Source organism: Sturnira hondurensis, unplaced genomic scaffold, assembly GCF_014824575.4.
Source record: "Sturnira hondurensis isolate 20B ecotype Veracruz unplaced genomic scaffold, ASM1482457v3 Scaffold0022319, whole genome shotgun sequence".
NCBI classification, from domain to species: Eukaryota; Metazoa; Chordata; class Mammalia; order Chiroptera; family Phyllostomidae; genus Sturnira; species Sturnira hondurensis.
In genome coordinates this window covers 2,967,500-3,111,678 of record NW_028094950.1, presented here as the reverse complement: position 1 = coordinate 3,111,678, position 144,179 = coordinate 2,967,500, and the positions used below count along the sequence as shown (strand labels likewise).

General features: G+C 45.2%; 3 protein-coding genes and 1 long non-coding RNA gene across 7 annotated transcripts in view; 1 reads left to right on the top strand and 3 right to left on the bottom strand.

Moving 5' to 3' along the window:
• Positions 1-56,964: 56,964 nt before the first annotated feature.
• TTC32 (tetratricopeptide repeat domain 32) lies at positions 56,965-62,984 on the bottom strand. The gene is made up of 3 exons (XM_037035424.1): positions 62,528-62,984; positions 58,116-58,282; positions 56,965-57,360 (listed from the first exon to the last, which is right to left on the bottom strand). The coding sequence occupies exons 1-3, from the start codon at positions 62,905-62,907 to the stop codon at positions 57,233-57,235; spliced, it is 675 nt and encodes a 224-aa protein (XP_036891319.1). The 5' UTR covers positions 62,908-62,984; the 3' UTR covers positions 56,965-57,232.
• On the top strand, positions 60,762-64,261 carry LOC118979391 (uncharacterized). The gene is made up of 3 exons (XR_005064900.1): positions 60,762-60,771; positions 63,260-63,262; positions 64,177-64,261. It is a non-coding gene; the product is annotated as an uncharacterized LOC118979391 (long non-coding RNA).
• Positions 64,262-64,669: 408 nt separating this feature from the next.
• WDR35 (WD repeat domain 35) lies at positions 64,670-119,704 on the bottom strand. 4 transcript variants are annotated; one of them, XM_037035420.1, is made up of 28 exons: positions 119,563-119,704; positions 118,804-118,921; positions 118,310-118,381; positions 114,804-114,896; positions 113,153-113,281; positions 110,419-110,552; positions 109,426-109,618; positions 109,157-109,302; positions 105,737-105,862; positions 103,026-103,211; positions 99,796-99,828; positions 99,371-99,431; positions 93,242-93,386; positions 91,753-91,822; positions 90,467-90,520; positions 88,303-88,412; positions 87,625-87,835; positions 82,325-82,405; positions 78,734-78,870; positions 78,220-78,423; positions 76,982-77,128; positions 76,183-76,315; positions 73,237-73,347; positions 71,791-71,955; positions 70,787-70,927; positions 70,060-70,216; positions 66,931-67,171; positions 64,670-66,625 (listed from the first exon to the last, which is right to left on the bottom strand). In XM_037035420.1, the coding sequence occupies exons 1-28, from the start codon at positions 119,584-119,586 to the stop codon at positions 66,475-66,477; spliced, it is 3,573 nt and encodes a 1,190-aa protein (XP_036891315.1). In that variant the 5' UTR covers positions 119,587-119,704; the 3' UTR covers positions 64,670-66,474. The 4 variants fall into 4 exon arrangements, with proteins under 4 accessions (XP_036891315.1, XP_036891316.1, XP_036891317.1 ...); XM_037035421.1 differs by having other exon boundaries at positions 109,426-109,591; XM_037035422.1 differs by lacking the exon at positions 99,796-99,828.
• A 4,575-nt stretch (positions 119,705-124,279) lies between these two features.
• The window catches only part of MATN3 (matrilin 3), a 19,962-nt gene continuing 62 nt past the window's right edge, over positions 124,280-144,179 (bottom strand). Inside the window, 9 exon segments of the mRNA XM_037035485.1 lie at positions 124,280-124,796; positions 127,615-127,725; positions 129,709-129,808; positions 129,810-129,835; positions 132,687-132,812; positions 134,654-134,779; positions 135,931-136,056; positions 138,488-139,054; positions 143,975-144,179. The exon segment at positions 143,975-144,179 is cut by the window's right edge and continues 62 nt beyond it. Of these exon segments, the coding sequence (XP_036891380.1) occupies positions 124,741-124,796; positions 127,615-127,725; positions 129,709-129,808; positions 129,810-129,835; positions 132,687-132,812; positions 134,654-134,779; positions 135,931-136,056; positions 138,488-139,054; positions 143,975-144,179 (1,443 nt within the window). The 3' untranslated portion in view covers positions 124,280-124,740.

Below are 144,179 nucleotides of genomic sequence, written 5' to 3'. Positions count from 1 at the left end.
GTCCCTAACCTGCAAATCCTGCACCTCAAGGCCCTGAGCTGGTCCCACCTCCTCCAGGAAGCTTTCTCAGACTGCTTCACCCATGGGATCCCCATCAATGCCCAAAGCCCAGCTGTCTTCAGTCCTGGGCCCCTGGGTGAGTCACTGGTCTGCCTCTTCTCAGTGCAGCACCTTGGTCCTCTTGGCACAACTGGCACAGAACAGGACACACAGGGGACATAAACAAACACCTGTCCAAGGGACACAGAGGGGACCCCAGAGGAGTGCAGAGCCTGCGGGGTGCCCTGAGCCTGTGGGCCAACCAGCTGCTAGATGTGAACTTCTGGACAGAATGGTAAGGGCCACGCCCTCCTAACCCCTGCCTGTCTTCCCATCTCCCTGAACTGGGCCGGGGCACAACTCGCAAACCGTCTGCTCCCTGGAAGCCTACGAGCATGTCACAGCAGAGCTGGAAAGACGCACAGAGAGCATCTAGTCAACCTCATCGCTGCACACAGGGGAACAGAGGCCCTGCTTACTCCAAGCACTATATCACCCTTGCTCTCTGGCGCCTATGGCTCTACGCTGCGCCCCTGGAGGTGCCAATGCGGCACATCCAGTGTGTTCAGGAACATCCACGGCAGCTTTGGTTACTGGGCATCTGCAGCTTTGGACAGCGCCCGGCCCTGCCAGCCGCAGATCAGGCTGTGGTGAGCCGCACGGGGCTCAGCCCGGGGCTGACTGTTGCAGCCCAGCTGGGGAGCAAACTGCCCTCTGTAGCCAATGTCTGTCCCCCGCTTCGGCACAGTCCCGTGCTGCTGAAGACTTAGCTCAATCCATTCAGCAAGCCCCTCGGAACCATTAGTTCCTACTTCCCTCAGCTCAGGAGTGACACTGTGAAAAAGCAATTCCTCGGAAACTCAGGGAACTAGCAGCATTTCAGGTTCAGAAACCCCGAGACTGTGGAAGGCAGAAAGCCACATGACCCTTTCAGGCCCACCGTCCTACAGCTGATGATACCTGCCTCAGCCTGCACTTGCCCCCCACACCCCGAGCTTTAAGGCACACAGCTCCTCGATAAACAGCTGTACTCAGAGGGGTCTCCTCACTACTCAGTCCCTTGCTTCTACCTTCACAAACTCAGCTCATACCTTCACGAACTCAGCACGTTCACTGAGCCCCCAGGAAGACAACATCTGAGGTCTCTAAAGGAGACAGACCAACCTGGTCACAGGCGGGAAGGCGGGAACATGCGGGGCATGCTCAGGGAACAGCGTGACGTGCCCAGTTCAGCAGAGGCACCGGGGAGCGGCAGGAGACGGGATGAAAACAGTCACAGGAGGTCACGTCACTGAGAGTGCCTAATACCCAGCTGGGAACCACCCTCCCCAACCCGGCAAAGCACAGGTTTATGTCAGAATTCAAGCTGTTCTCAGAGAGTGTGAGGCTCCCCCAGGACATCCTCTGGAGTCACGGTGAGGTTGTGGATGCTTTCTGGGCCCACGGGGCAAATGCCCTCAGCTTTCAGGGCCCAGCTCAGGGGCCGCCTGCTCTCTGAAGCTTTTTCCTACTTCCCAGCCCTTTCCTTAGCCCCCTGGACCTGCACAGAGCATATTATAGCACCTGTGACACTTCACTGTGCTTGGTGGTTGCTTTCTGTCTGTCCCCAAGCCTTAAGTTTTTCAAGTGAAAAGACGGTGTCCTGTTTATCTCCGTATCTCTAGAGCCCAGCAGAAGGACTGGTATGGCATGCTTTCTCAAAGGATGCATGTATGAACGAATGGATAGATGGGTGGACAGACAGATGGAAGGACAGACAGGTGGACGAACAGAGGGCTGGATGATGGATTGTGCTCTGAACAATCCAAATCCATATAAAAAAAACCCCAATTCACAACAGTCATAGACTTCATGAACATATCCTAAAATTACCACTCGCCACCAAAACTCTAAAATGGATAAAATATTTGACCCAATTATCTCAGTTTTCCCAGGTCTCCTACCCTTTGTCTGCCTCTCCCTCCCATTGGTACCCAAAACCCTTGGCAGGCTCCTTGGTCAAGCAGAGCAAGGGCATCGAGCCCAATCTCCCAAAGACATCATGGGAGAGGAAGAGCCCTCGGCCGGGTCCTGGCACCAGAGCTTCCTTCAGTAATTACATGATTCCAGACAGACATAAATAGACAGATCAGCCTCTCTGCGTTTTCTCATAAAAATAACAACAGTTCCTAAGCACACTGGCATGAGCGTGGACATGAAGCATTGCAACCTGCTGTTCTTGGCAGTCGAGGGCTGGCCTTCCTTGCTGTTTCCAGCCCCCGCCTCCTCCTCCTCGGGGCTCTTGGAGGGCTCCTCACTCCTGGCTCTCTCCACCCCTATCGTCCCACAGCAGGTTGGCAGCCAAGCCCTGAGACTGGCTGAGGACTTTTATGAGCATCATGTCCATGGGTTGCTGTTCTCTTGGCTATGTCTTTATCTGCTTTTAGGCATTATGTAAGTAGAAATCGTGTGCACATGGTGAAATAATTGTATGCCCCATTCTGTCCCAGAGGAAATAGGAAGAATGTCTGCTCTGTCTCTGTCCTAACCCAGAAGGAGGGCGATTTCAAAGGGGAACCCCCTTGCTTTGTCCGCACAGACACGAATCCCTCTCTCTCCCTCCCCTCCCCTCTTCCTCTCTCTCTCTCTCACTCTCTCTCTCTCTCTCTTTCTCCCTCTCCCCCAACATTTTCTCCCTCATTTTTCACATGTCCTCAGGTGCCCAAGCTGAACCTGGGTCATGACCTCAGCCCAAGGACCAAGGCACCAATTCCTCTGGTTTCTCTCTACCTCCCTCCATCTTCCACACTTGACCTTGACCTTCCTCAGGCTTAGGACTCCAGAATCAGAGGCAGGACACTGGAGTGTGAAGTCCTAATGACCAGACCCTCGACTTTAAGGCCCATAAGTTCCCCAAACTAGTCCCTGCCTCCTCCTCCTGGCAGACACTGATCTAGTCAAGCCTCTGGCCACAGGTCGAGGGTCTGGTACTGGCCATCAGATGACAATGGCTCCCTCTAGAAGACAAAAGATGACCAGAACAGTCTTCAGGCCACAGAGGGTTTGTTTTCTCTTCCTTGTAATGTTATTATTCCTCATGGCTTCCTCCAGAAAGCTCCAGAACAAGGTGTGGGAATTTGACCAGGCTACATGCCACACACTCAGTCAACTATGCCAGGCCTCTCTCCCGCAGGCCATGCCAATGAGCGAAAAGGGGATTTGAAGTCAGAGGACTTAGGGTCAAGCCCCAGCTCCACCACCACTCACCAGCTGTGAGTTTTGGGCAAGTCTCAAAAACACAGTTTATAATATAACATGTTGATCACTGCCAAATGCAAGTGAAAAGTTATAGCTCAGTGTAATTTGTATTATTCTTGCTTTTCGTGAGTGTGAGAACCTTTTCATATTTTTGTGACCATGTGTATGTCCTATCAATCTGTATACTGGCACTTTCAACACCAACGTATTTCTCAATGATTTTGTAGGAAGCGTGACATCCAAGTGGCCCCTCCTGCAGGGAGATGTGTGTGTGGGCTACCCATGACAAACCCACCCCAACATCCCAATCCCTGTAAGCCTTTCAATTTCTCTGTATGTATTAAACCAAGGAAGTTCTCACCTCTCAGTTTCATGTAGTGCAGGCCACCATTGAGTCCAGATTTAAGTCCAAATGCAAAAAAAGCAAACTGCTGGAATCCCTCAAGCCAGCTAATGTCTTAAATGAAGACTCTCTGGTAAGTACATCTCTCGATCAGCTCGGCCCAGCCCAATGTTGCAGAGCCCCCTCCCGAGTCTGTTTCCTCGTAATTCTTCTGGGGTCTCTGCTTCCTCCTCCTGGGTCGCACATCACTCTCCCCTCTTAGACATGCTGAAATCAGCCTTCCTTGTGGATCTGGAAGCAAGGAAAGGAGCATGAGATGGTGACAATAAGGCTTAAGGAGATTCAGCACCACATAGTCTCTGATCAAGTGGACAGACGCACCCTCAGATGGAGGTGGAGAAGGCGGCTTCTAATGGCCAGGTGGGCGCAGAGAGATTTAGGCAGCGGGTCCACTCTCATTCAGCTGAATCTACCCAAATGTCCCCATACTGATTCTCAGATCTCACTCTCTCTTGAACAACATTCTTACTTTCCCACAAGAAACCCAGGGCAGCTGTGAATTAGACTGTGCTATTATCTGCAACTTTACGATCGAACTTCATGAGACATTAAGCTACAAGGCCATTGAAAAGCAATTAGTTTAGGGCAGTTACAGGAGCACTCTGATTCTCTAATCATGACAAGAGCTGATAAAACTGTGAGATTATTCACTTCTTTGTTTCCAGTGCAATCAGAAATAGCCAGCCCCCTGCACACACACCCTAGCAGGCCTCACACTCAGCATTTCCCCCCTAACACTCTGTAGCAGCAGCCATTTAAACCGCCAAAGCCTGACCCTCTAGAAGGACTTTAATTCCAGGCAACGTTGGGTGATTGTTTAAAACCTTCTTTGCGATCATCGGTATTTGCTCTCTACCGACTAGGAAGCCATCACCAGCTCCAAACCAAACCTGCAGAGATAACCAACCCGTGCTCCCATCTTTGAAGCTATGTTTTCTGGAAGCTCTTGTAAGGTCAAGTGCTGAACATGTCAGGAGTCAATCAGGAAAACAGAAATCACCCTCAGTACACCGAGCAGGAAGCTGTTTCACACATGCGGTACAGGCAGATGTCTGAAACAGTCAGAAGGGTTACAGGAAGAAGATCAGGGGAGACCACCCTGTCTAGCCTTCAGAATCAGGAAGTTATGGGAACCACAGGAAACCACGATGACAACGTGGGCAGGAAGATGCCCCAAATCCTCCTGCTGCTTGGGCTCAATGGAGAGAAAGATGGATAAACTCCCCACTCTCTTGATGATTTTTCTACTAAAAAATTAGCAATACAACTAGGAAGGTGGGCAAAGATACTAAGCTATTGTAATATTATATATTTAAAAGTATTGTATTATAAACTTTAGAAAAGCAGAAACAAAAGTGAATTGATGTAGTTATCTCAGGCTAATTTTGGTCTCAGAATAAGGAAGGGCTCAGCTTTCTCAAATCTTCATGTTCTTTATCACCTGTTCATTTGGCTTGATTTATCTCCTAATTTTTTTTCACTTGGGCCCACAACTGGCTTGTCCATGGTCCTGGAATTTCCAGCAGCTTCTTCAGCCTTCTTCACCAAGGCCAGCACTTTCCTAGAGAAATGTTTTTATTTCTGACGATCACTTTCTAAAAATCCCGCACACTAAACACATCTGACTCCCAAACCCCACCCTTGCCGTCAGCAATGGCCTATTCAGGGAGCCACTTACAAAGGGGTCCCCACGGTTTCCAGCCCTGCTGAATCACTGACTGGCTTCCCCAGACGCTATAACTCATACCAGAGGGTCCCCGCTGTGAACCAAGTCTCCTCATGTCCTGATTCTCAGACAGACTCGGGGGAGGGAGCATACACGGCATGACATACACAGCACAGTGGCCATCAGCCAGGGACATCCAGAGTCCAGCCCACTCCTTTCAGGCCTTCGCAGCAGGAGGAGGCCAGGTTTCCCCAGTGAAGGCCAGGCCTCTTTACTGAAAGCCTATGAGAGGTCCAGACTCAAGGGTTATTTGGCAGGCACTGGGTGTAGGACCAAGGAATCACAAGGCCAGGGAGGAGAGGAGGGAGCTGGTCAGGGAAGGGCCTGAGGGAGAAGGGACATTTCCCCATCACCCAGATCTCTGGACTCTGGTGATGGAGGGAGCTAGCCTAGCCATTTGCTGATACTGGGGAAGGAGGAGGACAGGCCTGAGGTCAGAGCTGCCTCTAATCAGCTGAGAGACTCCAGCAAGGTCCTTGGATGTTCTGGTCCATGTCATGGTGGAGGAAAAATGGTAAGTCTTCTGCTGATTAAATGGCATCTGAGTTTCTGCCTCCAGGTCAGGGCTCTAATTCTCATTGAAGTAATGGACTCAAGAGTCTCTAGTTGGGAGGGGTGCCCCCTCTCACTCCCCACCCCACACCGCCAACAGCACAGACTGAGCCCAGGGCGCAGCACACAAATCTTTCCATCAATTGATCTTGGGTTGACCAAGTGAGAAAAGGCTTCTAAAGAGGTTTCGAGCTTTTTAACTGGCTGGAGAGTTAACAACAGAGGAAATCCCAGGACCCTGAGCTTTAAATCACCTCTAAAATAGGACAGTTGCTTTCCTCAGTTGGATTCCGTTGGCGGGTTTTCTCTGGACCAAAGAACGGGGACTATACCTTCTCCTGCCTACCCTCCTAGCCAAGAGCAGGACCAGACACCAATGGGGAGCTTGGTGAAGCCTGGGATTGCTGGGCAGACACAGACAGATGGATGGAAAGTGGCCTTGGCTCTGCAGATTCTACCTTGGTCTGGTCTGGATTTTTATTTTCTATTCTTCATCTCCAAGCTTTGGCTTTGCAGGGAAATATACTGGTCATCTCAGAGCCCCACATACTTCCCCTGTGAGCCTCAGCGCACTCCTTCATCGTTAATCTCCACGAGGTTGGCTCCCCAAGTGGCTTCATTTCCAGTTTTATCAGAAACAAAAATAGACTCTTACAAACATTCCAGTCTTTGGGTCATCAGTTCATAGGCTTTGTCCAGCCCTGGCTGAAGTTCTTTCCTCTGAGCTCAGCACCATGGCTGCTTGGGCACAACCTGCTAGTTGACATCGTGGCTTAATTCAGTACAAGATGTTCCTTTTTCAGACCTTGCCAGTGACCCTTGGATATGAAACTATTCAGAGACTCTCATGCTGACCAGCCTGGCACCTTAAACAGCAACCAAGGTATAGACCACCAGTGCCAGTCACGCCCCTCTTGGGACACAACTTGGTCACCACTTAGGAGAGCTGCCACTCTTTCTGGAGGCTCCCATGGCTCACTCTTCGTACAGCTCTTTCTACAATTAACACATTCTACCCTGGGGGTGTTTATTTATATAGCTTGCCCCGCCACTGGAGTAGAAGGTTCAGAGGGTAGGAACCAGGTCTGAGCCCACTCTGGGACCTTGCCAGAAAATATAACCAACATCCCTTCTACACAATTTTTATTAAAAGAGCCCCCAAGTTAACCGAAATATTTCTTAATGGGCTGACCAAAAGGCAAGCATTCACACTGCAGATTCTATGAAGCTGATAATGGGTTAGGCCAGGTGATCAAGAGCTATTCATCCATCACCTTTCCCATTACCTCCATTTTTCCTGAACTAAACATTGCTATCATATCCTCTGCTTGTGTTGAGAACTGAGAGAAGAGTCATGTGGAACATTCAGATTATTTAGGAAAGGAAATTGTCCAATAGTTGACACAGTGTCCCCTTTTTGCCTAGCTTTTCCTTAGATTCTTATAGGTACTATTTTATATCTGTAGCATCTTAAAACTTGTTGCTATCTTAATGTACTGCTGCTCATCAGATTTCTCTATGTGGTTTGGCCAGGAAGATGGCCCTGGCCATCATCATGCAGAGACAATCTGGGGAGCTCCTACTTGACATGTGCTTCCACAATAACTGCCTCCAGAGAAAAAGGATAAATCATATATTGAGCCCTGGCCGGCGTGGCTCAGTGGATCGAGCACAGGCCTGTGAACCAAAAGGTCACTGGTTTGATTTCCAGTCAGGGCAAATGCCTGGGTTGCAGACCAGGTCCCCAGTAGGGGGCATGTAAGAGGCAACTACATATTGATGTTTCTCTCTCTCTCTTTCTCCTTCCCTCTCCCTCTCTCTAAAAAAATAAATAAATAGAATCTTTAAAGAAAAATTGTTTTTTAAATTGTATATTGGGTCTTAAAGAGCAATGTGCTATCAAATCGGGACATACTTGAGAGTGAATCCAAGAAGTTAAAAGTAATAAACATTATACAATTTTTTAAAAAATGTTTGTGTGTTGACTAACAAATTAATTTCATGTTATTAATAGACCATAAAACTGCTCTACTCAAAGACTAATTCTTTCTGCAACTATAACATATACACATAAATCAAACCAAACATACCTTCTTTATGATGATAATCTAAACATTAAAAATAATGTGAACAAAATAATTTATTTCTGGTACATATTCACATATTTTAATCAATTTCTTAGACATGTCAATTCTTTAATATGGTATCCCTGAATTTTTTATAGAATGTCATTTTTTTCAATATCGCCTCATTATTTTAGACTTTCCTATAAAATTATGTGCACTTGTCTTCAGAGTTGTAAGATATGGTTAATAAATTTGAAATTGTTGACTTTTTCAACGGACCCTTCTTTGTACACCACAATTCTCTCATTGAGAAAACATCTTGCCTCCTGCTGCCCAGATATCTGGTAAACTTGGAGAAACTGGGCTAAGTGGAGGGTATTGTCAATTTCAATTATTTTTCATATTGAAATGAGTAAATATTTGACTTCAAATATTTTCACAGATGCTTTCCTTTTTGCCCAGACTTGTTTTCTTCACAAAGCATGTCAAATAAGTTTGTCTCCATTCATGACTCTTCTGAATGGTTCGCAAGTTTTAGGTGTGGCAAAGTCATAGGCCTGCTCGGTTTTGTTCCATTGCCGGGCAGAATATAAATTCACTGTATTACTGTCAAAGCATTATCATGAGACTTTTCTCATAAGCCAAAATACCCCAGACACTCTTGCAGAATTTAAATATCAAGTGCCGCACATCATTTAAGCTCTATCATTTCACTTTTCTCGGCTCCCCCTCACTTTTCAAGACAAATCTCCCTCGCACGCAGCCTTTGTTCTCAATCATGGCAATTCACTGAAAGATTCAAAAACAATGTCAGAGGGTGAGCCATTCATTTAATTTCGATTAAATATTTCCAGCTGGTTTTGAACAAAATGAACCAGAACGTAGAGGAACTGTTTACACAAAAGCTCAGCAACATTTTTAGTACCCTTAAGTTGATTCACAAAACAATTCTTTAAAAGTTCAAAGAGTCCTAATATCCAGCTAATGGTAAGCAGCAAAAAGAGAAAGTACACATACCAGCACACTGAATTAGTACTTTGTGCTCAAAAATCAGTTTTGCTACAGACTTTTGGGAGTTCAGTTTTTCTAATTATATACGAAATCATTTAACTTTTGGAACTATAGCTTCCAATTCAACTGACAAAAAACATGATTATTAATTATGTGCATATCCAACCAACTGCAAGTACATTCCTGGTCTACAAACACTGTGTTCCACCACAATTTGTATTTTTGTTATCAGTACAAAAAAAAAAAAAACCAACTTCAGTGTTCAACTTCTGAACAAGTTACACTTGCATGCTTTAGTTGTTTCATCTCTGATGGAATTAACTTCCAAAAGCTGTGCTTTGATTCCAAACCTTGGGTGAAAAATTGAAAGAGTGTTAAAATTAACTTAATGGATATTCTACTTCCAGCACCTTAGGACACTAATATAATGCTGGCTTTGTACAACTGTTTGAGAAGTTATTCTTCTGTTCATGCAACCAACTTGACCACAGACCTCACTTCACTTTCTATCCAAGCCCAGAAAATTTGAAATTAAAACTCAAGAAATTAACGTAGTAGAATAGTCCTGTGGTCTAAACAAGTAATAAAATGATATGTGAACACATCTTATGTGGTTATTAATCCTAATTGTCCTTGGGTACAGACCTCACCACAGTCCTTTGAGATGCTGATGCCCCTCCCACAGACACACTTGTGTCTTCTGGTTTCCACGTGGTTGGCGGTATTATTATAGCCATGGTCTCAACAGACACCTTTTGCAATATACACATTAATCATTGTCTTTCTTGAAAGAAAAATTTCAGTACTGAATTGTGTGGGAAGCATGCATTTTGGGGTTTTGAACTCCTTGTTACAGGGGGAGTATGTCACAACAGAGAAATTTTTCAAAGCATTACCAGGCAATAAAGTCAGTAGTTAATAATTGACGCCAAAAGTACACTTTAAAAAATTCTTAAAAGAGTATCTAGATTTAGTCTGATTCACTGTACAGCAGCATTTCTCAGCCTCTATTGCCTACACATGTTTCACGTAGACCTAACATGTAATTTCCCTCGTCCTTCAGTGGCCCCACTGGTTTGTGGCCTGGCAGACTTCGTGTATCGCGTAGGCCAGGGCACTTGCCAGAGCATCACTGGCTGGTGTACCAAATGATACTCCCCACCACCACCCAAAACCAGGAGTCCAATCGCACTCAGTTGTATCAGGAAGCAAGAGTATCCTGTGTGGTCCAAAAAGGTAGGTATTATTGTTTAGACCATGGGTAGGTATTACTTATGTCTGTTTGGAGAGGGGGCTAAGTACATAGAAGCATACTACACAGGGGCCTCCCCTTTATAAAAACAAGTGCATTAGCCCTGACTATTGTGGCTAAGTGGATTGAGTGCTGGCCTGTGAACAAAGGGATCACTGGCTCAATTCCCATTAAGGCCCAGGCCAGGCTTGCAGACCAGGTCCCTGGTAGGAGACTTGTGTGAGGCAACCACACATTGGTATTTCTCTCCCTCTCTTTCTCTTGCTTCCCTTCTATCTAAAAATAAATAAACAAAATCTTTAAGAACAATTTAAATTTTTTAAAAAAGAACAAGTATATTATTCATTCTAACCATAAAGTAATATGCTGACGATGTATAACGTGTTCCCTAGAGCAACCACTAAAATAACAATGCATAATCTGTAGCTAAAAGTTCAATAGAGAAATCAAAATGGAATACTAAAAAAATATCCAGGAAAGAATATTTTTCAAGAATATTTCCGAAAGTAGGAAAGAAAGGGGGGAAGTAGAACTTCAAGATGCGACCAATACAAAACAAATGGCAGAATGGCATGCCTAAATCCAGCTGTGTCAATAATTACATTGAATGCTACAATTAAAAGGTGAAGATAGTCAGTACTGATTTTTAAAAGTCGGTCTCAATTATGTGCTGTGTACAAGACAGACTTGAAACACCAAGACACAAATAGGTTGAAAGTAAAAGGAAAGAAATGGGCAAACCACGCCAACACATACCATAAAAATGCTGGAGTGGCTACAGTCACATCAGAAAAAAAAATAGAATTCAAGACATGGAGTATTAGCAGAGATAAGGAGGGGCAGTTTATGATGATAAACACTTCAGTTCCACATAACAAGCCTAAACGTAGCTGCAGTTGATAACAAAGCTTCAAAAAACGTAAACCAAAACTGGATTCAAAAAAGGGGGAAAACAAACGAGTCCATAACCAGAGCTGGCGATGTCGTCCCTGCTGGAACTCTCACACAGAACATCAGCACATGCGCAGAAGATCTGAACACCGCCATCGAGCACCCTACCCAGACTGACCCTTACAGACTGCGACACCCAATGACCGTAGAGTCAGCATGAGAAGTGTAACAGGAGAAGCGCCGAGTGAGCAAGAGGAAGAGTGAATGAGGACAGAGAGGCCAGGCCCCAGGGCCTGAGTCACGCAGGGGTCTTACTGAATCCATGCTGCAAGCCACAGGGGGATTTTGAGAGAGAGAGTGCCATGATCTCGCACAGCGGCAAAGGGTCTCTTTGCTGTTGTAGGAAGAATGAAGCACAGGATGGCAAGAGTCAAAAGAGGGAGGCGAGAGTTTTCTCAATAGTCTAGAAAGAGGGGTCAATGACTGGACTAGAGTACAGCACAGGTGGCAGAGAAAAGCGTTACTTGGGTTCCGAATACATACCAGAGACACAGCCCATCGGATTAGCTAATGAATCAGATGCGAGGCTTTGGAGACAACGTGAAGACAGACTTTACTTATACATGGAATGTAAAGAGCAAAGTAAATGAACAAAGTAGACACGGACTCACAGATACAGAGAACAAATTGATGATTGCTGGGTAGGAGGGAGTTTGGGGGACTGAGTGAAAAACATGAAGAGATTAAGAACTGTGAATTGGCAGCCATAACGAGTCCTGGGACCACCCTGGCTGGTGTAGCTCAGTGGATTGAGCGCGGGCCTGCAAACCACATGATCGAGGTTTGATTCCCAGTCAGGGCACACGCCTGGGTTGCAGGCCAGTTCCCAGAGGGGACCCATAAGAGGCAACCATACATTGATATTTCTGTCCTTCTCTCCCCCTCTAAAAATAAATAAATAAAAATCTTTTTTTAAAAAAAGAGTCCTGGGGATGTAACGCACTTAATAATATTATAATAACTATATACTCGTATGGTGCCCGGTGGGTCCTGGAAATACCAGGGGGTCACTTTGTAAAGCATATGACTGTCTAGCCACTATGCTCTACACCTGAAACTAATACAAGATAATATTGACTATAAAGTGTAATTGAAAAATAGAATTTAAAGATAAATCAATAAGAGGCAGCGAGAAACTACAGCAAAGGCTGCGAAGATGCTGAGTAAAAAGGTGAGCGAGAGCTGAACGAGAATGCAAGACAGAAAAGAGAGCGCTCAAGGACCACCTAAGTTTCATTCTTTTTAAAGTTAGGGTTTAAAGTTTTTTTAAATTAGAGATTTCACATAGTCAGTTTTTACTTTAAAGAAAAAGAATGTAATCCCTCCTTTAAAATTCAGTGTCTAAAATAAACAGTTAAGTAAAAGATCTGAGCAGACAGCAAACAATAGTGATAGAAAATGTTTACATAGCACTTAAGCTGTGGCAGGTATTGTTCTAAGTTACATGTGTTAACAACTCCTTCAGTCTTTACAAGACAGGGACTCTTACTCTCTGTTGTTGGACAGGTGGAGCAGCTGAGGCACAAGACGGTGAAATACCTCACCCAAGGCCCTGTGATCAGTAGCAGGCCCAGCTGGCTTCTCAGCCTGGGTAGGTTGGCTCCAGAGACTTGGGGAGAGGGTTTTCAGCAAATAGACCCGATGGTCCTTTAAAGCAGTTGCAGTTGGAGAGTCATGGGACTAAAATAGAGGAGACACAGTTGGTATTTGCCCCCACAATGGATGAACCAAGTCAAGGGCCAGAGTTTTCTCACCCCACTCCCCTCACTCAGAACTCCATCTCCTGCAGGGACACTGAAGTCTGACAACGCCCAGCACGCCTCCACCCCTGGGCCTCTGAAAACGTTCTTTAGAGATGCCCACAATCCACTGCTCTCCTGGCCCACAGCATCCCACGGTGGTTTTGTGAGCCAATGGATGTGCCCTCACTGGCGCAAGATCTACTTAGGAGAGTGGTTATGTCACTGAGGTGGTCTGATTGGGTTTGTTTTTTTACTCAAAAACATATCATGACTATTTTCTTTCTAACTGATTTAAAGATATTTTATCATTTTTTGTGACTTAGTAGTTTTCCTTTGTAGGATGAACCACACTCAGTTTACAAGGCCCTTAAAAATGGACATTTAGGGGTTTTTCCAGTTTTCTATTAATCAGGAATTACTGAATATTCAAGTGCTCTCTAATATAGCTTTCCCCACCTGGACAAAACAGGGTCGCTGGGTCATGGGATATGAACATTTATACCCTAACACTTGTTGTTGAACTGCCTTACAAACAGGTTGTACTAATTCATACTCTTCTGAATTAAGAATTTCTCAAGGTCTTAACTAATACCATTAATTTTTAGCCAATCTGTTTACCTTCACCAATAAGCAGAATATAATATCTAAATTTTTAATGAACATTTTTCATCATCAGCAAGGTGGAACATCTTATCAATGTTCTGGTCACTTTAGTTCTTCTTTTTGTAAACTGGCTATTTATTTGTCCATTTGTCTAAGTGGGTCATTCTTCTTCCTCCCTTCGCTGTATAAGGCCTTTGTGTATATGGGGCTTATTAACCCTACCAGAAATGTTGTGAATATCTGTCCTGGTTTGTCCTCTGGCTTCAAATCTTCACCTGATTTTCACAAGGCAGAAACTTTTTAGTTTTAAGTAAAACTTACATATTAGGAAGGAAACTATAGAGGATTTTTCTGATTCAACGGTTATGTGTTTTAGATCCATATCCTCCTAAACAGCCCACAGACAATGCAACCTTCCCTCTGCGAGCACAGACCTATACTCCGGGGAGAAGAAAACACTGGTTAAGTGTCTCCTGATGACACTGTGCCTCTTGCCTCCATTCTTTTCCCCCTCGCTAACTCCTTCCCCTTGACTCCCAAGCCCTCGCTGAGGCATGACAGAAGCCATCTGCAAGATCATCCCTTTCCAAGGCTCCTGCTTTTTAAAGGTGATAGATATTTGAAAGGTTTGTGTTCACATTGGAACTGAGTGCTCTGCCTTTGTGCATTTGTTTAAATTATCCTGAAGAGCCACCAACCACTCAGCATAGATTTGGCTTGTGTTGGATGGCAAACCCATTGAAGTAACTTCTCTGGTTGATAGTGAAGCCGCTCTGCTCCACCCGAAAAAGAGAACAGATAGGAAGAAAAGTGGCAGATGGATCAGCAAGGGGGACAGCCCATGGCAGGGCTGTGCCTGCTTGAGGTCTTGCCCCAGTTCATCAGGACTATGGCTGAAATGGAGACTGTCGTCTGTGAACAGGCCTGGCCTTCTACCGACAAAACCCAATTGCTGCCAAACCTCAAAGGCCTCCAAATGCGCTGTGGTAAGAGTCAGCTCACAGCAATGACTTCACCAGCAGGGGGTAGAGCCAAGAACCAAACTACTTTGTTTTCTGCTGTTTATTTTAAAATCACGCTTATGTGTTCCCTCTTCTTTCAGGGACATCAAACATGCGAGGAACATTGTGCAGGGACTTCAGGCAGGTGCTGGGAACAGTGTATCCACGGCAGATGGTCAAAGGGCTGACCATACTTGGCTAGACTTGCCATCCAACAAGTGTGTCTAGTTCCAAGGCTGTGGTCAACTGGGAAAAGTCACAGGGAATATGGCTCTCAACCCCCAAGGACAGTACTTCCCCTGCTTTGCCCTTCAGAGGAAGCCGCTTAACCTCAAGATCAAGAGGTGGAGTTGACATTGTCCTCGACCTAAGGCTCTTCCAGAAAGATACTTCTTCACTCTGTGCAAATCCTGGCTCCTTGGCCGCTCATCCGTTCAAGCCACCCACTCACTACCACTGCCTACCCCTGCTCATTCATCAAATCTTCAGATTGTTCTGGTGAACAATCATCTCCACCAACCAAAGTCCCTGGGTGTCATCAACATCTACAAGAGACCTAACCGACACAGGGTGGCTTAGGGGAGACCCCAAGTAGGGGAACTGAGTGTTGGATGGGTAAAGACAACAGAATCTAGCACAAGCCAGCGGCGCTGACCTCCCTGTGTGAAGGCAGGGACGGTTCTTCAGTGGGCACGGCAGAAAGAAGGGTGGACCCTGGGCTTCCATGCATGAGAAATGCATCCTTCAGTGTTTGTGAACCCCCAGAGTCAGGGACATATGAAAACATTTGTACTGGGTCCTGGCTTTCTCCTAAGCCACAGGTCATCGGGGTCATTTCTCCCACTCTCATTTGTTTTCTCCCACTTAGTGAATTATTTTGAGCCAGTTAGAGAAGCTGTTGCGATGCTTTTTGGTAGTGCCTATTCTTTTCATATAAAACACATGGTGACTTCATTCACACCGTTGATGCAAGCCTCTGCTGGATTCAGTATTCCATCTTCTGAGTTGTCCAAAACTTCGAAGAACACTCATTTTCTTAACCCACTTCACTTTCTCTACAAGTCTATCACAAGCAGTAGCTTCTGGCATTCCTTAGCAGTCACTATTTTTCACATGGAAACCAAGTTTTCAATCACCTCGCAAGGGATGTCTTACACCTCACACTCAGTGTCCATGATGATAAGCAGAGGGTGTGAGAACTGCCCAAAGATGCTCCAGGCAACTCTCTGGGTGCTAATGGTCTACAGTGGAGACATCTGTGCATTTTGCCACCTGGCATCTTTTCATCCTTCTACTGATAATTGCATCCTCTCACCAGCTCTTAGATCCTGAGTTTCGGTGGGCTTCACTTCAAATCAGGACTTGAGCCTATAGTCGCAGCTTTAAGCTTAAGCCAAGCAGATCATCCCCTGGCCACAGGGATCAGTTTGGGGAAAGATACAAGACCCAGTGTGAAGCGGTGAGAAGCAGTGAGATTTTGGCTGGAGTTTCTCAAAAGAAATTGCTGCCATTTCCTGCTGGACTTGCATCTGAGTGAATATAGAGTTGGGAGCTAAGGCAGCCATTTAGTATCCTGAGGGAGGGATCCCGCTTCCAAATGGAGTCAGCCCAAAGGAAGCAGAGTTGGGAGAGATGGGGGAAAAGAGACGAGAAAGAGACTGGACCCCGATGATATCAGTTGGGTGGGGTCCTGCCTGGAGACACACCTGAAACCAGCCAGGCCTCTGCTCTTTTCAGAGGAGTGCACTGATAAGTTCGCTTCTAACTTACATTGGTTTGGGATAGTATTTCTAACCCTAGAAAGCAAAAAATCCAAAATGGCTATAACCCTATCACAGCTCAATCTCATCTCAGACTTTCCCAGTCTGCGGCAGACACCTGGCCACATAACAACAGGATGGTGGCTCTTAGCTTCCACCTGCACAAAACCTGCAGGGACTCAGCCCCCACCCAAGGCTCCCTCAGTCATCTCTGGGCAGGGCTTCCCCAGTGGATGTCTCATGTGTGTTCAGGAAGAGCTCTGGTCATTTTCTTTTATGACATACTCTTGTCAAACGACTGCAGCCAAAAGGTCAGGACAAACCAGCTGACTTCATTATGTTCACGGACAAAGGTGGAAAGAGAGTGAATATAGTTGGCAGCCTCCACTAGGACCACTCAGTTAACATGGAGGAGAGGTCCTCCATGAAGAAGAGAGAACCACTATCAAAAGGACTGGGGAAGGGACTTCCGCCAAGATGGAGGCATAGGTGGAAACACTGTGCCTTCTCCCACAACCAAGTTTGGCTACAACAAAAGTTTTGGAGAACTAAGACACACCCAGAGACCAGAAAACCGAATTATACGGAAGTCCGACAGCTACAAACCGTTCAACGGGGACGGTAAGAGAGGCAGAGCCAGCAGCGGAGCAGGGTCGGGAAGGACAGACCTAGGAGTGCAGGCAGCCCGGACCTAGTCGGGGTGCGGGACAGACTGACCAAGGTCACACATTCGCGCGCAGTGAGACGGACCACGCAGGCCCCAGGGGGCGAACCCAGTGGTGGAGGGCTGACAGCAGTGGCACACTCGCGTGCAGTGGAGCAGGGCGCGTGGCCCTGGTGACAGTTGTGGCTGCGGTGCTGGTGGGGGTCGCAGAGGCGGGCGCCGGAGGGAAGCCATTGTCCCTCTTTGACCCCACCCCCACATACAACGTCACAACCCAGCGACTGAGTTGCCCTGCTCTGGTGAAAACCTAGGGCTCCATTCCTGCTACTTAACAGGCACAAACAGCCCAAAAGATGGTGCAAGAACTCAAAGTCCCAGAGCCAATAACTCTAGGCGACCAACAGATTGCCAGCCTCTCAGAAGCCCAATTTAAAACACTATTTATCAGGATGCTCACAGAATTGGTAGAGTACAGTCACAAATTAGAGGAACTTAGTCACAAATTAGAGGAGCATATGAAGGCTAAACTAATTGAAATGAAGGGAGATGTCCAGGAAACCAATAGCCATGGAAAGGAAAATGGGACTCAAATCAAGGGAGTGGACCAGAAGGAAGAACAAAACATCCAACTAGAAAATAGTAAAGAAACAAGAATTCAAAAAAATGAGGAGAGGCTTGGGAACCTCCAGGACATCTTTAAACGTTCCAACATCCGGATTATAGGGGTACCAGAAGGGGGAAAGAAACAGCCACGAGTGGAACACTTATTTGAACAAATAATAAAGGAGAACTTCCCCAGTCTGGCAAAGGAAATAGACTTCCAGGAAATCCAGGAAGCTCAGAGAGTCCCAAAGAAGTTGGACCCAAGAAGGAACACACCAAGGCACATCATAATTACATTAGCCAAGACTAAAATGAAGGAGAGAATCCTAGAAGCAGCAAGGGATAAGGGGACAGTTACCTACAAAGGAGTACCCATCAGACTGTCAGTGGATTTCTCAAAAGAGACCTTACAGACAAGAAGGGGCTGGAAAGAAGTATACCAAGTCATGAAATCCAAAGACCTACAGCCAAGATTGCTTTATCCAGCAAAACTTTCATTTAGAATGGAAGGACAGATAAAGTGCTTCTCAGACAAGGTCAAGTTCAAGGAGTTCATCATCACCAAGCCCTTATTATATGAAATGCTAAAGGGACTTATATAAGAAAGAGATGATGAAAAATATCAACAGTGAAAGGACAGCAAACACACAGCTATTAACAACCACACCTAAAACAAAAGCAAACCAAGAGGACAGCTAGATCAGGAGTGGAACCATAGAAATGAAGAACACATGGAGGGTTAGAAACAGGGGGGTGGGAGGAGGAGAAGGGGGGAGAAGGCACCGAAAATAGCATAGATAGTAGGTAGAAAATAGATAGGGGGAGGGCAAGAATAGTAGGGGAAATATTGAATCTAAAGAACTTGAGACACGTGGTCATAAACTAAAGGGGGGAATGGTGGGGGAGGGAGTGTGTGGGTGGAGGGGAATGAAGGGGGGAATAGAACAACTGTAATGGTATAATCAATAAACTATATTTTTAAAAAAAGGATTGGGGAAGGAGAGCTGCGCAGACAAAACAATGGGGTCTGTCATGGGCGAGGAGGGCCATCATCACCAACTGATGAGAAAATGGAGGTCTAGGGAAGCAGGGACCTGTGCCCACGGCCACTGGGGGAGAAAGCTGCAAAACTCAAAACCAAGCCCCGGGATGCACAGCGCTCCCCTTGCTCCCCACTACCTTTCTAGAGAGCTGGGTGCACTTTAGAAAGAGCCAGGAATAATTACAAGCTCACACGCCAGTTCATTCTAATCCACTGTCAAGTTTAAGTGCATTCCTGAACAGTGGAGCAAAGACACGATCTCTTTAGCAATGCAACACCCACCCAGCATGAGCACCAAGTTCCCAGGCTCCCCATGATGTTAACTACCACAGGACAGCATCCCAACCCACTGCAGCCTCCTCTCCTGAGAAAGAGCCATTTCGTGGAGTTAAAATGGGATCTTTTGCCCCAGACTCAAGCCAAATACTTCCTGACACACGCCCCACCTCAGCCATTCCCTATGACTCTAGCAAATTCTTGTGCTCATTTAGACTTTCTCCCCCTCCCATCATCCTAGAATTCCTTTACTCCTTTCCATGAGCTAATGGCTTTCCTCCCACTTCTAAGACTTTTCTTCTTCAAACCAAACTCCAGCCCAACCTTTGAATCTCACACTGCTCAACAGTGAGAAGCCTGCATTGGAAGCAGAAGACTGGAAGGTAGAAGCCAACCCTGGGACTACTTCCCTTGGTGGCACCGAGTGAGCTCCTCCTCCTTCTTTTGGGCCTCAGTTTGCCCTTCCCACTGCCGTAGCACACGAATGCCGGGACTTCCTGTATCCCCTGGCCCACTATAAACACGAAAGGCACCCTCCCTTCCACCTTCCCTGACCTCAATCTTCATGACACCAAATTCTCCAGCTGCGATCTGTTCCCAGGATACACCTGACTGATGGGAAGAGATGTTCTTGGCCCCAGAGACATGGAAGTTCAAGGCTGTTTTTGCTTTAAAAATAAACCACATGACTTTGTCAGATTTGGGGGCTGAAGAGCAAAGAGAAAGAGGATATAAGAGAAGCTTCGGGGCCAATTGCCAAAAACGTTCCCCACCCCCCAATTTCTTTAACTGGGAACATCTCAAGGGGGAACCGACCACATGGTCTTGATTTGTTGCAACTTCGCTCATCAGGCCGGTATCCTTTCAGGCATAGTGAACGGCAAACAGGCAAGAGCCTTTCAGACAGAGTCCCTTCCCCTCTGCCCAGGGCTGGCCAGTGGCCAGGGGAGAGGCCCCAAGACAGGAGCCTGCCCAGCCCCCCAGGGAGTTGCTCCTGCCGTTTATCATCCCCCACTGAGCCAGAAGGCTCTGCAGAGGATCACACGGGACAAGATGTGGTGACAAATGTCATGTGGAGCCAAGTCTTGGGATGGCCCAGGAATAGTAAGCACATGTATATTTGAATATGGACATGGATGACAACATGGCCAACACAACACACAGCCTAGCCCCCCCCCATGGGTGTCACTTCCCCACACACCAGCTCACATGCACACACAGGCAACAGTCCCTGCACACGCAGTCTCTGCCTGCAGTTAGTGACGTGCTGAACCTGTGCATGGACACATACACACACATACACACACACTCCTGGGAAGCCCATCATCACACAAAGTCATTTTAGTTATGCCGGCACTGATATCCTTCCACTCCCAACCCAAGTGCAAAGTCCAACCAAGCAAGTGCATCTGTTCCCCACAACAGCGCTGCCTGCAGGACAGGGTCTGTGTTCCTGACACCCTGCGCTGTGCACCTGTGCCACAGGTGTGTGTCCAGAGCACACACCTGTGCCCGTGAAACACCAAAGCCCTCAGACAACAGAAATGTCACTTGAGGGCTGCAGTGAGTTCTGTCTGCAGTCGGCTGTTGGAGATCAGGAAAGAGCTCTGGGAAGTCAAAGGAAGGGCTTGGGCCCAATGGCTCCTGTGGGCTCCTCTCTCCACCGGTGGCTTTTTTCTAAGCATTATCTTGAAACCAGCAAAGGGTCTAGCACCAAGATGCATTTTCCCACCGAAGGGTCTTCATTAGAGCATCCTTTGCAGAAAGTCACTTGGGGGCGCTGGGTCCTGGTTTCTGAGCCACACCCTACCTGAACACGTCTTCTTCACCAGACAGGAGTGCCTGCATCCCAGGCACTCAGCCTTTGCACACTGCCACTCACAGGCTGAAAATCAGCGCACTGACTCTCTCTTGGGCTTGGCCTGGCTGGTGGGGACTCCCAGAGCTCCCAGACCCTAGCCAACACTGCCAGCTGGGAGACCCACTGTGGGTACAAAGGGTCAGCCTGCCAGGCCAGACCCAGGGACAAGGCCCCATCCCTGGCTTAGAGAAAGGGGCATTGTGCCAACAGGCATGCTAAGGTTCATTTTATGATAGGGAAACACACCAACTATAATAAACAAAAGAGTCAAACCCAGCAACTGGCTAGTCCCCAGACCAGAAATTTCTAGAACATACTGCTGTCTAGTCAGAAAGGACCCACTGCTTCCCAAAACACCTCCCAGCTACACTCACATTCAGGAAAACTCCAGGATGAGGTTCACAGATGATGGCTCTGGAAGGGGGTGTAATCCAACGCCTCACTCTCCAAATGGGAAACCGAGGATCAGAGAGAAAACAGAACTATCCAAAGCACGTAGAGCTGGACCATTAAGCCAGGCTGTCACAGTGACAGAGAACACAGGCTTTGGAGACAGGTGGTCCTGAGATCAACCCAAATGCCACCGTGGCCAAGGGTCAACACCAACCTCTTTAAGTTAGCATCCTTACTGGGAAAACAAGACACCACTAGCCCACAGAGTTAGGAGAGCATTAAATGGGACACCACACAACAGTCTAGCACACAGTAGGGACTGAATAAATGCCAAGTTTTGCCCCCTGTTGCTCTGAGCACAGCTTCCCAGCCATTTGATTAGATAACGCTTTGGAGATAACGCTTAGATAACGCTTAGCCCAAACTGGAAAGGTTGTCCCTGTAGGTGAGAGCATGTCAGCTCAGCTCCTCCCAGGACCAGGGCCAGGGCCAACTGGAACCCAAGATTCCAGGGACTAGCATGCTTCCCCTTGCCCTTGTGACCCAATCCTGTCACAACAGCAGTTCCAAGAGGGCAGGCCCTCCTCACGTGGTGGTCCTCCCTGAGAAAAGGGGGAAGGAATCCTTATTGGCAGCATCATGCAGCCCCAGGTGTGGCAGAGCTCTGGGCAGGGCCCTTGATGTCTGCTGATCCTGAAGGGCTTTCTGGAGCCCAAGGGGCCAGGCTTTACGACCCCAGAAGGCAGAGCCAGGACCCAGGGGCCGCCACAGGTCATTGGAACAGGTATCGAACCTACCACATATATACGCCTTCTCAGGGTACAAGATGTTCCCCATGCAACTTCGCAGCTCAGAGCATAGTGAGCCATCTCAAAAGCTGGTGACTAAGACAGAGCCTCGCAGAGGATGACCACCTGCCAAAGACCACACTAGGAATTTCTCTAGTGGGTAAGGAAGGAAGTGGCTGTGCGGTCCCTCCCACATCCAACTGTCTGTGAGGCCTCCAGAGAATTAGAGTTCAACTCCATTCAAAGTCCGGGGCACTGATGGATAAGCCCAAACACCACATAGTAAGAAGCCAGTTGCTTTTTTATGAAGTTCCAAAAGAATACCTCCTAGGCCAGGTATGTCTAACAGCTCAGCCAGGAAAATCCAAGCTAAAATGCCAGGCCTCCCTCCCCAACCAGGAGCTGGAAACTCACTTGCAACATGAGCCTACTGCACTGACCCAGTGAGGGAAGTAGGCCACCCAATGGGGGGGGGGGGGGGCGGGCGCTACCTGTGATTGGCACCTGCAGTGAAGCATTCCAGGCTAAGCCCCCCAGGACACACACAGCTCCATCTGCACAGTCTCCACACCACTAACAAGCCGAGATTTCCCCAGGCCAGTCCTCACCAGGCTCATTGGGCAGCAGGTGGGCAGCTTTCGCCAGACAGAGAAAGTCACTTTGTCCAGGAACTTGCCAGAGCCAAAGTGGGCCACCTCTCTTCCCTGAGTTCTAGGACGAGAGGGTGGTAAGGTCAGAAGGGACACGGGGGGCCATTCTAGTTGAAGCCCTGTTCTGGGTCTGGCCCTTGAGCCTCTGAAGCAGGACCCGTGACCACTGCACCAACGCCGCCAGTGCCCAGGACCGTGCCTGAGTGGTTGTAATCGAGAGGTGCTCTTCCCTGTGTTGAAATTTGCCCTCCTGTTTTCCCCACCACACCTTTGTTTACTCTGCAAATATTTATTAACCGTCTGCTAGGAAGTGAACCGATGGTCCCTGCCCAAGGAGGCTTGGAGGAAAACAACTCAGCCCTCCCGGATCCCCAGCTGCCGGCCCCCCCGACCTGCCCTTGTCTCTCAGCTGCTCTTGCGATGGAGTGGTTTAGGGGCAGGTCTCTGTGGAGGAGGTGGGAGCCATGGTAACACTCCCAAAGTGTCCGTCCTGAGGGTGTCAAGGACGGGGGTCTCCCAGGTCACAGGGTGCTCTGCCACACCCCCTGCCCAGGGTGATCGGGAAAAGGGGGGCCTGGAGGGTTGGAATAACCCCCTGTGGCCGACCAGAGAAGGCCCAGGGAGCGGAGACAGCCCGGCGGTCAACAGAGAGGAGGAAGAGGAAGCCCCCGTGGAGATACCGACCCCTCTTCTCTGCCTTAGTTCTTGGGCCTGTGGCAGTTCTGAGAGCAACTTTGGTTTATTTTGTCTCGTCGAGCTAGGGGTGGGGTACAATTCAGAATGTCAATGTCACCGTGTCCTCACAGATAACCCACCCGAGTGGTCTCCAAACTCCACCTGATGGAGCCCTTGCAGGGGCATCGAGTCCCTTAAGGGGGACCAGGGGAGTGGACTCTAGGGGCAAGGTGGGGCCAGGGCCATTCTCCCTGCCCTCTCAGAAGAGTGATTCTAATCTAGTCCGTGCACAGGCATTTTGATTGAATAAAGACTCCCCGTAGATCTTCAAAAAAAATTTTTGGACTCCCCTTGCTTTTTAATAGAGAAAATAAAACCAGGGCCCAAAGGAGGGAAGGGAATTGGCAAAGGCCACAGAATGGGATCTGACTGTCCAGCCAGAGCTCACTGCATCCAAGTCATCCAAGCTTGAGGGCTACTTCAGGGCAAAAGGTGCTACAGAGGAATATTGAAAGTGAGAGGTGAAGGGTAATTACTCACTAATTGTGAACCACAGGAAATGGAAATCAGCTTTTTTCCGTGAGTGGAAACCGCACACAATCCAGGCTTGGCCGGGGTCACGGGGGACAGGCACCTGAGCTGGACTGTCCCCAGGCCCCCACATCATCAAGCCCAGTTTGGGGGCTCACGACAAGGCCCTGCAAACGCCTCACTTTCCAGAGCCATGGACCTTGAGCACAGAGTTGATCCTGAGGGGAGTTACCTGGCTCAGGTATGGAATCCTTCAAGGCCCCCCGCCAGAAGGCCTCGGACAGGCTCCGGCGGGGGCTGAGTCACCCCGAGGAGGAGACATGGTGTCAGCGTCTAGCTTATGCTCAAATGGATCGTGAATAATTTGCTGGAAGCGACTGAAGGCCATACACATTCTACAGCCATCAAATGTGGACTGTACATTGTTTTTAAACTCATTTCATTTTCTCCTTTGCCAAATAAGGGGAAAAAAATGACACAAGTTTTGGGCCATGAGAACAACCCTGCTTCCCCTGCTCTACGGCCCTGCTTTTCTTCGGGCCCGGGCTTTTATTGGTGTTTTGTCTGCGATGGGCTTTGGCCACGAAAATGCGAACAAAATGAGGTAACTCGCAATTAAATCTTCTGGCTATATTGTGGCTGATGGCTAATGCCTCTGAGAGTCGGCGGGATGGGCAGAGATGATAACAGACAGACAAACGCCCCAATCAAGCGGCCATGGGGCTGGGAGCCAGCACGTTCCCCAGATCGGGGAGTTTCAAACAGAGGTCAGGGACTGGGAGCCTTGGGAAGGGGGCCAGAACCCACCTGAGCTGGAGGCTGCAGGATTTGCCTGCCGAGTGCCGTGAGACTCACAGTCTGCTGGGTGACATTGGGACCCCCAGCCTGAGTGTAACACACAGGGAATTTGCTGCCTGAGGACTTCCCATCCCCATGTGGGTCACGCAGGCCTAAGACAAGAAATGGCAAGAAGGGGACCGCAGCCTGCTTTTCTGCAGCCCGTTCTCAATTCATCGCCACAAAAGTGAAGAAACAGAGAAGACGAGGAGGGCACAAGTGACAGAGACCAGACCTCCCAGCCACCAGGAGGCTGGGTGCTGAGCCGAACTGGATGTAGGAAAACAATGTGACTTTTCGTATGCCCGGGTGACATGGATCAAGTTCATGCTGGTTCCATGTGTTGTTTAGGTTTAGCAGACTTACAGTTCGCCATCAGGTCACCCCCAGATACCAAGCACCCACTCTGCTATGATCTGCTCAACCCCAGCAGGTCTCCTCTAAACCCAGGCAAGGCCTGGCTCCCTGGCATGTCTGACCCCGCAACAGGAGAAGGGCAGAGGCTCCCGGCCCCAAGGAAAATGTGGGGTCTGGAGGAGGGTTTGCATTTAGGAAGCAATCAACAAACGCCTAAAATACTTCAGGTGTTGCACCTAAAATGCAACCGCGGGGCATCAGGCAGCATCAGGCCAGGGACCGACGTCTCAGCAGCACCAGGCTCAGGGTTTGGGGTGGGGGTGGGGGCGGGAAGGAAAGTCACAGGCTGGGAAGGTGACCGATGGCTCAGGTGCCCTACACAGGCAGGAGGACCTCGTCCCACAAGCTTGGGGTCTCCAGAAGACTACCCTGCTGGGCACGAAGAGACACCCATCTCTCCCACCCCTGGATCCTCCCATTCTCGTCCCAAAGAGGTGACATAAGATGGGAAGAAGGGGTCTGGTCTCAGCCCCACCACCGACCTGCTGCGTGACCCCCAGAAAGGGCGGGTCACACAGAGCCTGTTTCTTCACAGTACAGTCCAAAGCTGGGTCACACGATCTCCAAACATTGCACTGGTTCCAACTTCATGATTCTCCCTGACAGGACTCCTACTCGAGTGGGACAAGTCACGCCGGCCATGAGACTGAACTTCACGTCCTCCTGAAAACGGAGAAGAAGATGGGGCTGCGTGACTTTACCTCCTTCCCAGCTTTTCTGGAGCCGACCTCCCTGGGGGGTCCCGGGGCCCCAGGTCACTGGGGTGTGATTTCACACCACTGGGGCCGCTCCGGGTGAGGGCTTTACCGAGGATGCAGCCAGAAGCTGCTGTCCAGCTGGCAAGGTGCGGATCCTCGGACAAGGGCCATGTGTAAATCACCCATAAAAATCACTCTCTTGCTCCCCACCCAGCTTTAATGGACCCCACGGAATAATTTATGAAGCCCTAGTGAGGAAGACTTCATCCACCACCCCAGGCCGTAAAGGCCTGGAACCTGTGGGGTTCCCCTGAGCCCCACAGGCCCGAGGCTGGAACAGAAGAGCCCCCCCACATTCCTCCAGGCTCCATCACAGAGGGGCTGCCTCGCTTCCCTGCAGGCCTTTCTGAGAGGGGGAGGGTGTCGCAGTCTCAGAATGAGGACATGGGTAGGAGCTCAGACCTCTCCCATCCATTTTCACCCTCACTGCCCACAGGATAGAACAATGACTGACATGCTCACACAGCCTTCATACATTGTTTCCAGATATCCATTGTATCAGTAAAATGCATGACGCCTGTTCAGAGTGGTAAAACCAAACAGCACACAGAGTTAGACGATGAAAAGGCCTGCATCTAACACCGAAGAATCAGCTTATGAATAGAATCTAGTCCCTATTCTACAGGGGCAGAAATTGCCCGAAGAGAGGTCACATGGCTTGTCTGAGTCACACAGCTGCTCTGTAATGGAGCCCAGGCCCTGTGACCACGTGAGGCAGCTGGTCCCTCAGGATGGCACTTGCCATACTCTGCATCCCAGTGCTGGGAGGTCCCAAGTGCCTCCCATCTCCTCGGGAGCCCCATTGAAGTCCTGATGCACTGCCCTTTCTAAAGAAAGATGTCGACAGACAGGGGTTCTGGTCCTTCCTGTGTAGGTATGAGGCCTGGCCTCAGGCACCGCACCCACCAGCAAGCCTCACGGAAAGGGTCCGGGCTTGGGCCCGTGGGACACGGGGAGAGAGAGGGAGGCAGTTTTGAGCCTGGCACCTGGGGGATGGAGCCCTAACAACCAGAGCAGACCGTAGGAGGACCACACACCGTGGTTGCTTGAACAGAGAAAAAAAGAAACAGGTACCTTGTCTGGGGACAAATGGACTCACAGCACATCAAGCCCTGGAGTAAAGGTCCAGCAGGCCCTTGAGAAAGGCAGCCAGGATACCGCCAGGGCCAGACCACCTGCTGCAGGGGTGCAGGCCACCCCGGTTCTGATGAGACCTGCGCCATCTGCGCCTGGCCCAGCCACAGCCATGTGCTCTCAGACAAGCCCAGGAGTCATCTGAACCCCCCAAGGCACCCAGAATTCTGGGGATACTGAATTTGAGGAAAGCCCAGGATAGACCATTATGTGGCCTTCAAGGGAATCACAGAGAACTAGAGAAAGTCTACGTAGAATGACAAAAGTGTCCCCCCACCAAGCCCGGAGTCCCGTCCACAGGCCCCCTGACAAGCAGCCATCCTCACTCAGCTTAAATGCTGGATTTGTGGACAGTCACACCTGTAGAAGTCAGCCGGTTCTTTGGTTGAAATTTATATGTGTTTAATTAGACTAGAATTTGCCTTTTTGTAACTAGCTCAAGTCTAGTCTCTCGAAGCAGTTTTTCCAACGTTTTTTCCTCCATAACATGTACCTGAGGACCTCCCAATGCATACTCATGGGCATTCATTCATGCAGTCATTCAGTACATTTTATTGAGCACCTATTAGGTGCCAGGCACTAGAGCAGAACACAGCATTAAAGGGATAAAAACCCCTACCCTATAGATCCTACATTTATTATTGCTTATAATAATAATAAGTAAAATGCACAGCAAATCAAATGGAATTAAGTGGAAAAATAAATAAAGCATGGAAGAGAGGGCTATGTTTTCAACTAGAGAGGTCAAGGAAGGCTTCATTGAGTAGAGACCTCAAAGAGGGGAAGGAGCAAGCAAGCCGTGCAGAGCAAGTGGTAGGTGGTGCAAAGGCCCTGAGGCAACAAAGACTGGGGCACAGATGGCACAGGCTTCAAGACGGGCCTGACTGTACGGAGTGTAAGTACACTCCACCCTTAGCTCTCCACTCAGTAACGAACTGGGGAGGCAAGGGAATGAGAAGGATAGTTTAGAGATGAACCTGGAAGCTGCACTAATTTCTTTTTTAACATCACACAAGTACTTTATTATTAGCAACAGATTATGTCCACAGCCTACCTCCCAGTGAAGACAATGCCCCAAGGCACGGCCACAGCGTGCGGAGAGCTCCCTCCTCCAGGACGCAACCAACCCAGGCTTTTCCTTGGAGAAGAGGAGAAGGAGCTCGCCTCCCTCACTGTCCTCCTGTCCTCCTCTGGACCCGCTCCAGCCTGTCTCTGCCAATCAATCATTCTCCACCTTCTTCTAAATCATGATGAGCAGCTCACAACACGAACGATGGAGAGAAGGCACGCTGCGTATCCGTTCACACACAACTCAGGTTGCCTTAACCCAGACGCGTGACCCCCATGTTGGGGAGTCCGTGCACAGGGGCCAACCGCCCCCTCTGCGCCCACGTCACCTCCAATACCAGAAACATGTATCACTCGGATCTTTTCCTTTTCTTTTTTTCAAAGATGTTCCCAAGAAAATCTGTATTTAATTTATGGGCAATTTATAATGGAAATAGACCATATAAAATGTATACAAATGTGTAGGACTGTATATAGGGCTGGGAAGGAGACAGATGAGCTTAGCGATAATTAACGGGACAGGGACTCTTCCCTGTTGCCAGGTACACGTTCAGATTGTCGGGACATTCGTTAAACTTACACCCCCCTCCCCCCGGGGGCCGAGGTCCAAACATTCCTGGAGTCTAGAGAGGATGTCAGGACACGGAGCCGACGACAATGCATTTCACCAGGATTGCCAAAGCCTTGTTTAAGTTCAGAAGAAGCCTGTATTGCATTACTTGGACAGAGAGAGCCAGCCTGTGCGCCCCAATCAATTTTCCAGAGAAACAAAACCATTTCCAACCAAACCGACCCCAAGTCAACATGAGTCCACAGGGTTTAGGCAGTCGGGAGGCACACGGGACACCCGTCTGTCCCCGCCCCTGGCTCCTCGGCCTTTGAAGCATGATGGCTGCTGCTGCCGGTGCAGAGCTGCCCTGCTCACGTCAAAGAAGAGTTAGAGAAACTCAGAGTTGCCAAAAGCTATTTCCAGGGGACTTTGATCAACTGATGCTGTAATCTCTGAAGGGAAACATACTTCATTTAGAAGGTATTCTTTGGTGTCATTCCCAAGGAGAGGCATACTTGTTTTCGGAATAACAGAACTAACTCTCTCTCTCTCTCTCTCTCTCTTTCTCTCTCTCTTTCCCCCTCTCTCTCTCCCTTGCTTTCTGCCATGAGCACTAATTGTGATGGTACACAAACAACCTTGCTGAAGTGAGCGCAGTGAGAGATCCTAGGACATTCTGTCGGCCAGAAAAGCCTGTTTTCAACAATGCCCAATTAGGAGCCAAATCCTAGGTGGCGGCAATAGCATAGCCTGAGAGCCAAATCCCAGGCTCCAGTCTTTCCCCCACTGGCCTCCCCCGGCCTCCACTGCATAGGCCTCCTTGTCTCTGCCTCCATTCAGGGTAGGACCCCATTATGGGAGAAGCAGGTCCCCCTAAAGCACATATGGGTCCCTCAAATCCCCTCCATGCTAGGGCAAAGGGTGGTACGTTTAAATAAGTTTTTCCTGGCGCATTCTGACATGGCTTAGATCAATTACCTCATTTTTCAACAATGAAAAGATTAAACAATTGTTACGGGTTATAAAATGATTTAATATGCTATTAAGTGAAGATGTAAACTATCAAAGTTTAAGTTTCCAGAGGGAGACTTAAATATCAATTATATGCGCATCCAGTTTGCACACAGTTCTTCCCAGACCCCCTCCCAAAGCCCCCAGCAAGGCTCGTCCCCGCCACCAAGGAGACACACAGCCCCTCTGAAGGTGGCTTGGAACATCCAGTCCCTGTGCTCTGGTTCCACGAGAACTTGTCAGGGACAGGGAAACCAGGCTGAGCCTGTCCTCAGTACTTTTCTTCCCCTGGCAACGAAGAACTAAATCAAACCTTGGAGAAATTGCAGAGATGTGTGTTTGTGCTGAATGGTAGGAAAGAACCGCTAAGCACCTTATTTGAAACCAGAGTGGCACTGTGACTTCGGAACTCTCCGGCTTTCACTCATTCGCCGCTGGCAACATTTCAAAGGAGAATTTTTTTTTTCCAAATTACCTTGTAAGGTCAAAATGAAAATGAATCCTTTTCTTCGTGTCTCCTCTCCTAGCATCAACTCTTAAACGCACTGGCTCTTCCGTCTCACTTTACTCCCCAAACAATCCACCCTGAAACCGTGCAGCCCAAGACGGACATCGCCTCGATTTGCATAGCACCCGGTTTCCATAATCAAGGGGGCCAAGCGTGCATCCTGCCTCGGTTCACCTCTTGGCCCCCGGACAGATTCCGACACCCCGGGCCCCATCAGGAGGATGACTCAAGAACCCGTTTCATCCATTTCAACTGCAAGAGGGAAGTCAAGGCAGACCCCGCTGCACGAGGGGCTGGGATCAGCTTTTATAGGACACAGATGTGCCCCCACCTTCCTGCTGTCTGTCTCCTGTTCACTCCAACTACAGAAAATCACCGAAAAACAGCGCGAGCAAGCCAGGCTCAGCAGGGCTGCCGAGTGGTCAAACCAGGCGTCCGGTCCTCGGCGGACACCTAGCCCCCATTCCCCTCCTACAGACCCCGGGAAGTCTTAAAAGACAATGTGGAAGAAAACCCAGATAGGGAGGCAATGTGCCCCTGCCCCCCGACAACAGTCTGGGAGAATCCGATGAAGAAAAAAAACATGTGGGGAAATGTTTTACAGCGTGAATGTCTCTAGACCCCAAACTATCCCTACCCAATGTCCGGAGAACCAGAAAACCCCTGTCCGGGCAAGGTTTGATTGCAATTATAAAGTCATGCACATTCCACACTTTTTGAGGACTAGCCTGGCTCCCCAAATGAACGGTAAATCAAAACGGCCCAAACATGGACTGCTGTCTTCAGAAATGACGCGCGAGCTTCTCGGGCTGTCTAATCGTGCAGGGTATTTCGGCCCTTACAAGAGGAGAGTGTGCCTGGCTGGCCATCCACGGCCACGCTCAGCACAGCAGGCCCTGGCCGAGAAATGAAGTGGTTTTCAGAGTGGGGCTCATGGTTACTCACGGGACAAATGAAGCACGTTTCACTGCGAGAACAGCCCTTTCATCCTTCTTGAAAAGGAAAGCCATGCCTGTGTGCAGGCAGACACAGAGCTGCTGCTGCATCTGGAAAGGGAGAGACCCTCCACGCCCACTCTGCGTGCAAGCACCGAACTTGCGGTTGGCCGATCAGAGCAGAGACACCCCAGTCTCCAAGTGTGGGTCACATGGGACTAGAGAAAGAGCCGGTGACTTGCATCCAAGTCTGTCCCTGTCTTCTTTCTCCTCTCACCAGCCTGCCTCAGATGAGGGGCTCAAGGTTCGGTGCTCCTGGATTTATTTTTCAGTGGTGCTCCCAGAGAGCTCATGATGAGCAGGGAAGGGGGGAACCAGCTACCCACCCAGCCAGCCGCACGTGCCAGGCCTTGGGCACCAAAGGGCAGGCGCGTGAGTAGGTGAAGTGGGGCATGGTCCTGGAAGGAGCCCAAGGGTGTCAAGCAGCCACGTCCAGAGCACCTTTGCCAGAGGCCAAGGCAGACTCATATGACCAGAAGGACTCTTCTTCCATTTCTGAAGAGTTGAGTTCCTGGGGCTCTTCCTGTCGCAGGAAGAGGCTGTTCCAGAGACAGGGTCACAGGGTGCCATGTGAGAGGGGGTATGCAAGCATCGGCAGAAGCCGCCCTCCAGAACAGCAGGCCCTGGCCTCGCCCGAAGGCACCCCACACATCTCAGAGACATGGGTGATGCTTTAGAAGCACCACAGCCCCCTCGGTTTTTCCTGGATGAGGGTGGGGCACGGTGAAAGGCAGGCTTTGGGGCCTAGAGCCCGTGAGGAGCCAGCCGCCACCACGCTGCAGTCACCCTGTTCCAGGGCAGCCACCGTCCCATGGCCGTCCTGCCTCTCAGAACCGGTCTCGTCATCCACCACACAAACTATACATGAACAATTCTGTGTTATGATGGGTCTCCTAAAACTTAAGAGAATTTCGGCCATAACACTGACATTCTATTTCTGGAAATTAAAGCCTGGGAAGGGTGGAAACCAAGTCCATCAATCGATGAATTGCATTTCCACACGCCCTTCGGTTCCCAGGCTGCAGGGAGGTGGAGCTGCAACCCTGTTTCTGATGGTGTTGCTCTGGAGACCAGCGGCTGGATCCTCCTCAGTTTTCCACTCTGAGCTAGGAGTCCTGCTCACTGACAGGCCCCTGCTAGCGCCCACGTGACTCAGCACTGCAGGAAACAAGAACACTCCCCAGCAAGGGGGACCTGCTGATCACTCCGGGGGCACAGGCGCCCCTACCACTGCCCAGTTGTGACAGGAAGGGCCGAAGGCTTCCAAGATGCTGAGACAGGGGGCCAAGGCTCAGGCGAGGACCCCAGCTTCTCAGAGGCCACGTTTGCACCCGATATAAACCAATGCTGGCCACATTATGTGGGGGCTGGTATGAGTGTCCACCTGTCCCCCGACTATGACCTGCTTGCAGGCTGGGGACATAGATCCCCCATGCCCAGCAAGCTGGGAGTCCAGTCAATGTTTGCTGAGTGATGGCGGAGGGAGGTTTTTTAAACGACTCCAGGGAAGCAAGGCAGGAATGCTTTCCGGTGCAGAGGGAGGGCTGAGGGAAACCAGGGACGTGTAGCAAACCAGGTGGGAGGTGGGTCTGGACAGGACAGTAGGATCACGGAGCTAAAGGGCCTGTGGGAGCAGCCGGCTGCCCTCACATCCACACTTCCTTCTCCATGGGTACCTCTGTCTGAAGTGCTTCCTCAGCCAGGACAGCCTCCCTGCCCTTTCCTCCAGCACAAGCCCATCCATCCCTCAAGGCCCTGCTCAATCGCCACCTCCTCCAGGAAGCTTCCCGTGAACTCCTCAGTGGGCAACAATGCCCTTTGTCCTCGCCTGCTCCAGTTTCTACTGTGCTCAGTCTGTTCTGCCCCAGCCAGCCATCAGTTCGGAGCCAGGACCGGTTTAACGTGTACAGTCCAGCAGCGCCCAGCATCCCCACAGAGGAAGATGCTCTTGTGGAAGAAGGACCACTTCTCACACCATGAGTTCCTCCCCACCCCCAGTGTGGCTTGTTCCAGGCCAGCCACACCAGGACAGCAGGGAGGGACCTGCCAACCCTGAGGGATATTAGCATGGGAGAGGGCAGCCAGCCAGCTCCGCCCCTACCCACCAGGGACTCTGCTCACCTTCCCAGCCCTTGGCCCAGGAACCAGGGCCTCTACCCCCTTCCTTAAGGCTCCTAAGGAAAAAAGCTCCTCCACCAGGTTCAAAAGGCAGCTCCGCCTTCTGTGCCTCCCTCCAGAACCCCTCAGGCCCCCTACTTCCCCGGCCCTGCACAGCTGAAGACCAGAGGTCACCACTCATTAAATCCGGGCAGCCAGGCCCACCTGGTGCCCACACTCTCTGGGCACTGTCCAGCCAGCCCTGGAGGCCCAGCGCTGTCCCAGGAGGCCCACTAGGTCCAGCTGCCAGCACCACCCATCCCCAGGGGAAACTTGCCTGGTTGGAGTCGCTGAAACAGCCCTACCCCAGAATCACACATTTATGAGGTCAAGGGGAGCTGCGAGGAGGGGGAGAGGAGACGTGAGGGCGGGGCAGAGCTCTGGTCTTGGTCCTTCCCCTGCAGGAGGGAGGCAGGAAGAAGACCTATTGCCTTTGCTGGCCAGGGTGACAGGTGGGCCTACAGAGAAGGAAAAGGTGGCCGGGATGAGGGGTGGGCCTGCAGAGGAGGTCTCCACCCATGAAGAAGCCAGAACCAGTCCCGGGCTTCCAGGTCCCAGCTCAGACACTGTCTTTAGGACTCAGCCCCTCGCCACAAGAACACACACTGTGTTTAATGAGTCACTTGGGGGAGAGAACTCCCATGACAAACATACCCTTCATTCCACAAACAGTCCTCTTCAGGAATTAACACACTCATCTCAAACAAGTAAGTGCTCCTGGGAGAGCTAAGTCAGGCCTTTCCCTGGAATCACACTATTTCAGTGTTAGTCACTCACCCCTTAGTGAGAATCAGTTTCATCAGATTGCTTTCCTGATGCTTTCTAGTCAAATCCAACTTCCTGAGTGAGTGGATTCTGTGGGGGATTGATCCAGGGTGGGCCACCTTGGAGAAAGGGGCACATTGTGAGGCTGAGAAGAACGGAGAAGAGAGAAAGCAGGGCAGAACAGGAACAGGGGAGGCAATCCAGCCAATCACGGAGCCCTAGACAGAAGAACTGAGGCTCTGGTACAGCCTCTCAGGCTTGGGCACTGTGTTCACACTCCAGGGCAACCGTAACAAAGCACCACACACTGTGCGGCTCAACAACAGAAGTTACTGTCTCCCAGTTCTGGAGTCCGAAAGTCCAGGGTCAAGGGGCCAGCAGGGTCACTTCCTCCTGAGGCTGTGGGGTGGATCTGGGCGTGCTGGTTGTCGCCAAAGTCACTGGCATGTAGAAACATCACCCTGTGCTTGCCTTCATTCTCAGCTGGCACTATCTCTACACGCTTGTCTGTGTCCAAATCCCCCTTCCCTCCGCTCTTATAAGAATTAGGGCCCATTTAGCTCTGTATAACTTCATCTAACCCATTACACTGCAACAGCCACATCTCAAAATAAGGTTATGTGCTACTGGGGGTTAGGACTTGAACACACGAACTTGGGGGGAAGGGAGGACATGTTCCAACCCATAACAGACACCTCTTCTGGGTGGGAGTACCCAGAGGAGAGCGAAGCCCAGTGGCCTTGAGCAAGGCACTCCTCCCAGGCCCTTGGTCTATGGCATGTAGACAGTGGGCCATCCTCCCTGCCCCAGCCTGTTGAATGGGACCATGAGGACAGGCACCAGGGCAGTGGCAGGGTCTCAGGCCCTACCACGGGTCAACACACACTAAACCTTCAAGGAGCCTCAGACTGCGGAAGGGCAGCCCTCTGGTGGAGCAAGGGCGCCACTCAGTGGTCATCTAGGAAATGGCGCGCTCAGGCCCTGGGTGGAGAAGGAAGTGGCCAGCTGAGCCCGTGGATATGAACGCGCACATCCTCTGCCCTCCAAGCTGAGACTCCAGGCCCTGGGAGGAACAGCAAGGCCTCCTCCCCCTTCACGGGGCCGTCTGACCACCTGAACAGCTACGTGGAAGAACAAACCACGCCCCAGAGGCAGGCTTCGGAGCCCTCGTGTCCAGATCACCCACACCAGTGGTGAACAGCTGGGCTGACCCTGTAACAGAGCTCTGTCTTGGGGCAACATACACTATGAGGCCCCCAGGTGGCCCCCCTGCCCTCACAGGCCCAGCATTGGGGAGTAGAAGGAGCTTAGTAGAGACCTGGACGCCTGGCAGGGCTCTGCACCAGGACCCCAACAAGCCCTCAGCCCCCCTGCCTGGACAGACACTCCCATCCCTGAAGTTGGAGGAACCACAGGGTTACAGCAGACCATTTCCCAGCTCACATGCTTTCTGGGCCATGGTGAGCCAATTACCTTCAAGGCCCTGGCCCTTGGTGTCAGAGCTGGGTTCTAATCCCGCCTCTGCCCTTCACCAGCTCTGTGTTCTTGGGCAATGAACGCAACTCCATGGGCCTGTTTCTCCTTATCTAAAATGGGTTTTTCAAAGAACTGACCTCACAGGGTTACCAAGAAGATGTGACAATACAGTGCACAAAGCACCCCACACAGGTGCTCACAAGTGGTGGGCTCTTCTTTTAGGCTCCGCCCTGTGGCCGTGGGTAGGGCAACTCCACGTGGAGTTCAGTTACCACAATGCAGGGAAGGCATCTGCTTCCTCTGCCCTTGCACAGAGCCTAGCAGCCATGGACCTCACACAGCCCTGATCAGGTACCCCTGCCCAAGCTACCACAGGCCACCCACCGACTACCTCAAGGTCAAGACCATGTTGATCTTGCCCAGCCTTCTGGGCGGGGACCCCAATTATTATTTCTCCTAAAATCTCAGTACTACTGCCCTCCTCCCCACCTCTCCAGCTGCCCGGAGAGGGCTGGAAAGCCTAGAGAGGAGCAGAGCAGGCCCTCTCTGCTCTCTCCTCACATGCTCATCCAAGGCAGAGTCCTGAAGCCCAGGGGCAGGGGGCAGGGGGCAGGGGATGGGGCGGCCACAGCCAGCACCAGGAGCACTCAGAAGAGAAAGAAGGGCTTCCTTAAGCAGCAGGTGTCAAGGAAATCTGAGTTCCAGTGCCTGGGGAGCCCTTGCTGAACCCTTCTGTGGGGGAAGGGGCATTCCTGTCTGGCTGAGGGCTCCAACTCTGCCTCCTGGTGGGACAGGAGACACCCTCCTGCCAAATCTCATCATCAGCCCGCCAGCCTCAGAGCTGGCCACAGCCTGTGACCAGCCCAAGGGTTTCTCAACTCAGTGACTCAGATAAGGGAAAACAGAGGCCGGAGGCCTAGGACAATCTCCCAGTGCCAGGAGCCAGGAAGTGGCAGGAGCTGCCACAACTAAGGTTAACTGTGTTTCACTTGGCATAACATATCCCAATCCATTATCATTTAACACCCAGTCAATATAAAAAATTATTCAATATTCTTTTCCTGGCACTAAGTCTTCCAGAGCTGGTACATACTTAACACTTTCAGCTCTTCTGGATTCGGACACGAAGTTTTCATCAACACCACTTGATCTGCACTCATACTTTATAAACTTTGCAGCTGGAAATGGGATCATCACATACCTCAAACGGGAACGTGTGGTTCCGAACATCCTCTAAATGTTTCCCATCACTGAATTGAGTTTGGGAAATTTAAATTCACCAAAATAAAATCGAAAATTCAGTTCCCCCCAGCAGCAGTGACACTTCCAGTGTTCAGTAGCGGCATGAGCTGGTGCCGACCAAATGGGATGAGGCCACTCGGGTCCCTTCGCCCAGTTCCTGCAGGAGCCATACCCAGAGACGCAGCACAGGCAGATCCAGGCCGTCACTTCTCGCACTGTCTGAGAACTCGGTGTCTCTGGACCTCACACGTGATAGGGCCAACCGCGTGTCCCCAGTCCCTCCAGCCGATCCATGGCTATAGTAGTGGTCAAAGCATCCAACCCAGCATCCACAGAATAGGAAGGAAAACGAGGTACAGTAGCCACTACCCCTAACAGTCAACGCTCATACAGAACAGTGAGATGCAGCCAGTCCACACGTCTCCCAGACACCCGGGGCCCATCCAGCTGCCACCCAGACAGCCAGGAGGTGACAAAGTTCCACACAGAAGCCACAGGTCTGGCCACAGTGTCAGTAAGTCAGAGCCAGAACCAGAGCCCAGGTTCCCATAGGCTCAGCACTAGCACAGGGGTTAACTCCACCAACTCCATTTCCTACAACCTCAGGTTTCCCCAGAAAGGCCGGGTCATACTTCTGGATGGGGTTCTGTGCCTCCTCACTTAGTCAGCACCACACCCCTGGGGGGTGGCCACCTGCACAGTCGCCCCTGCTCAGCTCACCTAGCTCACCTGGAGCTCACTCTGCAGCACCTGGATGGGGCACAACCGTTAAAGCCCTCCACCCACCCCAGCCCTCCAGCAACCTACCCAAGTCAACATGCCCTCCAGGTGGGCAGTCCAGCTGCCCGCTCCCTCCCTGCTTGTCCCTAACCCACCTGTCCTTCTCACAGGCTCTCCTTGCTGTTCCTGGTCTTCTGGCTGTGGCTCCAGCCACAGGGCACCCAAGCCACGATCTCGCTGCCCCTCAGCTGGTGAAGTTTCGCACAGGGTAGAAGGGAGGGCTCCACCACTTCTAACTGACCCGTCACGGCATCATGGACAGAGAGGCTGCCTCACCAGGGTCTCCTGAGGGAGACCAAGCGAGAGCTTTCGGAAAATCAAATCCTGCCTAGAACTTGCTGGTGAGAGGGCCGGCCCTTTGGGTTCTCACAACCCCACATCCCCAGAGCAACCTCCTGTCCCCACACCAGCTGAGTTCTCCATCACCCTGAGCAACCCAGCAAGAGTGGCCTGGCCTGGCCTGGCCAGAGGGAGGAGAGAGGTGAACTGAGGGGCAGGTGCCCACCACAGCCTGCATGCCAGTGGGTAGTGCCTGTTCCCCCTCCCAGCTCATCCTCCCTCACTGCTCCTTGACTGGAGGGAGGTCAAAGGCCCAGGAGCTTTGGGCTCAGGTGAGGCTTAAGGCAGACTGAGGATGTTCCAGGTGAGAGCAATCAGGGGAGGAGCCTCGGAGCGATGGCAAAGCCTTGGGCCTGGCTGCAGTGCAAGTGGGTGGAAGGACCGACGGAAGCACCAGCAGGACTTGGACCCCAGGGTTCGCAGATTTGAGGATTTATGGAGCTGCCAGGAGACTTTGTACAAAACAGACAAGATGAGACCACAGACCTCTCAATCCTGAGCCTCTCTCTTCAGCGCAAGTCGACCTGCTCTGTTCTTCCCTGCTGCTCCAGCCCCCCACACGCCCCCCTGCCTGTCCGCTCACTTGTGCCTCGGTCCCACCAAGACATGTGGGACTTGGCTCAGCCTCTCGACTCAACTCTTCCCAACTCTTCTTCAGGACTTGAGAGCTTCCGTGTCCTTCTAGCAGGATGATAAGTTGCTTTCCCCCCCGTGGGGACATAAAGGTGTTTGGGTTGGCAGGACCTGGGGAAGAGACCGCCCAGAGCTCTCCCGTGTTCTATTCCAGTTTCCCGTGGAGGAGAGCACACCCGGACGGGGCCTAGGAGGCGCGAGGACCCCCAGGCAGAATGCTGGGTCTCCGGGCACCGGAACCACGTCATTCATCCGTCCACTCTTTATGAATGTAAGCGGAATTTGATACGCACCTGGAACACAGTCCCTTGGTAGTCCCTTAGTCCCAATCTGCCATGAGCTAGGTCCTTCCCTGGGAGCAACTTTGGTGGGGTGACAGGGAAGAAAATAGAGTAGCCAAGGTGAAGGAACCTAGAGGCAGGTGGGCTATACTCAGGCTCTACCGCCAGGAGACTCCCTGCTGCTGAACTTGACCACAGAAGTAGTGTCAAAGCTCGTGCCCCAACCAGGCCCTCAGCCCTTAGGATGGTCTGGGCAGAGGTGGAAGGGCTACCCCTTCGTGTGTACCTGCCATTGAAAGAACACAGCTTGGTGACAGATGCCTGTGACGAGCCACGTGTCTATGGCCTCTAAAGCCCAGGACCCTGAGCAGTGGCTGTCAGAGCTCTGGCTGGCTGCACCCCCAGTCGTAGGGCCAGCAGTGAGGTTCAGGCGGGGGCAAGCTCCCGCTGGATGCCCTCATGGAGGGACCTTCCTGTGCCCCTAAGACAAGCTGAGAGCGGGGTTCACGACCAATGACCTAGAGGACAGCATGCTATTCTACCCCCTAGGACAGAAAGGAGTGGCTTGCAGATCCTAGGCCCCCAGGAAAGCAGGCAACTTCTGAAGGCCTTAGACCCAAAAGGCATGAGTTGCCAAACCTGCCTGTGTGCGGCCCCAATTGCTGTGCCCGAGCTCCCCTGTGGGAAGAGCCGAGGCAGTCCTGTCTCACAGCAGCAGAGGTGCTCAGTCCGGGCCCAGCCCCACACTTCCAGTGAACATGGGGTACAGGCCTCGGTCCAAGTGTGGTTGGGGAGCAAGACAGTTGTGAGCACTGGGGTTGTGTTCTAGGGTGGTTCCCCAATGGCACTGAGACTGTCTCCACCAGGATGGCCATTCGCCCTCCCAGGAACACGAGCAAGCCACACTGAAGGACCACCCTTGCAAGCCAAGAGAATCTAGCAGGAACCATGCCTCTGCCTATTGCCATCACCAGCTGTGGTCCCTCCATGAAGGTGAGTATGGGGGAAGGGCCGCCTGTTCCTTCCAGGTCTCAGAATAGCTTAGGTGGTATTCTTCCTCTGTCTCATGGCCTCAATACGCTCTAAAGCCTTGGGTTCTTTGGTCTGAAAATGACTGTATTGTATATGAAAATAAAGTCCTCTAGGAGAAGGAAACCCTTACGGTGAATGGCTGGCCCACAGTCACAAGAGATCCTGACTGCAGGCTATAGGGCCACTCTCTGAATGAAGGCCAGCTGTGTCCCCAAGCTTATCCCCCTGTTACCGTGGCCCATCCACAGGAAGTCCCATGCGGTTAGGGAAGGGAACACCGAAGAGCAGTTTATGGAGAAGCCTCAGACATGAGAAGGCTTCCATTTCTACGGTTCGCTTGCCTTTTCTTATTAAGCTACATTGTGTCTTGTTTCCTCATCAGATTCCTCCTCATATTGGAGGTATGCTATAAATTGGAGTTACATTGAGAGACCCTCTTCTTTAGAAGACCAATTGGTATAATTTGCTAAAAACAAATTACCACATGACTAGATCATCGTCTATCAAGAAGACAGCCCACCAACCAATGCAGAATGGCCAGTAGAACGAAGGTCCGCAGTAGGCTGTCTGCACTGAGCTCAAAGCCCAACTTGCTCATCTTTGCCATTCGAAAATTGAGAACTTGGTGGAATCCCCTCCCCTCTCTGGTCTTCACGTCCCCTTGTCTATGGAGCAGAGTTCCCTTGGGTCTTCCTTTTCACCTTGCCCTTGTCTCCACTCTTGTCCCAGGCTAATGCTATTCTGCTACTATTTTGGTTAAAGAAACACTAACCCAAGTGGGCAGGCACGGGGGACAGGCCAAGAAAGAGAGCTCTTCTGCCCCCAGGAGGTGGCTCGATGGTGCTGCAGACCCAGATCAGAGGTCGGGGGGCGGGGGGTAATTTGAGGGCTGAAGTGGAGTCGTCCTTGAGTATTTCCACCTGGTTGCCCTAGGCCTGACACTCTCCCCCGGCCGGGTCTAGGAGAGGCAGGCAGATACAGGAGAGGCAGGCAGACACAGGAGAGGCAGGCAAGAGGTGCTACAGGTAAAAGTATCCCAGGTGGCCCTGGCCGGTGTGGCCCAGTGGATCAGTGGGCCGGCCTGTGAACCAAGAGGTTGCCAGTTGGATTCCCAGTCAGGGCACATGCCTGGGTTGCAGGCCAGGTCCTCACCCAGGGGTGTGCAAGAAGCAACTGATGGACATATTTCTTGCACATTGAGATTTCTCTTCCTCTTTCTCCCTCCCTCCCCCTCTCTAAAAATGCATTAATAAACTCTTTTTTTTAAGAGTATTCTGGGTATATTCTGGGAGTTGGAGAGCAGAAGAAGAAAATTCTCCAGGTCACCACTTCCTGAGATGAATCTTTCACTGAACCCGACCACACAGGAACGACCACCATCAGAGTTGCCGCCATCAGAGTCAACACCCTTCATGGTGGAACGGATGGACTTTGCAGATGCCACAGCAGAATTACTCCTGGACAAGTGCTGGGTGTCAGTGCCACCAGAATTTGACAACAGCCCCCAGGGGAACTTCACTGTAAATGGGTGAGTGCCCTCGGCTGCAAGCTGAGAGGGCAGAACCAGAACCCTCATTCTACCAGGGGTGATAGCCCAGGATTCCACAAGGACCGCTCCTGTGCCAGGGCAAGACCCCTAAAGTGGGGCCCCAACCTCCCAGTGGATCTTAGTCCCCTGAGTCTATCGAAGGAGCTTTCCATCCCTTCCGGGCAGTTTCTCAGTCAGGATCATCCCTGACTTCCTGGCGGTGCCTCCAGCCCTGTGCAGGCTTCCTCGTGGGTAATGAGGGCGGACTGCAGGGAAATGCCGATGGACACAAGGTTTCTCCCGCGCGCCTCACCCTTCATTCGTCCCCACATTCCTCCTGGCAGCTGCAGAGAAGGGAGTAAGAACCCGTTGGAGGCAGATTGTCACCCCGTCTCCCAGGGTGAGAGGGTCCTCTTGGTCAAGAGGCTAGTGGGGAAGCCTGTGACTTCTGGACCCAAAGAGGTGAGCTCTCAGAGCACCAGAAAGGGCCAAACAGAAACCTAGACTCTTGTTATACAGACTGTTTGGGGACACAGCACCAAGGCCTGGGGAGCCACAGGCTCTAAGTCCTTCCTGAGTGTTATGGAAGAGACCTGCCTCACACAGACTGCTTGGGGACTTGGCCTCAATGTCCAGAAGTCAAGTTCAACAGAGGGTAACTGACAACTCAGATTAAGTGTCAGTTGGAGCTCTGGGTGATCCTCCACATAGCCAGTGACTGGACCGGGCATTTCTCTTCTTTGAGCCTCACTACCTTTCCTGCAGAAGGAGAACCTAAGCCTCACTAAGGTCACTGGACACTTTCAACGTGCGGACAACTCACCTACTTCACAGACTTCCCACGAGACTACCTCCACTCTTCTCCACTTCTCTTCTCAGGTGTATCCACACCACCTGACCGGAGTCTGCCTACACTTGGACCCTAATGGGGGTTGCTCAGGCCAGTGGTCTTCTGGGGAGGAGGGAGGAGGTGGTAACAGCCAGCCCCTGCCACACTGGAGAGTAGTGACACTCAGAAGTCCGGCCCATAAACATCCCCACCTCTCCCTTCCATTGCTCCACACGAACCCAACCTTCCTCAAGTGCAGACCTAACCGTGAACTGACCTTCCTGCGCAGCTCTCAAAATGGCACTGTGCTTGTCACGGCCACATCTCGGGGGCCCTTCTGTTCTCTCAGCCTGTGGCACTCTTGCTTGAAGAGGCCCGGCATGCAGACCTGGGTGAGCTCAAAAGGCTCTTTGGCCGCAACACCCTGGCTCTCACCCACCAAGCTTGTCTGGTGTCTGGCTATGCTAATTTTAAGGCATTTTATGAGAAGTCCAACAAGTCTGGTTATCCTTCTAAAAGAAGGAAGTTCTAGAAGAAATTCCACAGGGGCCCAGAAATCTTAGTCGTCCTGTCTCAGTGACTCCCCAACCCCACACCCACCTTGAACTCTGGCCGGGGAAGTGTGCTTGACTGTCTGGCCCGGGTTCAGTGTCCATGGGGGTTGCAAGCCTGCTAGCCAGAAGGTCATAACATGAGGGGGAACTTTAGAAAGCATGTCACTTGAGAACCCTGGCAACGCTGAGAACCCTGATGTTTTTCCTCCTCAGAGAATAGCAGCCAAAGGTCCTGGCCATGGGCCACGTCACAGTGGTGGCCGCTGTGCTAATACTACCGAAGAAGGTACGAGTCATTCCACGAGTGGCAGCTGATGTCAAGTACGATGACTGCGTTCAACCCAGCACACACCGAGCCCTCTGTGCTGTCAGTGGCCTTCTGTTTCGGGGACTTTGCCCCCTTCCTCACACAAGAGAGAGTCCCCAGAGCCCCCAGGCAAAGGCCCCTCAAGCTTGTTGCCTTCGACCTCCTTCTGTTCAAAGAGATGAACGGTTTCAGCCATGCTCTCTTGTTTCCTATTAGCAAGGAAGAAACAGAGGGGCAAGGAGAGTGACCACCTCCCAGAACCCTTGAGCGGAGGGGAAGATGACCCCAGAACCTGAGTCCTCTATGAGTTCTTTGCACGGTCCTGGGCAGTGTGTCCCGTTGTGTCCCAAGCGTGCCTGGCCCATGGGAGCAGGGGCAGGTCGTGTCCTGCACAGTACCCAGGGGCAGCCCAGCTGCCTGCTCCTCACACGAGCGTGCTCTCTGGGGATGCACAAGGGGCTGTCTTCAGCTGTGGGGTTCGGTATCTACCTCCGCTCCGGGGGGCTCGCCGAACACTCTCTGACGCCGGAGATGATCTTTGGCTCAGCTCTTTCTTCCTCCACGTGGGCTCCCATGCCCTTGCTGTAGGTCTGTGGTCACGGGGCCCTTCCTGGCAGGTCCTGAAGCAGCCTCTGGGGGAAGTGGTCAGAGAGTGTCCCTCAGGCCCAGTTAGAGATGGATGCCTTCCCAGGTCCTGCCGTAATGGGCAGAGCCCTCACCTCGGCCCACACTCTCCTTCCTGGCCCAGGCAGTGGTCTCCAAGGGGCAATGTTTCTCACTCTGGAAGTGGGTGGTCCATCTTGTTAACCAGCTCAGCATCACGGGTCAGTTAGTGCCACAGGCCAGGACGGGGGGTGGGGCTGTAGCCCCGGCCCCTGCTGAGCCATAAAGGCTTTAAGATGCTGGCCTCTCCCCACTGAGACCTCAGGCCCCCAGTGCATAGTGAGGATTTTTAGGAACAAGGGCTTCGAAGAAAAAGAAGAGCACAGTTTATGTGCATGAAGGAGACCCTTAAAGGGCCCCTAGAACATAGGATCTGCATGTATTCACTGACTAAAATTCCCAGTGTTCTAAAAAGCCAAAGGCCCTAGGTAGTGGATATAACTGGTTGGTGTAAGTGCTCAGAGTAGGAAGAATAGCTCTGAGGAGCACGAGAAAGACTTCAGCAAGGAATCCTGTGCCTTCTTGGAAAGGGAAGAGGTCTGTAAGTTTGGGGAACGGAAGGCGTAGGAGCCTGTCATGTGGATGGTGGCCATGAACCACGGCTGCTGCAGCTGGACTGTGAAGCAGAGGAGAAAATCGTATTTCCCCTCTCCCCACACCTTTGTCCGTGACACCCAGTACCTCTCTGCCCCTTACCTGTCTCCAGCCCCCGGCCTGGGGGTGACTTCCCTGCGCAGCAGGTTAAGAACTAAGCTGCGTGCCTGGGCAATGTCCTCGTCCTCGCTCCCCTTCCTCTCCTGGGGGTCTCCTGCTTTCCTAGTCTGTGCTTCTCTCCTTTGTTTCCTCCTGACCCCAGCCTGACCCCGCCACAGCAGCAAGCTCCGCCCTACCTGCAACGTGGCCTGGCGTGGCGGTGGCAAGTTTGTGGGTGAGCTGTCCTAATTCAAAGGCTCTGTGGCTGGAAAAGTGTTCCATTCCCTCTAAGCAATATCCTGCACCCCAGTTCTCCTCCCAAGAAGCCCAGCACCCCCTCTAGATCTGCCTGTCTGCATTAGTGGTCGGTTCAAACCCAGCACCATGAACCGGGCCCCTCGAGACACAAGGGAGTCTGGGCCAGCGAGGGCTGGCTGGGCAGATGCTGCCACCTTCCCCTTCCAAGCCTGTTCTTCAAGCTTGTTCTTGGTTGCCATGAATCCTATACCCTTCAGCTGAAGTCCACTTGGACTTGAGCTGACTCTGAGTAAGTTTTTGATCCTTGCACCTGAATTTGACCCGAGGCCAAAACAGCAGGAATTGGCTTTCCCGATGGCTGAGTCACTTGTCTTCCTGTGTGTCAACCTCTCTGTCTGGGCTAAAGTAAGAGGAGGCAGACAGCACTCTCCTGGGGGTGATCAGTGCCCCACAGTCAAATGCGGTATGACAGGGGCTGGCCACACAGCCAGCCTGGGGCTGTGGGCTCCACCCCATGTCCACCTCAGAACCGGGAAGCTGGCCACCTGTCCTGAAGCCTGGGCCCATCAACTGAGCAAAGCAGGCCTGTCTCAGGCCCTGGGGGGTGGGCGGCCAGAGTGGCTTCGGGCAAGAACACTGTCCCCCCACCCCGGGGAGGGGCAAAGAGAGGGAGGAGCTAGGTTAATCCCAACTGAGGTCAGAATGCCAGTCTCAACCAGGAAAGTCCTGGGCAAACTGGGACGAGTTGGACACCCCAGCAGAAGCTCGGGTGCAAGGAAAAAACAGATCTGGGACTCTCCACGCACTTTGACTCCAGTCTAATTTGAGGCTCAGTTAAGTCAGAACTCAGCCCTTTTGGTGAAACAGAAACAAAGGGCATTTTGGAGGAGTATCAGGAGGCCGACAACGGCAGGCCTCTAACTTACTGGAAGTAAGTCACCCCCCAACCCTACTCCCCATAGCTTGCCTCCCTCTGTATCTGGGGTTCTATATGAATGTACCATTCTCTTCCCACACTCTCAAGTCCAATTCTAACCGGTATTCACCGTTGGGTCTCCATGCCCCGTCCCCTCTTCTCTCCTGAAGCTCTTCCTGCTGGCTGCCTCCCCTGCAGCCCCCGACTCACCTGTGCCGCGTGGCACGTCCCCGCTGCTCAGGGGCGTGATTTGGGGTCTATCTACAGGGCTTCTCTGCGTTAGGTTTCTGGGCCTCAGCATGACTCGTCACAGCCTGGGCCTGTGGGGCTCCCATTCTGGAGGGTGGTCCTGGGTGAAAAACTGGATCTCGAAGCAGGTCAAGATTTGGTGTCGGGACTCACGGAAATAAGGATGAACTGAGGTGTTTCACCACCTGGAAGTCACTGGGATTCTTCAATGGAGAGTTCAGTGTCTTGGTCCAACGTGCAAACCTGACAGTAAAGGAGTATGGGGTGGGGGTGAGGAATAGCCACAGGATTTTTAGGGCAGCGAAATTACTCTGTCTGGTGTTCTAGCGATGGATATATGCCATCATACATTCGTCCAAACCCATAGAATGTGCAACACTGAGAGCTCACCCTAATGGAAACTATGGACTTTGGGTGACTGCAGTATCTCGACAGCAGTCTGCCCTTAGTTTTAAAAAAAAAAAGGTACCATTCAGGTGAGTGACGCTGACACTGAAGGAGGCTGTGCACGTGTGTGGCTAGAGGACGCATGCCCAATCTCTGGACTTCCTCTCACTTTTGTTGTAAACCTGACACTTCTCTAAAAATAGAGTTCTTTTAAATAAACAGCAATGAATCAATTAAAACGAAAGGAATCGATGATGTTTCCAGTGCCAGCCAGCTCAAATGTTACATGACACTGAGGAAAATTGTATGCCCACAAGCAATTCAAAAGGAATTACGTCTAGAAATCGGAAAGCCAGCAGCCAGCCAGAGGAGGAAGAGCACTTAAGGCAAGAACATTCCGCTCCCAGCCCAGCCGGGACCGCTGGCTGGGGTGTTAATTGATGATGATGGAATGGAGGGTGTTTTATGAGAGCCCCGAGGAGGAAGCCTGAGGAGGCTATCCATTCGTCATGTCTGGAAATCCTTCTCGCTGGCACTGTTAGCCAGCAGAGCTAGCCACCGCCANGTTTTACATGAATGTACCATTCTCTTCCCACACTCTCAAGTCCAATTCTAACCGGTATTCACCGTTGGGTCTCCATGCCCCGTCTCCTCTTCTCTCCTGAAGCTCTTCCTGCTGGCTGCCTCCCCTGCAGCCCCCGACTCACCTGTGCCGCGTGGCACGTCCTCGCTGCTCAGGGGCGTGATTTGGGGTCTATCTACAGGGCTTCTCTGCGTTAGGTTTCTGGGCCTCCGCATGACTCGTCACAGCCTGGGCCTGTGGGGCTCCCATTCTGGAGGGTGGTCCTGGGTGAAAAACTGGATCTTGAAGCAGGTCAAGATTTGGTGTTGGGACTCACGGAAATAAGGATGAACTGAGGTGCTTCACCACCTGGAAGTCACTGGGATTCTTCAACGGAGAGTTCAGTGTCTTGGTCCAACCTGCAAACCTGACAGTAAAGGAGTATGGGGTGGGGGTGAGGAATAGCCACAGGATTTTTAGGGCAGCGAAGTTACTCTGTCTGGTGTTCTAGCGATGGATATATGCCATCATACATTCGTCCAAACCCATAGAATGTGCAACACTGAGAGCTTACCCTAATGGAAACTATGGACTTTGGGTGACTGCAGTATCTCGACAGCAGTCTGCCCTTAGTTTTAAAAAAAAAAGGTACCATTCAGGTGAGTGATGCTGACACTGAAGGAGGCTGTGCACGTGTGTGGCTAGAGGACGCATGCCCAATCTCTGGACTTCCTCTCACTTTTGTTGTAAACCTGACACTTCTCTAAAAATAGAGTTCTTTTAAACAAACAGCAATGAATCAATTAAAACGAAAGGAATCGATGATGTTTCCAGTGCCAGCCAGCTCAAATGTTACATGACACTGAGGAAAATTGTATGCCCACAAGCAATTCAAAAGGAATTACGTCTAGAAATCGGAAAGCCAGCAGCCGGCCAGAGGAGGAAGAGCACTTAAGGCAAGAACATTCCGCTCCCAGCCCAGCCGGGACCGCTGGCTGGGGTGTTAATTGATGATGATGGAATGGAGGGTGTTTTATGAGAGCCCCGAGGAGGAAGCCTGAGGAGGCTATCCATTCGTCATGTCTGGAAATCCTTCTCGCTGGCACCGTTAGCCGGCAGAGCTAGCCACCGCCACTTGCCCAGATGAAGGACTTACTGATCCAGAAAAAGGAACAGTTCGCCGGCATTGCTTATTTGCTCCATAGCAATGAATTTTTTTCCCCCAGGAAGGAAAACCCACATAGAACTATTGGAAACGGAAGTCTCCATCAAGTCAGGCCCCAGTGTGGTAACTCAGTATCACCTACTACACGAAGTTACAGGAGAATGATTTAGTCTCCCCTTTAAGAGGGGAAACATACTGCTGCTCCCACAAAACAATGGACATGACCCTGCCTCTGCCCCATTCTTTCCCCATCTCCCTGCCCGTACACTTGAATAGAATGGAACAGACCGGGAGGAAACACTGACTTGTTACTCTGCACATCAGCCACCCCATGCTTGCTTAGACCTGGGCTCAGTGCCAGGGACATACACAGACACGGTCCTGACCTTGGGGTCCCCAGTTTGAAGTGGGGGACAAAGGAAATGAAGAGCATAACTAGATACTTGGCCAAATGACCCAGACAAGTGGTTCTCAAGTTCAAACATGCATTGGAGTCTCCTGGAGGCCCCTTAAACACAGAAGCCCGAGCCCCACCCCGAGGGAGTCAAGTTCAGTGGGTCTGGGTAGGCCCAGACGCTGCATTCTAACTAGTTCCCAGGTGATGCTGGTGCTGCTGATCCAGGGACCACACTGTGGGAACCAGAGCCTCAGACCAGTGCTTCCCACACCTTGGTGTGCAGATGGACCACCAGGGGAGCCTGTGGAAATGCTAATTCTTTCAGTGGATCTGGCATTGGGCTGAGAGTCTGCATTCATAACAAGCTCCCAGGTGATGCCAGTGCTGCTGGCCTGTGGCCCACATTCAGTGGCAAAGGGGCTCCATCTGGACCATAACAGAAAATTGGCAAAGAAGAAAAACGAGTTTGGACTGCCACTGTCAGCAAAGGGTTAATGGTGGTTGTTGGACTCAGAAAAATAGGCTTATAGAATAGAGGGTGGGAGGCGGGAGTGAGAATAACAAGGGTAGAGCAGTAGACACTGGCCATTGTCACCACCATCTCGTGCTGACATCCGTGACGGATGGAAGCTCAGGGCTCCCCATGCAGGCGCCTCACTCCCTTTGCCCTCCACCCCCCTCCCCATTCAAGAAGCTGCTCCAATTCCAATAAGTCTACTGGCAGCTGGTCTTCAAAATGGAAACGACTCTTATTTTGTGAGCCCCACTGACAGCTCCCAATACTGCCTGTTCAGCCAACTTGGATGGCATCTCACCTGGCTTGTTACAATGGCTTGTTGTTTGGCAGCCTGAAGGGACTCCCACTTTTCCTTTCCCATCTCCAGCCAGAGGAGCTTCAGTCTTCCAGGACTTGAGTGTCTTGAAGGCACACGGCGTGGTGATGAAGTTCTCAGCAGGCGGCCAGAGCAAACCAGCACGCTTCAGAGGGTGCTTAGTCATGAGCCCCCTCCTGGTCCAAGGTCATGACCAAATAAGGCAGTAAGAGCCCTCCCTTGGAAATCTTTAGACCTAGCCTAACAAAGCGTCCCCCTCCTTTTCCGCAGAGCTGCATTAGTGGGTGCAGGAATACAAACGCATGCGGGCGGAAGGCCTCTCATTTGGAAATGGAACTACTATGTCGTGGCTACTGCCTTAGTTTCCCCCGGCCGCCATAACAAAGAACCGCAGAGTGGGTCGTTGGGCAGAACAGAAACGTGCTCTCCCGCAGTTCTGGAGACTGGACATCTGAAGTCAAGGTGGCAGCAGGGCCAGCCTCCCTCCTAAGCCTCTGGGGCCGGATCCTTCCTCACATCTTCCAGCTTCTGGGGGCCCCAGTGTCCCTTGGCTCGTGGCGGCATCACTCCAACCTCTGCTTCCGTCTTCACACAGCGTCATCCCCCCGCCTGTGTCCAGATTTCCTTCTTAAAGGACACCAGTCCTCACATGATGTCACGAAAGGACACCAGTCATGTTATGTGATGTCTTGAAAGGACACCAGACATACTGAATTGAGGGCCCACCCTACTCCGGTATGAGCATATCTTACCCATCCCTAAACAGGGTCACCTCTTGAAGTACTTATGGTTAAGACTTCAACAACATGCCTTTTGGGGACACGATTCCACTCCTAACAGGTGTGTGTTACAAAGCCACATTAAAACATATAGTCCCTGCTGACTCTGACCTTGACTTTGTTTCTTTAAATTAAAACAGAACAGTAAATCAGGGACTGACTTAAATAAAATGGAAACTGAACTATAAAACAGGCCACACTCTCAAGATCAACTGAAAAGCGAGGGATCTAACATTTACCCATACCACACTTAACAGCCGGTGACAAACCCACAAAATTTGAATAGCAAGTCAAACAGCATGTTTGACAACTAATTCATTGATTCACTCGACATATTTGAGGCCATTCACTGTTCTAGGCACTGACGACACAGCAGAGAACGAAACAGACAAAAATCCTGCCCTGACAGAACGTGCCTTCTAGGGAGAAGGGGACGGGCAGACGCAGGCACACGATATGGGCAAAGAGAGAAAAAGAAAGTGAGGCGACAGGTGTGTTCAGGATTTGCAGTTTTAAAGAAGGTGATCACAGGAGGTCCACCTTAAGGTGACAGACAGGCAGGGGCCTGAAGGCAGGGTGGGCCCGGCCACAGAGGAGGGGTGCAGGGCGGGCACAGCCAGCACCAAGTTCTCCACACAGGCCTTTGTGAGAAGTCTGCTCCTCACTCCCAGTGCTGAGAGAGCCCCCAGCCTCTTTCCAACCCTACTCTGATGGCTGTGTTGAAACACCCCTGGGGGTGAGGACCCAGGCCGGGGACTAGTTGGGAGACCTGCAAAAAAAGAGGGGGTGACATGGGGGCCTGGGGTGCAGAGGGGGAGGTGAAAGTTGCTGGACTCCGGATCTGTGCTGAGGTCCAGACCCACGCATCCACGGCTGGGGGCCCGGACGGAAGGGGTCTGGTCCGAGAAGCGGAGGGAGATGGGTGACACCAACAGCAAAGAGGGGGCCCGAGAGCTCAGTGAGGGACACTTTAAGCTTGTGTTATAGCCACTCTGTGATCTTAAAAAGAGCACTCTAATGAGGTGGAAATAGGCGCAGATAAATGTGGATCTTATTCAGAGGTATTCTGGGTACAAACTGGTCAAAACCGCCTAGGGGGCATAGAGCCACAAAGGTGGTGAAAGGAATGAAAACTAATTTTTTAAAGATGTGCCGGTGGGAACAGGGAAATGAGCCATTTAACCCTTTGGGTTCATTTGCTCTAGTTAAAAGTGGTTAGCTCTGGAGCGGAATGTGGAGGTGGAGGGGGTCTCATTCTTCATTCACGCCTCCTGCCCTGTTTTAATTTTCATCACTGTATGCTTTAATAATTTTATAACAAAAATTTGGCAAGCATTTCTAACGTGGTTTTAAAAATCATGAGACTAAGCAGAATGAAGTAGATTTCTATGTTCTTACATAGAAGCGTGCCCAAGATAACAAATGATTTAAGTTACTAATGATACGTAGACCACAATTCTATGCACATATCTGCATACATGTGTGCGGGTATTTGTACAGAGGGAAAGGTCTAGAAGGATAGGTGTATCTTAACAGCAGTTACCCCCACCCAAGAGTGAGACCAGGGAACTTTCGCTTTTTACAGTAAGCATATTCCTCGGCAGTTCCTGCCGACTTTTAAGTCCGTACACGTGTTTTAATTTAAGGATGAGGCCTTCCCTATACTTTTCCCCAGTCAGAGCTCAATTGGACCTCCCTAGAATCTGAATCAGTTATGGAATATTTTAAATCAACAGGCAGTAGAAACTTCTCAGTCCCCTGCTTCTTTATTCCTGCAAGAAATAACTGACTGCATTAATAACAAACTCTATTGAAGTTGTTTTCTCCGTGGAAGTGTCCAAAGACACATTTTTTTTTAAGTTAGGCACGACTTGTAAGAAAACAGAATGAACACATGATGAATGCTGACTTAACTCACGAAGGAGAGAAGCACCAGGAAGGCAAGGGCGTCTGAGAGCTGCGTGTTGATGGGCAATGAAGAAAAAATGGGGAATGACGTTACCAGGTTAGAAGCAAAACTGGCCAAAGTCCTCCAGGGCGATAAAACCATAATCCTCAGGGTTAGTTTTTCTACCAAACAAAGCTCATTTGCTTCTCATCTGGGCAAAACTCTGCCAGTGACCTGTCGTTGCCAGATCCTGGGCCCTAATCAGGCATAAACAGGAAAATCAGAGAAAGCGGCAGCCCAGAGAATGAATCCCTCCCTGGGTGGCTCTGCTAGGCTGTGCTCTTAGAATACTGAAAGGAAGCGCATTCCTCCCTTGGCCTCCTTTAGAAATGTTGGGTACCTTTCTCAACGTAAGATGCAAATTCACACATTGGCAGCTGTGGCTTTCGATTTGCCAAACGCAATTTGCTGTTCACATTAATCTACTTTTCACCATCCTTCCTGTCTGCTTTCAATCAGGAAGGAAAATCACCAGTAAACAATTACGGGATTGCAATTACGTTCCGTTGTAAAAATTAAATGTATTGTAATATTATTTTGATACTCATCTTGATGGACACTAAAACATTTTATGGACAATTTAAACTTTGTATTAGGACCAAAAAGGAAAAAATGCATATCTGCTTTGAATAGATGATAGCAAAAAAAAAATCAGTTGATACTAACTCAGTTTCTAATCTTTATTTGGACTTGGGACATAACTTTGGGCACATTACTGAATTTCTTGGCCTTGGCTTCCTCCTCTGTGAAAAACAAGACCTTCTTCTCTGCTGTTGCATGCATAATTAGACACAGACAGATCGAAAACTGGGATTCCACTTCTGTGCTGTTATTTCACTCTGTGAAATACATTTTCATAGGTCATGATTTGTCTTTTGGGACTTCCTTGCAGGTTTCTTTTTTAATCATTTGTCTTTTGCTACATTGATGTGTACTTTATCCTCTTCTGATTTTAAAAAGAGTAAGCTATATTTTAAAAAATCTTACCAACTGCTTTATTTTTCCAAAAAATATTAAATTGTATGTCTCATCTTTCTTTCCCTTTTTGTAACGAATGAAATGGTCTTCTGATGACCCCTAACATTAGATGTGGTATTTAACAAATCTGCTCTCTCTCTGACTTAATGCCACTTTAAACTGGAATCTGTTTCCCATTATTTAACTGCCACGTTTTTTAGAAATATAGAACACCTGAAACATGACTTTATCATCTAAAAGCTATTAAAAACTACACACTTAGCTCACAGTCAACTGCTCGATTAGTTCTTCACATGAGTTAGTCAATAATTCATTTCATAAACGACAACCTGTTCGTTCAAACACACTAAACAGACACCACAAGAACAACTATCACAGCATCACAGCTTCACAAAGAGGTGGGCACTCCCATGCACTGAACCCCAGTTTCTAACCAGAACACAGCACCTGAGCCCAACTGGAGCCATGAGCTTACTGAGGTGAGACCAAAGGGGGCCCTCCCGTGTGTGTGTGTGTGTGTGTGTGTGTTTTCTGAGCCACTCTCACATCCAGCCTTTAACTTGCCCAAAATAACTTCATTAAATACACTTTGCATGCAAGGAGACTACAAGATCCCAAAACTTGGATATTTAGTTTTAAAAATGGTGTGGAAACTGTATTTATTTAAAACCATTGTATTACACACTTTACACGGGTGACTGTATGTATGTGAATGATACCTTGGTAAAGCTTTTTTAATGGTAATGAGAGAAAAGATGAGTAAACATTCATGCCATTATAATTTTTTTTTTTTGGAGGAAAGAAAACTTATTTATTGGGTGTTTTTGATTAAAGGATAATACAACAATTAACAATTATTTATGTTTATCTGGGTTCAGTACTCACCAACTGGTCTTTTATAACATGCCTTTCCTATTTGAATTCTTTTTTTTTTTTTTTAAATATAATTTTTATTTAATTCTTGTTCAAGTACAGGTTTCTGTCTTATAATCCCAACCCTGCCCACCCCCCACCCCATGCTCCCCGCCTCCCTCCCCTTTCCACCCCCCACCCTTAGTTATTGTCCATGTGTCTTTTAGACTTGTTCATGTGAGTCCATCCCCTTTTCCCCTATGATTCTCTCCCCTCTCCCCTCTGGGCCCTGACAGCCTGTTCCATATTTGAGTGTCATTGGTTGTATTTTGCTTGCTTGTTTGGTTTGTTTAGATTCCTGTTAATGGTGAGATCATATGATATTTGTCTTTCACCGCCTGTCATGCCATTATAATTTACGTGACTGCTATAAGTATTAAAATTTCAAATAGTTATTACTTACATACAACTGTTTTCATTGACCAATTGATCAATTTTTTAGGTCTGTAGAAAAGTATTTGGGTACCTTGGGCTAAATGAAATTCACCATCTTTCCAACTAAAAATTATTGGAAATATTTTTTTACTTAATGGCTTTTCATTTAGCATAAGTATTTTCAGGGACAAATTAAATTATTAAGCAAGAGATGGGCTTAATTACTTGAAACTTAGAGTTAAATTTGACGCTTAGATGGGTTTAATTATTTGAAACTTAGAGTTAAATTTGATGTTGGGATGAGTATCAGTGTAAATGCTGAATCGATTCACCCCGGGTGGCAGAGTTGAAACATATTCTGCTCACTGAGAAAGACGAGACCTGCGAACTGGCCGGGGGCCAAGACCATGGGTAGTGCGGGAAGGCCAGCGAATGACAGAAAAACCAGGAAAGACACAGAAAAAGGCAATTAGACAACTGACTAAAAACCGACTTAGAAACGCAGTTTGCTGTCTCAACAGCTGGACAATAGTTGACTCTCACAAAGTCAATCAATTGGCTTCATTCAGCTCCAGATCTCAGGGGCAAAAGCCAGCTGCAGGCTTAAGAGTTAAGAGAAATTTTCTAAGCTCAAAAGCAACTTAAATCCAGTTAGTCTCTCACTTCATGAAATTCAAACCTTATAACAAACCAGAATTTTCTGCCTCGTGTTTGCTAGGAGAAAAACTGGAAAGCAGTACACTTTGGCTACTTGTCTAGTAGAAAAGGGGGACATGGACACTCTGAACACTGGCAAACACAGAAGAGCATCTTTAGGGCACGTATCTTAGTCACTCCAAAATTTAGAGTCTGAATGTGTAATGCCTAGAGTTTTGAGGAAGATAAACGCTGAAAATACTTTATTCCTTCGCCATTTCCAGTCACTTGAGACAAAAATAACAAATTCGTGTCTGGGTGCTGATTGTGAACTTCACTGAAGTTTTTTTCTGATAAAGGATGGAGAAACACTGAATAATAAATCCAACAAGCCAAAAGAAATTTCTTAACAAGGTTTTTTTTTCCATATTATACCTGATCCCAGTCAAGAGCAAAGAAAAGAGAATATGAGCCAAGAGAAAATAAAGTTATTGCAGCATTATTTAGGTATTTCATCTTCTGGGTAGAATGGCTTGAAGCTCTCCCAAGGTCTAGGGACCTTGCTTTTTAAATAAAACTTTTCTTAAGAGGGATTTTTGTACATTTAAATGCAACTTCAATACATTTATACATTCTTTTAAAGACATTTCCAACCAATGGAAAGCCATTTTGGAAAATGTGAATAATTCCAGAAATATGGAGACTTTTCGTTTCCTTCAAACTGCATTTCCTTTTAATATTCACTCACCTGTAGCCCAAATTCTCCATGTATTTTGCCAGATATTATTTATTTAACTACTAACTGGGAGATTACTTCTGCTTCATGAGATCACCTAAACTCAGAAAATGAAAAAAAAAAAACTAAACTGTTCAGGCTGATGGCTGATGGCGAGCGCATCTGAGAAAGCCCCAGAAGCTACTCAGCGCCTTTCTCCCGACTCGGTAATCTCCACGCCGGGGCGGTTCTTCCACTGCGATAATAAACGGTTCGGGAGACCCCAAGGTGCAGGGTCTACATCCCTGAAAGCCAAACCGCAATGATAAAAACAAAAAAAAGTGTACATGAGACACTGGTTTCGGCCTGTTCTCCCTCCAACTTCTTCCCAGTTCTACACACTTCATCATAATCTAATCATTTGTTGGCAGCATCCAAGTAACACTGATTTTTTAAACTGTGCGTTTACTCAGTGCTTTTCATCAGTTCCTTGCCTCTCTATCCACCCCCACTCCACTCCCAATTCATGGTATGAGGAGTCTGAACAGCGCTTGCCTCACAGTAAGTGTCCAGTAAATGCTGATAATGACAGTAGGTTTTATCATTAATAAACATTGACAATAATTCTGCAGACAGAAAATAAGTCTATATTTAAATCCTAACCTACCTTCATCAGTGATTTATACAGAAAATCGCTGTCAGTTGAACTCTTTCAAATCGCTCTCAGGTAGGACGTTCTTTTATTTCTGACCCCACACGTTCCATCTTCCTTCCCTAGCTATGTCAAATAGCTATGCTCTCAAAGCAAATGCCCGGGGAGACAATGGGCTGGAGCCTGTTCTAGATTAAAAGAACTCAAACAGACACAGCAAAATGCAATGTAATTTGATTGACTCCAGATCCAGGAATTAACATTGACACAACGCATTTTGGAAACAATTGGGAAAGTCAGAATATGGGCTGGGTAGGGATTCTATTGCAGGGCTGTTAATTTTATTAGGTATTATAATGGTATTGTGGCTAGAAGGAGGAATGTCTCTCTCCTTAGAAGATGCAGGCTAAAACAGTTAGCGGTAAAGCACCAGGGTATCTGCAACCTATTTTCACGGGGCTCGGCAATGTTTTATATATTGTTTCAGAGAAAAAGCAAACGTGACACAACATTAACAACTGGTGAATCTAAGTGAAGCGTTCATAGGTACTTACTATATTCTACTTCTACTTTTCTACAGATGTAAAATTTTTCAAGTAAAAAACTGGAGCCCTAACTGATGTGACTCGGGTGAGGAGGGGTCGTCCTGTGAGGCCAAAGCTCGCCAGTTTGAACTCGCCAGTGTGAGTTCAGTCCCTGGTCAGGGTGTGTCCCAGGGGAAGCGGGTGTTTCTCTCCCTCCTTTTCTCCCTCCCTTGCCCTCACGCTCTAAAAATAAATATTCTTTTTTAAAAATTGGGAATAAAATCATAGCAAAAAATTGTTTTATTAAAACACCACACATTTCTTTATTTTACTGTAATAATATACAATTGTACATTACTTATTTACACTTTATCAAAAGCACATCTATTTAATATAAATACTAAATCTAAAATTACCTTCAATCAATTAGTTAACCTTCAGTGCTAATGTATGAACCTCTTTATCTTAAATATAAATCAAAATAGCTCAATACCTACTTTAAATTAGAGACAGTGAGATGCCACATATAAGGACCACGGATTAATATTTCAAAGTTAAAGTTTTCAATAATTTCTTCTTCGTTTTTCTTCCTTGTCTAGCATAGTCTGTTTTAAGCTCAAAATAGCATCTTGAAATCCGGGATTTAAGTCTAATACTTTCTTGAAGTCTTCCAACGCATCATCAAAGTACCCTGCACCAGAATCCAAAAAAATGGAAAAGAAAAAAGAAGCTCAGTACTTCCTTACATAATTCATAGCAAAGTTTGGATACACACACTTGTGCTTTTATATTCATGAGCTTTCAACCGCTCCCACTGAAGGAATTTTTTTTCTTAATAATGATACAGGGTGCCTGTATCAAAGTAAATTTCGTCTGCCCTTACAGAACAATATATTTAAAATGAGCTAAGGGCTTACCTATTGAGATTTAGCAGGTAAGTTGCATAAATCATCATGGCATTTCAACAAAATTACATCACCTACTTTAGATAATTACAGTAAAATTAGGAAACAGGAAATAATTATTTTTAACACTTTAAATATAGAACAGTACCTATGCTCCCTGGATGCCAAGGATCTAAAACCCTTCCCTTCACATCGCCTCGTGGGCCTTCAGAGACTTTACCTCGGGAAAGTTTCACAGGCGAGCACCAGCATCAGCCTGGTTTGGGGGCTGGGCACACACAGGCACAGGGGAGTAGGCCGCCCTCCCTCCCTGCGGACCCCGTCCAATTCCTGCCCCCACGCTCCCCGCACTGCGCTGCGGTACCCGTGCCCTTCCAAAGCCTCAACGAGACTCAGGAACACCTCCTTTGTTCCCAGGCTCTAAACCTAAATTTCACATCACTTTGAAGCCTTTATGAGCACCGCATTAGCTTTAGGACATTCGAGAGCTCCAAATTCAGCGGGTGTGATAATCAAAGACAAACGGGGAAAACATTCTTACCCAGCCTGTACAGAATCAGCCCTCTGTTGTAATAGGGCACCTCAAAACTGGGCTGCACTTCTATGGCGGATGTGTAGTCGTCCACGGCTTCGTCAAAGTCGACCCTGAAGTACTTGATCTGTCCCCGGTTGTTATACGCCGTAGCCAAGTCCTCAGGGCTGCATTCGCTTTGAACAAAACAGTCCACATTAAGCACACCGCGTTACGAAATTCCTCCCGCTTCCACTTTCGTTCTCTTAAGGATGTTGCCCAACCTTATAGCCTAGAGCAGCAACCACACTGAGAAACCAAGCGAAGGAACATACGGCAGAGCCATTAAAGCAGTGGATCACTTTTTGTTTAATCCCGTTGTCTACTTGGGTACACCATACAACGTCAATCGGGAAAGCACATTCACTTCACTGTGTGCTCAGAGCGCCTGCTCCTTGCCAACCGGTTGGGCTGAATACAGTCTCAGAATCACTGCTCCTTTTCTAAGCGCATGCCAGCCGGGCAAAGACGACTGATCAGAAGCTGGCTGAGCAAGAAGCGGAAGCCAGCCCCAACTTCCAGTCTGCTACGAACGTGTCAGAAAGGGAATCATCAATTTTATTCTCAAAAGTTTAAGGGATCCCACAACAACGAGTTTTGAAATCACTTTCCACCAATAAAGAAATCAAAGTTAATCCTAAGGAAAAAGTCAACATGCAGATCCCCAGAGAGTGTTTTCTGGGGAGAGCTCCATGCTCCTTCCAGTTTGGGCTGAGGTCCTGCCAAGGCCAGGCTGGCTTCCGACTGGGAGAGCAAGGCTCCGGTCCCCTTTGGCTCCCGTGTGCAGAATCAGCTCTGCGTCTCAGGGCTCCAGGACACTCTGACAGCCACCAGCCCATGGGGTTCTACAGCCTCCTACCCCGCCCGGCCACCCAGCCCCTACCGCACAAATCCTCTGCACAGACAACATTCAGGGGCTCTGCTCCCAGTCGGAGAGGATTCTGTTTCTTTCTTTTTTTCCAAAGGGATTCTCAAATGCAAACCAAACAGGGTACATGCAGCGTACACTTGTCTGTCATTCCTTTGCTACACGCCACAGTCCTCAGAAAATATGTGACTGCTGTCAGTGTTATTAAAAGTTACTTCCCTTAATCTTCATCCTTGACCTGTCAGACAGGGACTGTAAGTACTGCTGCCCTGAGCAGTACTCACAGCCTAGGGGTCTCCTTCAAGTCCAAGTTTGCTAATGATGGAGAGGAACCACTGCAGTTTTAGAAAATGCCTGTTTCCACGGGCTGTGACTGAGACTTCTGGATGCTACCAGCACCACTGTGACAAGGGAGAGGACAAGACGGCTCACTCCCCTCACCCATCTGCTATGGCCCTGGGTTACCTGCTACTCTGCAAAGAGTTGAGCGGACATGAAGGAGCCCGGGAAAGTTTTAGTCATTCAAGTTTTAAAGCTGTAAAGCTCCATTATAAATTTCTTATATTCAGAGAACCTTAGAATGTCTGATTTAGAATTCAATCTCATTACAACAAATTCTAAAAGCCTCCTTTTCATGTGCAAGTTGTTTCCTGTTTTAAAGACATGGGCCCAGGTGTTTTTCTGTAATACTGAGATTTTCGGAATAATAGTATTTACAGTAATGCCATTTAACCAGATTACCTAATCCCAATGTCGATTTTTAGCACTTGCAAACTTCAGCAAAGAAAAAACATTTGGAAATTGGGTTCTAGCTAAAGCTGTACTTTTGGATAATAAGAGAAAATGTTATTAAACCATTCAGAGTGAGAGGCATTCAAAGTTTGCAAATACTATTTCAAAACAACTCAGTGACCCAAGATTTTCAAAATAAATTTAAACTCTAAAAGATACACATAAAGGAAAAAGTCAGAGAGTTCGGTTTCAATCCAGGGGTTCCTAGAAGAATTTCAGAACTCCAAGGAAACCAAAGGCTCACTTCACAGATGAGACACCGAGGCTGAGGGAAGGGACAAGCTATGCGGCAGAGTCAGCACTGGAACCCAAGCACACTGGGCTCCCTCCCACTAAACTGGGCAGGGGCAGAAATGACATTTCCTACCAACACACAGTGCACTCTTAGGCTCAGATGTGCACAGAGGAGGAGGAACAAGACTGGATGGCATCAGTACACTTGTTGCTGACGGATACCATTTGAAACCTACAAGGCAAGTTTATTCTTGGAGCTTGACACAAGAATAAAAAACTGTGTTTTCTATGTTTACTTACTATTTTGGTAAGGGGAGGTGGTACCATCTTCTTACCTATTCAGAAACTTCGATTAACTATTATTCTGGTGTATTACTGAAAGAGAAAGCAATTTTCCTGGCTTAATACATATGGAGTTAACGAAGAGGCAAATCTGAAGGCACAGACAAAAGACAAGCTGGCGTCTTCTCAAGAAAAAAAAATCCTTGCGGGAAGAAGAGGGTGATGAGGCAGACAACTCAAACTGTCAAAAAAGCTGTTCATTCAACCCCTCTGTTCTCTGTTTCCTTGTCCTGGTCCCCTCCACGTCATCCAGAACAACTACGGCAAAATTTGGACTAATGAATGCTATACATTCAGGCATTAATCAAATCAGCTTGGGCAAGCCAGTATTAGTACGTGAGGTTGCTAACATCACAAAAAGAAAGGCAGCCAGACACGACCTGCTTTCTGGTAGATGTGCACACCACCTACAAAGTATTCTTGCCATACCGACACTGAATTGACTCAAACCCCACAATGTAACTACCAACTTGCAAGCAATGTAGGAGACAGAGGACTGTGTTAAATAACATCAGGGGGCTGGGTCCCGCAAGTCCAACATATGGGTACCTCCCAGGACACATGACATGGTTTCCTCAACAAACTACAAGGTGTCAACCAGTGGTCATTGGCGCCAATTCAACGCCAATGGAGCCCCCAATTTGGGATGCGGTGCAGAAGGAAACTTTCTTCCGTAAGAAACGGTGCAGTTGTGGTATAGCACAGCGAGAACACCACAGCTGAAAGGCAGCCCCAGGGCGAGGATGGTCTGCTTTTCCCTGCTGCTGGTCTGCTCTGGAGAGACCTCTTCAGTGTTTCAGCTCAGCCAGCGAAACACAATGGTCCAAGGACACTCACAAAGCCAGGGGGAGAAGGCTAATATGGATGAAGTCCCTAGCCCTGTTCCCTGACTGGTCTGTCCTCATGCAAAGGAGGACTCCAAAATCTAGTGGTTTGGCCCAAAAGGCACTGACCCCATTGGTCAAGACTAGAGCCACTCAGGTTGGTCAGAGCAGAGCATCTCCAATTGATGGGGAAAGCCTGAGTCCTATTGATTGAAATAGGATGCCAGGAAGGAGGGTTAGATGGCACAGAGTGCAGGCAGGCAGTTCAGTGCTACGGTTTTAGGGGAGGGGGGTTGTTAGTTTCTCTGTTTATTTGAGTCCACTTATCCACCAGGAGCCTTTCTTAGGAGGTGTTTTCTTCCTCAGGATTCACAAAGGGGAAAAAAGGTGAGCCTATAGATTAATAAGAGACCTGATGTGCATCCTGACTTGAACCACCTGATTAAAACAAACCAACCAAACAACAAAACAAAAGAAACTTGACTGCCTTGGCCGGGTAGCTCAGTTGGTTAGAGCATGGTCCTGATAGCCACGGTTGTGGGTCAATCTCCCGTCACGACACGGACAAGAATCAACCAAGTGAATGCATAAATAAGTGGAACAACAAATTGATTTTTCTCACTCTCTCCCTATCCCCCTCCCTGTCTCTCTCTTAAGTCAATACATGTGCGTGGGGGGGGGGGGGAGACTTTATTGATCAGTCAGTAAAGTTCCAGATATTTAATATTGACAAGTTATGTGATGATACTGTGGTTATGTCTTTTTAAGAATCCTTCATACTCAGAAATACATGTGAAACATCCATAGATAAATAATTTGAGGTGTGGGTAAAATGATAATGCTGAAGCTGAATCACGGTTACCTAGAGGTTCATTCATTACACTATGTCTCATATATTTAAAATGTATTCATAATACGTGAAAAACAAAACACCCTTGCTGTGAAAATGTGGCTGGGGTCGCAGTACCGTGCGCTATCGCAGCACTGCCCAGCCACGTGCCCCCCAGCCCCCTACACCAGTTCTCGGCTATCCATCCCACTGTTAAAAGACTGGGTGGAAAGCCCTACGGAGCCTGAATCCCTTGATCGAGAGTAAAGTGAGTGCAGGACACCAGAGTGAAATGACACCCTCCGGGGTGTCTCGGATATACGAGCAGGGCCCGCCCTCCAGGACCCTCCCCCTCACGGCCTTTCTGAGAAAACAAGCACCTGCCCTTCAGTTCTGCAGCCCCCGTGCTCACGTTGAAGAGCAAAGACCCGGCAGGACCCCGGCCCACCAACCTCAAGAACGCACGGCTGCCCGCACTTCTCGCGATAGTTACCTCCCCAGAGGCGCTCCGCCAGCTGCTGCACAGGCGCACTGGCGAATGTAAGCGGAGTACAGCATCTCGGCCTCCGAGTATTCGCCCTTCTGGAAATGAGCCTGGGCGCGTGCCAAGGTGGTGCGGCTTTCTCGCCCCTGCTGCCCTGCCATTGTTGTTGGAGGCCTAGCTCTCAGTGTGGAATGGGAGTTGATTTCAGAGTCACTTCCGCACGGCGGAATTGAACCTCTGCACCAGCAGGGGGCAGTTTGTGCCTTCCGAGGACCCGTCGTCTGTCCTGATCTGTACTGGGTTGCTGGCGGAGAGTTCAAACTGCCCAGAAATCTTGGAGAGACTTGGGAAGTGCAGTTCTGTTGGTACTGCTCATCCCACAGCCTCATTTCCCGGAGAAGTAATGTACCAAACTGTTTTCCGAATCCGTGCTCTGATGTTGCAAGGAGCTGGCCCTTTGCGTGTGGGGGTGGGGGGGCATGCCGGAAGCGGAAGAAGCCTCGGTTTGTTTTGTGAATGGGTGATCGTAGCACCTATCCAGTTCCCGTGCCCACCCTTAGCATAACACCCCTGTTCTGAGTAGGCTCTGGTTTTCCTGAGACATTTTGTGTCGGAATGCCATTAGCAGTTGTCCCATGGTGCCGAGTTCAAATTCAAACTTTATTAGCTCCAAGACCCTAGATTGCAAACTTCTCAACTTTTTGAACCTTTGGAATAGTGTGAACATTAATTACATGGTAGTGTGTCAACAGTCCACGGTCTATGGATGTTACTTTACATCCCTTGGCTGTTTATGCCAAAAAGAAACCCAGGTAGTAATTTAAGCACAATATGTTTAATGCACTTGAAAAGTATGTAAAATGAGCAGTCCAGAGAAGAGTTTTTTTTTAATTAAAATTCCATTTACAATAACATCAAAAAGAATAAAATACTTAGGAATTAACCAAGGAGATGAAAGGCATACAATGAAACATGGCTGAAAGTAGAGACATAAATACAAAGGTAGCCCATGTTCATGGATTATAAAACTCAGTATTTTAAAGATGTCAATACTACTTAAAGCACTCCAAGATTCAATGGAATCCCTCAAAACCCCAATAATGTTTTTACAGAAATAGAAAAATCCATCCTGAAATTCATATGGAATTTTAAAGGATCCCAAGTGGACAAAACAACCTTGAAAAAGAACAAAGTTGAGGGACTCATGCTTCCTGATTTCAAAACTCATTACAAACCTACAGTAATCAAAACAGTCCAGTACTGGCATAAAGGCAGTCTTCTCAATAAACGGTTCTGGGAAAACTGGATATCTACATGTAAAAGAACGAAGCTGGACCCTAACCTAACACCATATTTAAAAATTTACTCTACATGGATTAAAGACTTAAACATAGCAGCCAAAAATACAAAATTCTTAGAAAACACAAGGCAAAAAAAGCCCCAGGACACTATTTGACGATGGTTCCTTGGATATGACACCAAAGGCACGGGCAACAAGAGAAAAAATAGACAAACTGGACTTCATAGAAATTAACAACTTTTGTGTGACAAAAAGACTATGGACAGAATAAAAAGACAACCCAGAGAATGAGAGAAAATATATTCAAATCACGTATCTGATACTAGCGGGAAATGCAGGTGGAGGGTCTGTAGGGCAGGCCAGGCTGGTGTGTCCCTCTGCTCACAGAACACACGTGGTGTCCCCATCACACTTGAAAAGCTCTGGTGTTTATGACATTGGAGGGCTGTGTCTGTGACTGAAGTGCCAGGGTCAGGTTCAGTGGCTGTCCCTGTCCAACTCACATGCCCCTCTTCCACTGAGTACACCTGCACTCAGTACTTTGCCTGCAGAATGGCATCATCAAGCCTTCTCTCGGCCAGCTCACCCGAAAATACAACTGAAACACAATGATGTACTGGAAGCGTTATGCTCGCCTGCAACCTCGGGCTCTCCACTGCCACAGGAAGCAGTGGGGCCACACCAACACCAGAGACCCCAGAAAGAAAGTCAAATACGGTCCCTCCTTCCCCCACAGGGCAGACTCCTGCCTGAGCCCCAGGGACCTGGGGCCTCGATAAAACTTCCATTTGGTTAACTGGAGCAGTAAAAACTAAAGTAAAATAAAAATAATTTTTAAAGCTACACATACATATACATGCACATATATATACATATAGTTATATATATTTCCAGTATACAGCACTTCTAAATCTCAACATTTCTGAAGTTGGTGTACTATTTTGCATTTCCACTAGCAACATACGAGGGTTGTAACTGCTCCACACCCTCACCCACACTTGTCAGTTTTAACCAATATAGTGGGTATTCCTTTCTTTAAAAAATGAATTCAGAAAATAAGCATTCACAAGGGGGCAGCCATAATACTGCTATTTGCCTTTTAGAAACTCGGTGGCAATATCTTGAAGCTATATCATCGAATTAAATACTCTTGATTTTCTCTTAAAAGTCGAGCAACACAGTTCCCACCCATTTCTAAATGAGAACTCTGTGTGACCTCTAAGGAGTAATCCACTCTACCCGAGGTCATCTGGCATGTGACCAGTAAAGACAGGCAGGTGGTGGTGGTGGTTTTTCCTGTTTGGTAGCAAAAGTGCTATTATACGTCCACTGTACTGCCTGACCCTTCCTCTCCTTACCCAGTCCACCGTCCAACACCCTCCTACCCAACCCCACTAAAATATTGAAATCAACAAAACAAATACCATATTATCTATAAGTTTTAATAAAGGAAACAAGATAAATACAAGTCTTTTTTTTTTACTTCGCTACACATTGCTTTCATATTATTTTGCTTAATGCCGTATAAAACCTAAGATCTCATCCCCTGGAATATACAAATGTAATTACCGAGTGTACTTTAGGAAAACAACGTGCCATAAAGTCGGCCTCTGTGCACGACAACAGCAGGTGGGCCAACAGCGCTCTGTTGCTTGTTGGGCACAGTGCTTACTCGTACAGCGTTACCAGTAGGTTCTGCCTGCTCAGTACTTTGGCCTGCCACGCTTTTGAAACATAACATGATTCAGACCAAGTTTTATGATAAAGAACAACTCAGAATTACTTAAAGGGAATCAGTTTCACATTTATTTCAAGAAGACAACTGTTTCATATACCACCTTCAATATACTGCTCTTTCCAACATCTCTCCAAGTATTTGCTTCCCTTTGCCCGTTTCACTATGGGAGAGTCTACTGGTGTTATTCTCAGATTTCCTTCACATGTAAAACCAGATGGGTCAACTCATACTGTAGGCCGTTCTCTAGTACCATTTTCAAGACACACAATGTCCCCAAGATGTGACAGATCACTAAAACTTCCACAGACATAAGTCCCAGACAACGAGCTTTCACAACAGCAGAAAGGATATGCCCGGCATACGTGACTATTCAGTCTACAGTGCATGAGAGGCTATTTCAGAGATTCTGGTTTCCAGATCACACTGAACAAGAAGCAGGGAGGGCAACTCAGCCTCCATCTGAAACAGTTAGAGGAAAAACCCTGGCCCTCAGGCATCGTGGAGTCAGTGGCAAATGAGAAGGCTCCAAGGGGAGCTCCCAGCGGGTATGTCAGGAAAGGCTCGAGACGTCAGCAGCTAATTCTGGACTTGAAGCTAATTGTTTAACCTTCTTCTGATACAGCTCTGCCCCACTCCCATGCTGCTCCTACCCCCCAGCAAGATTTTTTAGTGAATTAGGAACCTTGATACTGTGAGAAAAAATGCATCATTCAGAGTGTTTCCATACTACTATGTAACCAACCACCAGACAGACAGACAGACAAGAAATAAGGTTGACTTCCATACATTTTATATGAAAATCAGCATCTTATTTCATCATCATAGTGTGACACAAAATTATATAAAATATTATATAACACAGTCACAGCTGTGCATGTACGCTACATATACTGTACAGGTTCACGCAATTCGCATTCTTCAGCCCACCGCACTGTGGCACAGGGGGCAGAAGTTGTAGTTGCTGATCTCCTGAGCCAGCACGCAGTGCTTGCACACGCCGCACATCCAGAACTGGTACTCGGTGATGGGGCTTCCTGTGGCCACGCAGGTTGGAAGTTTCCCTTCCCCTCTGCAAAAAGAAGGGGAGAAATAAATAATTAAACAAATAATTATACTTTAAAATATCTAATTACTTAAAACCTTATTTATTACATTTAGAAAACTGAGGAATAAAAAACATTTCAAGGTAAACAAACTTTTCTTACAATAAGAAAATAATTAATGTACTTATGAGACTAAATAAAATGAGATATAATGTTAAGGTAAACTACTTAAAAATTCAGTGCTTCAATTATTATTTCACACTGCTATACATATACAAATCCAAGCCTCTAAGAAGGTAGAATGACATTTATTAATTACAATTAGTCCTACCCTTCAAGAAGGCTGTCCAACTCCGATTTTCTGTTATCTTTCGGAGTATGTTTGGTGAAGATTTCTAGAGCAAGATCTTCATATTGCTGTTTCTGTTCCGAACTGAGGCTGTCTAGAGACTCAAGTTTGATGAACGCTTTCGAACAGGTGCCAAAAGCTCTGCTGGCACATGCGCAGAGCGCTAACAGAGAGTAGATCTCCACGGCGGGGATGATGTCTTCGTAGTCTCTCAGGTGAAGAGCTAGGAAAGAAAGAACAATCTGGATTTCGCACAGTAATCATGATTGTGCACGGGAAAGACCCGGTGTTGGGCAGTTTTAGTCTAACCGACGTGAAGGTCAGCAAAGCTAGAGAAAACGGGTGGGAGGTCAGAGCGCAGCAGGAGGGAGGAGGCCACGTGGTCTCCGGGTTCTGGAAAATGCTGGGGTCTAAACACACATCTTTTGTTCCATATATATACGTTAAAACTGTTTGTGGCATTCCAGAAAAAGTAAACTGTTTTCTCTCTGTATTTCTTTGAACAGATTATTGCTTTTCTGTTTGTCTTACTGAAAACAACACAACTTTGAGGGGAAAAAAGTCAAAATGAGCCTCTAGTCTAAGTTGTCAGTTCAGGCCATTTATTTTGACAACTATCATATCTTACATTCAATTTTTCTATACTGGAGATATAATCTATTGATTAAAAATGCACCGTAGAGCCCTGGCTGATGTAGCTCAGAGGTTTGAGCACAGGCCTGCAAACCAGAGGATCACAGTTCGATTCCCAGTCAGGGCACATGCCTGGGTAAAAAATCTTTTTAAAAATGCACCATAGAATTAATATCAGATTGGTAACAAAATTGTATGTTTTTTCCCTCTTACACTTTCAAATCTTAACAATATCTTGTTATAGTATAATATTAGAAATTTCATAAAATAATTTAAAACAATGTATTCCTGTATTTTACAATTAGGTTCCTCCATACTGGTCTCAAACCAGTATGTGGGAACCTACAACAGAGTTCACAGGAAAAAATTCACAAAAAATAAACTCATTCAGTATAATAAAGAATAGCCTCTAATTTCACAGGGCATATATTTTTTCAGATCATTTTATCACTGAAAGACAAAACTATTAAAGTATATGGATATCTTCACTCACTAGGTGCAGGATCTCAAGTTAAAGGTCTGGTTTTTCTTACAATAAATTTAGAAATTGTGCATAAGTTATATAAAACACAACTATTTTAAACAGTGTATAATTCATACCACATATTAATCAGTCTGAATTAAACAAAGGTCAGTTATAAAGTAGACATCAAAACAAAAATGATTCCTATATATAACTGATAAGCAATTAGGAAAAAACTTTACAGTCCCATTGCTAACAAAAAATAGGAATACACTGCAAAAGAAATATTCCGTGAACACAGAGAACTACAGAACCTTAGAAGCAGAGATCTATAAAAGGTATCAGTGTTTATCACTGAATGAATAGAATAGTGAATGCTATAAGTGTCCTTTTCCCTTATCTCAAACTTCTTATTTTTCTATGATCTGTACATTGCATTCTTTGTAATAAAAAATATCAGATATATCTACCCAGGCAAAGGAAACAAAAGAAAAATTAAACAAATGGGATTTCATCACCCCAAAAAGTTTTTGCACAACAAAGGAAATTGTCAGCAATATGAAAATCCAACCCATAGAATGGGAGTACATATTCACCAATATATCTGATGAGGGGTTAATATCCAAAATTTATAAAGGACTTACAAAACTCAATACCAAAAAAAAAATGCATCCAATTAAAAAATGGGCAGAGGACCTGAAGAGACACCTCTCCAAAGAGGATATACAGATGGCCAACAGACATATGAAAAGATGCTCAATGTCACTACTCATCAAAGAAATGCAAACTGAAGCCTCAATGAGGTGCCATCTCACACCTGTCAGAATGGCTAATAAATCAAGAAATCAAGAAACACCAAGTGCTGGCGAGGCTGTGGAGAAAGGGGAGCCCTTTTGCACTACTGGTGGGGATGCAGACTGGTGCAGCCACTGTGGAAAGCAGTGTGGAGATACCCCAAAATATTAAAAATGGATCTGCCTTTTGACCCAGTGATCCCACTTCTGGGGATCTATCCAAAGGAACCGAAAACACAAATTTGAACAGGCATAAGCACCCCTGTGTTCATTGCAGCGTTATTTACAATCACCAAGATATGGAAGCAGCTCAAGTGTCCATCGGTAGATGAGAGGATAAAACAACTATGGGACATTTACACGGTGGAATTCTACTCAGCCATAAAAAAAGAAGAAAATTTTACCCTTTGCAACAGTATGGATGGACCTGGAGAACATTATGCTAAGGGAAATAAGCCAGTCAGAGAAAGAAAAGTACCACATGATTTTACTCATACATGGAATCTAACGAATTGAGCTAACAAGCAAAACAGACAGATTCACAGATGGAGAGCAGGATGGCAGCTAGTGGGGGTAGGTAAGGGGTGGAAGGATTAAGCAAAAAGGAAAAGGACTCAAGGACATGGACAACAGTGTGGGGACTGCTGGGGGGAGAGGTGAATAAGAGGACTAAATGGTAATGGAAAAAATATAATAAAGAGTATATATTTAAAATATATATATAAACCTACATATAAAAATATATCTTATACATTATAAATATATAATAGAAAATATATAAATATAAGTGAAAACAAATATATAAATAGAAATGTATTAAAATCTATATCCATATATATATATATATATATATATATATATGGACCTATAAAATATAAATCTTGGGAAGACATTTCCAGATAGAAAGTTAAATCATAAAATTGTAAGTTTTTCTCAAATTATACATAGTTAACACAATTTCATTCATAATCTCATTTTTTTGTCAAACTAGAAAACAGTATATGAACTTCATATGAAAGAATATGCAAAATTTAATGTTAAAAATGAAATGAAAAGAACTTGCAAAGTGGAATGCACAAAACAAATGAGCGCAAATCTCAAACATATGAAAATCCACAGGAAAAACGTGTTACTGACATTAATTAAGGGCAAACTGCAGAGGCTGGCCCTTGCCGTTCAATGTATATAATCTGGACTCCATGCAGGAGGTAACAGGCCCACCTGTCTTCAGGGCGGTGTCCACGTAGCCCTCGTACAGCTGCCTCTGAGCGAGTATGAAGAAGTGGTAGGCCTCGGCCCCCCTCCACGCATTGTCTGTGAACCGGCTGGTTGTGGACAGAACCTCTTCTTCCAGCAGACCAGCCAAAGCCGACGTGGCCTGCGGGCGAAGGAAACAACGTCCGCATCAGCACAACCACAGCAATGGTCCTGCCAAGGAAGGCAACTGCTGAAACCACTGTGCTGAAAATGTTCAGATTAGCAGACACGTCACTGCAAAGCTGTCACCACAGACTTAACTTCTTCATTATAATGCATATTTTGTTAAACTCGTATGGTCAAATTCTCTTCTGCTTTATTGAGGTACAGTTGACAAATAAATGTAAGATATTTAAAGTGTGCATTGTGGGAATTTGCCATACATTTACTTACACTGTGAAAGGACTGATCACATGTTAAAATAAAATTAATTAAACTTTTATAATAAGAGATTCATAATCTAGGGAAAGTTTTTTAGAAGTCAGATTAGAAGAGATTACTAAATTTTCAATATTTCAAGTAGAAACTTCTAAAATATGAGCACTAATTCCAAATCATTCATTCCTTTCCTCACATGATTTAAGAAAAATGATTGCAAATTAGCAAATTAAATGGCCTGTCCAAAAAGAGAAGCTCAGGTGTTTTTCCCCTGACCACCGCGGATGAGCTGGTCTCTGCCGTCCTGCCTCACCTCCGAGCTCTTCCCTTTAGCTTTCCCTCGCTGGGCATTTCTCGTCTGCTCATGGCACTGCTCTATAAGCAAAGCTGAGAGCACGTAGAGCTTCTTAACACGCAGCGGCTTGGTTCTTTTCTTTGCCTCTTCATCTGCAATCTTTAACCAGAAAAGAATTGGGGGAAGATACTGTTTAATCCTCATTCACACAGACACAATCATCTCTAAATTCAACTCTCTAAAAACAGGAGGAAAGTCAGTGTGGTGGAATTTAAACATCCCTCATTTATGCTAAATACTTTAAAACCCATTTTCTTTCCTTAATTAGCACTGATAAGCGCTTAGTTCTCTCTTGGTATTTAACCCTTGGAATTAGAACTTATAACGTACTTAGAAAATAAGAAATGCTGTCAAATAAGTCAGAATAAAGAAAGCTTTCATGGAATGGATTGTATTTTCCTAACAAAGAGATTTGTTAAATAATGTTCCAAGTACACAGAGATAAAATAGTTTTAACATGGTATATCCTTCAGGAATTTTTATTTTTACTCATTTAAGTGATTCCAGGGGAAGATTTCATTTTTCCATTGAGGCAAGCGGGGAAAGAATGGAATGTAAGCGTACACACATTAACACTGCACGAGTCAGCTTCCCGCCAGCAGCCTGTGATGGAAAGGGACTGCCTTCGGGACTTACGCATCTGAAAGGACCCAAAAGTCCATTATCAATGGGAGTCCCAGGTAGGGATAGTTTACAGTCCCTAAAAATGATATAATTCTTCAACGTGGGTATTAAGTAAACACATAATTGTTAAGGTACCAATAAGGCGCTAATGTTAATAAATAGCCCTGTTATTAAAGGCAATAATGCTAAGATAACACACAGTTATAATAGTAATAAAACCAGAGGTGTTTTTCTACAACAAATAGTTGTTTCCAAACAAATGGAAAATGTGTTCTTTGCTACCTGAGAAAACACTGGTAACGAGAACCAACCAAACACTCACCGCTACCGTCACATACCTTAAACATCAGTTTAGCAGCATCATAAAAGTAATTGGCTTTCCGGTAGAGTTCTATGGCATCAAGAATTTTATTCTTTTCTAATAAATGAGCCGCATACCTCGCTAACAGGGGTCCAATTTCTTTCATACTATGATTTTTAGCCAATTCAACAGCTTTGTTCCACTAGGAGAAAAAAGATACCATTCAATCACATATGTCATAAAATTCACACAATAAAGCTTTAAGTTTATAATAATATTACATGAAAATTATAAACTGGTATATGTTTTCAAAAATCACTTAAAATCAGAGCAATTATAAGTTTTACCACTTGAACGGGCATCAAAATTATTAAAGTATCTAAGACTTTGATTTGCTTAAGAAGTACATTTGAAAAAGCCTCCAAATTTATAACCACATTAATCTTAAAATTCTAATTCTGCACAAACTATGAGAGAGAAAAAGGTATGTGTCTAGTAAAACAAAATACGCAATTTCAGTTAAGAAAATGTCCTATCAGATTTAATATTTACAAGTTACTTTTATAAAGCAAATGAAGCTTTATAAAATACTCCAGAGGAATGCACTGATTGTCAACAATTTCAACAAAAATTCTGCACTTTAATTTTAGTTAAATTCCAGCCCTTAAAAAATATCAAGTGGCCCTGGCTGGTGTAGCTCAGTGGATTGAGCACAGGCCTGCGAACCAGACGATCTCAGTTCGATTCCCAGTCAGGGCACATGCCTGGGTTGCAGGCCAGTTTCTAGCAGGAGCCAGTTCCCTGCAGGGGATATGCACGAGAAGCAACCATACACTGATGTTTCCTTCCTCTCTCCTTCCCTTCCCCTCTAAAGATAAATAAATAAAATATTTTAAAAAAAATATCAAGTATACATTTTCTTTAAAGGGAAAACAATCTACTGCCCTGACTTGTACGGTTCAGTGGGTTAAGCACATGCCTGGGTTGCAGGCCAGTCCCCGGTTGGGGGCATGTGAGAGGCAACCAATCTACGTCTCTCTCACACACTGAGGTTTCTCTCCCTCTCTTTCTCTCTCTCTTACCCTTTCTCTTTAAGTAAATAAATAAAATCAAAAACAAATAAAAATAAAAGGAAAAGAATATAGACTTGCCAAAGTAAATATTGATAAAGTAACTCAATTCTTTCCTCTTGCCATGACCATTACCTAGTCCTTCTTTAGACCCAATCCTGATGAAATGCAGGAAAACTGGCCAGACTAAAAGCACGAGGTTGGTCCGTGTTCCCACACTGAGTTGGATATGACTGGGTCACCCCTAACAGTGGCACTTCAAAACAGGAAGGAATGCCAACATTTTCTCAGCCCCCTACTAAGTAAGAGACTACCTGTCTCCCAGCACAAAATTCACCTCCAGCTCTCCAACCCTCATGTCAGCAACAGCCTTCAAAGGATGGCTATGCTAACTTCCATTTTCGGCTCCTTACTTGGTTGAGATGCACGCAGGTATCTACCGCTGCCTTTGGCTGATTGCATTTCAAAAACGCAGTCACTGCTTGTTCACACATTCCAACCCTCACAAACATCTGTGCTATTTCCTGTAAGGGTAAAACAGTACTATCAGATTTCACACACCAAGGACGTCACTTACATTCTAAACTCCAAGGGGACATGTTGTTACAGTAGTTTTGCATCAGAACAGACACGGGGGCAGGGGCCACAAACCACAACCGGTGCAGAGGCACCACCTTGGGTAAGACCCCTGCTTCACCGACTCCCCTGGGGGCTGAGAGCTCACGGGGCCTGCAGCTCCTGCACTCTTCTTTCTTGGTTTAGGAGCCGCTTTAGGGCAACATTAAGCTCTAAAATAAACCCTGCAGTGGTGGGTAAGAAAACCTTTAAGGCAAGAGATGGTGTAGTCAAAAGTGATTGCTCATGTGAGGCTTAGGGAACCCATTCACAGAGCTCGCTGATACATCCACAGAGGATGCCCGGGGCCAGCTGGCCAGTCACCAGGTCAGGATGCTGGACCCAAAACAGACCTCCCCCGAGGAAGGCAGCAAGGAGAGAGAGACACAGCAAAAGCCTGTCACACCCGAGTGGCTGTACTTTCCATCTCCAGAGTTTGTTTTCTTGTCCTTCTGAATATCTAATTGGCCAGAGTTTTTCTCTCTCCACCTCTACTTTTAAAATATTTTGGGGGATATCATAAAGGTACATTTTGTATCCAGCTATCTTTCTATACACCTACAGCCCTCCACTCTACCATAGTTGGACTCAAAAGGAATCCAACTATCTTTTTCAAAGTAGCAGCCATATTTTTCTGATTATAAAATAATACATTCTATTGGTAAAATTAAAATCGGAAAACACAAAAATGAAGTTAATCTTATTACCCAAGGAGACCTCTCTACAGTCTGACGTACTTTCCTAAGGTCTTCTTCTGGACGCGTGTGTGTGGGTGGGGGATGGAGCACGGGCTGTGATACTGTACGGGGCGGGCAAAGGACATTTACAGTTGGGAGTACGCAAAACACAGTTTATTCTTGAACTAGCACTTACTAATTACTGTCTTATTTCCCACGTGAACAACTGCGGGCCAACTTTTGCCCAACCCTGTACATAGCTTTGCACCTGCATTTCTCACTTGAATATTATGTATAGTTTACCATGTTATTACAAACTGCTCCAACACTCGATTTAAAATGTGCAGTACTATTTAACATGTTTAACCATGTTAATTAATAATTATTATAGCTACGATCACTTAGTGTTTGCTCAGTAATACGACTACGTTGGGTCCTCTCCAGCAGTTCTTTTTGCTGCGCCATCAGACACAGGCAACAGTCACGCGGGCTGCACTGCCCCCTACCCAGGGCTGTGAGTGACTTCCATTTCTGTCCCACTCTGGAAAACACACGGGATTGAGAATAAGGGAGTGTGAAGTGCCGTTACGATAGGGATAACTGCTCTCATTCATGGTAGAGAAAACTGAGTTACCAGAATTCTATACTCACCTGTGAGTTACCAGACAAGATTTTCATGGCAGAACTCACAACTGATATATGTGCAGACCCTGCAGCTAAGAGCTGTTTACTCTGTAGGTTATTATACAACTCAGTGACTTACATTTTAGATAATAAAACAAATAAAATGCCTCATTAATGTCATTCAATAATTGATTAAAAGAAGCTTAAAAGGAATAAAGTTCCAGAGACCTCTGCTTTTAGTTTTTCCTTTTTAATATATAAACAAATAAAAGTCAAGCTATCTTTTAAAACTCCCGTTATACTAAATTCCAGACCCACACGCACACACACTGCCAGACCCAGCACAGATTATTCTGAAGCAGATCTCTGACAACGTGTCGCTTTATTTGTACATATGCCATGTGTTCAGCTAACTTTTAAAAGCACTTTTATAAAACTGGCAAGACCAGTTGTTGGAGGTCAGAAAGGGTATAAGGGGAAAAAAATAATAATGGAAAAATACAATAAAACTAAACTATTTTTAAAAACTAGCAAAAGTATATAAAACTGCAACCATGTTAAAGTAGCAAGAATATGATTAATTTTCCCCTCCTTTTTCAAGTATTCTATAATATTAATGTAGTGTTTTAACAATTAAAAGCATAATCCCATGTCTAAGAAACTGTAAGATTATAGATATTTAAAATTTTCCTTGTTACAGAGAACATTTCCTGATAATAACATAAAAATCTTAAGTATCACAGTTCGATTCCCAGTCAGGGCACATGCCTGGGTTACAGGCCAGTTCCCAGCAGGGGACTCATGAGAGGCAACCATACATTGATACTTCTCTCCTTCTCTCCTTCTCTTCCCCTCTAAAAATAAATAAATAAAATCTAAAAAAAAAAAAGACGAGCCCTGGCTGGCATAGCTCAGTGGATTGAGCGCGGGCCTGCGAACCACACAATTGCGGTTCGATTCCCAGTCAGGGCACATGCCTGGGTTGCAGGCCAGTTCCTGGCAGGGGACACACCAGAGGCAACCACACATTGATATTTCTCTCTCTCTCTCTCTCTCTCTCTCTCTCTCTCTCTCCTTCCTTTCCCCTCTAAAGATAAATAAATGAAATCTAAAAAAAAATTTTTTAATAAAATAAATAAATAAATAAAAAGACGATTTAAAAAAAAAAAACTTTGCCCCTGGCTAAGTAGCTCAGTTGGTTAGCGCATCATCCCAATATGCCAAGGCTGCGGGTTCAATCCCCAGTCAGGACACATACAAGACTCAACTAGTGGACACATAAATTAGGGGAGCAACAAGTGGATGTTTCTTTCTCTCAGTCTCTCTTTCCCTCCCTCCCTTCTTCCTTTCCTCTCTCTCTCTAAAATCAGTAAATGTTTAAAAACCATAAAAACCTTATAAAGTAAACTAGCAACTTCAAGAACTAAAATGTCCAATACCTACTGGAAGTAACTTGTGGTTTTCTGGAAGTGAATTAGCAAGACTCTCCAATCCCTCATAATCTTCTAACATATAATAGCATTCAGCTAAGCGCTCCTGGTTTCGGCCCTGCACGTAATACTGTACAGCATTCAACCTAGGGCAGAAAAAGAGAAAGCTCTGCAGGCTGATGTGAATCTCCAGATAAACAGCACTTTCACCAAATCACGTTCCTCCATGAGAATCACTAGTAAACTCCAGTCATCATCCTCAGTCACAAAATGCCTCTGAAGCATACAAATTGGGGAGAAAAACATCTAAAATTGTGAAGAATTTTTTAGTTACTATTCTTTGAGTAGTCTTAATATTGTTTTCATCTAATGCACAGTGAGTGGCACTTCCAAACACTGACATAAATAAAACAGCATATTGATCAAAATGAAAACTTAAAAATAAAAGCCAATGATTTCTGAAAATAATCTACAATGACAAAATAAGCCCACATAAAATACTGTTCTTATTTTCTTATTTCTTGAAGATCAGTCACGGAGTGGCTTGGAATTGCACACCGCGGTCTCCCACAGCGGAGCCGCCTGCCCCCGAGCACCGGCCCTGTGGGTTCGGGAACACGGGCGCCCTGGCTAGTCTAACAACCTAAGCCTCTCATGCCGCCCCTCCCCCACCACTGTAAACCTAGAGCCACTTGAAGTTCAGGATCCAGGAGGACGGCTTCATTTCCCAAGCACTATTTCACAGGTAAGTGTGCAGGCAGCTGCATTTTAAGTGCTGGCGAATGGCTGAGGGGTTCAGACAGGTTACTTACCACTTTTGTCGGTCAGCAAAGTAGTCTCCAATGGCATTGTGGGCCTGTTCAAGGAGACTGTCATCAGCATCACCGGATCCAGTCTTCAGGAGCTGGAGGACCCTAAACCAGTCTCCCAACTTCAGCCGGAGGCCTATAGCAAGATCTCTGCAAACAATGGCAGTCATTCATTCACTTGTCTTTTTTTAAAGATTTTATTTCTTTATTTTTAGAGAGAGGAAGGGAAGGAGAAAAGAGGGAAAGAAACATCCATGTGTGGTTTCACGCACCCTCTCACGCACCCCCTACTGGGAACCTGGCCTGCAACCCAGACATGTGCCCTGACTGGGAATTGAACCGGTGACCCTTTGGTCTATGGACTGGCACTCAATCCACTGAGACACACCAGCCAGAGCCATTCACTCACTTATTCATTTGACATATTTATCAAATGCCTACTATGTGCTAGGTTCAATTCTAGGGTACTGAGAATACACAGCAATGAACAGGGAGACAAGGTAAATCCCCAAACAGTTCAGAAACAACCTGACCAGGTAAGAAGCAATGGGGAGAACATGGAATAGGGAAAAGGGAAAAACTTCCCGCCTTTTACTTTCCTAGACTTCCAATTTCCTTAGCAAAATAATTAAATAATAACCACTTCTTTCCATCAGTTTCCTAGATATGATCAGGCTTATTTGAAAACCAAACATACAAAAACACATTTGGTTTTATCTTTTTGTAGAGGGCTTAAGTTGTATTATGGATCTCCTGGAAGTACAAATAATATTAATAAAAATTAGACATAATGTTTACAGCTGAAATGAAGTTTATACATTACTTTACATAAATCTGAAGTAAAATATAAAAAATAAAACTCAATCCCTAAATATGTCTGACTTTTATTTTGTGCTCCTTGACATCACAAAACTAAAGAATGGCCTAAAGCCAAGTAATGAACTGTGTAATGAATGATGAAAGCCCCCCAGTCTCTGTATTCACGTGATTATTTTTCCTATCAAGTAAAACAGTCTCCTGTGGCCAGCGGTTCACATGTGTAAAAACTACGAAGAAAACTGCCCCCAAATTAAAAGCCATAAATTAATCAGGGGCATGTGAAATATCTAGGACATAATCCAAACTGAAATTATTTTCTAAAAGAAACAGTACGGTGCGGTTAGTCTACTTTACATTCTTTATTCATGAAAACACTGCCAACTCGGGAGGCACCCTGGGGTGCCCGCACCTGCATCACTGACCTTCTGTCCATGTCAAGATACATTCTCTCAGCCTCCTCGAACCTGCCGAAGTAGGCGGCGACCTCCGCCTGCTTCATGGACTGGCTCTGGAGGTTGCCCAGGCGCTTCACGAACTTGATGCCTTGGTAATCTTTGCAGTGCACAAATGCTTGCTCCGCCGTGTTCAAATCCAGTTTCTGAAGGGCTGCTTCAGCCAACAGGCGCCTTCAGAGAAAAGAATGAGAAAAGTCTATTGCAAATTACTGATGCACAAGTCTCGAACTAAACTCAATTACTCTAATGATGGCTGCCAGTGAAACATGGCGAGCAATGATTATTTTCACACATTTTATACAAGTTTCATGGAATATGATGCTTATTTTGAACTCTTCCAAATCTAAAGTGAATTTATCTCAAAAAGAAGAGCAAGACCAGGAAGTCCAACCCGTGGAGGCCAGCGTGAGAGGCCCGGGACAGAGCCGAGGCTTTAAAAGCACATGGCAGACACCTGGGAGGAGCTTCCACCTTCACATACCAAAGTCGGGGGTGCGGATTGTCCTCTATGAACTGAGACGCATCTTCGATTCCAACCTTCTCGATCAGGGCTCGACTATCTCGCAGGGACCGAATCTCAAAATTAACTATATAATCCTTGTTCGGATGTTCTGGATTCTAAAAGAAAAGGTGAAAAGAAAGGAACTTAAATAGTTGCCTTTGGACTCTATGTTTCTTTTTTACAGCTTCACAAAAAAACTGCATCATATTGTAAGCGAAACTTGGAAGAAAGTCCCAGGTGTGGGTCTTCTGAGTTATTTCAAAAACATCCCTCCTGCAGCTATCAGGCTACCTGTGGGGGAGAAGGGGCAGTGGCAGACGGGGTCCCAGTCTAGACTTGTTTCCCTCAGCTCAGCCGTCTTTTCCCCGGGCACTGCTCCCTTCTCAGCCACAGTGCTGGGCACACGTGGGCGGGGCCTCTGGCCCCCACTCCTTCGCCTCCCTCCCCGCTGGGGCGACGAAGCACTTGCTCCACGTGCTGCTGGGCGAAGGCAAACGAAAGAGCTAGTGCTCATCACTTTTCTTTTGTAATACTGTAGACTGACCAAAAACAAAACAAAACCCTGAAGGTGAGTCTTGAAGAAGAAAAGAGCTAATGTCCAAAGAAAGGAGGCAAGAGGCTACAATGAACTCAGCAATATTTTACACATTCCAGGTAATGAAAAGTGAAGCAGATGAGAAAATCAGAGCCCCCGGGTGTTATCAGCAGTGGCTCCCAGAAACCGAGTTCTCTGAAAAGGTGGACTGCGCCGCAGGCACCCCTGCTCACCCTGCCACTAAAGCACGGCTTCTAGAAACGGAAAAGTTACGGGGAACTCCCGGGTACAAAGTAGGAAGCAGTATGAAAAGAGCGTGAGGTTGGGACTCAGGCAGACTTAGGCTCAAACCCTAATTCCACTGCTTCCTGGCTACATGGTAACTCTTCCTAGAGCCTGCCCTGCCTCCCTTACTTCCCACACAAAAAGCCAAAACCATCTTCCCAAAACGGAAACCCCATGATGTCACTCTCCCGCTTCCCTCCCCTACTGACTCCAGAAGGAAATCCAAACTGCACAGCACGTGAGGTCCCTTATGACCTGAGCGGCCCTGCCCCGTCACCTCTCCCCTTCCTCATCTGGCCAATTACACCAGCTCCGGAGCCAGACAGCCAGCCCGGAGTCAAACCACGTCTTTGACTTCTGCAAATCAGGTGTCGCTGGCAAATCAGTTTTTCCCTCCAAGCCTCAGCCTGCTCATCTGAGCAAATGGAGATAATCAAACTTACTTCCTTCAGTTTCGAGGATTCAAGGAGATAACACACACCAAATATGCAGCACAATGTCTGGCTGTGCTGCTCACGTTACTCGGTCTCAGAACTGACCCGGCAACACTCCCTGCTTCAGACCTTTGCAGAGACCCCCTACTGACTGACCCACGGCATGCCCAACCCTGTCTGGTTGCTGCATTTCTCGTCTCCTTGAGGCCAGGAACCATGTCTTACTGTCAATAAGCATTTGCTGCATCAATGAACAGGTACATTTTAGGTAAATCATTCTACCCACTAAGAGCCTTCCTCATCTAAAAACGAGGTCTGTGCCAAGGTACCACGGTGACAGTAACAAACGGACACAACATGTAACGTGTACGGAACATCTCACGGGAAGTACGTTAGTCAGTGTTAATTCCCTTTCTTTTCCTTTTGCATTCCTTCTTCTCTAGCCCCCCAAGAAATTTCTCATGTTATTTCTTTTTCTCCTGTCTTACTGAGACATAACTGACACATAACATTGCATTACTTTAGGTGTACAACAGTCATGTTATTTCTTAAACTGAATTTTTGTCAGAATCCACAGTTCAGCTAAATGCTTCCTGGTCAACAAGGCCCCAGAGGAAGGCACAACAATACTCTTTCCTTTAAGGCTTTGCATTTAGGAAGTCAGATAGAGAACAAAACTGGCACCGAGAACGTGGTGTCTCTCACAGTTTCACGCCTCCTGCCAGGAAACGGGGCAATGGTGCTGTGCGTGTTCTTTATCCTAATATACACACATAAAACAGTGTCCAATGTATCAAGAGTCTTAAAGTCCCCCTGACCAATTTACACACGTGTATTTTTAAATCCTTCATAGAAGTCAATGCACTCATCAGAGCAATGACACCACAGGTGTTTCCAAACACCTAGAACTTAAGCTAATCAGCAACGATGAACCTTTCTTTAAAAAAATTACAAAAAAATTAAATCCAGCCGACTAAAAGATTAATCAAAATTAAGGATTCATTTACAGAGAAAATGCAGTAAACAAAGTGGTAATACACTGCTTAGTTTTTTATGAATTTAAAGCTGTCGGCAAACATCAAAAATGGAGTCTGCGGCATCACTGCGGTCTGGGATTACGTGACCTCCGGGGGAGCACCTCGCTCTTCTCTGTGTGGCCAGCACCTCTGCGAAGAGTAAAGAGAAAGACCTGTGCCTGTTCAAGGCATCAGACCTGTATAGAATTGAACTTGTTTCCACAGATACTGTTTAAACTCAACACATAACACCAGAGAATATGTATTTCCCCTTTCCTCTCTCATGAATGAAGATATAAGGCCTTTTGGTTGTCCTTTTTCCCAAAAGATTTACCGAACAACTAACTCCCCTCTAACGACCGCAAGCCAGTCTCCCTGCCCTGCTCTCTTAAGCCATTTTCATTCCAGCTTGAGAAGCCTGCCCCTTCTCCCCCAAAAGCCTCATTAAGTACGTGGTGACCTTCTCCCACGTTCCCGGTGTCTGTGGGGTCATCACACAACAACCAGACCACACTTTGGATGGGGGCCCTGCAGCTCCTGTAAGGTACTCATGACACAGGAAAAAAAAACCAGTACATAATAAAACGGCTGTAACGAACATATGAAAACACTCTACACACTGCAACTAACTTCTGGAAATTGAAAATCTTTTATCCTAATTCCAAAAAATATATGAGGTACATATAAAAAGTGAATGTTTCAGATAAAATGAAGCTAAAACTGTACTCATTATAGTCTTGGAGAAAAAAGATTCTCAAAAGATGGTTAATAAAGGCCAAAGTAATAGCTCAAAAAGATATCAGGAACCAGAAATCGATTATTTTAAATACCAGCAAAAAAGAAAAGATAGTGAACTTTGGAAAAAAGGACACTTTAGTTCAAGTGTCCTAGAACTATCAAACTGTCAAATATTTCTTCAGAAACTCTTTGTTGTTAATGTAAAAACAATGACAACAACCAGCTACCATTTTCTGAGCTCTCAGCACTGCGCTCAGTGCTGTTCGCGCATTTTAAATTGTATAGTGATAAGCGCTGTCATCGCCCATGTTTCAGAGAGGCTGGAAACTAAGGCTTGTGAACAGGGAAGGGAAACGCAAAGAGACGAAGGAGCCTCCGTAAAGGACACACAACTAACAACGCAGGGCTGGACGCCAGATACGTCCAACTCCTCACCCGATGCTCGTAACGGGGACACCACGCTGCTCGGGGCAGAAATTAATCCCAGTCAAGCCAGCAGCAGAAATATAATTGTTTTTTAAGAATTACCTTTGGAAAAAAACTCATAAAAAAAAAGAATTACCTTTAGTATCTCATCCAATAAAACAGATTTAATTTCTAGATCCTCAAAGTTACAAATATATCCAGAAGTCTGAATGGGTTCCTTTAAAGACAAAAACAAATGTTATACTTAATTATATAAAATTTTCATTCCTTAACATATCATAAGTTTCATTATCAAATTTTCAAACCAATAAAATAGTAGAAAGGATGTCATAAACACCCATATACCCATCATCTAAATAATTATTAACATTTTGGTTAATAACCTTCAGCCAATTTCAGTATTTTAAAGTAGATTCATAAAATTCATGACATTTTATCCCTAAAGATTTCGGTTCATGTCTCTAAAGGGCGTTCTCTCACATGGCCGCATTACTATTACCATACCTTATATCATCAATATTCATTCCCTAGGAACATCTAATATCAGTGTAAATTTTCTAACCAATCCAAAAATGCTTTATAAAGCTTGATAATTTTTATTCATGGGATTTAACATTAAATTTAACTCTTAATAAAATTCACAAAAACTATATTTGTATTTAAGGACATATATATATGAAAAATCTGTCCTCTGTAAACATTAGCCAGATAGCATTCTGATAGATTTTTACATGAGAAAATTTAGTTTGCCAATATGTAAACACTTGAGTCTATTATGTGTCTGTCTCTTATCCCAGTATTATAAGGCGTGGAGAAATAAGCTATAGTAAATGAACATTGTGAAGTAACCGCCCCAAATCCCTAGCAGAAACACTAGGCATGAATATACAGACCAGAAGAAATAAACTCCCAATATACCTAATACCTCCGAGAACACTGTAAACAGAATAGGATGAGACTGTCTGGCTATGGAAACAGTGCCAAAAGGTAATTTTTAAAAATACGTGTGTATATGTATGTCATGATGAAATAGAAAGTAAACAAGTCCAAGTGCAATTACATTATCACATATATCACTCTGAAAGTCCTGCATATATGATAGAAACTACAGACATTTTTATAAGAAGACACCAAAACAATGAAAATAAACATCACATTTAGTTTGAGTAAAACCTGAATCATACTCAGTTTGAGTTTAGCATGTCTAGGTTTAAGAATGAGGCCCTTGTAAGTACACTACTATATGTGTTAATTGGATTTTAAAGTACATATTTTATTTTGAAAAGTAGGAATTATTGACTGAAATAGTCAAATTATATGAGAAAAATTATGAAATCCCTTTATTTTCTCAAAAAAAGAGAGATTTTACATAAAGGTGCTATGTTAAATAAAAAGGTATGTGTTCAAAAGTTCGGAAATTCCTTGTTTAGAAAAGAAGCCAATGCACAAAAATGATAGCCTGTGGATGAAAAACATGTGCTACGAAAGAAAGATGCATATGACTAGGAACACCAACAAGAGGGGGGATCCAAGAGAACAAATAAAAGGGCTGTACCTTGAGGGGTCCCTGGAGACGAAAATGATCACACAGGAAATGTCAGGATTAAAGTTCTCATTTCCTGGATGGATGCATAGGTAGATACATTTTGCTTCCTCACACAACCAAAATAAGGACAACAAATTTAAAAACAAAAAACAACCAGAACTGCCAAAAAACCGAACTGTATGGAAGTTCAACATCTAAGGAGTTAAAGAAACATTCACCCAGATGGAAGGAGGGGTGGAGATGGGCAGCCGGGGGGGGGGGCGGGGGGAGGGACGTGTAGCAAGGGAACCAGGTACAAGGTAGCTGCTGTCGGACCAGGTAGCCCACATTCATGTGCAAATAAACCAGGAGGAACAACCAGGGAATAAGACAGACCACACAACTCAGGGTTCCAGTGCAGGGAAAGTAAACTGTCAAAACCTCTGGCTATAAGAACCTGTGGAGGTTGCTGCAGAGGGAGAAATTTCTAGCCTCACAAGAGAGTTTGTTGGAGAGACCCACAGGGTCCTAGAACGTACATAGCCCCCCTCCCCATAATCAGCACCAAGAGGGCCTAATTTACTTGTGGGTAGCAGGGGAAGTGACTAAAAGCCAGCTAAGATCCTAGCCAGCAGCATTGTTGCCTCTGGGACCCCTCTCCCCAAAGGCAGTGACATAGATTGACCCATGCTGGCCAATACCTAAGGCTCCGCCTCTTACAACATAACAGGTGTACCCAGACCAAGAAATTTGGCCCAAATGAAAGAACAGATCAAAACTCTAGAAAAAGAACTAAGCAATGAAGAGATAGCCAACCTTTCAGATGCAAAGTTCAAAACACTGGTAATCACGATGTCCACAGAAGTGATTGAGTATGGTCACAAAATAGGGGGAAAAGTAAAGACTGTGCAAAGTGAAATAAAGAAAAATACACAGGGAATCAACAGTGATGGGAAGGAAACCAGGACTCAAATCACAATTTGGAGCAGAAGAAGAAATAAACATTTAGCCAGAATAGTATGAAGAAACAAGAATTTTAAAAAATGAGGAGAGGCATAGGAACCTCCAGGACAACTTTAAACATTCCAATATTTGAATCATAGGGGTGCCAGAAGGAGACAAGAATGAGCAAGAAATTGAAAACTTATTTGAAAAAATAGTGCAGGAAAACTTCCCCAATCTTGTGAAAAAAATAGATGCCCAGGAAGCGCAGAGTCCCAAAAAACTGGACCCAAGGAAGAATACACGAAGACATGTCATAATTAAATTATCCAAAACTAAAGAGAAGGAAAGAATCTTAAAAGCAGCAAGAGAAAAGGAGATAGTTACCGACAAAGGAGTTCCCCATAAGACTATCAGCTGATTTCTCAAAAGAAAGCTTTCAAGCAAGAAGGGGCTGGAAAAAAGTCTTCAAAGTCGTGAAAGGCAAGGACCTACATCCAAGATTACTCTATCCAGCAAAGCTATCGTTTGGAATGGAAGGGCAAGTAAAGTGCTTCCCAGATAAGGTCAAGTTCAAGGAGTTCATCATCACCAAGCCCTTATTATATGAAATGCTAAAGGGATTTATCTAAGAAAAAAAAAGATGATAAAAAATATGAACAGTAAAATGACAACAAATTCACAACTATCAACAACTGAACCTAAAAAACAAAAACAGAAACAAATTTAGCAAACAACTAGAACAGGAACAGAAACACAGAAATGGAGATCACATGGAGGTCATCAGTGTGGAGGGGGAGGAGGGAGAATCCAGGAAAAAGCACAGGGAATAAGAGGCATAATTGGTAGGAACAAAATAGACAGGGGGAGGTTAAGAAGAGCATAAGAAATGGAGAAGCCAAAGAACTTACATGTGTGACCCATGGACACGAACTAAGAGGGGTGGGGGGATGCAGGTGGAAGGGGCAGTACAGGGCTAAGGGAGAGAAAAGGGGAGGAAAAACTGAGACAATTGTAATAGCATAATCAATAAAATCTATGTACTTAAGATACAAAATAAAATTCTCATTTCCTAATTCTCAAAGAAAATGTGCCTTATCAGTGAATTAGAACTCTGCACACCAATGGCACCCTTTCTCACATGTAATCTGAAGAAGAGTTTACAACTTAAAGGAAAGTATAAATTTAGAACTCACGACAATACTCAAATGGATAAAACTGTGCTCAGCATTCACTGCCAAACAGCAGCTCTCACCAGAGTAAGAGCCCAGGACACGTGTCTGAGTTGCTGCACTGATCGCTTTTCGGCCTTTTGGCTAAGATCAAGTGAGTTGCTGCACTGAGCTCTGTGGGGAAGGGCGTGTGCTCCCAGAGGTCGTCTGGGGGATGAACGGCAGAGGAAGCACCCACAAGGGGACCACAGCCAGCCACGGTCCTCACAAGGGAAAAGAGCCGTACAGCGTGGGTCATGAAGTCACCCAGTCAGTGGCAAGGTTATAAAAATTCACCTAGCCATAAATCTAATAGAAACCGAAGTACTTGCCAAGCCAGACAGCAAACTCAAATTCAAAAAGAAGGAGGCTGTTCTGTTAAAACCACTTAAGAAACACTTTCCACAGGCAAAGATTTCACCTGGCAATGCCTTCTCCGTGAGCGCTACACACATTCCAAACAGGCAGGCACAACACTCTCACTTCTCCAGGAAACAATTCCAGGGCAGCACAAGCTGTAATTAGTCATAATCTCCAAGGATGGGAAAACGGGCTGTAATGTTCACACAGTATTCTACCTCCATCTTCAAGGTTATCCTGTAGTCCCCTGTGAAATTCCCACACTTGCTTTGTGGCAAGGGTGCAATTTCCCTTGGGCCCTTGGAAGAGGCCACACTTACAGGTCAAACGAATGCCTTTGCTTCAAATCATCATTCATCATCATTCAGGGTCTAAAAATCACACACAAAGATCCTGAAGACTCCTACCAGCTTTAACAAAACCTTTGAGAGCAATTTCCTGCAGGTCACTTACCAACCCAAAGACCCTGTGGGGCTCAGGTGGGGAAATGTAAAAATAATTTAGAATATTAGAGAAGCCAATATTTCATCACTAAATAAATTACTACAGACGATCGACAGCAGCTCAGGGCCCAAGCATGCAATTCCTTCCCACGTGGAAAACTATAGGTCCAAACCACCAACAATTCATGACCTAAGGATTTAGTAACTCACTGCTTATTATTTATCTTAGTGGAGTACAGAAAATTCCAAACTGAAACTCCATTAACTGTTTAAAAGAGTTATCTTTTCATGATGGCTACCGCTCAAGTTATGCTGACTTTCCTAAGCACAGCAGACCAAATTCAGAGCCTAAATCTGACAGGGAAATTCAGAGCCTAAAAGTTATCTGTGTGAACCACAAACAGAAAATCAAGACATGACTTTAAAGTGAGTGAGAAAGGGGCTCCCTGGTACCCCAGAGAGCGCAGATAAACCACAGCCTACATCTGCACATTCGTAAGTCAGAGTGGGAAGGAACACGGGTTAGTGGCTGATAGCGCATGTGCAATAAATGAGACAAGGTGGACACCCAGGCCAAAGGGAATGAAGGGACAAGGAATTTCAAATCCACATTTTTATTAGGTTATTTTAAGCAATTATGGTAAATAAGACCACCAATTTTTTTTAACTTTGACAGAAAAAATAAAGACTACATAGCTAATAATCATCATTCCAAGAACAACAGATAAAATGCTTAGGAAGTGCCTTTCAGAGGAAGTAGAGAATATTTAAAAGATAAGTATTATACCCTCTTAAGACCAAACATTTTAAAACTCTACAGAAATGTTTCTATTTACTTTCAGAAATTCATGCAGCCAACATCAATAAACCTCTTGCAGAAACAAATGGGAAATATCCAGGTCTTAATATTTGGCTCATTATGTAAGCACCATTAATGCTCATTTCTTGTTTTTACCTCGGGATCCAAGTTTCTGAAAACATACATTCTTGTCTTCTCCATCATTGCAAACAAGTCAGGATTATCTTTGGCCCACTTCATATCCCAGACATCTTTTCGCTCCAGTTTTAACAGCTCACCAGTGACTTGCTGTCCCGTACTGTCGGTTACCCGCACATCCAAGTCAAAGAAAGTTAGCACCCCTGAGCTGTCGGTGATAGCAAGGCGACTGCAAACAGTGGAATCGGGGAAGGGAAAAGTTGTAAATTAGTGTCTGCAGTCATGGGTGTAACCACCTATAATCAGTCTTCTTCAAAATCGGCTCATCAGAACCTGGAAATACAGTAGAAATGGCTTTAAATAGTAACTGATTTGAAACAAACTTTTATAAATTTGATAGAAGACATAGACTACCCTCCACTTTGCTTCCTTGTGAGGAAAGGATTAAAGCAACTGGTATATAAATAATTTAAAATATTACACTAAAATGTCTAGATTTTGCCCAGCTAGAGAAAGATATCTAAACCAAATACCACATAAGAAATATAAATATTTAAATAAAAATAAAGAATAAAACCACATTAAACTACAGACAAGTTTAAGCAAACACATACCTTGCATTTATTATATAAATCCAACAATCCAAACTGATAACTTCTAAATCAGACATCTGCTTGAGGGAGTTTTCAGGCTTACCTAGAGTTGCAATTCAGCGATAGCTGGTTAGCTCGGCACTTAAGGGAATATTTTTTAATCAAACCAACATTAGGAAGGCTGTATCTCTGGATGGTGCCAGATTCACGACCCTGTGGAAATTGTTTATGATTACTAAAGCAAATTTCCCATAATAACATTACATTACAACTACAGGTCTCACTACATGTGCATACATTTGTTTCACAACCAAAGTGTTGGTATCATAGTGAATTCCCTTGTGCTATTGAACCACATTGAGTACATATTTACCTCCTAAGTTAATGAAAACCTTTTAAAAATGGTAAAAAGGGATCCAATTTTTTTTCATATAGTATTCAAAAGAAGTCAACAACCTGGTTCTTCAATAATACATACATTCTTATATCCCAAGGAAGAAATACTTGGTATTATTTACGGTTGTTGTCTAGGGTGACAACTGGGGCACATTAAAAGCTGGAATTTCACATACACGAAAAATCAAAGACCGCCCACGAAACAGCTGCTACCGAAGTCCCCCTGCAACGAGTCTACCCAGGAGCAGCCGTCTTTCCAACACGCGTGTGCAGCGAAGGGAGATGATCAGACAGCAGTGATACAATCAGCGGGAGTTTAAATGTGTTTACAAGTAAACAGAGTGCAAGCTTCCATGCAACTCCGTGCAAGCCCTAAGGAGAGAACTGAGGTGTCAAACCTCCTGTGCCTTGAACCGCGCAAAGGGACAGCGGGGGCCTCCCCGCTGACACAGCAGTGCTGCCCTGAGCTCATTCTCGGGGGGCTGTCGGAAAGGCTGGGGAGGCCCGGGGCTGCTGAAGGGGGAGGATATGGCTTCATGTAGAAAAGGGACGTGTGGGCTTGAAAAAATTTAATATATTGATAAGATGAGATTTTATTTTTGAAAATGGGGTCCTGTGGCTTAAAAAGTTTAAAAGGTAATCATTGTAAAAACTGTTCACACGGCCACAGGGAAGCAGTTTCCAATGCAAAGGCGATCTTGTCCACTCACACGTCTGGCCGGTGCTGACCACGAGAGTGCGTTTCTTATAGGCAGGCTCTGTTATTTAGGAATTAGGTCAGTTTTTGTGATTGCTCTGAGTTGCTTTTTCTGCAAACATCAGAAACACACACACACAAACTCCTACCATCTAGCAAATATCAAAAAACAAGGCCCTGGCTGGTGTAGCTCAGTGGATTGAGTGCGGGCCTGCGAACCAGAGGATCGCGGTTCGATTCCCAGTCAGGGCACATGCCTGGGTTGCAGGCCAGTACCCTGCAGGCCAACTCCCAGCAGGGGACGCATGAAAGGCAAGCATACATTGATGTTTCTCTCCCTCTCCTTCCCTTCTAAAGATAAATAAGTCAATAAATAAAATCTTTAAAAAATAAATAAATAATAATAAAAAAAAACAAAACAAGAGACTCCACAGACCTAAGACCAAATACACACTTAAAAGACACACCAAGACCATTGGGTGAGGAAATATGAATACAATGTCCTCAAAAAAATATGAATACAATGTCCTCAAAAGGTTTAAGGACAATGTCCTCAATGTCCTTAAACTAATGGCTAAAGAACATAACTAGAACTGGAAACAGACACTGTTAAGGCTTTGGTAACATAATTCAAATTCAATGCCTCTACCAGCATTACTATTTTAAACACTACCTTTAAAATTAATATTTTCTAATGTCAGAACTCAAGAAAAGATACCATATATTGATGTTCTTTGAAAAGTTCAGCAAAAAGTTGCCATGTGCTTCTTCACTTTCCCGGCCAGCAATCCCACCGCCTCTTCATGCTGAGCCTTTTCAAAGCCGCTGAGCCAAAGCACCTTCTCCAGTGCAACAGAGCCGGTGCGCGGAGGAGGAGCCCCTTAGACCTACAGCCACCGTCCAGCCCGCCCCACTTCTGCCAACCCCTCGGGGGCTCCTGCGACCCGGTGCCCAGCTCACCCAACAGGCCCCATTCTACTGCTTCTATGAACAGCTCTTTCTGCAAAAGTGACATTTTGTGAGGCAATCTTTAAGAATTTTTCATTTCTTATGTTGGATTCAGTAACACACAAAGTGCCCCATAAGACAATATTTAAATTCAAAATATATTGCTTTACTTTGTTTTTACGATCTAAACAATTATTATTCATAAAATAAATTTTTCACAACTTACCACAATCAACGTCTTATCAGATGCAGTTATGGCACAAATTGGATCCCTTGTGCCCTAAAATAAATCAACTGTTATTCTTTAACAAATATTTACTGAATGATAAGTCTGCTTCAAGGTAGAATGCAGTTCAACAACACACCTACTGACAAACATTTACCAACTGAGCACCGACTGTGTGCTGGACCTGACCTAAGCCCTGGAGACGCTCGGATGAAGTCTTTACCCTCAGGGAGTAGTCAAAAGCCCTCGGGAGAAGGCAGAGAACCAAATCCCTAACTACAGTACAGTATGAAGAAAAAAAAAGAGGCCCACCCAGGCATCATGAGAGCATAGAGGAAGGAGCATCTCACTTACACAGACACAGTCAGGGAGGCAAAAATCTGAGCTTACTCATAAAAGACGAACAGCCGGCAGAAGGCCCAACCAGGCCAAAACATGGAAGCGAGAGGGCCTGGCACTGCCACGGCCTGGATGGCTCCAAGAGCGTATGCTCAGTGACAAGAAGCCCATCTGCACAGGTTACATGCCGTCTCGTTCCATTCGTAAAACACTCTCAGGGTTTGGAGACCAAAACAAACTAGGGGTTCCCGGGAACAGGGATGCAGGGGAGAGTGGGTGTGAAAATGAAGCAGGAGCATAAGACAAGTTCCTTCATGACGATAAATCACATACAACTATGGACATGCACATACGTGTAAAAACCAGCGCAAACAATAACGAATCAGGTTACAGTTTAAAAGTAATAGTATCAACGTCAATTTCCTGATTTTGACCTTATGCTACAGTTGTATAAAACATCACCACTGAAGGAAGCTGGGTAAAGAGGTTCTATGTGCTATTCTTGCAACTTCCTGTGAGCCTATGATTATTTCAAAATTAAATGTTTTTAAAAATCAAATGAAGAAAAAATAGATCTAGAAAAAGGTTTTCAGGAGAAAAAGGTTTTTTAAATTACTAGAATACACTAGCTGGTATGACCCAGTGGATTGAGTGCCAGCCTGCGAACCAAAGGGTCGCCAGTTCAATTCCCAGTCATAGCTCATGCCTGGGTTGAGAGCCAAGTCCCTGGATGGGGGGCGCATAAGAGGCAACAACACATCAATGCTTCTCTCTGCCTTTCTCCTTCCATTCCCCTCTTTCTAAAAATAAATACATAAAATCTTTTTTAATTACTAGAATAATATGCTATCACTGGAAACAAATTCTTTTTTAGATCTCAAAATAAAATTATAGTATGTTCAAATCTACAGATACTAATATTTGACGGCAGTAATAAAATCACCTACTTGAATGGCTTTACTGTAATCAAGCACCCCATCCACTGATCCAGAAGGAGTATCATCAACATGATAAATTCTGGAAAAAAAAATCAGAACTTCAAAGACAGTGTAAAGGTCACACTATTTCAGAACCTCTAAAACAGCTAACCGACTGGATGGCACCAACGAATGCTGTTAATATAACTGTCCTTATCAATTTAAAGAGTGCTTGACAAAGCTCAGTCTCACAAAGGCAGGTATTATCTACCAGGTGCTCACTAGTTATACAAGTGATGTGTTCCTGAAAGCTGTGCCAAAATACATCCGAACACTGAGTCACGTATTTCCAATGAATTTTGTTAAGCTGCAAGAGATATTTTCCTTATTCACAAAAGAACATCAGTCAGGAGTAACATCTAATATACCAAGTCTCCCTGTCATTTCTCCATAACTTCCCTTCTATCAATGTGCTTAAGGAAAGTAAAACTTAAATGTTTTTGGAATTTTTGTTCTGAAGTAAAGAATCCTTCTCCGTTTACTGTGCTAGGAAGATGCACTCTGTTGGGACTCTCACCTCTCTGACACCTTTATTTTAATAATGATCCACGTATCACTGCTGGTTCACTCGTCTCCCCCAACAGTGGCGAGTCTCCTGGAGACAGGGACTGTTTGTCCAGTGTGCAGCACATTGCCACACACTGCCAGGTGCTCTATGACGCACAATGAAAAAATATTCAAATGAACAGAGATAAATAGAACAGATACATCATGGAGCAGCTACAAGGCCCTGGGCAGGTTGCTTAACTTCTCTGAACCTCAATTTTTCCATCTGTATAAAAGGATGACAGCTCCTCCTTTCGAGGGTTTTGAGAGACATAAATAAAATTGTGTTGATGAAACATATACATGCACAGCCTGATACATTAAAAAGATTTAAAAAATTGTTGCTACCCTGGCTGGTGAGGGCCAGTGGACTGAGTGCTAGCCTGCAAACCAAAGGTTCACCAGTTCAATTCCCAGTCAGGGCACATGCCAGGGTTGCAGGCCAGGTTCCCAGTAAGGGGGTGCGTGAGAGTCAACCACACACTGATGTCTCTCTCCCTCTCTTTCTACCTACCTTCCCCTCTCTCTAAAAAATAAATAAAATCTTTAAAAATAATAATAATAAAAACATAGATTTTCAGTCTTTATCTCTAAAGGCCTTCTTTTATTACACCATGTTTACATCTCTTTTATTTTGATAAATTTAACGTTTACATTTGAAAGATATTCAAATAAACTGGAAAACATTATTTCTATTAACCGAAACAATTTACGGTTCTCGAGCATGACAATTATAACTATGTCTGGTTGAAATGTGGTATGGTTGAGGGGAGCATCTGAGACCTTACTCCCCAGAGTGTCATCAATCTGGCTCAAATAAACTCATACAGATTCTCTACAGGCTTTGAAAAATAAAGACTAGAATGAATTTGATATGGTTGAGCTTCTAAAAAATATGCATCATAAGATATACCTTTCTCTTCCTTCTTTGCGAGACCGCATCATCTGATTAATTTCCAAGGCCGTGAGCTTCTTTGCCACGCGATATTGCCAGGTATAAAATGCTTCTTTTGAAGCTGCAATCACGTGGGTTTTGGTCATTGTAACAAACAATGGTACTATTAAAAAGAACATGGAGACAATCGGGTTACAGTTCCACAGAATCACAGACCGTGCTGCAAAGGACTTCAGTGATCACTGAGTTCAACTCCTCACCTTACAGACAACATACCCTACACACTGTCTGGGAAAGCAGATAGGAGTCAAAAGCTTGTAAAACCATACAAAAATATTAATTCAAAATGGATCAAAGACCTAACCATAGAGCTCTTAGGGAAAACACGCAGTAGTAGGTCTTTGTGACTTTGGCTTGGGTGATGGTTTCTTAAATCTGACACCAAAAGCACAAGCAACAAAAGAAAAAGTAGATAAAATGGACTTCATCCAAATCAAACACATTCATGCTTCAAAGGACACCACCGAAAACCTGAAAAGACAACCCACAAAAGGGAGAATATATAGGTAAATCATACACATGGTAAGGAATTGTATCTAGAATATGTGAAGAACTCTTATAACTCAGAGACAAATAGTCTGATTGAAAAATGGGCAGCCCTGACTGTTGTGGCTCAGTTGGTTGGACAAAGTCGCACAAAGCAGAAGGTCTCCAGTTCAACTCCGGGTCAGGGAACATGCTTGGGTTGCGGGTTCGGTCCCGGTCAGGGCCTGTAGGAGAGGCAATTGGTCCATATTTCTCTCTCCCTCTCTCTCCCTCCCATTTTTTACATCAATGTTTCTCTCCCTCTCTTTCTCCCTCCCTTCCCTTCTCCCTAAAAATAAATGAATAAATATGTTTAAAAAAAAGAAAAGAAAATAAGCAAAGAACCTGAATAGAAACTTCTCCAATGAAGATATAAGAAATTAGGGAGGGAGGGAGATAGGGTAGGGGAGAGCAACAGGGGAAAAACTGGGACAACTGTAATTGAACAACAAAAACAATTAAATAAAAAAAGTTAAATATATAAAAATGACCACTAAGCACATGAAAGACGCTCAACAGCATGAGCCACCAGGCAAATGGCACAGTGTGATGCCACTCCACGGCCACTGCACCTGCTGGGTCCAGCGGTCAGACCTGAGGACTGGCAGGGATGAGGAGGACGGTAGGAATGCCCAGTGCTGCGCTCCGAAGACAACCCAGCAGCGCCTCAAAGCGCCAGACACAGAGTCACCACAGGCCCCAGTAACTCCACGCTTAGGTACACCCATGAGAAATAAAAACGTATTGAGCATGTCCACACAAAAACTCACACGCAAATGTTCCTAACAGCACCATTCATAACAACCAAAATGTAAAAACAGCCCAAATGTCCATTAACTAATGAATGGATAAATAAAATCCCATTCTTTCCTTCCATCCCCACCACCATTACTGCTTGGTTCCAACATTTATCCTTCCCTCTGCTCTCATATGTCTTGTATTTCCTCATTAATTTAGAAAAGAAAATTCTCCAGAGGTCTTTCCTAATTTAGGAATATATTTTCCTAAACATATAACTTTTTTCATATGTTCTGCTTCTTAGAGAACATTTATTTGAACTCCTACTACTATGTACCCTTTAGTGAAACAGACAGTCTCATCAAATCCATCCTACAGGTAAAGAAATGGAGCGCTAAAGAAGGAAAATAACTTGTCAAAGCCACAAACAAAATAAATAACATAAAAATAAACATAAGTTCACAGAAAATATATGAAAACAAAAACTCCTTCATAAAAGATCATTTTAGTACCTAATTTATGAATTCATGGTAAAATGGTACAAAAATTACTCTTCTACTCACAAATATTATGAAAAGTCACCATTTATCAGGCCAGAATAAACAAATGGTGTTAATTGCAGCTACCATTTATGGAGTTCTTGCCGAAGGCCAAGTAAAAGACATTTAAGGCAATGAGAGACTTAGAAACTGAGCAAAGAGTTAGAAACTAGCCTGATGGTATAATGTTAACGGAACAGATTAACAACCTGGGGATTCAAATTCAAGAATATTTAAATGCTAAATAACTCGGTATGGTGAATCGTATTTAAATTTTGTTTTCCTTACAAGTGTCGGGCTTTTCTATTAAAAATGTGTGCTAGCACCAGACTCTAGAGGGAGACAGAAGCCCTTCCTGTGGGGAACTTGCCGTAAAACGGCCTGGGAGAAGGGTGCCGCAAAGCCTGTGGCGGCACCGCGTGCAGAGTCAGCAGGCCAGGCCCAGGCTCTGCTCCGCTGTCGCTGACACCGTCTTCACTGAATCCTGGGAGCTTCGCAAAAGTCTTAGTAAATTCTGTCCCGGATACTTTGATGCTACTGACTATTATGCCCTTAATGGGATGCAAAGTTCACAAACCATAACTGCTTTCTAATAAAATAATCATTTTTCCTGAGCATATAAAAGCATTTCTCTTACCAATGTTTACCTGCAATTACAAATTACACTTATGCCCCTTTATTTTCATAAATTCTAAATAATTACAAGAGTTTATCATTAGCTTGATTAATTCAAAGTTAAAATGTTAATGGTTCGCAGTAAAAGTCAGATTTCTTGTATTAAAGTCACAGGCACTTGCTAACTCCATGGCCTTAGGTAAATTACATATTCTCTCTGAACCTTAGTTTACTTACTGTAAGTTAAAGATAATAATAAAATACCAACCTTATAAAGCTGCTTTAAAGATTAAAATAAATAATAAGTAAAAAGCATAGTACAATGCCTGGCACAGAATAAATGCTTAATAATTTCAAAAGCCAATATTTATTAAAGTTTCCAAAATTGTGCCAGGGATATATTTTAATATAATTGTATTAATTATAATTACATAGTTATAATGTATAACATACACTTATATTAATACACAATCAGTGTATCACATGTACGAACTCACAACTGCCCTCTCAAGTAGACATTATGATCATCATCGTTCCCATTTAGCAGATGTAGAAACTGAAGGATGAAACGGCCGAACAACCTGCTGAAGCTGCACAGCCAGACAGCGGGAGAGGCCGGGGCACAGACACTGGTAACGGCTCCAGATCCCTGTCCGCAGCCACTACAGCTATGGGTTATTGAGCGTTAGGTGTGGTTGCTATCACGGTTTTTACTTGTATCACCCACACAGGCCTGCATAATAAAACCACGTACAGATCCTCTAGTCCACAGAGAAAACAAAATACGAACACACCTGAAACATCTGTCCTTCTGAATCAATATGGCAGTTAATCTCAGCAAATCTGCACAGGTGGCTAACCCTACATCCACCATTACGCAAGATTTCTACTCAAAGATCCACCCCACCCAGTAGATTGGTTCTTAGTTTCCTAGACCTAACCTTTAGAAAACAGTTAGAAGAACAAATTTTAACAGGATATTTCAGGAAGAAAACGCAACCAAGATAAAAACACTCCATGTCCTGCTCAGCTATTCAACATCTGGAAAGGGAAACTCAGGATCCACGACTATTAGAAAAAAATCTCTAAGAAAGTAGTTATGCTTTCATTAATTAAACTTTGTGATGATAGGTGGTAGTAATGGCTAGCCCAGCAAGGATTTAAAATGCTTTTTAAAATCCATGAATTCACATAGAAGTAAAACCTGCTTGTATGATAATATTTAAGTGCTGAGGACCGAATTAAATGCCTAATCTGCAATGTTCCGCCACTTTCCTTCGTTTCATTTCTCAGCCCTTCGAGGGGCTGGCAAACTGAAGTCGCACTTAAACGCTCTCACCAAATGGCCCCTCCTGGACCACATTCAGAGGCTCGGTGCAAGTGCTCCGGGGCCCCATTAGAACGCTCCTCCTTGCTCCCACTAACACAGCTGTGGCACAGGCACCCGATAGTTTTCAGGCACTTTTCATGCCTTCATTCCTCAACAAATGCTGTTTTCTCTCATTAAAATGTCACCTGAAGGAATGCCTTTCAAAACCCAGCTTACATGAAACCTTCTCTAAATAGGAAAAACGTCCCTGACATCCTCATGCGCTGATACCCACTCATGCAGCACCCAGCACCTCACCTAACACACAGCAGGGAGGAACAGTCATTGTTCAATGGATTAACCCCACTGTCATCATTCATTTAGACATCCTACAGGAGATGTCATTATTAATTTCTTATCCCTCCCTGTATCCAGTACAGTACCTGAAACAATATATACTCATTGATGGTGTACTACATAAATGGATTCTGTTTTAAATCTTTTCATACAGTCAATATACAGTTGTCATGGTGCAAGTACAGTCCTAGGCAATGGGGGTACAGAAAGGAACGGATGTAGACCTTCGAGAAGCTCAAAATCATATACGGAAGAAAGACAAGAAAATGAACAATCACAGTGCAGAGTGAGTACTTTGAATAGAAACACACCAAAGGTGTTTCAGGGCTCAAAGAATCCCCAAAAGGGTGCCTGACTACTACGTCTACTGAGAGAAGCCCACAGACGGATTCTATAATAATGCACACAGCTCTCTTCTCGAGTGTCTACAGAAACTGTCAGGAGGAAGACTAAGTGACAAAGCAGAAATCACACTTTCTACAATAATAGCAATTACATACTTTTTCTCCTTTAGCCTCCAGTCCTCATGAAAATTTGGCATAGAAACTTAAAAAGGGAACTTTACAGTTTGAAAAAAATGTGGAGCCTTGGCTGAGTTTACTTTGGCAGTAAACCAGTGAAAGGACCGTTTGTTGAAATCTCAGCCACAGAGACTGCAAAAAAAGTTTCTAGACCCCAAACTACAAATGATCACACCCTCAAGCATTTGCCATTATGAAGGTGAAGAATTTACATCTGGCTTTATTTAAAAATAGAATATCTGCAATCAAAATTACTTTGAAACTAATCCTATCATCATTATAATTCTATGTTAAAACTTGATATTAAAAGAAAAAGCATATAACCTGAAGATTGGCAGAGTTCATTCCTTAGACTTTTGTTTGTCATAAACAGAAGCTGTTCATGTGACAAGTGCACAGTAACTTTAAGCTGAGCCTTTTAACACGGAACACTCACATACATATACACACATATATAAACATATAAATACACCTATGTAGCAACAAACATAAGACACGGAGTTGAAAAGTTTCAAGATATAAAAGTGAGTTCCCAAGACCCTAAACATAAAGTATAAAATCTCTGAGGTCAGTATAAGTATCTCAGATTTGCTTGTATTACCCACAGGGCTCAGCAAAATAAAACACTTAAAAGGCAGACACGAACATTTGACTGTTAAGGCTAAACGTGAAATCTGAAGGAAAAAAACTGGTTCTCCGATTCAGAACACACCAGTAATTCCATGGTTTTCAAGTTGCTGAAATCTAATAATTTTTCTAATACCATATCCCATAACTACCATATACTCTAAAAGAAAACCAACTTCCAACTTCTGGAAGTTGTAGTGAAAGAGCAAGAAAATATTTTGCAATGATTTTTAACACAATACTTAGAATAAGATTTGAAATTTCTTAATGATTACTTTCATAGCTATTGGTTACAGGGAATGGTACATCTGAAGTAACAAATATCTGAAAACAAAAAGGCAGGAATTTTTTTAAGTTGTCCCTATTAATAGACACGTTTCATTGGAAAATTCTGGAAAAAGAAAACTCACTTTTATGAGCAGCTAAGTGTTCTTTATGGAAGAGAGGTATTTACAAGCAGTTTATTAATAATAAAAGTGGTTTAAGGGCAAAATTCTTTCTATAATCCTGAGTTTATTACATACTAATCATTACGTTGCATACCAATTCCTACACAATTATAATTCCCCTTTAAAGTAAATGATGGCAGTGTAGCAGTTGTGAGATCATTAAGGATTTTAGATGAAATAACCTTACAATGGATTGTACTAACCAGGATATTACTGGGTAATTCAGTGAAACAGAGCATTATTAATTGTACCGTGATAAAAGGCATAAACTGGACCTGGCAGACCAGGAGTATGCTCATCCTTATTTTGGAGAACACCATTCTAAGTTTAAAATACTGTTAGGTTTTTGACTTAGCTTTACAAATAAAACTTGATTAGAGAGGGAATAAATATTAACAGTTCCTTACCAATATCAATGTATTTGGGATCCAAAGGTGTACCAATAGAATTACAAAGAACTAGCACATACTGTGAACAAAGAAAACAAAAGGTGTCAGAACTCCTGCTTACGTACAGTAAAGGAAATAATGCCTAACATACCATGCTTGTCTCTTTTTCAAGTATCACTAACTGAGAAATAATGGACAAAATTAAGTCGAAGCATAACAGATAAGTATAATCTATAGCATTTAAAATAAAGAAATATAAATTAAAATTAAACCAAGACTGATTTCTCAATAATGGAACACTGTGGTTATTAACAGGCCACTTAAGAAACACAAATACACTGGCTAATTTTCAGAATTTATATTTCTAAGATTATGGATCAGCTATCATCTCAATATTCATTTTTATCCTATGATCAGCTATAAGAGCTAATTTAATTTGTTACCGTTGCACCAAATGTTTCCATCTCGCTCTCCTCCTTTGAAGCAATACATAAATAATATGAGAAATTCAGAAAATTTCAGTTAATTTAGAAAAAACATAATCCAACCCAGTGAAAATGACTTAAAATGCCCATTAGTTACCACATAGCAAATACTGATCAACAACTCATACTAGGAAAACCATCAAGCATACGACACACTCTACAGCGACTGTTTCGTTTTTAACTTTTACTCCTAGGCACCTCTTCTGTGTCTTGTACTAGGAAGAATAGTGAGAATACTATTTTACTGAGATGTTATCCTGATTAAGAGAATGACTTCAAATTAACCAGCTCTCTTCCTGCCACAAAATACCACAAGTAACTTGTATTTTTTAATTTACTTACCAGGTACATGCTCACAGACTCAAATAGTTCCATGAGCCTTCTTACCAAAAATACAAGTCTCCCCCCCTAACTTTCCAGTTCTTTCTCCCTAGAGTAATGATAAACTTTTAGCTTCTTAAACTCATCCCTTGGATGTCCACCTCCACACACCTAAGTACTAACACATTTATGACAGTCTGCTTGCTTCGTTTCGATTAGGACACTGTCCACAGACTCCCCACCATCAAAGACACCCGCCTCAGCATGGCTCCCACCCCGCAGGAGCACACTTCCATCCTCCCTTTACCACTTAAAAATGTGTTAGGTCAGAATTTAGGGTTGAATGAGTTTACTATACTTCACAGAAGTTTTTTTAACTAAAAAACCCAGTTAGTACATCATTCTGACTATGTAAATACTACTCACCGATGAGTATATCATGATCTATTCTCCTTTCTCCTTTCCATTTTGCTCTGTCTTTATTTTTTTTCTCTCTGCTTAGTTTTCTCTAATTATTACTAACTCAAGTCCCCAATTACCTCCCAGTTACACACATCTCCTCTCAAGGGTTCGACTACATTACAAATTCTACTGATTTCATCTGGAACTTCCTCCAGAACTGTGTGACCCGCTGTCACGGGATGGCTCCCGGGCACACTGCACGACTGTCCCCCAGGACCACTCTTCACCGCTGTTCTTGGGTTATCCTGTTTCTTCCCTTTTCTTGCTTTAGTCCTCATTTTGGTAGACCGCATCCTGAAGTAACTTTCTAAGACCAGGAAGTCCATAGGGTAAATTTTCGGTAAGCTTGTATATCTAAAAATGTCTTCATTTTACCTTCATTTTAAGTAATACTTCACTTAAGACATGGAATTCAAGATGGAGATCATTTTCCCTCAGAATTTTGAAAGCAATTCTCCAAAGTATTACTGTTGACAAGTTGAATGCCAGTAAGTTACCTGGTCCTACAGAACATGTTTTTCCTCTTAGAAAGTTTGCAGGGTCTTCTTCTTATCCCCAGTGTTCTGAAATCTCACAATGATGTGACTTGATATGGAAATATTTTTCTTCAGGGAAATTTTCTTGAATTTTTCTCAGAATTATCAGCCTCCATTATGCCTGTTCACTCTTTTTAGAACTATTATTCAAATGCTAACCTTCTGGGACCAGCAGTCTACTTTTCTTACATTTTCACTTCTATTCTCTATTTCCTTATCTTTTTGCTCCACTTTTCCTTCATTTTCTCTTCTAACACTTCTTTCAAGTTTTCCATTGCTATTATCATATCTGCAATTTCCAAACACTTCCTTTCCTATAGCACACTTTCCTTGCTTCACCGATGTAATTTCTCTTAATTCTCTGAAGATTCCTAAAATGATTCTGTTGTTCTTTCCAAATAGTTTCTGCTTCCTCCCAGTTCCTTCCTCCTTGTGTTTTATTTTCATGTTAAATCAGATGATTCTCTTAAATCTCTGATGACCCTTGTCTGTCTGCTTACAGTGAAGGAGGTGACACTAAAAAGCTGTTTGGAATCTGTTTGTTTATGGGTTAGCCTCATCGACTCTGGTCCTCAGTAAGGTGAATGGGCAAGGACATTTCCTTGGGGACTCCCAATGGGGCTACTTTTGGAGGTCTTTTCTCTGGAACTGGTCCGATTCTCCTTAGAGGACTCTTCCAACATTCTGTGTTCTGGGGACCCAGTGGGAAAAGATGACAATGGGAAACAGCGTGGTACCCTCATGATTTAACTGCCTGCTTGTCAGCAGGTTCCCCCACCCCTTACCTGTACTTGACGCCCTTCAGTGCAGAAACTCTACCCTCTCTGAATGGTGAGCCCCGGTCTCCCCGTGAGATGAAGGGCAGCTGCCTATGGCCTCAATGGGGGCAAAAGATCTAGAAACTACTTCTTTATATGCGTGGGTTTTTTTTTTTAAGTTTTCTCCTTCCTGTACAATCTCTGGTACTTCCAAAGTCATGTTCTGTCTGTTTCTTTCCCCCACCTGGAGCCATCGAGAGCTGTGTCCCCTGGGGACTCTGCAACAGAAGCTGGTTGCTTCTTTGCTTTCTCCTCTGATGAGTCAGGATTCCGAGTTCTTAGGTCTGCTAGGGTGATCACCTCCAACCCACCGCTTCTCTAACCTCCAGAACTACGTTGCCATTTCCTCTCCCTTTCTGGTCCCTACGGGCTTATGACTTCTTTAAAAATACTTTGTTCTAGTGAGTTTCAGGAGAAAGCAGCCAAATGTGCCTGTTCAAATGTGCCACTTTAAACCAAAAACCCTATCCTTTTTAATGAGATAAAATAATTTATAACACAGCCAAAAACAGCAGCAGTCCTTTTTTGAAAAATTTACATGTTTCTGCAAATATTTAAACTGTTAGTATAACCCCTTTAAAAGGCATTATTTATATTTTTTATTTTGCGGCTCAAGACAATAATTTTTAAATCAATATAACTCTAAATAAAAGTACATTTCTCCACGTCAAAACTGTCCAAAGTGTTACAGTGGTCACTGTTATATTTCTTCAGCATTTATACTAGACATCTGGATATTCATTTTTGATAATGAAATTTTAACTTGGAAAAGAACTGTGCTATTTGAAATATATCTCAGAGGCAAAAGGCTTTAGCACTAAAGTAGTCAGTATAAAATGTCAGTGGATTAGCTGGTTGGGGGAAAACAAGGGACGTAGAACCAACGGGCCATAGGATTTGTCCAAAACGCAGGGCTGGCCTGATGTGACCGGCAGACCCAGTACTTCACTGCACCTCCCGCAGAGAGGCCGTGCTTGGTAAGGTGGGTAACGGCAGCCTGGCTCTGCCAAGTGGCTGACCCATCTGAGTGTTATGGTATCGAGGAACCTACCTGAGGATGATTTTCATCAGCTTTCGTAGCCAAAATGCAGAAATCTCCACAGGTTGTAATAGAAATGAGACTCTTCACATATTTAATATATTTCTCATTGTTTTTTGTATCCCAAAATATAACACAGTACTCCGGACGATCAGGTCTGGTATAAGCATAAACTATAGTATTTGAGCAATAACCCCACTAAGAAAAAATCAAAGGAAGAAAGGGAGGGGGCAAGAGGAGGGAAGAAAGGAAAGAAAAACAGAAGAAGGGGAAAGAACATTTAACATTGGAAAAGAAAAACTGTATTATCATATTTTTACACGAGAAATACTGCAGATATGTGGTTTATCAGTTCTGACAAAATATATTCTTCAGAAATGGATGACAGACTGAACATTCAGCTTAATACCTTTTCTCATTAAAATAACAAAAAATCTAAGAGTAATAGAGATAGTCATAAAACAAATTACATACTGCAAAAATAAATTGGTTTAACTTTCCTTATTTTAATTGGTAAGATTCAAGCTCCAGTGGTGAAAATTTCAGATTTTTCAGTGGTCAGTAATCACTATGAAGGGGACAATAGGAAGAGTGACCCTGCCGCAAGCCCCACTCCACTCCCCCAGCCAAGTTCAAAAGCAGATGCTTCGCCTTCCCCACACTGCCCCACCCCCATCCACATTTTTAATACTTTTTTATCAGAGTAGCATGTGCACAGAGTTCATAGTGAAATAATTCCACACGGGCCACTTAAAATGAAAACAAAACACAGACCCGTCCTGATTTCCCCCCAGGGTAGCCATTACGACTCTGTTAGCTGCAGCGGGTACTTATCCCCATACCGCACAGGTACTGATGACCGAACTCGGACGCTTAGAGCTTTCCCTTCCTGCTAACTCTCCCAATATGTGTGTGTGATTTTGAACAACTTGATATTCAGAGCTGACGCCATTATGACTGTGTCTACTATTCAAAGCTAAGCCATGTTTACTTTTTATACCAGGATTACTTTAAAAATTTTTTTTACTTTAAAATAGTTTTAGATTTCAACAAAGTTATAAAGATAGTATGCAGTACCTTATATTCCTCTCCCTTGTCCCCTATTGTTAACATCTTCCATCACCACGGTACATTTGTGACAACTAAGAACCAATACTGATGAAGTACTAGGCACTGAACTCCGTACTCATTGGGATTTCACCAGTTTTTCCCTACTGTCCTTGTCTCTTCCAGAACCCACTGAGGATGGACTCAGTCATTTTGCCCCCTTAGGCTTCCCCCAGCTATGACGGGATCTCAGTCTTTCCTGGTTTGTGATGGCCCTGACAGTTTGGAGATGTACTGGTCAGATACTCTGCAGAACAAACCTCAGTTTGCGCTTGTCTGACGTTCTTCCCACGCCCAGATTAGGATTCTCGGTTTCTAGGAAGACAGCGCAGAAGTGAAGAGCTCTTCTGTTGCGTCACACCACAGGGCATGTGACGTCCGTGTGATGTCACCTTGGTCACCCGGACAGGGCAGTGTTTGCCAGTTTCCTCCGCCGTAAAGTAACTTTCTTTTCTTTTCCTTTTCATCTGTACTCTTTGGAAGAGAGTCACTAAATGCAACCCACACCCAAACTGGGGAAGAGGAGCAACTACACTCCACCTCCTGAAGGGGGTGGTGCCTAAGTAAACTCAAATACTTCCTTAGGGAAGATCTGTTTCATCTCCTCCATTTATTTATTATAATTACTTACTTATACTAGTTTGTACCCCCAGGCATTTGTTTGATAATCTGGATTACAAGCCAATGTTACTTCATTTCCTTTGTTGCTCAAATCAATCCATCTTTGGCTCTTCCCAGTGGCCCCCTTTGTCTCTGTGGCAGGCCCCCATCCTTTGTCTTTTGAGCGCTTCCTACTTTCTGACACTGGAAGATGCTCCAGGTTCATCTTGCACTTTCCCCACACCAGTCCTAGAATCAGCCATTTCTCCAAGGCCTTTTAAAAATTAGATACATAAGCTTTTTAATAACAAATACTCTTAGTAGTCTACCAGCTCCATCGTGTACTTCAGAACTTATTTTGCATCAAACATTAAATTTAAGATAAAACAAAATGCTCATTGGTTACTATGCTGCTTATTCTCATTTTCCCTGTGATCCATTCTCTGCCCCTCTACCCAGCTTTGTGCCCTGGAGGCTGACGTCCATGAACAGCATTCCCTGGGCCCCCTTGCCTTCTGGTTTGGCCAACAGAAGACAGCAGCAGGTGCAGACAGACAGGGCTGAAGCGTTTGCTCCTCCGAGCTGCCTCTGCCCAGCCAGGGGCGGTGGCTGTGCTCCTGCAAGGGGACCCCTCCTGCACAGCCACCTCCCTGTGGTTTCCAGGACAGCACTGCCTCACTTGCCCACCGTTGCTAAGTGCTCAGTGTGCATCCCTTGCCAGTCCCCCGAACCCTGCCCACACCCTGTAATAAACCTTTCATCAATCTCTCTCCAGGGCTCCTCTGAATGTGCCACCTGTTCCCAGCCGAGACCCTGACTGTTGGAGCGATGTCACTAATCAACAGAGCGTCCTGGAAAAGCTCCCTAGTTCTGAGGCTTTCACAGCGAAACCCTCCTTTCAGCCGGCTTCTAAAAGAGGCCGTGGATAGATGCAGGAAACATAATTATACTGTGAACTATAACAAAGTTATTAAGTAAAAAAACAGCTTTTTAAAATAACTGCTCATAATACTCACCTTATAATCAGGTCGAATATTTGCAAAGTATATAAAATAATCAACAGCTAGTGCAATTTTCAGCCCGCCTCCTTCCCAAGACAGTGCAGAGATCTGCTTTCCAGAAACCTTCAAAGTGCCTAGAGACTGAAAAAATAACTATATTTAACCTGAAGTGTCACAGCTAAATAAAATACAAATTACCACCTAGCAGGGATCAAAACTGGTACAAAAACTATCCTGTGAAAGCTTGTTACTCACTTCAAAATCATTTCCTTGAATTTTTATAATGAAAACTATGCATACGATAGGAGAAATTTACAAACGATAGCCAAAGAATTCATTACCAAATTTCATCAGATCTAAGATGCCAGAGATTTAAACATGCACCCTTATTTTTATGTAAACTAAGGAAAGAAAACCCACATTGCTAGTTAAAATAAGGCAACTCTGACTATAAGAGGCATCCCAAGTTTAGCATTGTAAGGAACTGTGCTTTTTAGACTCAAGGAATTCCTGTAACGGTATATTCCCTCCTTAAGTCTTGCCTCCCCTTCACCGCCCACAGCCAAGCAGGCCCAAGTCCTGTGGCTCCCACCCCATCCATCCTCCACCCCAACGGCCTCCTCTCTTGAATGAACTATGGTAAGGGCCTCCCAACCGCAATTCTCGCCTTTCATCTCTTTCCTCGTCCTCTCCCTGTACCCCCAAATTCAATATCCACTCCACTGGCATACGTATCTTTCTGGACCACAGATCTGATCACACCCTACCCTGCCTGTTTAAATGTTTAATCATTTCAAACCCAACAACAGCTCCCGGCCACCACGTTCTGCAGCATAGCGTGGAGCCTTTTCCCTTCCAAGAGGAAACCCCACTCTGCGCGATGCCCCACCATTAGGCCACAATGACTGGGCTCTCTCTCGGAGGAAGTGCTGTGCCTCCCCACCTCTGGCTCGCAGAGTGTCCCCTCTACCTCAACCCCTCCTTTCCTTCTCCCCAACCCCCGCTACTCTTCTCCACCCTCCTGCAGCACCTCCACCCGTCCTTCTAGATACAGCCTACATGTCTACAGCCTACATGTCGTTTCCTGCCTTCTCTTCTCCCTCCAGGGGTCTGGAGAATTTAGACAGTGAGCCAGCTGAGAGCACTAAGTTTGTCATATTCACACTTATTTCCCTAACTCTAACCCTTAATAGACTGCTTAGTAAACAGGCACTCAATAAGTATTTATTAGGTAAATAAATGTATAGTAAATTCAAGTTAATTTCTTCTAACACACTACATGTTATGGCTAAATTAGTGAGTGAAAAAATGAACATATAGACATTTTAAAATGTGGCCAGAAAAAGAAAACATTTCAAATCTATGCTTATTTGACAGAGCAGGATAATCCCAAGAATTTGAATACATTATACTGGTATCCCTTGTTGTTAAGCAGATATGCTCTGAAGTCAAATTTAATGTATGAAACTTTGAAACTTCACCTGCTGGGGAAACCAATAGGGACAAAAGCTTTAACCTGGGAGGGTCCCCTCTAGGTGCCCTGCTGCCTGCGTGAGACCACAGGGCACAGGCGGACCCTCACAACAGCCCTCCTAGCATTTGCGGGGGGGGGGGGGGGGGGGGGGNCTAGCATTTGGGGGGGGGGGCCCTCTGGGGGCAGGAGAATGAGGCAGCCTCCTCCCTTGCAGAGCAGCCAGCAGGAGACCAGGCAGTGAGGAGAGGAACCTGACCTTGGGAAGCCCTGACTCAGCACTGTGCTGGGCATCGGCTCATTATCTCCCTCAATTTTTATAAGAGCACCATGAGGCACTACCTTTATTTCAGAAAATAAGTAAACTGAGACTCAGGGGTTAAAAAAACTCCTTTAAGTGGAACCTCACTGAGAAAACAGTCCAAATTGTATCCAAGCCCACGCTTATTCCTTCCTACTCCTTCCTACTCATTGGGGAGGGGGGGGGTTGAGACCACAGGTCAAACCCTGGAAGACCCAAGCTCTCAGAATAGAAAGCAAATTCTCCCCTGTGGTTATCCTTAAGTTTAAATCTTTTGATAGCTTCCTTCCAAGTTATCTTCCCTATCTTAATAAAAAAAATTCCAAAAATAAATCTCCCATATATATTCATGCCTTCAAAAAATATTAAGTGACTAATATACACAGAGGAACTATGCTAGATACTTTCAATTACAACTATGGTAAAATCCACTCACACTTTTCAAGCAAGATAATGCAAGATAGGACTAAGAATCCATGTTTTTCTACTTGGAGAAGGCTGAACTAACAGAATAGGCAGTTAAAACAATTTAATGATAAATAAGCCAATGGCAATGAATGAAAATAACCAATAAAAAATGGCAATTATGAGAAAGGCTAGAAACATCAAAATAAACATCAGGTTCTTACTTATTTAGGAACTATGCTTGAGAACTATGCTTCTGGTTTTCCTTGGCACCCACATCTATCAAAACCCTATTAACTGACCATATACAGGCAGCACCCAGCCTCTAGAGCAGAGTTGACTGGGTAACTTTAAGATACATATTCAAAAGTATCAGCTGACATCATCTCTTATTCTTATAAAAATTACTAAACATATAAAAATGTTAATATTAAAGTATTAAAAATAATTGGTGAAGTCTTTGTATAGCAAAAATACATACTTTTGAAGTCTATGGTAAATTTTTAAAAACCAACAGGATATCCTAAAGGGACTGAATATATTCCAAAGTTAGAAAATAAAATATGTAAAAATGTATTAAGCTTAGTTACTAACTAATAAGTTCTCATTTTCTAAATTCTTTAAAATGCACAATATATTCATTGTCTTATTTGATATTTTCCATCACTTCAAGAAATTTCTCATTAAAAATTAAATTTAGAAATAATACTACTGAAAAGGCTAACATATGCATTTATGAAAACAATGCTTATGTTTTCACCTTGAATCACCTAAGATTAATTATTAAGGTAGATTTTCTTAAACTATTGATTATTCCACAACAAATTAAAACTGTTAGAAGTGTGGAGGAAGGACAAACAGATACATACATTTAATAACTATGCATGTTTAATATATCACATTAAAAATAATTAATCTGAAACAACTGAATTACACCAAATGCAACTCAAAAACCAGCTGTGACAACAGATGCATATTCAGATCAAAGAGAAAATATTCTAAATAACTAATCCAGTGATATTCTTAGGTGAAACATCAGGTTTTCTAAATGTACAGACTATAAAATAAATCCCACAAAATAAAACTATGAAGACTTGTGATGAGGTTCATTGAAAAACATACACCTCCCAGTTTTACTGAAATTGTCCCTCATAAAAAACGTGAAAAGCGTGTGCCTTTTCCTCCACTCTCTCTTGCGCACCTCACCTGCCGCGTATTTGAGCGGGAAGAGAGGAGAGGACACCTTTGCGGCACTCACCTCGCCGAAGGGAGTGTAGAACCGCACGATGTTGGCGTCGCCCTCCTGGGCGGCGGCCCTCTGGGCGCCTGCCACAGCTAGCACGCTGCCCGTGTGGTTCCACTGGATGCTCACGACGGACATGCTCGTGTCGATTAAAACGGGATCTGGGCAGAAAGAAACAATGAGGCAATCGCGGTAAAACAGCCTGGAGAACTTTATAACCTCCAGGACAATCTTGAAATCTGTTGTTAATTCTCCACGTTCAAGTTGCTTTAAAGATCACATACTTTGGTCATTCTCGTGCCTCATTATTTGGCACCGCCCGTTGTCAAAACAAATGGCGAGGCAGGGGCAGTCGGGCTCCACGTAGCCCTCCGCGCCGTGGTACCACTGGATCCCGGCGATGCTGATCGCTCCCGTCACGTTCACCAAGCAATTCAGCTTCATTTTCATCTGAGTAGAATCAGCTAGGTTACTCTTCTATGTTTTAAAACAGATCAGTAAGAACAGAGTATTGCATAGAAAAAACAAAGGAAACAGGATTTAAAAATCTGGCTTCAAATGCAAGCTCCACCACTTACTGGACAGATCACTTCCCTGAGTGTCAGTGTTCCGAATACGCAAAAGGAGGGTTAAAAAACCCAGAGTTTTTATGAAAGTCAAATGACAGGAGGATATAAAAGTACTGTGAAAACAGCAAAGTGTCACTTACAAGCTGGCGACTCTCACTCCCATTAATGAGTGCACTGAGGTAAAGCCCTGACCCTAAGAGCTGCCCGTACAATGGGACCCATCACAGCTGAATCTTGCAAAGCCAGAATCTTTCTTGAGATGATGCTTCCTGGGCCTATTTATTTTACCTTCTTTGCAGGCCCTGACTTTTGTCCCTTACTGTTTAAGTCTTCCATTCTTTCACAAACAACGTTTAGTAGCTACAAAAACACCCACGGAATCTCATGTGAACTCTGGCTTCAGCGATGAGAAGACACAGGAGTAAAGCGCACATCGATCGTCCTGCTCATCCCCCCTCAGCCCCAGCACACAGAAACCTGGTTCTGTCCGGCCACCAGAAAACTGGGACTAAAGCATTAAGTTACCTTGAAGCAACCCAGAAGATTTTTTAATTAAAAAAGACTTGTAGACAATTTAAACCTGAATTGAAGACTTTCTTGATTACACAAACCATCATAAGGAAATGCGTACACATATACGAATGATATATAAAATAATCACATAAAAATATGTAAATAAAACTAATGAATATATGTATGCATACTTACTATAAAATTCCCTTGACTGTCATAAATGTGTATTTCTCCATTTGCCATTCCAAAAAGCAAGACTTTACTGTCTGCAGACCATGCTACATGCCATAACTGTACACCCTTCAGGTCTTTTCCCCAAATGCGATTCCCTACAACAGAACATGCAACACAATTATTTCATTAGAAGTTCAAGGTTATGATTGTCCACAAACTGCTTTAAAAATCTTTGTTTTGCTAAACAGCATTCACACGTTTGTTCAGTTTATTCAGTCAGTAAATACTGGAGCAACCACTATGTGCTCAATCACCTAATTAACATTTGAAATAGCAGCTGTTTCCAACCTTCTCCCTTCCCTTCTAAACTCTGACCCAGGACCTGACTCCCAATTAGTAGATGAATTCATCTTCTACTTTGGAAACAAAATAAAAGCTTTCAAAAAAAGAATCCTTCATTCAAACATCCAGAACATAATTCACATTTACACCTTTCTGCTTTGCCCCCCAATACCAAGAAAAAGGTACATGCCCGAGCACACCCATCCAAGGCCAACCCCGACCTGTTCTCGGGTCTAACCCCTTCCTAGCTTTGCAAAGATCTCCCTCTGCTCACAATTCACATCCTCTCCTTTTCTTTAAATACTTTTCTCCAGGCCCTTTCTGGTAAGCATTTAAACATAGTCCGATCTGTTCCTCTTCAAAACTACCATCTCCAATAAAAACAAACAAAAAATCCTTCTTCAAACCTAGATTCCCCTCTAGCTACCATCCTGTTTCTACAACCCCTTTCCCAGCCAAAACTCATGAAGGAGTTATTCCCACCTGCAGTCTCCCCTTTCTCACCTGCAACTCAACCCTCAACCCAGCGCAATCTGGCTTCTGCCCCTCAACTTCACTGCAACTGCCTTCACTAAGGTCACCAAGGGCCTCGGCCTGTTGCTCAATCCAAGGATACTTTTCTTTCCCCCACTCCTTCACTCCTTCCTTCCTTCTTGGTTTCTATGAGTCCATGTACTCCTTTGCCTCCAAGTCTTCTTCTTTTTAGTATGCTTTATGACATTCTCTTCTTCTGCCATCCATTAAATGATGCTGGTTCTTAGATCACAGATGGCCCTTGGGTTTTTCATCTATTCCAATGGTTTAAATTACCCTCCATATGCTGGTGATTCCAAAAATTACACCTTCAGCCGAGATGTTTCTGAAATGCAGACATACATGTCTGCGGTCGAGACATATTTAATTGGGGGTCCTAGGGCGTGACAAAATCAACGTGTTCAAAACCAGTCTTTCTCCCACAGTCCTTATTTCAGTGAAAGGCACCACCAACCATCCAGCTGCCAAAGCTGAACACACCTGGATACCACCCCAGACACTTCCAATCCAGGAGAAGGTCTCACCTACTCTACCTCCTGAGTATCTCTGCAGTGTATCCGGTCGCTTCCTCCTCGACTTTCCCCTAGGCAGCTGCCATCCACCATCATCTCTCACCTGAATCACTACAATAATTTCATAAGTGGAATTTGAAAAACATAGCTTCTCATGCTCAGCTCACACGCTCCTTTTCTTTCCTTTCTCCATTCTTCCTATTTCAGTCACAGAGATGTTTCCAGAGAACAAATCTGATCCCACTGTTCCCATCCTTAAAACCTTCCATGGGTTCCCAGTCCTCCTAGAGGTAAATCCAAACTCATTTTGTAACTTATGATCTTCACGGTGTGGCCTCTGCTAATCTCTCTAATTTCATCACATACAACTCTTCTCCCTAGTATTTATACTATACTGATTCTCAAAATATTTTCTAAATGTAGGGCTAAGTTCAAACCCTCTGGACCTCCTCAAATGCTATTTCTTTAACCTAGGACATTCTACATATCAATCTCCCTTGTGACTAATGCCTCATCATAGACATCACCTCCTCCAGGATGCCTTCCCTGATCCCTCCAGATCTGGGTTCAAAACATCCTTCTTCTGCATGTTGCTGTACTTCCCTGTCTTAGCACCAAGCACCAGCACTGTAATGGTTACTCATCTCTCCTGATCTAAATCTGCACTAATTTTTTTGTTGTACCTGGGCCATAAGTACAGCTGTGATTTTGTAGGCTCTCAGAAACATTTGTGGAATACACCAAGTTCCACACACAATAGAAACTTTAAAACCAGAAAAATGAAAATGACTTAAAGATAAACTATTTCTCTATAGACAGTTTCTTGTTAAAAGAAAGGTAGAGACTTCCAGAAGCTCTGTGTTATCTGTGAACTGGAATTTGAAAGATACAGTTTTCATGCTCAGCTCTATTAAAACATGACTGAATAGTCACCTCACAATATATAAAATAGCAAATCACTATGTTATATACCTGAAACTAACATCATATGTCAATTATATCAACTTTAAAAAATAACCAGAAAGTATTATATATCTATGTCCTTTCTGAAACTAAAATCTAGATAGCTGTAATACGGAGTAACAAGTGTAAAAGTAAGTTATATAATTAGGCAGACATATTTAAAATAATCCTGAACAATTAATTTACTTCTTTTGAGTGCCACTGTAAGAAACGTTTTAAAATGGATTTTACTTGAACATACTTAAAAATAAATGATTCTTGAATCTCATCAAATTACGTACCAACTGTCTTCTCTTTTTATGCTTATTTTTCTGTCAGCGGACTAACACAAAATGAGTGTAAACCCATAAAGACAGCAACAGCAGTCAAGGCCCGACCGCAGCCCGGGCGCAGAGAGACATTACCGTCCACGGAGCCGACTATCACAGCCCCGTCTTCATACACAATGCAGATCTTCTGTCCGTCGGCCGTCCAGCTCATGCTGCGGACCACCGACTTATTTCTGTTGTTGATCATTTCCTCGTACCAAGACCCTGTTTTCACAGAAGAAAGAAATCATGAGTGAAACTTCCACAGCTATTAAGTGGTACCTAGATTTAAAAACTTCCCATGAAATACAAAGTGAAACAAGTAACTGTGAAGTTTTCTACCACCTCAGACATTACACTATAAAACCTTCAAATCAACACAAACAAAATGAAAAATTAACTTAGGCCTTGACTAATAATTGCTTCAAAGATCATCACAGAAAATGCAGCAAATTCCCATCTTTTTTCCTCTCTTTCTCTGTTTCTTCCTTTCAATTACAAAAATAAAACTTCATTTGTTTTCCAAGGGCCAAAGCAACGGATTTTCTCAAGGCTTAACTTTTCCCACTTGAACACACTTCAGGTAACAACCAAACAAAAACAAAACAGCCACAATAACTTTGCAAGTGCGTGTAAACTCTCCAGTGATGAATTACAAGCATATGAAACATAAGCACATTAAGTAAAAACTCTAAATGTACCTGAAAAACATTTTAAACAGTTTATCTCACATGTCACATCACCAATGCTGAATGACAAAAATATTCTTGTGCACAGGTGTGAGTAAGATGTGAACTGTATCAAGGTATAATCAAATATGAGGCAAATCACAAGTCTATTCTGTTTTGTCTGTGGTTTTTAAAAGGCTTTACCGCGCTCAGTACAGGGAACGCTGGCCGCAGCCAGGCGACAGGTCAGAGCGGGTTGTCACCAGAGGCAGGACCAAGGCCCAGAGAACGTACCTTGGAGAAAGACGAAGTGTATCCTAACCTCCTGTACATTCTCACTCTACTCTCTACACACGCAGACACACACACACAAACTTCTTAAAAATTGATAAATTCAGGTACTTAAGTTTAAAAATGCCATATCTTTTAACTAAGAATTTTAAAATGGTATACCCTGAACATTTTCAAAACACACATGAACTAGGGTACCTTTTTCATGTAAAGATGACGGCTACAGGCCCCAACAGAACATGTATTATGAGGGGTTTTGTTTTTTGAGGGTCTTTTTGGCAACAGTGGTGCACCTAAATTAATCCTTCTCTTACTCTCTCTTGTGGGCAAAAGACACAAATTGTGAGCCAGCCATCAGAGCTGAGATAAAAATCTGTATCTGTGAAAGAAAAGGAAGCTAACTGAGTTAATAAAGGAAATAAATTATTCCCTTTGACTTCATAATAAACATGTTGTTATCTACTGAACCAACTCTAGTCACTAACCACATGGAAACTAATTCTTATCAGAAACCCTGGAGAAACAAGAGCTACCTCCAGCAGAAATTATTCTGTAAGAGTCTAAGTTAATTTTGGAGATGACCAACAGTTACCTAATTCACTTTCTCAATACAAGGTCACAGTTCAGTACGGAGCAATAAATCCAGAAACATCACCCGTGTGCAGTCAGGATGAACTCCTGCCGCTGGTTAGAAGGGCTCTATGGCAAAGACGTGATTTCCCCATTCAGGTCCTGCAATCCAGACTCCAATTTGTGAAAAGATTATTAAATAAACTCTCCTAATATACCTTTGTAAAACATCCAAACAATGATCAGCCCATTTTGATCACTGGTAGTCAACTTTTGATATTGTTCATTCCATGTGACAACCTGAACGGAACCTAAAAAAATGTAAAATGATTTAGAAACTGTAATTAATTTCACACATATTTTTATGACAAACACCAAGAGCATGTTAAAATTAGTACGGTTCTTGTCCAACTTACCAGTCTTTAATATAGTCAAAAATATTCATAGGATACATTTAATATTATCACTCATTTTTAGAATGATGCATAGTATTATTTTTCATTTTTGTTCCTATTTCTCACCAACGAAGTACCTATCACGGTCAGCTGCAACAACTGCCACACATCTGATGACAAAACCAAACGTAAGATGTACTGAACTGGCCAGGCTCCCAGGGGCCTAATGCCCAAAGGACATCATACTAAGTACCTGGTTGTTTTTTCAGGGGGTTAGGGGTTGCTGTGGTCATGTACTCTAATCTCTCTCTCCACCCTCCCCCTCCCTTGCTTTCCATTCTATTGGTAACACACTCTTGAGCATATCTTAAACCTCTGGGTTACAGGACAAATTTGTTTTATTTCATTTAGTTTTTGCAATCCCTAAATACTTTAGTGTGTATTTCTTAAGAATAAGAACATTCTCTTTCATAGCCCTGGCTGGTATAGCTCAGTGGATTGAGCGCGGGCCTGCGAACCAGAGAATCGAGGTTCGATTCCCAGTCAGGGCACATGCCTGGGTTGCAGGCAGGTTCCCTGCAGGCCAACTCCCAGCAGGGGATGCACAAAAGGCAACCATACATCGATGTTTCTCTCCCTCTCTCCTTCCTCTCTAAAGATAAATAAATAAATTTTAAAAAAAAGAACATTCTCTTTCATAACCACATTACAACTTAAGAAATTTAACGCTGATACAATATTATCCCATAACCCACAATCCACATTCAAATTTTATTAATCTATAAAAATCTATCTAAATAGTGTCCTTTATAGATACTCATTTTTCTCATTTCAAGATTCAGTCTAGGATTACACAGTGCATCGGTTGTGACATCTCTTTAGTCTACGTTAATCTGGAACCATGGGACAAACTGTCAAAAAGATTATATCCCATCCATAGACAGATACGGCATTTTCCAATATGCAAAATAACAGCTACTTTTTTCAGATTTATTGAGGATGGTGTTTAATCATGTAATGTAAAAGTTGTTGAATGACTCTGGACTGTATTATGGCTCAGTAGAAACAATTACTTTAGCCCCAGCTTGTGTGACTCAGTGGATTGAGTGACAGCCTTGGAACCAAAGGGTGGCAGGTTTGATTCCCAGTCAGGGCACGTGCCAGGGTTGCGGGCCCCAATAGGGGGCACATGAGAGGCAACCACACATTGATGTTTCTCTCCCTCTCTTTTTCCCTCCCTTCTCCTGTTTCTAAAAACAAGTAAAATCTTAGAAAAAAAAGAAATGATCACTTTAAATGGTACATTATTGAAAATGATAATTCTGCAACAGATGGTTTCTAAATGCCTAAAGATGAAATATGATTTAAAAGTTACACGACTTACCACTATGACCTTGGGGCAACTGTAATAGCGTAATCAATAAAATATGATTTTAAATATATATATATATATATATGAAAAATCAATCTACAGGTAAGAACAGACTGAAATGCCATCAACTCCGACATTACACCTGCAGAAGTTGGGAGGCAGAAGGGCGGGGAGTGGGGAGTGGAGGGAAGCACAGGAGGTCCACTGACGGCCTCATCTTACAGAGAAAGCCCCCAGAACAGCTTTCTCACGTTATGGGCATAAGGACTGAGTGTTTTAAGCACATATTTAAAATTGCTAAGGTAACTAGAATAAAAAATCAATATAATTGCCAAAAATAGATGGGAGAGTAAACAAAACCTTCATCTTTCACAGTGGGGAATCCATGTAGATCTAAAATGAACAAATCAAGCCATGAAGATATAACAACATTAGAGACCACCAAAGAGCACAGAACAAGACCACAGTGGTGGCCCTTGAAGGACAGGACTACGCGGATGGATCCACAACGGGTTCTTTCTGGCCAGGTGACTGCAATCAGATCAGTTTACAGATGGTTCTGCAGATACATCAGCACCAGCCAGAGGAGAACGGCTTCGTGACAACCCAGGTCAACACAGTGTCTGTACAAGAGTGGTTTAGGGAAATCCTCCCCACGAACGGAAGTTCAAGCACATCTTCGGTGGTCCTCCTTGGCTGAACTGAGAGAGAGCCTGAGGTAAGGATCTGCACTAACTTGAGGGCTGATGGTTTTACTAGATGGTCTGGGACTCAGAAAGAACAAGGCTGGAAAATGATGAGGAGGAGATCTGGGGAAGAGACATGTGGATGGAACTCTTGGAGTGAGCATGGAATACAAATATACTGCCTGCTTTTTGAATGCTCCCTCACCAAGGGCAGTCAGTCTGGAGGAGGTTTTCAATAACCAAGTGGACAAGAGGGCATATTTTTGTGGATGTGCACCTGCTTTTTACCCCAGTCAGCCCAGGAGTTTCTCAGTAAGACTCTGCACAAAATAACCATAGTAGCAGATATGGAGTTTGTGTGCGGGCTTAAAAATATGGAGTTCAGACTCGGCTGGTGTAGACTAAGCACCAGCCTGTGAACCAAAACGTCATAGGTTCGATTCCTAGTCAGGGAATTTCTCTCCCTCTCTTTCTCCCTCCCTTCCTATCTCTCCAAAAAAAATAAATAAATTAAATCTCAAAAAAAATATGGAGTTCACTCACAAAATGCCCCTGGCCTCCACCTTGGCTAAGTACCTAAGCTAATCATAGCAGAGAGCAATGCCAAGTCCAGTAAAACACTGTGGCCCAGGAGGGTCAGCCTGAGACCTAATGGCAGGTGAATTATACTGAAGGGGCAACAATTTCCTTTTGCTGGAATAACACATAGTTTGGATCTAGATGTGCCTTCCCTGCCTACAAAGCCTCTGCCAGCCCCACTTGTCCATGAGCTCGCAGAAGGTCTTATCCACCATCACGATCCCCACTCAGCAATGCTTCTGATCACAGAGCTCATTTCGCAAAAGGCCATGCCCATGTTAAGGAATGGTCTTCCCACACATCCCATCACCCAGAAGCAGCTGGTCCGATAGAACGGGGAACTGGCTTACTGAAAACTCAGTTATGATGCCAGTAGGACAACAATATCCCTCCCAAAAGGCTGGTTTCACAAGATACAGTATGTGCTGTGAGTCAATGACCAACATGTGGTGATGTTTTCCCCAATCCCAGAACACACAGGCCAGGGAAAAAGGGGAGAAAATAAATAAATAAAACAAAAAATAAAAGTTGTTGAATGACTCTAAACTGAATTACAGCTCAGTAGAAATGACTACTTTAAATATTACCGTTATTGAAAATGATGATAATTCCACAGTAAATAGAATTTCTAAAGGCCTAAATAGGTTTCTAAAGCCCTAAAGACAAAAATATGATGTAAAAGTATGACTTACCACTATGACCTTCAAGATTCTGATTCATAGAAAGGTTATTAGGAGCTGCAAGTCCCCTCAATTTTGCATCATCTAGAAAAACAAAAAAACAATAACAAAAAATACTATGGAAAAATAAAAGTGACAGATTATAAGATTTTCACATTTCTTGCCTTTCTGAAAGGCAATCCTATTCCTGGATGATATTAGGATTTTTTTAACTATCTATTTTTCTCATGATGGAAACATGGACAGTAACACATACACCTTTGCAATGATATTATTCTGGCAAAAGAAAGCAAAATAAAGAGCATTGTTTACTCAGTATATAGTAATTTACTGCTACTACTTGTTCCTTCCCAAAAGGTCAGAAATAGAAATATTTGTGACGTGTAGATTGGAAAATCTAAAGCATAAGAGGGATCGAAAAGCCAAGGCTTGTATTCTGACATTAACATGAGCAAATCACATTTTCCATCAAGTTCAAACATTCGGGCTTGCATTCATTCACCTACCCGTCTGTGTCTCTAATTTTAAAACTTTCAGTAATCCATCTTCACCACCACATGCTATGAATCCTTGGTCCTTGTTCCAAGATATACATTTCAGCTTCACATTATTGGGAATGGCAATCTGAAAAGCAACCACAGTCACTCTCACAATTTTTTTACGAAGGAGTTGGAAAATGAGTCTACAGGAGAAAAAAGGCTTAAGAAAAATCCGCCCAAGATGAAAAAACGGTCAGCCTTGCAGTGTATGATGTTTTGAAAAAGAGCGTAGTTCCTGAACTGCGCCGGGCCCTACCATTTGGAAAAGAACCAAGTGAAGGCGGAGAAACCCAACGGGGTAGTCGCCTGAAAGATTTTTAAAAGAGCTAAGTGGAAGATATGAACCCATTCCATCAGTCCACATTCCCCTTCCACGCATAACACTTAGACTACCCTCTTGTAATTATTTTTCTTTCCCCCGGCGGCCCGTGATGGTCCAAAGAATTTAAGTCACCTAGATCAGCAACAAGTGGAGGAAGCACTCACTGATCTGTCCAGCGAGCCCCGTTAAAAACCCAGCCAGGGGCAGGGATGGGAGAGAGTATATAAGAGAGGGCTGCTGGCTCCACCAAGGACTGTCTGGGGCTCGGGGACCGTCTGGAGGAGGGCCGATGCTGGACCAGGAGGAAGGTCGAAGGAGGGATGGAGAAGCAACGACCAGGACGCCTGCCTCCGCGGGCGGGCTACGCTAACCGAGGAGCGAGGGCGCCCCGCGGGAAAACTCACTCTCTTGCTCAGGTAAAAGAACATCCTGGAGGTCCCGAGAGGACAACCCCAACTGCCAAAGTCCACAACTGGACTCCTTCTCAAGTCGCCAATCTCCAGAACCAGCGGTTCTTGGAAGCTCCCGTCGCCCTGGCAACCAGTCGCATCCGGGGCGCCTGGAGAGACTTCCGGTGTCGGCCCAGCTCGGCCCAAAGAACGTTATGCGCCTGCGCGGACGTCAGGGGCTTTGCATCAGTAACTGTACAAGGACCGGAGTTCTAGTTGGACCTGGCCTCTGATTCAGGATTTTTCTGCTTCAGCTCGGGGCTGGGTCGCCGACCCTCAGCGCCCTGCACCGAAGCCTCAGATGCTGAGTCCCTGCAGACTCCGAGCAAACGCCACACCTACCTGTGAAACTCGCAGGAGGTGTCGGTATCCTTTTAGGAGGAAAGGCGCCCCTGCAATTTTGAAGGCCCCGAAGCCCCAGCATTGTTGAAAGGCAAAAGTCATTAACTGCATTTGGTAGGTTGGCGCCTTCGGGGCAAATGAAACTGCAAACATGCCTTTTCAGAGTTTGAAAACCTTCTTCCCTTGGGCCTTTGGGGATTAGAGAACTCCCTGGAGAGATCTGAGGATTGGGGTTTGTGCTCAGTCTGTTTGTTTTTAGGATTTTTTAACAGGTTATTTAAGCTGTAACTGAGCCCAGGGGCCCTTATGAAAATAATGTATGAGCTTTGGGCCATTACAGCATGTAATTGCCATTGGATCATAGCGTTTCATTTTTTAATAATTTTAGTATTTGGTATTTTCTCACCCGGAGTCCATTGTTCTATATTCTTTTCTTTTTCTACCTTCTTCTTTCAGTTCTTTGTGCTTTTTGATTCCTTAAAAAGTTATAACGTGCCACAATTTCAGGGATAGGGCCAAAACTCTCATGAAGTTATTGTCTCCACCATTTTTAATTTTTCTCTGGTTTTCTGTTTTACCATATTGTACGGCTACCATTGTTGATTTGCATAATCTAATATGTGCTTTATGCAACAGGAGCCAATTTCTCCATCTACAGTATCTCCCCATCTGAGGCAAACAATGTGTAAATCCTTCCTCAGCCTGTTGCCTCACCCAGGGCACCCAAGAGTTGACAACGGTCCTGGTGCCTTTCCTATCAATTGTAAACCCCGGCTAAAATCAGATTTTCCTTCAATCCTAAAATGGCTTTAGTGTGGTGCCCTGACTCTATGCAAGACAATAAGCTTTCTGCACCCCACCATTCCTTTCTGCTTCCAAGGCGATTTTATATATGCTTTGATGTTCTTACCCTTTTGGCCAATTGTGCCTAGCCAAACGCATCAATCAGGTCTCCCTCAGGAATTCTTCCCAGACTTAAGACCCAGCCCATTCAGATGATACATGTTATTTGTTTTCAAATGTATGTGTATTTATTTTTCCGCACCAAACTGTTAATTCCCAAGACATGTTGGCACCTCCTCATAGGCTCCCTATATTGGACTCCTGAAGCAAATGAGTCTTATATAAGGATCCCAACTAACTGGTCAAATTTAAGACAGGATTGATTGAAGCTAGTTTATAATGGTCACACTCTTGAAAAATCAATTCTCAACATCTTTCCCTAGTTCTTGAACATGGGCTCTCATTTATTCCTTCTGTAGCGCTGTTGCTCTGTGATATGGTAATATACAGTATGTTACTGATTCTTGTCCAGCCAAGTTTGTAAAATAATACTGCTCTGTCATGTCCTTTCAAAAGTGTGGGGAAATAACAATACATCTTTCATAAAATATCTTTATATACTATTACTGCCTTGATGTATTTATTTTTCATTTATTCCCTTTAAAGTTTATATTCTAGGTTTCTGATGGTTTCTGGGTTTTCACTGTTCTTTTTTATTATATTTGCTTTTCAGGCACATATATTAATATACCCTCATCATTATTTAATCTAAATTTAGCTAATTTTGCTTTCCCTCTTCCCTCTTCAACAACATTCTTGATTAAGCTCTTCTATTTAACCTGAACTTACATTTTTAACCTTAAGAGCATCATATTTAAATTATACAAAGTGTTACAACATTATGTTCTTTGAAAAGAAACTGTTATATGTTCATAATGATCCAGTTTAAAGAAATATGTTAACAGACAAAATTGATATGAATCACCACCCTGCAAAAAAAAGGCATGACAGTAATAGTATATAAAGATATTTTTATTATACTAAAGACAAAGCAAACCAAAAAATAAAGAATTGGGTAGGACACAATTTAAAGGACTGTTTTCTTTTCAAAGTGAGGCTTTAATGCTGAAAAAAAATTATATGTGTCAAATATGTAAGTGAAAAAAGTTTGGCTTATCGCTAACATTTAAAAAGACAACATTAGGTTTTGTTACTTGTTACAGCAATATTTATAAAGATATTTTTATTATTGACCCATAAAGTAAAAGAATATAATAAATTTAGGGGTTTTGTCCTTGGTAAAAAGTTATAATACTCTTAATTCACAAGTAATGTCTTTAGTTGTGTGTTTCTTTCAAACATCAGAATGAATTAAAAGTGGCATGTAATGTTCACTCGATCTGTGTTAACCCCATTAGATGCGTGTATTACAATCCCCTGATCACAGCTTCAGTAATACTCTAGTAAAAATGAGCAACAAAGAGTATTCAAGACACAGTTCTAAATTATATTCATCTCAATTTAAAGGAACTTTTTCATGTGTAAATATTATATGAAATCTATACTCTCAGTAATAAGAATGGTTTAGACTATACTATGAAGAAAAAATAGATCAAAAGTTTCCAGTGTATGGAACAGAATAGAATTCAGAAATAAACCCATGCTTTTATGGTCAACTGATATTTGACAAAGGAGGCAAAAACATCCAATGCAGTAAAGATAGTCTATTCAATAAATGGTGTTGGGGAAATCGGATAGATACATGCCAAACAGACCAGACCACCTTCTTACACCGTACACAGGAATAAACTCAAACTCCAAATGTGTTAAACTTAAATGTAAGACTCGAAACCATAAAAATCCTAGAAGAAAACATAGGCAGTAAAATCTCAGACATTTCTTGTAGCGATATTTTTTTCTGATAGATCACTTCAGGCAAGAGAAAAGGAAAAAGTAAACAAATGGGAAGACATCAAACCAAAAAGGTTTTGCACAGCAAAGGAAACCATCAACAAAATGAAAGACAACTCACTGACTGGAAGACCATATCTGCCAACAATACATCTGATCAGGAGTTAAAATCCAAAATTTATAAAAAACTTACAAAACTCAACACCAAAAAACCCCCCAAAGAATCCAATTAAAACATGGGCAAAGGCCCTGGCCAGGAGCTCAGTTGGTTAGAGTGTCATACGAACACGCGAAGGTTGCTTCTTCGACTCCCAGTCAGGGCACACATAAGAAGCAACCAATGAATGCATAAATAAGTGAAACAGCAGATAGATGTTTCTCTCTCTCTCTTTCTCTTCCCCACTCCCACCTCCTCTCTCTAAAATCAATAAATAAAAAAAAAATGTAGCCCTGGCTGGTGTAGCTCAGTGGATTGAGCGCGGGCCTGTGAACCAGACAATCGTGGTTCGATTCCCAGTCAGGGCACATGCTTGGGTTGCAGGCCAGTTTCCCGCAGGAGCCAGTTCCCTGCAGGGGATGAACGAGAAGCAACCATACATTGATGTTTCCTTCCTCTCTCCTTCCCTTCCCCTCTAAAGATAAATAAATAAAATATTTTAAAAAATGTAATGGGCAAAGGACCTGAATAGACACTTCTCCAAAGAGTATATAACAGATGGCCAATAAACATATGAAAAGATGCTCAACATCACTAGTTATCACAAGATGCAAATTAAAACCACAATTAGATGTCACCTCCCACTTGTCAGAATGGCTACCATCAGTAAATCAACAAACGAGTACTGGTGAGGATGTGGAGGAAAAAGAACCCTTGCAAATTGTTGCTGGGAATGCAGATTGGTGCAGCTACTGTGGAAAGCAGTGTGGAGATACCTCAAAAAATTAAAAATGGAAATGCCTTATGACCCAGTGATTCTGCTTCTGGGAATTTATCCAAAGAAACCCAAAACACTAATTTGAAAGAACATATGCACCCCTATGTTCATTGCAGCGTTATTTATAATAGCCAAGATCTGGAAGCAGCCCAAGTGCCCATCAGTATATGAGTGGATAAAAAAGCTGTGATGCATTTACACAATGGAATGCTACTTGGCCACTATAAAAAAAGGAAATCTCACCCTTTGTGACAGCATTAATGCTGTCTTACCCTTTGTGGAGAGCATTATGCTAAGTGAAATAAGCCAGTCAGAGAAAGACAGATATCATATGATTTCACTTACACGTTGAGTCCCATGTACAAAAACCAAGTAGAAGCAGAGCCATAGACAGAGAACAGACTGACAGCTGTCAGAGGGAAGGGGAGGTTGGGGTCTGGGTGAAACAGGTAAAGGGATTAATGAAAAAAACTCGTAGGCATAGACAATAATATGGTGATTACCAGAGGGAAGGGGGTGCAGGCAGAAGACAGTAAAGGGGGAACAAATGGTGACAGAAGGAGCCCTGACTTCGAGTTGGGAACACATTACAATATACAGATGACATGTTATAGAATAGTGCACTTGAAATCTATATAACCAATTTCACCCCAATAAATTCAATACATTTTTTAAAAGAACAATTAAAAATATACATTTATCTTGTAAAGGAATAACACTGAAAAAATGGTGTAGTATTAGTAGTTTTGTACAGGTGACTTTTATTGACTTCTTTATACTTCTATACATTTAAAAATGTCCATAATGAATACATAGTATGAACATAATTGTACTGTAGAAACAGAAGACTTGTGTTTGAGAATAGAATGACAACTTAGAAACTAAAAAAAATGAAATGGCTCAATTAGTCAATAAAGGAACATTAAACCTTTCACTCTATTTTCACAGTCATAGCTTAGAGACACTAAATTTTGCTTTTAACAAGGACCTGGACGTTTATTTCTGTAGGAGAATCATTCTGACTCTCTAGAAGGTCCTCAAACTACTCACCCAGCAATACCCAGGCATTGGTAATGGCAGAACATTAGCAGGAACATTGCAATGTGCAAAAGTATTAACTATACCAAATTCTCCATATTTCCAAGCGAAAATTTTGAGCAATTTAACGATGTATTTGTCCGTGTTCATTTGCCTGCAGCTTCTCCAAAATGTCATCAAGTGGGTAGTTGTTAAGGCCAACACCATTATTTTTAGATATTAGAAAATATAAACAGACGTTCAAACACTTCAATACGAAATAAAAGAATTAACTGTAAATTTTTAAAAAGTGAAATTGCTTTCTCATGAAAAGGGTAATGTAATCTAAACCTCAGCAATTCTTTCCTTCAGAGAGCATTATATAAGTAGTAGTCTTCAAACATTTGTGCCCATATGTCTCCTAAAATAATTTGACAAATAAGCGATGCCTGCCACGTCCTCTTCCAACCATGTTGTCTGACAAGGTCTGGGCATGGAGGACTTGAGTTCAAGGAACTCGTCTCCACAGAAGAGAACGTGGCATCCAAAATGGGTTAACAATTGGCTGTTTTATTTTAATTATTTTACTCTTGCTACTGAATATAGGCATTGTACAGTACTTACTTGTTCCTGTGAAAATCACCCAAGAGGAAGGGACAGTTCACAGGGGAAAACATTAGTATTCCCCACGGAACTGCCTGAAAGGATGGAAAAATCCCCTCTAATGAAATAGCCCCTGAATGTCTAAAAGTTGTTGGAATAACAGCCCCTCCTTTACCTTGAATATGAATATATGTCAATTAGAATTAGACAGACAAAGAAACAGGAGAAGCTGGTTAGGTACTACAAACTAAGCATGTAGAAATTATTACCAAGGAACTAGAGTCCATAATACATAAAGAAACATTTTAGACAGAAAGATAGATAGCTAAGTTAGACATCACAAAGGCTTATAATGAGTTTCCTAACCTCTGCTCGGTCTAGCGTACCTTTTGCCCCATGACAACTTCTGAGAACTTTAATAGACAATAAGACATTCAAACTCTGTACATAGGGCTATTTCAAATAGTCTGATTAATGGTTCTCCTAGTCAAAACAACTTTTGTTTAACATAACTGAAACTATAGGAACTTTCGTACTTTTCCTGGTTACCTTTGTATTGATTTTTTCTGCTTAACCGATCATGCTATGCACCTGCAAATGTTAATCACTACCAAAAATTAAAATATAAAAACCTGCTTGTACTTGCAATAAACAGAACAGAGCTTCACTCTCCTTTGAGGCGTGTTGTCGTCTGTTACCCACCGCCGCCGACGCCTTACCCACCTTTCAGGAATCCCTGGACCCTGCTGCGGCCACACCGCGGCAGATGTCTTATGCATATTTAAATTATGTGAAAATTTTCATCATAAGTTTTAGTTATAAAATATGCAATTTCTGCTATTATAAATATCGACTCTCAAAAATAAAATTTAGCCCTGACCAGCTGGCTCAGTTGGTTGAGCGTCATCCCACAAAGCACAAGGTCACTGGTTTGATTCCAGGCCGGGGCACATGCCTGGGTTGCAGGCCCCGTGTCCACTTGGGGACCATGCAACTGATCGATGTTTCTCTCACACTCTTATGTTTCTCTCCCTTTCTTTCTCCCTCCCTTCCCCTCTCCCTAAAAAGAAATAAATACTTTAAAATAAAATTTATATCCATCTTTCAAATGTATCCCACACTGAATTGATACCTAGTATCATTCTTCTAAAATAAAATATTAAAAATAAAATAACCTATATTTCCTTTCTACTTTCTCCACAGAATTTTATTCTACTTTGAACCCTGGAAACCTTTGCTTGATTACTCTATATAGTACTTCTCTGACGTAAACTTACACAAACGAGCACACACATTTCTATTGAAATTACCTTTCAATGACTTTCGCTGACCATGAGGCCCCAACTTTTTTAAATCATCTGGATTGGATTATAATCACAGCTACTACGAGCACATAATGGATCCAAACAACAAATAGGTAACAAATTTTGATGTAAAATCATTCAAAATAAAAGGTAAAATTTCATTGAAAAGGTGTCTCTCGATGGAATGGATTGGGGGAGAAGTGTTTATGAAGCACTGGTTGGAAAAAGCCATTGAACTGTCCCTTTGTCTGACTCTCCGGAGATCTCACTTCTCCAAGAAATTCACCTTGGGGAGGTTCAGGCTACTCGAGACGTGTGCCTTTCTTGTGTAAGGTTAGGAGCATGGTGACTCTGAAGTGAGGGATGGGAAGAGAGAATGCCAACTACAAGTAGCATTTTAGGCGGCTCAATTTAAGGAAGTGAAGGATTCGGAAACATCCCTTCACAACTTTCTGCCCCCCTCCCCTCCCCTCCACACACCCAGACCCCTTAAAAGTCTCTGTGTACCCCTAGGGTGTCCCTGCACAATTTGAATTCCACTCCTCTCAGATTCCTAGGAACAGTGTTGTTAACTTGAGCTGTGCTAAGGAAAAGTACTTTTCCTGAATTATGACTTTGGCTAAAGAACTGATTTTGGAAGTTTCAGCAATAGTGCTGTGTTACACTTCAAATCTGCCTTGTGACCAATTGGCTGGCCGGCACACACAGCTCTGTGTCATCTGCGCTCACAGCCCACTCATCAGCTGCCTCTTCTGAGCAGGTACAGATTCTGAACTAAGAAGCCGTATTAAGAAATCATAGCATAATAGCTCCATCTGTTCATAAGAACTCAATTAGGAGCTCTCATACTGCTCGTAATCCACTGCTATGGAAAAACACTAGAGAAAGAAATAGGTAGCTTTTCCTTGTAAATATTAAATAAGTGAAAGTCTCTTAAAACACTGAAAAGGAACTCTAAAAAAATAAAAGCTCTTCAGTATTACTAGTGCTCATCTTAAAACTTAACAAATAGGGAGGGTCCTTACCCTGAGGAATATCCTAAAATGTTTGGCTCACTGCGTAGTGCCAAGGCTGGCTTTCAGCGGCAACAGAGAACCCTCCAGAAAGGATATGTTTGGTGTTCAGTCTCTGCAGGTAGGAGCTGACCTTCTCCTGGAACGCGAGCGTGGCTTCACATCCACAGGCATCGTCTGTGGAGACGAGGCTTCGCGCTTCTTCAATGGCTGGTGACAATGACAGTACGTGACATGTTACGGCTAATTAGAAATCACAGCAAGTCGGGAAACCTGCGATTCGATGGGTCCGTTTTTTGAGACTTACCGGAATGCATTTTCTAGAGGGTAAAAGGAGATCAGAGCACGCAGAAAGAGGAGGAAATACTTCAGAAGGTTACTGTCACAGAAGAAAGTGAATTAGGAAACGTTGGGGACCAGTTTACATTGCTGAAGTTGGGTGATGGTTGTATGTGAGCTCATTATATTTTCTCTATACTTTTGTGATTGTCTGCAGTTTTCCGTGATATAGAGTAAAATTTTAAAAGGGCAGTATGGTGGGAAGCCATGGATGCAGAGATAACATCATTAATGATACTGTATTCTCATTAAAGAATGAAAATGAGAAAAACCTGTATTTGTGTGGCCAAAATACTTCAAGAATTAAAACTAGATAATTTACCCTGGCTGGTGTGGCTCAATGAATTAAGGGCCTGCCTGTGAACCAAAAGGCCGCCAGTTTGATTGCCAGGTAGGGCATATGCCTGGCTTGTGGGCCAGGTCCCCAGTGGGGAGCATGTGAGCAACTGATCGATGTATCTCACATACTGATGCCTCCCTCTCTTTCTCCCTTCCTTCTCTCTCTAAATAAATAAATAAACAAAATATTTTTTTTTAAAAAACTATATAGCCCTGGCTGGTGTAGCTCAGTGGATTGAGCTTGGGCCTGCGAACCACACAATCACGATTTGATTCCCAGTCAGGGCACATGCCTGGGTTGCAGGCCAGTTCCCAGCAGGGGACCCATGAGAGGCAACCATACATTGATATTTCTCTCCTTTTCTCCTCCCCTTCCTCTCTAAAGATAAATAAATAAAATCTTAATACATACATATATGTGTGTGTGTGTGTGTGTGTGTGTGTGTGTGTATACACACTTGTTTAAATTGAGAGTTCTAGTTCTTGCCCATAAATACTTTGGAACTAACAGATGTATTGACATTTAAGCAAAGAGCCTGGGAGAACAATAATGCTGTTAGCTTCAGCTTCCTCCTATAATTCCATGAGGCAGCTATTCCTACTCAATATCAGAGCTCCCCACACCCAGGTTGCCTAATAGAAATAAGAGAATTTCAGACCTTCCCAGGTCTGAAGACTGGTGTGCAATCCTCCAACTGAGTGGCACTCCTGCCTGAGGACAGAGTGGGAGGCCCTTTCCTCCTACATTTTTCCCTACATTCTACAAAGACATGACACAGGCTGGGGAACCAAACACGCACTTGATAACATGTAGTCCACCTACCAGTCCAAATCCTATTGAACCTGTTAGGATGGCCAGCCCAAATCCCATCTCCATCCGTCACTTAGTGACTTAGGATACTTTTTTAGTGTATCTGGACTGATAGACTATAAGCACTGTGAGGGCAGAAGCTCAGTGGGATGGTCTAATTCAAAGTCCCCATAGAAAATTGGGCAACTGCAATGTAGCTCAATTGAAAATTGACAGATGGATCCATTCACAAGAGCATGAAAAAGAATAAAAGATTCAGGAATAAATTTAACAAAAGATGTGCAAGACAGGACACTGCTAGGTACAAAACACTGCTCTGTCCCCAGTCCCTTCCTCGGGACCTAATTACAGTACATGATGTGTCCCAGTAGCTCCAAGAACAGTTGCTGAACAAATAAATCCATCAATGGCTACACAAATGAGGTCAGAGCCTAAACCATTACAAATCAGGCCGAATCCCCATCTTCCAGGAGTAGAAAAAATGCCCAGAGCTGATTTTTCTTTCTAATTAAAGAGAGAAAGGCTGGAACCAGATCAAGGAGGGAAGACTCCCTGACGGTAGCAAGAGAACTGTTTCCTACTGATGCCAACTGGGGACCCCTGGAGGATTCCGACCACAGGAAGGGGCTTCAGACTTGGAGAGAGAAACGCTTACCGCTAGGTTGTCCTACCAAATGAAATAGGAGTCAAGGGACACTCTTTACCCAAGCACGTCCTCTTGTCTTCATTCAGGGTAAAGCCAGTGTAACAATTGCAGCGGTAGGAGGCTGCGCTGTCACTCACACAAATGTGCTGGCAACCGTTAAGAGCCCAGGGCACACTTGTCACGAGCTGACCAGGGGAGGCGCAGGGAAGGAAACAGCCACAAATTACAACAGGAAATGAAACATAGACTTCTGGGAGAAAAAAACTTCAGTTTGGCCCCAATACGCGTTGAGAGTGAATCCTTCTGTCATCAGCAGCAAGTGTCCCATGTTCTGGGAGAAGAAAACCTATTTTCCTGTCTTGTATCTCACCTCCCCTTCGCCCTGCCTTTTATTGCACGCACCCCTTTTCTTTTCTTCTCTTTTCTTTTCTGGCCAATCTCTGGGCAGGAGCCCTTCTCTGTTTTCCTATCTGTAGCCCTGGGGCTGCAAGGGGTCTTGATTCGATTCCAGAACTCACCTCCAGCCTTTCCTGATGACCACCAATGCCTCCAACATCTCCAGCTCTCCATGGCTGTCCTCCAGCACCAAAACCATTATTAGGGACCCACCTACCCATGGAGCTAAATCTGATGCTGTACAGGAAGGACTCCAGTGACCAAGGGCCTGCCCCTGACAGCTTCCAAAGTGGGACAGAAAAAACTGACCTACACACACACACAGAAAAATGATGATGCTGGTATGTATAATTGGACAGTGACGTATTTATTATCTCTCACGAGTAAATATGTTTCATGGAGGGAGACAGTTTGCCCAAATTTGAGTGGGGAGCAGACGGCAGGGCTGCCCTAGCCCCGTGGCCCAAGTGACGTGGGACAAGTGAAAACCGCAGTTCTTCAGCAAACGCCAAAAGGCCTCCTGCGAGACACAGATTCTCCCTCTGTCATGGCAGGGGCCAAACTTGTTCATTTGTTCCCCTCTAACTTTCCTCTTAAGTGTCACTTCGTGCCCAAAAACCTTCCATGGCTCACTATTGCCTCTAAAATTGTTTTGCGTGAAAGGCGAGGCTCTGTGTGATCTATCATCTATGGAGTATCTTTCCAACTTCATCACTATAATAACTCCAGTTGTTCCAGCAAAACGCCTAATAACAGAAAGCTTTATGCTTCCCTTCTCCCCAGTTTGGCAACCAACTCTAGAGGTGACATCTGGGCAGGCTTCCACTCTGGGCCTCCACATGTCACCTGCAAGCCTTCCTACTGCCCGGCTAGGGCAAAGCAGGCCATTAGAGAGGACCTGACCCATGTACTCCAGCTTTAGATAGTACCCCTTACTACTCTCAAGTATAGAAACACTACCTTGCCGCCATCTTGTCTTTCTCTTTTATCTCCCTTTGCTATCGTGCGCTTTGTACCACAAGGCAGTGTGGCTTAGTGTCTAAGAGCAAAGGGAACCACCAGAGCAAGTGTGCACATTCAAATCCTGACTCTGCCGCTCCCTCGCTGAGCGACTGGGGCACATGACTTCATCCGTCTGCGGCTGTTTCCTGGGAAAGTCGCTGTGAGCTCCAAATGTGTGATGTGTCTGAAATGCCCAGAACCACGCACACACGCAGCCGGCCCTGGAGAATGTTGGCTATCGTCAGCGGGAGCGTTCCTCCAGTAGTCTGCCTTGATTGAAAATCGCCTCCGAGAATTTGTGGGTTTTCTTAAATAAAGTGTTCCATTCGATTCCCTATCTGTTAGTTGAAATGTAAATTTGTTTTCCTTTCCTTTTCCCAGGACTTCAGTGCTCCTGGCAGCTTAAGGCACCCAGTGGAATACCTGTAACCCTTTGAGAAGCCCAGCCATAAATCCTCTCCACCCCACCCGACTCAGCCCTCCCTCCCGGAACAAGCCTGCACCAGCCAGGCTTCCTGCCTGCTCCACCTCTCCACTCCTCCTCCATCAAACTGTCACCAACCTCTAAGACCCACCTCCAGCCCCACCCTCTCTGTGTCACTCACGAGACAAAAACAAGGGACACGCCCCCACCTCCAGCCCTTGGTCACCCTCAGCCCCTCTCCCTGGCTACTCAGTCTCCGCCTACTTAAGGTGTTGGTTCTTTCACACCCAGCCGGTTGGTCGCTCCGAGTCGGCACTTTTGCCTCTTTATATCCCTACAGTGATTAGCACGGTCCTAGGAACAGAGTAGGTACTCAGCACGCTTTCACTGCTCTCATTTTTTACAGAGGAAATTGGTGATAGTCATTTTCCTTCATCCCTCTTGAAAAAGCCACCTAATATATCTCCTCAAGGGAGAGGAAACTATGCATAAAATGTAAATAGATATATATATACTGCATATGCCAGAACTAAACACCACCTAGAGAGCTAGGAATTTCTCTTAGGAGTGTTTTTACATTAGAGTTGCCACCGTGTCCTGCCAGTGCGTTTAAATCAAACTAACGAGGACCCGTGCTCTGGCGTGGCCTCACTCGCCAAGCCTCAGATGTACTGAATATTGATCATCTAGCAACTGTCAGCGAATGACTGACTGGCTTCCAGCTTCCTGGAGGACCTGTGTGAGTCCAATTCAGTCCTTTACAAAGTCTCCTTTGCTGACACGGTCCAGCTTTAAGATTAACGCTACAGAAAAATTCCAGGCCCAGTTTTAATTGGAAAACGATCAGTTCAGGCTCTCACACCAAATAGTTACTGTCCAAAGGACTTCCTCTGAAGTTTCCTATTTGCTTTAAAAGCCCCCAGGGTACAGAGTGATAGATTTTTCCTGGAGAAGGACCCTCCATTCACTGAGCTTTTCTCATACACCCCACCCTTCCCTATTTCCCAGTAATTTTCTGAAGTCATTTATGTTTGCAGATTCTAGTGAACTCACTGCCCTCTAAGCAACGCACACCTTAGTCTATCAGCACAGCAGAACACCTGCAGCCTGATTCTTCGAGTTGCTTTGAAGAACCTCTCTCTGGGTGAATTGCACGTTGGTTTCACTGCGCTAGAAAGGGCCAAGTATGAAAGCATCTGTTGTGTGTGCCTTACCCGAGCAGGTTTTTTTATCCAGATTCAGAGTGTAGCCCTCATAGCAGTCACAGTGATGGGACCCAGCTCTGCCGCTCACACAGACGTGCTGACAGCCATGTGTACCAGCAGCGCATTGATCCTGAGCTGCCAGACAAAGGCCAGGGGAAAAAGAAATTCACCATGGAAAAGTATTTTACCACCTATGCACAGAAGTCTTATTTGAAGCCCTGACTGGTGTGGCTCAGTGGGTTGGGCATCGTCCCACAAAACCAGGAGGTTGCAGGTCCAGTTCCTGGTCAGAGCACATGTCTGGGTTGTAGGCCCAGACTGTGCAAAAAGCAACCAATCAAAACTCAACCAATGGATGTTTCTCTCCCCCTCTCTCCCCCTCCCTTCTCCTCTCTGTAAAAATAAATAAATAAAACCTTTTTTTAAAAAGAAATCTTAGCCTTGGCTGATGTAGCTCAGTGGACTGAGCACGGGCTGCGAACCAAAGAGTCACCAGTTCAATTCCCAGAAGGGGAACAAGCCTGGGTTGTGGGCCAGGTCCCCAGTATGGGGTGCGTGAGAGGCAACCACCCATTGATATTTCTCTCCCTCTCTCTCCTTCCCTTCCCCTCTGTCTAAAAGTAAATAAATAAAATCTTTAACAAAAAAAAAGAAACTTTATTTGCAACTTGAAATACGTAAGAAGAAAGCCCCTTAGAAACCTTTCAAAGGCATCAGTACTGACTTCTCTTACTGGGAGCGTGCAGAATTAAACAAAATCCTACACACGCAATACTTACCCTCCTGTTGGGCCCAGCTCCTTTTCCGACTGATCAATGTGGAGTTTTTATAATCTAAGGAGCTCACACAATACTTTCTAAAGTATTCCTTTTGGGTTTACTTGTATCTTTGCTGAGTAAGAAGGACACCAAAGGTTGTGTGGCTAACTACACTAGACTCAGAAGGACATACAGTTGAAGACACAGTTCAACCCTCTCCTGTTACAAGTGGGGAAACTGAGTCCAAAGACCACAGACTCGGGACAACACCACATTGTCATCCAACACGCTTAGTCTCTGTACTGACACCACGTTTTAAAATCATTTTTAACTGTTTGAACTGTTCATTTTGAAATAATTTCAGGCATGTGGAAAAGCTGCAGAAGTAGTACAAAAAGGTCCTGTTCTTCATTCACCCACTTTCCCCAAATGTTAACATACTGTATAACCATAGTAGAATTATCCAAACCAGGAAATTAGCAATGATACAACACTATCACAGACCACAGACTAGTTCACCACTAATCAACTAATCTAATACTCGAGTTTTGCCCATTATTCCACCGACGTCTCTTTTCTGATGCAGGATCCAACCCACGGTCACACACTGCACTGTCGCGCCTCCTTCGTCTCCCGTAATCTGTGACATTGCCTGCCTTCTTTGTCTTTCGTGACTTTGACACTTTTGGAAAACACTGGAAAATTACTTCATAGGGCATCTCTCTGTCTGGGGCTGTCTGATGTTTCCTTGTAATTCTGAGTTTGTAGGCAAGAGCCCACAGAAGCGCCACCGTGCCCTCAGCACACCGTGGCAGGAGCTGCATGTGTATCGTTGCTGTTGAAGTCAACTTCAATTCCTCGGTCGGCGTGCCGTCCGCCAGGTTTCCCCACCGTGAAGTTACTGTTTTCCCTTTGTGAGTAATAAGTACCGTGTAGGGCGTTACGTGATTTTAACTGATGACACTGGCCTTAGCATTTGGAAAGGACTGCGAGGGTGGTACAGAGAAGGATGTGAACAACACTCCCACGCACGTGGGCCGTGATACACACGTGCAGCCACTTCTGACTCTTCTCACAAGACGTAGGAATGGGAAGAGCCAAGGCTGGCAAGAGAGGCAAAGGCCGAGTTTCCCGTCGATGCGACCCTGCCCCTCCAGCACCACCTGGACACGAGGTAGACGAAGAGGTGGCCATCGTGACGCCTGCTCGCCCACTTACCTGAACACGTCTTCCTGTCCGAGTTCAACGTGTAGCCTTCGTAGCACTCGCAGTGATAAGAGCCACTTCTGTCATTCACACAGATGTGTCCACAGCCGTGAGTGTTAAGAGCACACTTATCGATGGCTACCAAAAATGATCAGGGCCAAAAGAAATGTTAAAAAATGAGTAGGACACGCACGAACACAGGGAAACATAGATAAGTAATCCCAGACCGCACACACACAGCCAGGAGCAGCTCGGCACAGGAGGAAGGCCGCGGGGCTGAGGCTGGACCTGTCTGAGGTCGTCACTCTTCATTAGCAGACCCCATGCACGGGTAAGTCTCCCCGCTTTGGGTCTCAATTCACGGTCCATAAATCAAGTAAGCCAAATTCCATGACCTTGGAGTCTTGCCCTGGCTGGTGTGCCTCAGTGAACTGAGTGCCAGAATGCAAAGCAGAGGGTCGCCGGTTCGATTCCCAGTCAGGGCAGATGCCTGGGTTGCAGGCCAGGTTCCCCAGTGCAGGGAGCGCAAGAGGCAACCACATATTGATGTTTCCCTCCCTGCCTTTCTCTCTCCCTTCCCCTCTGTCTAAAAATAAATAAATAAAGTCTTTGAAAAGAAATGACCTCAAAGTTTTCCTGTCAAAAACATTTTCCCAGGGCTTTAGTTTAAAATGGGCCTGATTCCCATTGTTGATCGACTATTTGTGAGAACTCCTACACCAGACGAGTGAGGACTTTTCTACATTTTCTCCTTCTTGCAGATTCCATGGGCATCTACGGCCACAGAGAGGAAAGGGCAGCTTTTTATTTAATTAAATGAAATCTAAAAAAAAAAAGCCCTGGCTGGTGTAGCCCAGTGGATTGAGCACGGGCCTGCGAAGCAAAGGATCGTGGTTCGATTCCCAGTCAGGGCACATGCCTGGGTTGCAGGCCGGTTCCCTGCAGGCCGGTTCCCTGCAGGGGATGCACGAAAGGCAACCATACATTGATGTTTCTATCCCTCTCTCCTTCTCCTCTAAAGATAAATAATATAATATAATATAATATAATATAATATAATATAGGAAAAATTCTAAATCCTCAGGACCCGGAATTTTGTACTATAACCAGCCGATAGATGTATTACTTCAATTTTCTTCTCATTTTCCTCTCTGAGGAAAACTGTTGGTAAACAACAGTAAACCAGCCGAGAAGCAATGAGCAGATAAGCAAAAGGCCAATCCCAAACCAGGAGAGAGGGTCCCCAGATAGACGTTCTCATCAGCGTCCACCGGGTAAGCAGGCCTCACCTGAACACGTCTTCTTGTCGGCGTTCAGGGAGTACCCTTGGCTGCACTCACAGTGGTGCCTGCCGTCCCCGTCGCTGACACACACGTGCTGGCACCCGTGTGTGCCAAGCAGGCACGGGTCCGCCGCTGCGCAAAGGAAGTTGCCAACAGTCAGTGTCGACACATCGGCATGTCGGGTAGTGTCTCCCGTGTCGCATCGCTCTCTGGTGTCTTCCCAGTTCCATCTTTAGTTCACTCCCAGTCTTGGCCTCTTACAAATATCACTCTCAAACTAGTCCTGTTACCAAGCTTAAGTCACAGATCTTACTGTTAACTTTCTCAAAACAGAAAGAGAATTTTTAATTTGGAGCTGAAGCCAAACACGTACACAGGTCAGGTAATTGGATATTTATTCAATGTATCCCCCTATCCATGAAAAAAAAAAACTTTGCTTCCCCAAAGCCAGATACGGAGAGAACAATAATGTATTTCCGAAGTTCCGTGAGTTAATTGGCCCACCGCAACCACAAGCTGCTCTCCAAGGTTCTATAGTTTATGTCTGAACAGCATTCACACACAGGTGCTCCGCTCTAGGCCTGGAACTCGCTCACACCTGGGAAGCGATGTATGTCTGATCTTGCAAATGATGAAGGTCGGTGCACATAACTGCTTTCTGAATATGCAGCCAATTCAAATGTGCAATTTCAGGGCCTCCAATATCAGCAAGGAAAAGAAACTCATACTATGCGTAAATAGGTAAAATGAACAACGTAAATAAGACTATACTAGCTAGAATTTATCTCCATCTTTTCCCTTCTACAGCCATTTATAGCTCATTGGATTTTTTTTCCCAGCAAGATGTTTTGAAAGAAGAATCAATGAATTTAGTCATTTTTGAGAAACCAAGGAAGCCTGTTGGAGGAGGCTGGCACCCCTGTGGCAGGTAACCCCGCCTCCACGGCTTTGGCCAGGGGACAAGGCTAATATTTCCCCAAGAAGAGCCTTTTCATGGAATGGGCTTTCCAGCCTGTGGACCACAACAAGCTGCTCCTCAGTCCTGTTTTCCATAGAGAGGGCATTTTCCCCCAGAACAAGCAGGTCTTTTGTACCAGAAGGAAAAGGTGGCCGCTCACCACTTGTTACTTTACGGCCGTCAGGCCCAACCCCAGGTGCTAGCTGTGAGACCCAACTTTGCCGCAGACCAGCGCCTCCATGGAAATGCTCTCATCCACAAGCACAGGGGGTTTCCTAGGAGAAAGAAAGCCCTTTTCCTCTGGGAAACCCATGAATGCCAAGGAGATGTCCCCCAAAGCCAATGGCAACCTATGAAAGCCCAGTGTCCTGGGACAGGACGGACAAGGGGGTCGCAGCCAGGTCTGGCTGAGATGAGGCCAGACTTTGGCCCAGACCCAGACGTCATCTCCATTTCCTGATGAACGGGTGATTGCTGAGTTCCCCATTCATTGTAAGTCTTGAAACACACAGTTGTGGTTATCGGTTCACTTGTTTGTCTCATCCCCACCCACTGACTGCTGCCTGATGGTAGGGAGGGACTAACTTCCTCTTTGCATCATCAGTGATCAATCAATGTATGTTAAATAAATGTGGAATAGATAATATAGCAAAAGGCATCTACATTTTAAAATTCACCTGAACTAAAGTCACTAAACTGCCCAAACCTGCTTGGAGAGTGCCATTAGAGAGCTTCAAAAGATTATCTCCGGGTGATAAAAAGAAAAAATAAATAAAGCATGATGATAGATACCTATAAGTAGATAGAAAAATAACTAAGTTTAAAAATAAAAATAAAGGACTAAAGTCCCATATTCCTAATTCTGATCAGTGACTAATAATAAACCCTAGCCTCAAATGGATTCACATTCAGGATTTGGCTAATTCACGCTAAAAATTGCAATTTCAAACTCTATCTTCAAGGAAGAAATTAGAAGGGCCATGACAGAATGATTTAAAACAACAAAACAAGCCCTGCTCCTTCTCCCTGTAACTGAGCTGGAATCCCAGTCTCCCTGATTCCCAATTCTGCCCCTGCACAAAGAATAATCAGCAAAAGAGCCGAACCCGAAACCTAGAGTAGTCAGGGCGCTCACCCTGACTGCCCGTCTCCCTGGAACACAGGCGGGCTGATCCTTGCGTGGACAGAGGCGGGGCCCTGTGCTCCGCAGGAAAACGTGCGGAGTTCTGGGAACTCTAGAGGTGGTGAAGCTAAAGAAAATATCTGGGGAAAATGCAGCGCTGGGCAGAGGGGAGAAGCGCAGCACCCTGGACGTTTTGTTTTTCTTCTGCTCTAACCCCATCAGGGAACAGTAGGATCATTTATCCTGGCTATTTCCAACCTTCCCACTCCTAATGCAAACATGGAGATTTTTATGAGCAAACCAAGTTATATATAAGGCAGCTCTATATTCCTAAACACTGTAAAAAAGCATTGCTTGTATTTAAGTTTTCCATAAAATCTCCACCAAAAAAAAGAGGGGGGAGGGAGAAAAGAATTCGCTTTTTCTTTGGATTCATAACGTAGGACTATAACATCCTTTTCTAGTTGGAAGCAAAGACTTACCACAAAAGGTTTCCTGGAATCTGGAGGAAAGTTTCTCGATGACCCCGTACGTCTCCACGTAGAACACGTGCTCGTCCAGGGGCTCACTGGCCATCATCTTGAGCGACTCCATGTCTGCCCGGCCCACGCCCACGGCGTAGAGCTCAATCCCCGCCGCCCGCGCCCGAGCCGCCACCTCGTTCACCTGGTCCTGCGGCCGCCCGTCTGTCACGATGATGGCCACCTTAGGGATGTTGGAGCTGGGCCCCCGAGCTCCTGCCTCCACGGTGAAGGCTTCCTCCATCGCTCTTTGGATGGCCAGGCCCGACATGGTGCCTGTAGACAAGGGTGTGATTCGCGCCACAGCCTGTTTCAGGGACTGCTTATCCGAGTGGTTCTGGAGATGGAACTCGATCTTCACGGTGCTGGCGTAGTTCACCAGTGCCACCCGCGTGTCCGCCGCCCCAATGTCCAGGGTGTCGATTATCCGGGAGACAAAGGTTTTCACTTTGGTAAACTCCAAAGGACGTACACTGCGAGAACTGTCGATGATAAACACCAAGTCCAAGGGCCTGCTCTTGCAAACACCTGCAAGGAAGGGTGTGGGGAACAGAAGTGACTAAGCAGTGATCTGACCATGGTCAGAAATGGGACCGTTGCTCATACCCAGAGGGCTCTGGGATTGGAGGCCTGACAAGGAAGCATCGCCTACCTCCAAATGCCCCACTGTCTGCTCTTTCCCAAGCCCATCCCCCATCGGGTTTTGAAAGCACCTAGGCCTTCAGAATTTCCTACTGAGAATTCACACAGAGGTGTGAGGTGTCCCCAAATACCTCACCTGGGGGCTGGCTGAGCCCTGAAATGTCACTTAGGACCTCCTCTCTCTGCTTCAAGTTTTGTTCTCAAAGTTCCTTTTGACTCTCAGAATGAAAGGATTCCAGACCCTTCTCGGGCACCTTGGCCATCTGAGGCAGTGGGACAAAGTGTCCCTCAACTGTGGGAAAGGTGAACTGTCTGGGCAGTACACTCTACCCCACCCACTTCCATGGGGGTGAACACTGCTCCAGACCAGCCCTAAATCTGCCCTGTCTGGTCAATAATCTCCTCGTCTGCATGTTTAGTGAACTCTAGGGCCCAACTTGCCCAAGCTAGGCTGAAAGTAGGAAGAAGCATGACAAATAATCTAATCCATGTTCATTACACTTCCAACTTTGTGGCTGTTTCTCTCATTCTGAGAAGCAGAGACTTGGTATCTATCCCACTGCCCTACCGAACTCAGCCATCTCTCTCATTTTTTCATTCACCACAACTTTTTGAGGGTCTCCCGTGTATTAAGCCCTGGAGCTCCAAAAGCAAAGAAACCATACTCACTGCCCTTGAGAAATTTACATCTTTCCTACACTGAAAAAAGGCATTATAGTAACACAGTACACTTTTTTCATTTGCACTTTTTTTTTGTTTAATCCTCACCTGAGGACATTCTTTTTTTATTTTAGAGAGAGTGGAAGGGGGAGAGAGAGAGAGAGGGAAAAATATCAACATGAGATCAGTTGCCTTCTGTGCATGCCCTGACTGGGATCAAACTCATGACCTAAGTATGTGCCCTGACCAGGGATTGAACTCGCATCCTTTTGGTGAATGGGGATAATGCCCCAACCAACCAAGCCACCCAGTTAGGGCTCATCTAAACTTTCTTGCTCCAATGAACTGAGCCACGTGGCGAGGGCTCATCTATACTCTTATCCTTTCCTGCCAATCTCACTCTATACCCCTCCCTCTCTAGCTGCCGATACCAAGTCCAAAAGTCAGGACTAGCTAAGAGAGAAGCTAGTTATTAAATGTCTTTTTTCAAACCATTCCTCCTCTCCCAATTCACAAACACACACACACTCATCATACACACCAAGTCCTAAATGGAGATAAGATCCCTGAACATTAAGTGCCAGTCAAAGCTCTTTCTCTCCCTAACAGGGGCTGGAAGTCAACGCTACTCTGAGGCACTCTACTCCAGGGAGCGGAGTGGGGAAAGGTGGACTCACACTAAATTCCTAGGCCAAGCAGTTCCTGAAAGATAAAGTCCTATGTGGGACGGGAACTACATCTCTCTATAGTTTTCATTTAAAAACTGAAAAGTATCCATTTGGTTTTATTCTGCTGCCTGAAGATACTCAATTAAGAATTAAACAATATCCTACTATCGCTAACATTTCAGGGCCCGAAGGGTGCCAACACAATGACTCTGCGAAGCTAGAGGTACAGAGGTTGCCTTTGGACCCATTTCGCAGGGGAGAAGCCTGAGTCCCGGGAGGCATGAGAGCTAGAAAGTGGTAGAACAGGGATTGGACTGCAGGTTTCCCGACTCCCGGCCCAGGGGGCTTTTCCCTCTGTGGTTGCCTCTCTGAGGCAACGTTTTCCACCACAAAAATCAACATTATCTCATGTACCTAGTAAACATTCTGCTTGTTGACATTCAGCCACCACCCTGAAGTAGGCTGCATGTCATGTATTTAGTTAAGTCAAAAGGAATTAAGTCCTTTTAAAGAAAAAAACAACTCCAAAACTTCACTTCACCCTTGGGTGACCACAGGTCAGGAGCAAGGGAGCAGGCTCGTGCTGGAAACCCTTCCCAGAGATGGACGGGGGTATTTTTGCAAAACTGCAGTAAAAGGAGAGTTGGGTGCTGATGGGAGCCCCATCTTCCACAGTACTTTCACCAACACCCAAATGGTGTCCTTACCAATGTCAAGGTTATGTTCTTCTAAGTAAATGTGCTGATTCCTTCCTTCTCCATTTGGTTTTCCACATGGAATCCTCCAGGTGAAGTTACAGGGGTAGGAGCCAGCAAACTGTGCCCACCCACAAAGATGTCCACATCCCAATTCCCAGAACCAGTAAGTAGGTCACTTTACATGACAAAAGAGACTTCTTGGGTGTGATTAAGGAAAAGACCCTGGATGGGGTGGTTATCCCAGGTCCAATATCCCAAATTCTCTGTAAAAGTGAAAGAGCGAGGCAGAAGAGAGGATCAGAGTGATCAAATGTGAGAAGGACCCAGCTCGCCTTTGGTGGCTTTGAAAATAGAGGGAAAAGGCCACAAGCCAAGAAATGAGGGCACAGCCTGTACAATCTGGAAAAGGCAAGAAGACCAATTCACCCCTGGTCCCTCCCCAAAGGAACACAGCCCTGCAGACACCTTCATTGAGACTTCTGATCTACAGAACTCTTACACAATTTGTTGGCTGTAAGCCACTGATTTCACGGTAATTTATGAGAGCAGCCACAGAAAACCAATGCAGGGGGCTGGTCTGGGATGGCAGGGAATCTATGAGCATCTGGTTACTTCCTGATTCGTAGCTCACTGGAAATGACTAGTTGCCCCATCCGTGTTTGTGGACCTCACTCCCCTTTTCTGATAGCAGCCCTCTGATTCTCAGAACCAAGAAAGTGTCACCCACAGCACCCACCTCCTTCCCTACTAGGCACCCCACCACCCACCAGCCCCCCAAAAAATAACAAACCAAGAAAGTGAGAATCTGAATTTCCTGAAATGTTTCCATACTCACAGTATTTTCAAATTCTGAGTTAGGCTAAAAATAAAAGCCCGTTGTGAAGCTTAGTAATTTCAATGGCAAAGCTGAGGAATTTCTAAGGAATGTTGAAGGAATTAGGAAAGGAAGGACTTCGGAAAAGAGCGAATGTGATACTAATTAAAGGATCATCATTCAAGATCCGTTTGGATTCCAGGTAATAAAGGAGAAGTGATGCTTAGGGGGAACATGGCCGTCCCCCATGAAATCCTTCTTCCCGCTCCCCAACCCATTCCCAAGGGAGGTGGGTCAGGACCAGAGGGAAGAATAACTTCTAGAAGAAAGGCTTCATCCCTATTCCTGCCCGGGAGCAACCAGCTGAATTTACCCTTTGTGAATCCTGGCACTTCCTGGCTCACTTTCGAAACTCTTGCCATTTCAAATTCAGCCCTCTGGGGCTGTGCAGGAAAGACTCCCTGGGTTCTTTCTCAGCGTTACCCAGAAAGGTGCAGGAGCGGGGAGACAACACGAAGCAGCCTGAGGCAGGCAGCCTCACTGGCCACATGAGACCGGATACCCAAAAATGGGTTGGTGCAGCCTCTCTCCAGCAAGAGGGAAGCTGGAGTTTTGGTGAGGAAGATTAAATCTTACATAAAGATTTAATGTAAGAGCAGTGGAAAGCCCCTTGCCCCGATGTCTGGGCTCTGGGCTCTGACACTGATTGGCTGGGGCCCCTCAGTCTGATACGCCTCAGTGTCCTGTACTTGCTCTTGGGATTGCACAAGATGATGGACCCCTGGGTCCCTTCGGCTCCGCTGCTCTCGGACCTTTTTCTGCCACAGGAACCAACTACTGGCTCGAAAAGGAAATGGAATTGTCAGCCAAAGATCCAGAGTATTTGGGGTGTTTGAGGACCAAGGGGAACACAGGTTGGAACTAGAGCCCAGTCAGTTGAAGCAGACCATGTGGTCAGGGGCAAAACAGAAGCTGACCTGGCTGGTGTGGCTCAGTGGATTTTGAGCACTGGCCTGTGAACCAGAGGGTGGTTGGTTCAATTCCCAGTCAGGACACAAGACTGGGTTGCAGGCCAGGTCCCAGGCTGGGAGCATTGTAAGAGGCACTGGCAAGGATGTGTCTCTCCCTCTCCCTCTCCCTTTCTTTCCATCTCTCTGAAAATAAATAAATAAAATCTTAAAAAGAAAAAGGAAAGAAAGAAAAAGAATTCGCTTCATGCCCTGGCTGGTGTCTCTCTGGGTTGAGTGCCAGCCTGCAAACCGAAAGGTTGCATGTTTGATCCCCAGGCAAGGCACGTGCTTGGGTTGCAGGCTGGGTCCCCAGTTGGGCGGCCAGCAAAAGGCAGCCTCTCCCTCTCTTTCTCTGTCCCTTCCCCAATCTCTAAAAAATAAATAAAATCTTTTTTTGAAAAAGTCGAGACCAGGATGGTTACAAATGGGGGCCCCCAGGGGCAACTCAAGTTTCCTTCCTGGTCGCACACCTCAACCCCAGACTGGAAAGTCAAATTCTAGCCCAGATCCTGGACGAGACTGGGGCAGCCTGTGGGTTGGCAGGAGGGGACAAAGCCTGTCAATCACTGAGCTGGGGCTATAGAGATGGAGCAATTTCCAGAGAACTCAAAGCACAATCTCAGGAAGCTCTCATTCAGCTGAAGCAGAAGTAGGGGCCGGGGCGCCAGACCCCCGCAGCTGCCCTGCCCAGATCACGGGGATGGTTATCCAAGTCTGCGCTTCAGGAGACCCAGATCCTAGCCCTCTGACTCGCTTCTTTCTCTGAACCTCAGCTGCCCCACAGGATTCGTCCGGGAGGGGTTCTTTCTCCTGCACCACAAACGGTTCAGGCTGGGGTTGGGGGGAACACACAGATGCCCGGATGCCCCAGCCCACCCATGCCAGGTTCTCCCTCCCTTCGTGCTCCCTGCGGGGTGTCCCTCCTGGTGCGCCTCTCCCGTCAGCCCGGGCAGTACCTGCACCACGGGTCCCTCCAGACTGGCCGGCCCCCGAATAGGGCGCACCGGTGGGGACTGCAGGAGCCGGGCGGCGCCCGGGGCTGCCCCCGGGGGCATTGGTCCCCAGCCTCCGGAAGCCCGGGCGGGCCAGGGGACTGGGGGCAGTGGGGGCTGCGGGGGACGGCAGCAGCAGCAACAGTAGCAGCAGCAGCGGCCAGAGCAG

Excerpts from the sequence above, each read along its gene's own strand:
- TTC32 (XM_037035424.1), bottom strand. The coding sequence starts at position 62,907 with ATGAGGCTGTGGGATGAGCAGTACCAACAGAACTGCACTTCCCAAGTC. Across the intron at positions 58,283-62,527 it reads GGCGGAGCGCCTCTGGGGAG|CGAATGCAGCCCTGAGGACT; the intron begins GTAACTATCGCG and ends TTTTGTTCAAAG. Across the intron at positions 57,361-58,115 it reads GCTGATTCTGTACAGGCTGG|GGTACTTTGATGATGCGTTG; the intron begins GTAAGAATGTTT and ends ATTCTGGTGCAG.
- WDR35 (XM_037035420.1), bottom strand. The coding sequence starts at position 119,586 with ATGTTCTTTTACCTGAGCAAGAGA. Across the intron at positions 78,424-78,733 it reads AATCCGCACCCCCGACTTTG|GCGCCTGTTGGCTGAAGCAG; the intron begins GTATGTGAAGGT and ends TTTTCTCTGAAG. Across the intron at positions 76,316-76,981 it reads TTTGCTGACCGACAAAAGTG|GTTGAATGCTGTACAGTATT; the intron begins GTAAGTAACCTG and ends TTTCTGCCCTAG.